The sequence below is a fragment of the Mesocricetus auratus genome, unplaced genomic scaffold, assembly GCF_017639785.1.
Source record: "Mesocricetus auratus isolate SY011 unplaced genomic scaffold, BCM_Maur_2.0 Super-Scaffold_100011, whole genome shotgun sequence".
Lineage (NCBI taxonomy): Eukaryota > Metazoa > Chordata > Mammalia > Rodentia > Cricetidae > Mesocricetus > Mesocricetus auratus.
Window position 1 is genome coordinate 76,504,651 of NW_024429195.1, and position 124,571 is coordinate 76,629,221.

A 124,571-nucleotide genomic window follows, 5' to 3' on the forward strand; every position below is an offset into this window, starting at 1 on the left:
AAGACAGCACTGCTGCAGTCTGAACTTCCATGAGCCACTTTCCAGAGCTCCACAAGAACCAAGCAGCAGGTGAAGCCACCATTCCTGCCACATAGAGTCAGGAGTTACCTGCCTAGCCAACACAGCCACATCAGGAAGCTGACACTGGAAGCCTCTTCCCAATTTGCCTCTGTGACTTTCATTGCCTACAGCCAGGTAGACAGTCCATGACCCAGGTGACTCAGCTCTCAGTCTGGTCCTACTTGAATGCAGCACCCTGGCAGAATCTAAAGTGTGTTCAGAGCTGTGAGCAATTCCAGGAAGAATCCGTTTTGTCTGTGCAATCCCTGCACTCTACTAGACTGGAATGCATACTGAACTAGCCAACCTACCGTTTCCTGAACTGCTCTCGCTAAAGTAGGGACTGTTCTCTGCTACATACAGTTCTTCAGTGAATGATTTTATGTCTACGATGTACCTACTCATTCTTTTTTTTCTACACATTTATGTGTGCTATGTGTGTGTGTGTGCACCCACACACTCACCCAGAGGTAGGCCATCTTCCTCTACCATTCTCCACCTTTCTATTTACATTTCATTATATTGATGATTCACTTATATTGTGGGTGGGTAGGTGAGTGGATGAGCCAGGGACATGGCCTTTGTGTAGAGGACAGAGGACATCTTGCAAGAATCAGTTCTCTCCTTCTACCATGTGGTTCCCAGAGGTCAAATTCTCATCAGGTTTGGCAGCAAGAATCTTTATCTGCTGTGCCATCTGACCAGCCCTACGAGATATCATCATCATCATTATCATCATCATCTGGGACAGGGTCTCTCAATAAACCTGAAGTTCACCATCTCCAACTACAATGCTTGGCCAGCAGACCCAACAATCCTGTCTCCACTTCCCAGGACTGGAGTTATAGATGAGCTCCCACTATTCCCAGCTTTTACATGAATACTGGGGATTCCAGCTCAATTCCTCATGCTTACATACACAACAAGCACTTTACCCACTAGGACAGCTCCCTAGACACACACACATGTGTGTGCACGTGCACACACACACACACACACACACACACACTTTCTTTCAATGTTGTGTCCTACATTTCCTGTGCTGCCTGTGCCGTCATTTTGGCTCCTTAACCCTTCCAATTAGGATTATAATTCTCTAATTTTAGTTTCCCTGAAATTCTGTGATGAATGATACACAAATGGAAATTATAAAAACATGAAGCTAGTGGTCCTATCCAAGACTAGGAATAGAATTCCTTTTGCCTTGCTCAGCAATATGAGTAAGACCTTGTTTTGTTTCATGTCATTATTTGCTTTTATCTTAAAGATTATCCTTAGTGGTATTTTTCAAATACTTAGTGCCCTACTCTCTTCCCACTGCTCACAAAAGAACATCTGTTACACATCACATGTATTGCTAAGCACAGTGAGACAGTATGTATTACTAATCACACTGTGAGGACTGTAGCTACTTGAAGGATTTGAACCTTTGTTGGCAGACTTGAGGGAGGGAAAAATGAAGCAATAACTCTCTCTGGACTCAGCATCCACAGAAACCAAGAGCAACTTTCTAGTTAGATTATCCATAAGTATTCTTGACTAGAAAAGCAGGCGAGAGCAATCCTCAAGTCATGGTGACTGTCACTCTTTTTATCTGAGAAAAGAAGACATTTGGTAACTTGCGGCTCATTCCATGTTTATGTTGTCTTTGTTCAGGCAAGACTATGGGTGCTCTTGGTTCTGTTTTGAAGCATGGATGGTTTTGACTGAATTTGTAAAGATATTTGTATCCATCAAGAATGTAGTTGGATCTCTCCTTGGGCCACCAACCAGCTCCCAAACAAAAACATGGAGACTTATTATTAATCATGAATGTTCAGCCTTAGCCTAGACTTGTCTCATCAGCTCTTCCAACTCAACTTACCCTTGGGAACCTTCACCCCCCCACACTCTATAAGTCTCAGCTTCCTGCTTCCTCTGTGTCTGGCTGGCTGGCCCCTGGCATGTCTTTTTCTTTCTTTCCTGAGCCTAAATTCTTCCTTCTACTTACTCTCCCTGCCTTGGTCTATACCTCCTCCCTCAATTTTGGCCTTTTAGGTTTTTATTAGACCAATCATGTGCCTTAGGCAGGCAAGGTAAGATGTGTTATCTTAGCATAATTAAACAAATACAACACGTCTTTGCATAATTAACTATTCTCCAACAAACAGCACATCAAGTTCTTGCTGTTCATAACGTGTCAGGACCTGCTTTTCTTTCTTACCACTTAGGCACTGGTATGATTCCATTCTGAAAGCCTCTGCTAAAGAGAAAGCAGTGTAGATGTTCTCTTGGCTCATTTCCCAGGATTCAGCAGACTTTCATCCACAATCAGGCCATCTCTGATATGAACAGATGTGGAGAGATCTAACTTTAACCTATACAGTGGTTTGGCTCTGAGACAAAATGCACCATCTCTAAATCCTTCCTGCTGCCTGCATTTCCACCCTGGAAATACTCATGGTATACTGAGAAGCATGGGCCAGCCCTTCTGTGAGCAATGCTCACACAGGAAAGATGAGATGCCATCTGCATTTGAGCCACGGTATACAAGTAGATACATTTTTAAAACTATGGTTTCTTATTGCTACTGTTTGTTTGTTTCTTGCTAACCAGTTATTGAGAATTACAAAAATACTTGCATTTTATTTATCAACCATGGGTTTCTCAATAGAGGAAGCTCTCTTGCACTTTCTGAATCCAGCAATGATGGCTCTAATTTTTGAAAATGTATCGCCTTTTCTGTTCTTGAAGACTATCTACTAAGAGCATCTAGACAGGTCTCTTGTGTATTTGTTGTGGGTTTTTTTAATCAGAGCCTTGCTGTGTATCTATGGATGCACTGGCACATACTGTGTGTTGAAGTGGACTCAAACTCATGACAATCTAATCCTGGGATTATATGTGTGTACCCCATGCCTGACTTTTTTTACACAATTTTTTCATTGGAATCCTGCCAATCCAGTCTTGTATTGAAACAGCCATGCCCTGTCTACCTTCCCATCCCAGGAGTTTTCTTTAAGAAAGACGCCAAATTTCTCTTTTGCAAATCACACAAGAGCCTTGACAACCCGCTGAAGTTCACTGAAATGACTAATAACATGTGTAGAAGAGGGGCCTGTCAACCTTTATAAAAATGAACCAAATACCATTGTAGTCATGGTCTGCAGACACAGCATATAAAATATGGAAAATAACTGCTTTTTTAAAATGTGTTATTTATTATTGTATTGTGTGACTATATATGTACATATGTGCTATGCTGTGTATACAGAGGTCAGAGGATAATTTTGTGTAGTCATTTCTCCCCTCCATCATTATATGGCATCACGGATTAACCAGAGGCTAGTTCATCCACAAGTAGCCTTAATGTTCTGTCCAATCTTAAAACTTAATCATACAAAGACCCAAGCCAATACACACCCATAATTCTAACCCTCAGGACACTAAATCAAGAGGATTACAAGTTCTAGGTCAGCCTGGACTACACTGACTCTACTTGGCTACTGTGTTTGTCTCAAAAAGGGCTGGGGAGGGGCAGCAAAATGACTCAAAATAAAAGCACTTTGCACCAAACCCTAATGACTTGCGTTCTACCTGCAGAATCTTCAGGTAGGAGAGAACTGACTCCCATAAGTTATCCTCTGACTTATACACACACACACACACACACACACACACACACACACACACACACACACAAATAAATCACTAAGTGTAAGAAAAACAGTTCAGTGGTTAAGGGCAGGTATTGCTCTTCCATCTTCCAGAGGGCTGGAGTTCAATTCTCAGAACTCAAGTCAGTTGGCTCACAGGCCACGTGCGCACATATACACATCCATATGTGTGATTAAAAATAAAACAAATCTTTAAAGAACAGAAAAGAAGGGCTGGGCGATGACTCAGTGGGTAGAGTGCATGCTGTGCAAACTCTGGTCGCAGAACCAGGACAAGAAAAAGTAAGGCTGGTACTGAGCAGAAACCATCCTCCCTAGCTTTCATTCACCATAATTGTAGCTGCACAAGATCAAGCTAATCAACAAACACACCAGCACCAGCCCAGCGTAGAGAAGCCCTCACGAGTCCATGCCCCTAACTAAGGGGCTGTTGATGACTGGTGACTTCTGGAGGAAGGAAAAGTTAATTTTCTTTAAAGGTGTGACTCCTAGTAAGTCAGCCATGCCCCAGTGGACGGCCACATACCCAGAAGTAAATGAACGGAACAAATGGGTGTCAGTGGATTATAAGTAAATGAAATGAAAAAAATGATTTGAAACTGGAAAGAAAGCTATGTGGATCTAGGAGTAGTTAAGGTGAGGAGCTGAGGGTGAAAAAACACCAAAATTCACTGTATGAAATTCTCCAAGAATTAATAAAATACTATGTTGTACAAGTATGATGACCTGAGATCCAGTCCTCAGAGCCATTTACAGCCAGGTACAGCCTGCACATCTGTAACCCCAGCCCCTCAGAAGCAGGGTCAGGTGATGCCTCAGAAGCTTTTAGGCCAGCTAGCCTGGCCTACATAAGTCGAGAAGCAAAGACACCCTGTCTCAAACAAAGCGGAAGGCAACACCATCCTCTGACCTTCAGATGAACATTATGGCAGACATCCACACATCCACATTTGCATACACAAATACCCAAACACACATATCATATACGAACATGCAGGAGCAGGCAAGGTTGCTCAGTGGGTAAAAGGTCTTCACCGCCAAGCCGACAGCCTTGGTTTAATTCCCCAGAGCCCACGTGGAAGGAGAGGACTGACCCCCACAAGCTGTCCTCTGATATGAGTACAGAGATAATCGTGACATGCACTCAGACGAACACACACAACAAAGCCCATGTCTTTAACCTCTCAGATACAAAGAGGCAGCCACCATGTGCTCCGGTCCCTTCACTCACCTTGCTGTTCTGTCTTTTCCAGAGTTCAGGCAGGAGTGAGAGAGTTAGAGACAAGACCAAGGGTTTTGTTATGCCAGATGCTAGGTTTGGAATATAGCGAATCATGACTTTCATGTAGGAGACCATAAGCCCGTGCTTCCCAGTGAACTGTGTGTGTGTACATGTGCACGCATGTGTGAACTGTGTGTGTGTACATGTGCGCGCATATGTGTAGGCCTGAGGTAGGCCCCTATTGTCATCTTCAGTTGCTTTTCTTTGAACTTGGAGCTCACTAACTGAGCTAGGCAGGCTAGATGTCAAATGCAACTCAGGGATCCGCCCATCTCTGCCTCCCAGAACCGGAATCAGTTATGCAGTAGCACCCAGTTTTTCTTACGTGGGTTTGTGTCCTTGTGCTTGTGTTTGGGCAGCAAGCACTTTCCCATGAGTGATCTCCCTGGCCTTGTGAGAAGCTTTTGAAAGACTTTCAAAGGTCCCCCATGGTGGAGGGAACCCTCCCCAATGCCTGCGAACTCTCCCTGTTCTCCCAGAGGCCTCTCAGCTCCTGCCCTGAAGAATGGTGTGTAGCAGCTTTTCACTAAGGTCACTTCACCCCAGAGGAAATCCTCCTGGCCCAGGGCCAGCTAGTTTCCATTGTAGCTCCTGGGAAACAGACACCCTCGGCCCCCACTGACGTCCTTCCCATTTAGAATTCTGACCAGTTCTCCAGACCGGAAGCAAGCCGTAGCTTCTATTCATTTATGGCCGTAAACTCAAGCTCTCTGTATGAACTCTCCCTCCATGCTCTCCTCCAATCCCAGCACATCCCCAGTGACCCCGCCCCCCCCTCCAGTTCTCTCGAGGCTTTCCCTACAAGAGAAAAGAAATGCCAGGACACTGTCCACTACCCCAGAGATGGTGTCATACTGGCCCTTTCTTCTGCTTCAGCTAGAGGTACATGACGGAGGGAAAGCCTCCTGCAGAGTGGGTCTGCTGCCCACGGACCCCTCCCTTGCATGTCCCAAATAGCCAGCGAGAAGTGAAGGTTCACAATCAGGAGTGAATCAGCTGATCTCTGGGGTCCGTTCTAGTCTTTCGAGCCTAACCTCCATCCTGGAAAGTTCAGGAATAAGGCATGCTATCCTGCTGGCAATACGCACAAATTAAAATGAGTGACTGGCAGAAATTAATTTCTAACAAGGTACAGAACCCAAAGGGGACAGAGACCCATGTATAAATAAGATATGTCCAACACAGAAGACACCAGCCACTGGGATTTCCTCAAGGAAGCCTCATGGTGCCAGCGAGCAACGGAGATGTGCGCATGCCTACATGTGTTCACACCAATGCAAAGCAAAGGGCTCCACACTGTGACTTCAGGAGTAAGGATGTTTTTAGTAAGATACAGAATTCACACACACACACACACACACACACACACACACACACACACACTCACTCCCAAACTGCAACCTATATATAAGAAATAGTGAGGGCTGGTCAGATGGCACTGAGAATTAAGACGCTTGCCAACAAGACTGAGTTCAATCCCCAGGACCCACATGGTGGAAGGCAGAGACCAATTCCAAACAAGTTGTCCTATGACCTCCAGATACACTCACCCATATGTATACACACACACACACACACACACACACACACACACACACACACATATATATATTTAATTTTTTTTCAAGGCAGCAAGGAACCAGGAGTGGATTTATTCTTAGTGATTGGGGCTTGGGGGTTACAGTCCTCAACACTTCTACACTTAATCTTAGCCAAAAGACCGAGAAGCGATAGTCCTCAACACTTCTAACAATTCCACTGTGATCATATGAAATGTATGCCTGAAGTCTTACTCTGTGTTTATATTTTCTGGTTTTGCTTCAATTTTTGAGGAATTGAACAAAATCTTGTGGTTTTCAGTTTAATGTTGGTACGGAGGAACACAATCAGATCCCCATGCTTGTACAGCAAGCACTTCACTGACTGGGCTATCATTGAGCCTTGAGGGCCTCATTTTCTTGTTGGCTATCTCTGAAGACTACTCCCAGTTTGACAGCTCACTGGTTACCTGTACACTGCATCCTTCTTCATTCATGAACAAGTCAGAAGCAGAATGTCTGTTTCTTACATGTCTCTGGCCCTTCTTCTCTAATCATGCCTTCTGCTCTAATGACAGTTGGGATGGGTTCTCCACATGCAAAGACTCCTGTAGTTAAAGGGCTAGCCTGGGCTTGTGTTCAAATCCTAGGTCATCTATCTCCCATCTCAAGGTTCATAACCTCAGTCACAATCACAAAGTCCCTTTTCCAGGTAATGTTATGTAGTTTGTCCCCTCTGAAGTCATAGTGAAATTTAATTGTTTTTAGCAGTGTCAGCAGGTAGGGCCTAAAAGAAGGTGAATATGTCTTTAAAAGATGTTAATAGTTTCCTTGTTGGAGCAGGTGAATTCTCTCAGAAGTAAGTCTATCCCTTGGGGAAAGGGATTAGTTACCGGCACAGCAAGTTGCTATAGAGGACGGCCCCTTGTGTTTTATCTCTTCCACATGAGTTCATTTGTCCCTTCCATGTTTGTACCAAGGTTATAGCATGGCACAAGACTCTCACCAGACACAACCACAAAGCCTTATGTCCCCACCCTCCAAAACCATGAAATGAATACATCTCTGCAAATTACCCATTCGCAGGCATTCTGTCCTCAAAGCAGAAAACCCAGACAGGCAACATGTTTGCAAATTCCAAGGAATAAGGCATGGGGTGTGTTTATTCTGGCAGAGATAGAGTATTTGATCTATGCTCCCAGGCATCTAGGAAGCACAGAAATGGGTACATTTCTTCTCACCAGAGAAGCCCAAAGGGCAGGGGCTGGCTGATGTCTATGACAAACAATTCACAGTCTGGATTCAGTGGAACAAAGTGCCACATTGCCTGTGGACTAGATGTCTTCTACAGAGGACAGCCTCCCTGGAGCCTTGCTAGAAGGACCCCACCCAAAAAGTCTTCCCGCCAGAGTCTAGACTATTGTGGCAAATTTTTTCTGGCTATATGGTGGGAACTCTGGAATAGGAGGGAGGACATGTGATAGTAGGGCCACAGGAGAGAGCCACACCCTTGTCAAGGAATTTTGCAATGTTAGTGGTCCCTAACAGGAAGGAAGCCTCCAAAGGGCCCACAAAGCCCCCTAATTCGTTTTGTCTGTTGTCAGACTTGGGCTGAGACTTGACAAGTGAATTAGATTTAGTGAGAAAACATGAAAAAGCATCCCTGGTGGGAAGCATTAGGATAAAGGGAAACAAAGGCAAACCAGGTGAGAATGAATGAACAGGGCAATTGCAGAAGAGACCAGATCTGCTTGACTGCACCAGAGCATGCACATCTAGGAAGCAAAAGAAAGCTACCTAGGCGGAATAGAGTCTTTAAAACTAGATGGAGAAGGCAGAACTTGTGGCCATGTAGAAACAGCTGATATAATCAAGTGGGAGCTCACAGACCCCAGTCAGAGAGCTTGGGGAACCAGATTAGGACCGAATCAGGCCCCCTGAACGTGGGTGACAGTTAGGAGGCCTAAGGAGTCTATAGGGCCTTGGCAGCAGAACCAGTATTTATCCCTAGTGCACCAATGGACTTTGGGAGCCTATTCCCCCATGGAGGGACACTCTCTCAACCTAGATACAGGTTGGGAGAGCCTAAGCCCTGCCCCAAATGATGTGACAAACTTTGATGATTCCTCCATGGAATCCTCACTCTCCCTGGGGAGTAGATGGAAGGTGGGATGGGGGGGGGGGGTCAGTAGCAGGGCGAGGGAGGATGAAAGGGAACTTGGATTGATATGTAAAATAAGATTGTTTCTAATTTAAATAAAAAATAGGCCTGGCGTTGGTGATGCACACCTTTAATACCAGCACTTGGGAGGCACAGGCAGGCAGATATCTGTGAGTTTGAGGCCAGCATGGTCTACAAGAGCGAGTTTCAGGACAGCCTCCAAAACAATATAGAGAAAAAAAAAGTATCTATAATGAAGTATTGGCATATCTTAGTCCATTCTCCATTACTAAAATACTTGAGGCTGGGTGACTTATAAACAAAAGAAGCAGGTCACAAAGAAGCAGGAGGAATAGACACCGGGAAATTGAGGCTGAAATCAATGAAGTAGAAACTAGGAAAACAATACAACGAATCAATGCAATGAAGAGTTGGTTCTTTGAGAAAATCAACAAGATAGACAAACCTTTTTCCAAACTTACCAAACAGCAGAGAGTGAACATGAAAATTAACAAAATCAGAAATGAAAAGGGGGACATAACAACGGACACTGAGGAAATTCAGAGAATCATCAGGTCATACTTTGAAAGCCTGTACTCCACAAAATTCAAAAATTTAAAGGAGATGGACAACTTCCTGGATAGCTATTACTTGCCAAAATTAAATCGAGAACAGATAAGCAATTTAAATAGAACTATAACCCCTATGGAAATAGAAGCAGTCATCAAAAGTCTCCCAACCAAGGGCTGGAGAGATGGCTCAGAGGTTAAGAGCACTGACTGCTCTTCCAGAGATCTTGGGTTCAATTCCCAGCAACCACATGGTGGCTCACAACCATCTACAATTCAATCTGCTGTATATGTAATAAATAAATAAATCTAAAAAAAAAAGTCTCCCAACCAAAAACAGCCCAGGTCCAGATGGCCTCAGTGCAGAATTCTACCAGAAATTCAAAGAACAGCTTATACCAATTCTTCTCAAAGTATTCCATGCAATAGAAGCAGAAAGGTCTTTGCCAAACTCTTTCTATGAGGCTTCAATAACCTTGATATCCAACCCACAAAAAGACACAACTAAGAAAGAGAACTTCAGGCCAATATCCGTCATGAACATTGATGCAAAAATACTCAATAAAATACTGGCAAATCAGATCCAAGAACACATCAAAACAATCATTCACCACGATCAAATAGGTTTCATCCCAGGGATGCAGGGATGGTTCAACATATGAAAATCCATCAACGTAATCCACCATATAAACAAGCTAAAAAATAAAAATCACTTGATCATCTCACTAGATGCTGAAAAAGCCTTTGACAAAATCCAACACCCCTTCATGATAAAGGTCTTGGAGAGATCTGGGATAACAGGGACATACTTAAACATAATAAAAGCTATATACAGTAAACCAACAGCCAACATCAAACTAAATGGACAGAAACTCAATGCAATTCCTCTAAAATCAGGAACAAAACAAGGCTGTCCACTCTTTCCATACCTTTTCAACATTGTACTTGAAGTTCTAGCCATTGCCATACGACAACAAAAGGGGATCAAGGGGACACAAATTGGGAAGGAAGAGGTCAAACTTTCACTGTTTGCAGATGATATGATAGTTTACATAAATGACCCAAGGAACTCTACCAGGGAACTCTTACAGCTGATTAACACCTTCAGCAAAGTTGCAGGCTACAAGATCAACTCAAGAAAATCAGTAGCCCTACTATATACAGATGATAAAAGGGCTGAGAAAGAAATCAGAGAAACATCACCCTTTACAATTGCAACAAACAACATAAAATACCTTGGGGTAACGCTAACCAAACAAGTGAAAGACCTGTATCGCAAGAACTTTGAATATTTAAAGAAAGAAATAAAAGAAGCCCTCAGAAAATGGAAAGATCTCCCATGCTCTTGGATAGGTAGGATCAATGTAGTAAAAATGGCAATCCTGCCAAAAGAAATCTACAGAGTCAATGCAATCCCCATTAAAATCCCAGCACAATTCTTCACAGACCTTGAAAGAACAATAATCAATTTAGTATGGAAAAACAAAAGACCCAATAGCCAAAACAACCCTGTTCAACAAGGCAATGTCTGGAGGCATCACCATCCCTGACTTCAAACTCTATTATAGAGCTATAGTCCTGAAAACAGCTTGGTATTGGCACAAAAATAGACAGGTAGACCAATGGAATCAAATTGAAAATGCTGATATTAACTCACGCACGTATGAACATCTGATCTTTGACAAAGAAGCTAAAAATATACAATGGAATAAAGAAAGCATCTTCAACAAATGGTGCTGGCATAACTGGAGGCTGGCATGTAGAAGAATGCGGATCAATCCATGTTTATCACCATGCACAAAACTTAAGTCCAAATGGATCAAAGACCTCAACATAAATCCAGCCACACTGAACCTCTTAGAAGAGAAAGTGGGTGGTACCCTTGAACGAATTGGTACAGGAGACAGCTTCCTGAACATAACACCAGTAGCACAGACAGTGAGATCAACAATTAATAAATGGGACCTCCTGAAACTGAGAAGCTTCTGTAAGGCAAAGGGCACAGCAAGACAAAAAGGCAGCCCACAGAATGGGAAAAAATATTCACTAACCCCACATCTGACAGAGGGTTGATCTCCAAAATTTACAAAGAACTCAAGAAGCAAGTCTCCAAAACACCAAAGGATCCAATTAAAAAGTGGGCTGCAGAACTAAATAGAGAATTTTCAATAGAGGAGTCTAAAATGGCTGAGAGGCACTTGAGAAAGTGCTCAACATGCTTAGCCATCCGGGAAATGCAAATCAAAACAACTCTGAGATACCATCTCACTCCTGTCAGAATGGCTAAAATCAAAAACACCAATGACAATTTATGCTGGAGAGGATGTGGTGAAAGGGGGACACTCCTCCATTGCTGGTGGGAGTGCCAACTTGTTCAGCCACTTTGGAAATCAGTATGGAGATTCCTCAGAAAAATGGGAATAAACCTACCACAAGACCCAACAACTCCACTCTTAGGCATATATCCAAAAGATGCCCATTCATACAACATGGATGTCTGTTCCACTATGTTCATAGCAGCATTATTTGTAATAGCCAGAACTTGGAAGCAACCTAGATACCCCTCAACCGATGAGTAGATAGAGAAAATGTGGTACATTTACACAATGGAGTACTATTCAGCAGAAAAAAACAATGGAATCCTGAGATTCGCAGGCAAATGGATGACACTAGAAGAAACCATCCTGAGTGAGGTAAACGAAGTCACAAAAAGAGAAACATGGCATGTATTCTCTCATATATGGATTTTAGACATAGATCTGGGGAGTGCCAGCCTACAATTCCATGGCCAGAGAGTCTGGGAAACAGAACCTTCATTCAATGGCTGAAGTAAGAAGAGGCAGACTCCCACAGGTAAGCACTGAGCTGAACTCAAGAAAGCCAGTAACAGAGAGGGAGGACTGATGACCAAAGGGATTAAGACTGGGCTGGTTTAACCCCAAGAAACAGCTGACCTGACAAAGGTTAACTCTTGATTCCCAGGCTGATGCCTGTGAATCCAGCATGGGACTGATCAAGACCCCCTGACTGGGGGTGTCAGTGAGGAGGCCTAGGTAATCTATTGAGCCTTGGGCAATAGATCAGTATTCATCCCGAGTATACACATGGACTTTGGACTCCCATCCAACAATGTGAGATGTACTCTCACCCTGAACTCTTGGGGGAGGGTCTGGGCCCTGCCCTGGATGAAATGACAGATTGTGGACACCCCCATGGAGGGCCTCACCCTCCCTGGGGAAATGAGGGGATATTGGGGAGGTTGGGGGGAGGGCACAGGAGGAGGGGAGGGAAAGGGAGGGGGACCTGGAACTGACTTGTGAAGCAACCCAAGTCAAGCAACCTTGTTTCTAATCTAAATTTAAACTTAAAAATAAATAATAAAAAATAAAAAAGAAAGGAAAAAATAAATAAACAAAAGAGGTTTATTCAGCTCAGGGTTCTGAAAGCTGAAAGTCCAAACAGCACAGCTCAGGCTCTGATGAGAACTTTGTAGCAGGTGCCATCATCATAGGGATGCATTCTAGAAGATCACGTGACTTACACAAGTAGGTACACTTAAGATCGCAATAATTATTTCCCTAAATTTCTCAAAGAAATACTCTGAGCTCTGCCTGCCAGCAGACCCTGAGACCTTGACCTGGTGAAGTCTGAAGATGAAAGTGCCACTGGGGACCTAGAGATACAGAATGGTAGAGCAAGCCCGTCCAGGCTGCAAGGGTAGAGAGCAGCCCAGGGCCTACCCCATGGACACTACTGTCTTTCACACTCCTAGCTTAGCTGAGTTCACCTCCAAGAAGCAGTCCACATGCCTGTCTGTATTTACCCCAGCCCTTCCCAGGATCTTTCTATCCGTCATTCCAGAAACTGTCTCCTTAGGTCATTCTCACACCACGTTCATCTTCAGCTAGAGGAACTCAACCAACAAGGATAGAGCCAGAAAGTATCATTATCTCCATCTCATCACAGGGCTTACTGCCTCCTCCTGTGGGGCAGCTGGTGGTGGATCCTGGGCATCACACATACTGTGCAAGCACTTACCACTGAGCTATACCTCCAACCTCAACATCCATTTGCGTTATGCATATATGGGAGAAGTGCATATGTGTGTAGGGTGTATAAATCAGGGGGTGCATGTATGTGTATAGAGCAAGTGTACAGAGAGTCCAATGGTGGGACACTCAACATAGGTCTGGGGGACACCTAGGAGAAAGATGGGGGGACAAAAGATATGAGGAAGGACGACAAGACAGGATTCTGATCAAGTCGACAACCTTTATTCATCCCTAAGGGATTTATATAGGGGAAGGGAGGAGGGGAAGGAATGGGGGATGTGCTGTAGCTGCAATGAGCCTGGCGGAGCAAAGGTCAGTGGGAGGGGTAGGTCATCCTGTGTCCTCTGGTAACCTAACTGCAGATTCTAACTTTATCTTTCACAATCTACCCTCTATTTGCCGCACCTGCTGCGCAGCCTGTGTCTGAGAATGTGCAGAGGGTGTCGGGATTGATGACACAGAGACCAGTCAGTGGTGCAAAGAAAACTTCAAGAAGGCTTTTCAGAAGGTTCCTCAAGAAGGCTCTACTTTATTCTTACCCTGGCTGGTTATATATGCCCTGATACCAGAGGCAGCGGTGGGTGGATCAGGAAGAGGCAGTTAGTCTTTGGAAAAGGTCAAGGTCAGGGTGTTCCTGTGGGCAAGCCCTTATCAGGAACTTACTGCTCCGGGCACCACATTGTCTTACAGCTGCCTGCTCCCAGGCTGATGAGGAAGTGGGCCTCCGGCCAAGGTCTGTTGTTCCCACATCTATTGTTCAGGCCTACATCCTAGTGACTTGGTAATTTACACTACGCAGATAAACCACAAGTCTGTTTTCTCAGAACTTGCTTCCTATCTTAAGAGGCCATATTTCTGCAGTGTGGCCTGGAGTCACGTCTTCTCTGTGAGGATGTGATGATGCCGCAGTTGGTTTATGGTGGAGGCCCCAGGCCAAAGGTCTACATCAGGTGCCTCCCCCATGCTTTCTACATTATTCGTGGACCCAGGGTCTCTCATTGCACCCTGATCTCACTGTTTCAGCTAGACGGGGTGACTAACAAGCCCCAGAGATCCTATGGCCCCACCTCCCAAGTGCTGGGACCACAAAGGCACGTTATAGTGCCTGGATTTTTACAAGGATGACAAGGATACAGACTCAGGTTTTAATGTTTTAATGGCTGCACTTAACTTACTGAGGCATCTCCCCAGCCTCTTCGTCTACTTTGAAACTCTTTTCTCAGTTTATAACTCCCTCTTAAGAAATCCTTCCATAAGGCTAGTATTTGAAATGTTCCCCCCAAAAAATCTTTCAGCTATATGATTGGCTTTGGTGAGCTGCTCTAGGAATCTTGCCTACAACAACCTCATAACATTGTGAGGGGTTTGGGTTGGCTGGTTTGGTAGAACAGTTTGTTGAGTTAATGAAAGAAAGCAGTGGGTTTGAGGACAACCAATGTACTGGCTGCATGTAATATGTTTTTATAAGACAATGTATCTTAGGTGCTAAGGATGTAGCTTGATGGTAGAGTGCTCACCAAATATGCATAAAATTGGGGTTCCAGCATGAGAATGGAAAGAAGGGAGGGAGGAATAAAATACATTTCAAATTCAAATAACTGAGTTAGTTACAAATAAAACACAGGCCATTTTAAAAATCAGGAAATACAAAATTTTATTAATCAGGAAATGTTTAACAGTAACACACTATGGTACTGTAATTGCCTGTGGCAAAGATCTGCATAGTAACTATCCTTTTTAATGAATCTTTCATCCAGAGACAGCCTCCAGCTAGTATCAAATCAAGAGCTGGCGTCAGTCTGCCGCATTTACCAGTATGAGGAGCAATCTTCAAAATTATGCACAGGGAGCAAAAAGAGACAAAGCAATGCTGAAGAAAGGGACCACACAAAACATTTAAAACATGAAAAAATTATGATAACTAAGAGAAAAACTATAACAGATAATACAACAATTGTTGAGGATTTATATATATTGTGAATTACAATGCCAATATCTAACATTTTAATTATTTTATTAAAACCATAACCCCAAGAATGAAAACTATTAAAATGCAACCACTTTAACATTACAGTTTTCTTTTTGCCTGCTCTGATTTGCTGTCCATCGCTATGATAAACACCATGACCCAAAGCAAGTAGGGGAGCAAAGGAAACTTTGGCCCACATTTCCATTGCACACCATGCCCCATCACTAAGGGAAGCCAACTAGGAACTCAAGCAGAAACCTGGAGGCAGGAACCAAAGCAGAACTGTGGAGAGACACTGCTTACTGGCTTGCTTTCATGGCTTACTCAGCTAAATTTCTTACATAACTAAGGATGACCTGCCCAGGGTGGCACTACCCACAACGGGCTGGGCCCTCTGACATCAATCATTAATCAAAAAAGTGCCCCATAAACATACCCACAGCCCAATCTGATGGAAATGATTCCCAAGTTAAGGTCCCCTCTTCCCAGGTGTCTCTAGTTTGTACCAAGCTGACAAAAGTCTACCAGCACTCTGTCTTTCCTAATAATACCACAGATGGTGGTTTTGGTCTCATACAGTCCAGACTGACCTTGTACTCAGTTTGTAGCCAGGCTGGCCCTGAACTCTGATCCTCCTTCCTCTGTCTCTCACGTGCTGAGATTACAGGCATGTGCTACGGTGCCTGCCCTCTCTTTCATTTCTGTGGGCTTTTTTCAAGCACCGTTCTGCTCTCACCCACAGACACACACAGTCTCTGTGTGTAACCAGCAACTTGGAGTAGAGTAAAGCCTGAGTCATCCAAGAAAACTCCAGCCTTCCATCCTGACGGCCTTTCTTTTCTCCGATCACAGGCCAGGGCTCTGGGTCTATTTCGTCAGGCTAAGGTCAGCTCTGGTTATTTGCCCTGTAAGGTGAAAACAGAGGCCTGTGAAGACTATATAAATGTATGGACACCGTTTTTAAGTGACCTAATACCAAACAAAAATTGTCTCCCTCTCCAACAGCTCAGATCACAGTGGTCAACACTGGCCAGCAATTCAGACTCCTTCTCTCTTATGAGACATTTCTCCTGAGAGCACCTGGTGCTTTCTTGTCAATTTTCTTGTAACAGAAGTACCTCAAGACTTGGAACTCCAAAGAGAAATCTTCAAGTCTTCATGACAATTTCCCTGAAGACTTAGCTCCCAAGCCAACCTCCTTGACAGTCTTCAAGTTCTCTGAAACAAAAAGCATCCATGGGCATCCAGGTATTGATTTTTGCCAAGCTAAATTAGAGCTCAGTAGGCTCTCTAAAATCGCCCATTCTAGGTTGTCCCACACGACAAAGATAGTGGATGCTTGGTGAAAATAGCCCAGATCATTGTTATTATCAAATAATGAAGATCCACTTACATAATTCTAACCATGATATACATTTAACTGTGTACTTGGCTGGCTCTGTTTTCATATTGTTGAGTCTACTTTTAACAATCACTAACCTCAAACATTTTGCATTGATACAGATTTCTATATATGATACATATTTAAGGTTATTTTTGTTACACTGTATACACATTTTGACTCTTATTTAAGGTATTGTACATATATAGCTCATTTAAAAATATAATATAAAGTTCTAGACCTTAAAAACTATTTAAGATAATAAAAAAATACATGTTAGTAATTAGTCATCTATAACAATTAAACTTATAGACATGTTAGGCATGTTTTCAAACAAAACCATATTTTAAATTAAAAAAAAGTTTCAAACACTTCAAGGACCCACTAAATGTAGCATTTAAAATGTTTTAATAACATAAGACTTTTCATAACAATGAGATACATCTGCTCCTGACAACACCAATTAACTTTAAAAAAAAAAATTATGGATATCAAAAAAACCTCCATATAGAATTTGCTAGCTATTTGGGCAAGAAGCTGTCCTTGTAACAGTACACTGTACAAACTACACAAACAGGACACACACACACACATAAAAGACTTCCAAACTTTGTAATGTCCACACCTGGGATCTAGGCTATATCCTGTGGCATGTTGGCGTCCAAGTACTGTGTTGCCACTGGGGTCACGGTGTCATCCGGGTCAGGGCTGCTGCCCCAGGGCCACGTCTGGATCTGTGGCCCTACTGCATCCAGGGTATGTGTTGATGTCCATGGCCTGTTGCGGACTGGTGTCTTTGGGGCTGTGATTGGAACCAGCCAAGCAGCCCCGGATCCTTCCTGAGTGGGGGAGTGTGGGTAAGGAAAGGCTAGCTATAGAGATTAAAAGAAAAAGACATAGGACAATGTCAGGAAGGTGGTTTCAGTTCATACTGAATGCCCCAGTTTAATCATGTATCATCTTAAGTAACCAACCAAAGGTGGGGACAATGGCAGAAGACTTCTATTATCATGTAGGGCAAATAGCAATTACTTCCCTTAATCCTAAAGACGCTACCACTTGGCCTTCAGGCACTACTAAGGTGTACTTACCACCTAGCCTCCAGGGTGAGCATAAACTCACCTGGGCGTAGGTCTATTGTTATTTAGATAGAGCCATTCACTACTGAGGCTGGTGCATCCCGCAGCCATTAAGCTAATATCTTAAAGACAGTAGAAGTGACTTGAGCTCTCTAAACTAGTGGCAGGATAGAATACATTTCCAATCTACAGGCCCCGACAATGGCCCTTGAAGAGATCAGAGGCAATGGCAATGCCAGGGACCTGTGCCACCACCTGTGGCCATATTAGTGTCCGAGGGTCTCACTACCACATGCTAATCCAAATGGCCTGCACAGACACATGGGGCCAGGCCCAGGCTGCTGTCACGGGCCATGTCTGGGTCTGTGACCCAACAGCAGTCAGGGTCTGGGCTTATGTCTATGGCTCATGTTGCCACAGGGGGTCATAAGAACCGTGTGTGATGAAATCCAAGGTCCGTGCTGAGCCAGCCCTGTCCCTCAGTATCCACAGGATAGCTGGCTCTGCCCCTTGCTGGACACTATAGCAGGAGAGGGGGCACTACCCCCCATGCGAGAGCTGACCCCAGCACTCAGGAGAGATGGCCCCTCCCTGCACATTAGCACCACAGGTATAGGAGAGCTGGCCCCAATGGCACAGGCCTAGGAGAACTAGCTCTGCCCATCACCTGAGGGCGTGGTCTCAACGGCCCAGACCCACCAGCTCAGCACCCAGACCCACATCCTGGTCCTTAGGTTGGCCCACAGTTGCCCCATCTGTGACCTGCTGGAGAGCGTGAAAGGACGGGTCTTGCAGAACCATAGCTGCAGGACCTCCATGACTCACGACAACAACAGGACATCTGAGGGGTTTCGATGACCGCTGGCCCAGCCCAGTGATGGCGGTGTGGGAAAGGCCGTGAATCAGAACAATCAGACCAATCAGACCAATGACTCATTGCAAGGGATATATATATATATATATATATATATATATATATATATATATATATATACCCCTGCAGCTCCTGATGCCACTAGGATGATTGAAAGATGGAGGAGTGACTGATGGAAGAGTTGGAAAGACAGAAGAGTTGGAAAGATGGAGGAGTAAGATTAGTTTTTTTGGGGGGAACGTTGTTTTGTTTTTAATTAATTTGGGGGATATACTGCAAGAGTGATGGGCCAAGATGAAGGGACTGGGAGGTGAGCTGGATAGGGGTACATGATGTGAAATTTCCAAAGAAACAATAAAGAATTATGTTTAAAATAAAAAATAGATGAATATTTTTCTTTTTAAAAAAAGCTGAACGGCCAATAGTTAGGCAGAAAGTATAGGCGGGACATCCAGGTGGAGAGAGAACTCTGGGAAAAAGGGTGGAGTCACCAGCCAGACCCAGAGGAAGCAGGATGGACAGTGAGAGTAAAGGAAGCTGAGCCACGTTTAAAAAAAAAATGTTGATCAAAAGGTATGGGTTAACTTGAGTTATAAGAACTAGTTAGGAACAAGCCTAAGTTAAGGACAAGTTTTCATGATTAACATAACGTCTCTGTGTCATTATTTGGGAGCTGGCTGGTGGGACAAAAGATTGTTACAATTATACTCAAGCTTTGATCCTATATGTTCTTCCACTTAAACTGTCTTATACAGGACTGGACATTTCCCCACGATGGTTCCAATCTCCAACAGCTACTTCAACAATATCTACCAGTTGGCTCACTTGTCTGGACATGGGAGAAACACGCACTACTCGTGTAGGCGCTGCGCTAGGAGCTGAGAACACATCATCAGCTCACAGAATGCTGTCCCACCCTCCAGGGGGTATTGCAGGAGACTACATATATCACTACACCCTTCTGTGAGGAGAGCTTCACCCAGACTACAGCAGGCACAGGCAGACGGTAGGGAGGAGCACCCAGGAGCAGTAAGAGGTGAAATCGTTAAAGGTGGAGCCGGTAGTTTGCAGGGAAGAATGACCATGTCAGGCAAAAGGAACCCTGCAGGCAAAGATGCCACCTGGCTTTGAAAAGTTCCAGATGAGCTCTTCCAAGCAGAAGAAACAAGGAGGAAATAACAGAGAGAAAGGAGCCACCTCTTGAAATGCTTGTGTACAGTGCTCTAGGCTGGAGGCTAGCTTAGCGATGACTGTCTGCTCTGCGAAGGGCCAGACAGTAAACCTCTCTGACTTTGCCAGCCACGTGCTCTCTGCCTCCAGTACTTGTACTGTGCCATTGGAGCACAAAAACAGCTCTCGCAGAGGATACAGACGTGAATGGGTGGGGCTATTGTGCCAACCGTAGGTAATTTAGAGGTACTTCATACATCATAAAATGTTCTCAATTTTTTTTAAGCCTTAAAATTTTAAAGCATGTTGAGTCTTAAAAAAAAAACAAAACAGATAGCAGGCTGAATCTGGCCAACACATTAAAGTTTGCAGACTTCTACTCTGGGCTGTTAATTCCCAAACCTACCATGGATGACAATCACCTGGAGATTACCTTAAACTTTCCACGCCGAGTTTCCAGTGAACACAGATCATAATGATGTCTGGGAGCCAGGTGGCTCCGTGCTTTAAAATTTCAGATGACTCAAGGCCAGGGTTTCAAACTTCAGAAACTGCCAGTCCAGACTAAAAGAGCCATTGAAGGGACCTGTCACTCTAATAGAGGAACGGAACACAAATTTGGTTTTAAAAACAGCACTCTGAAACAAATGATGGGGAGATGTGCACCTGGTAAGAAAGTATGCTCACTGTGTATAGTGCTCAGCAAAAGAGCAGGCTATGAGTTAGATAGTATGGCCCCATATCTGTACATATGCATACATATGTGCTTAACAATAATGAGAGAGCGTGTGGGAGGGATTGAAAAGAGGGGTCTTAGGAGAGCCTAGAGATAGGAGAAGGAATAGGGAAAGGAATGTAATTATATTTGAATTAAAATGTATGAAAATTTTAAGATAAATAAATAAGTTTGAGTCTTCTGTTAGAAAAATAGAAACAGGAAGGAAAGGGTTTAGAAAGCAATAATAAAAGGTAAGCTTTATTTCTGAGTAGTAAAAGTAATATTTTTTCTCTTTTATTATTTACTTGTATTTTATGGGAAAAAATGCCCCTTTCCCACAGTGTTACATATTAGATCAGGGCCTTGTACATGAGGAACTCCAATCCTGAGCTGTGCCCTCCACCCTTGGTGTCTTGAGACAGGGACTTAGGGCTTAGGTCAGACTGGGGTTGAACTCACTCACCGTTGAACTCACTCACCGTGTGGTCCAGCCTGACTTCACACTTCCGGTGCTCTGCCTCCTGAATGGCAGAGCTGCAGCAGGACTATCCTATTCACCCACATGGTTCTCTGGAAATCTATATTCAGAAGAAAGAAAAGTGGTTCTAAAAAAAAATTAGAAGAAGCAAGAGAGAAAGGGAAAAGGGGCGAGAGAGAAGGGGAGAGAAAGGGCATTTACACTACAGGCTGAGGATTCCTAATATTAAAAAATCAGAAACTTGGGCCTGGCAGTGGTGGTGCATGCCTTTAATCCTGGCCCTCAAGAGGATCTCTGTGACTTCAAGGCCAACCTGGTCCACAGAGTGAGTTCCAGGACAGCCAAGGACTATTATACAGAGAAACCCTGTCTCAACAAAAAGAAAAAACATGAAGAGCCAGATACACCGTGTGCGTGCTAGAAGGTGCTTGAACAAACTCAAACAGCAGGTTAATTATGACAAGTTAGATGTGCAATTGATGCAGTAAATGATATCAGATTGCATCTGGTCTTTTTGTTTTGTTTTTTACATACTTTAACAGATTTATTGTTCCATGATTCTGGGGTGGGGGGAGAAGTTCATGATCAAAGCCATCTCCTCTGTGTCCGCAGGGATGTGTCGTTCTAAGCAAGTCTGTATCCTAATGTCCTCTTTTGTGAGGACACCACACTTACTGGATTAGTACCCGTCTCCAAAAACAGTCACATTCTGAAACACTAAAAGTTAGAACTTCAACTTAGGAATTTAGCAGGAGAGTATTCAGTGCATTAAAGAGTTGAAATGTGTTGCTTAGGTGAATATTAACAAAACAAACTCACTGGGAGCCGTAAGCATAACTGAGTAGGGTTCATGTAACAATAACGTGGTAATGAACTCAGGCGTCTCGTCGAGTTAGATGATAGTTTTGATGTGCCTTTTATCTGTGATTCTTTATTTGTTCAACAGAAAATGTTTTTAGAATTCATTTGGAACTAATGGTTCCAAGGAAAATCAATGTTTGAACACAGTTTTATATATTTACCTGAAATGCATCTGCTATATATGTCTAAATAAGAAGAAACCAATATCAGATTAGTTTAGCAATCTTATTGGCAATCACTGTTAGCACACCCAGATCAATCTTCTCTTCATCCATCATTCTTAAATTTTCCTAAATAAAGGAGAAAATATATTCTGGGCCAGACAGTGGTGGCTCACGCCTTTAATCCCAGCACTCAGGACGCAGAGGCAGGCGGATCACTGTGAATTCAAGACCAGCCTGGTCTACAGAGCGAGTTCCAGGACAGGTTTCAAAGCTACACAGAGAAATCCTGTCTCAAAACAAAAAACTCTGCCAACATAAGGTATATATAATAGGCGTCATAACTATCAGCCTAATATTAGTGAATGAATGTGCTACAGGTGGGATGAAGCATTTGACACCCAGTCCTCCTCACACAACTGTTAAGGACCAGATGTGGGCTGCAGGCTGAACAAGGGCCCATCACTTGACAGTTGAAATTCACGAACTCTGCGGAAGAAGAGCCGAAGGAATGACTGAGTGTGCAAAGGACGTGTCAGCAAACCTGACCGCCTGAGTGTGGTCCCCAGGACCCACATGCAGGAAAAAGACAGCCAGCGTTCACCAGTTATCTATCCCCTGACCTCCACGTCACACTGCGGCATGCTTTACCACCAGCTGTACACACGCGCAATGAATGAATTAATGTGAAAAAATAGGAAATTTAGGAACACGGAGACGACGGTATTTAAAAGAAGAAACAAGAGGTGCAGCTACATAAAATAAGAGATTCGCAAATAACAGCAAGTTGGCTTCATCTGTGTTTTCTCAAGGGCCCCTTGCTGAGTCTCTGTTGCTTTTTCACCCCTCACCTCCCATGTTGCTCCACTCCACGTATCTGTCAACCCACAACCCACACTCTGACCGTAAAATGTTCGTGCATCAGCCCTGCTGTCAGAAGCCTCACCCCATCCTACTTTCACACTCAACAAAGTTGGCTCAAAGATGAGTGAGCTGAAGAAATCGGCCAATAGATCAGTCCCACAGAAGTGTGTCAAAGTAAGCTTATCAATGCCCATTTTATTACTTAGAAGACATTGCTGGCTGGCAGAGGTTGCAGCTTCCCATGGCCTAGCTGCGTATCTCAATAAGCTCAGCAACATGGAGCCCATCCCTCCAGCAAGGCCTCCAGCTCTGTACCTGTCCTTATCTGGAGAATGTCCCTGAGCCTGGAGGACTGACCTTATCTAAAACCTGTCTCTAAACTAGTTGCCCAGTCGGTTGTTAGCTTGTCCCTTGGCACAGATCCCTGCAAAGAACACTTGCTCCAGGAAGCTCTGGTATAGGACCCTACTGACACTTACTAAGCCTTGTGATAGCATGCAACTTAACACACATTAGGGCTTGTTCCCAGGCTCCCCAATCCTATATATTCCTTATACCCTGGAATAAAATTGAGGTGATTCACCGAAATCTGTCTCCCAGAGGGCTGTCTCTGTCCGTGCTCATGGGTCACATACAGAGCTTTCTGAAGCCCCTTCTGCCTCTTTCCCCTCTGAACCCGGTGGTCAACAGAGGGAAAGAAGACACCCACAATCACTAAGGGTGATGATGTTGTTTATATTTCACCCAGTGTCACTGGATTGATTGAGCATGGAGATAAGAGCTGACCCAGGGGTGCTAGAGATAGGGCTTGGTGGTTAGGAGCACTTGCTGATCTTTCAGAGGACCCAGGTTTGATTCCCAGTACCAAAATAGGGGTTCACGGCAGTTTTAACTCTAGTTCCCTCCTCTGGCTTCCAGGAGCCCTAGGTGTGAATATGGTGTATATACACACAGGCAGGCAAACATGTGTATCCATAAAATAGTTAAAAAAAAATTAAGTTGGCCCATTGATGGGGAAGTCCTGTGTATGTGTCAATAAAGCACTGTTGGCCAATAGGGAAGTAAGATAGGTGAGACTAGGAGTCCAGGGGGACTCTGGGTAGGAGAAACACAGGGAGTCATCATGTAGCTTGCCAGAGAAGTAAGATGTCCATCTGGTAAGAGAAATACTTAGATGGGTTAAATACTTAAGTCAGAGCTAGCCAGTTAGAAACAAGCAAGGCCAACAGCTTCATAATTAATACCGGGTCTTAATACAACACAGCAGAGCCCAGGAGACTGGCGGGGGGGGCTGCTGGCAAGGAAAAGTCTTCTCTCTACAAATGGTGATCAGGAGTGGGATCATGAATTTCCACGTAGAATGACAAAAGCTTTAAAGACAGTTTAGAAAAAAAAAGAACGGAGAAAAGCATGGGTTCTTGGTAGCAGCAGCCAATGCTGTAATGCTGCCCTATCAAAGCAGCCAACAGGCTACGAACAGCAAGGTTTCCCAAGAAGGTATGGGTATGACTCACACCATGTTTGTAATACCTTCCTATCTCCTGTGGGATTATTTCCTTAATCAATGCCCCTTCCTGCTACCTGTGCTGCCTGGTTTTAAGTCAACTTGACACAAGCTGGAATCATTTGGAAGAGGGACGATCAATTGATAGTCCTGTGGACAAGTCCATAGTGCAATGTCTTGATTAATAATTGATGTCAGTGGCCCAGATCATGGGGGACAATGCCATTCCTGAGCAGGAAGTCCTAAATGGCATAAGAAAGCAGCCTAAAGCTGGACAGTGATGATGCATGCCTTTATTCCTAGCACTCAGGGACACAGAGGTAGGTGGATCTCTGTAAGTTCAAGGTCAGACTGGTCTACAGAGTGAGTTCCAGGACAGACAGGGCTACACAGAGAAACCCTGTCTGGAAAAAAACAAAAAAACACAGCCTGAGAAAGCCAGTAAGTAGCACTCCTTCATGGCTTCTGTTTTAGTTCCCCCATCCAGTTTCCTTCATTGCGTTCCTGAGCTGACATCATTCAGATTTATCACATCAGCAACCCAACTTCTGGTACCAATTTCTGTCTAGTTGTCTCGTTTTGCTGTGATAAAATACTCTTGGCCAAAGCAACTTAATAGAGAAAGCGTTTGCTTTAGCTCACAGTTTAAAGCACAATCTATCATGTTGAGGGAGTCAAGGTAGCAGGGTCATATTGCATCTGCAGTCAGAAGAAAGGGACAGTAAGTGGACACACGCACACTTCTCAAATTCCTTACCCTCTTAAATAGTTCAGGATCTTCTGCCAAGTTTCTACCCACAGTTAGTCTTCATACATCAATTAAGATAATCAAGATAATCTCCCAGGGGCATGCTAAGAGGTCCATCTCCCAGGTGACTATAAACTTTGTCAAGTTTACAGTCAAGGCATATTAACACTAACCATCTGTGGTGGTTTGAAAGAAAATGGCCCCCAAAGGGAGTGGCACTCTTAGGAGATGTGGCTTTGTAGGAGTAGGTGTGGCCTTTTTGGAGGAAGTGTGTCACTGTGGAGGTGAGTTTTAAGGTCTCATAGGCATGCCCAGTGAGAAAGACCACATCCTGTTACCTGTGCAAGATGTAGCCCTATCAGCTCCTTCTCCAGCACCATGTCTGCCTGCATGCCACCGTGTTGGGCCTAAGGAAGGCTAAGATGGGAGTCCCAGTATAGGCTCCTGAGCCTGGCTAGAGTCTGACGACCTGTCTCTAACCTGTAACCTCCACGTGGGGGTGACTCAGCCAGACCTGATGCAAGATTGCCCCCTGCCTAGCTACCTGCCCACTTGGTGGAATATTATTGGCCCTTACTCCTCACATGACCCTACTCTATCCTATGTTTCCCATCCCCTACCTCAGCCCAATATAAGTTCCTGCCTGTTGGAATAACAGACTCCGGACTCAGTGTGCGTTTTTTCTCCCCAGTAACTAATAGGGGGAGGGTCTGAGTCATCAACACTCCTCATCCCCCTCAGCCTCTGGGAAGAGACCGGCTGGACCAAGCCCTTCCTGTGTTCTACCTACAGGGAGGACCCTGCAGAGATGGTGCCCCATGTGAGAATGGAAGAACGCTGAAGGGCCAATCGGTCTGCGGGTGAGTGTACCCCCATAAATTATGGGGCAGTCTTCATCCAAATCTAACCCTACCCTAGAATCTTTACGGGTCCTGCTTAAAAGTAGAGGCCTTAACCTTTCTGATAATCATGCTCTCCAGGCCTGGGGCAGTTTGCTCAAGATTTCTCCCTGGCTGCCAGAGAGTTCCCTTTTTGACTGGAATACTTGGGATAAGATTTAAACCCTAATTAGGAGAGCTCAGGTGGAAAAAGGAGAGATTCCCCCACTGGGGACCCTCCCGACAGTGTCTGCCTTAAAGGGTTGCTTCCCCATCAACCCCCTAGGGAGAAGAGTGAGGCCCTGATCCAGGAAGGGACAAAAGGAGATAAACTCAGGAAAAACCAAAGCCAAATCCTAGTCCCTCACACCTCCTTGTGTCCCTGTATCCATCCCTAGACCCTTTTGAAAGTGCTCCTTGGCAGTCTAAGGTTATGCAACTTCCAGGTCCCCCAACTAATCCTTTCCGGAACCCCCCTGCACCACCACCTTACTGCAGGGAAGGATGCTTCTGGGGGAGAAATGACCAATCTTTTTCCTGTCAATGTTAACCCCGGTGGCAACTGAAAGACCCTGAATTTATAGAAATAAAATATAAGCTTAAACAGGGAGGGCACCCCACTAGAGAACTCAGAAAGTAAACAAAGGGCCACATCCCAGGAACTGACCAAATCACAGAATGGGATGTATGGTTTAGCAACCTTAATTGCAGAAGGGCTGTAAACCCACAAAAGGCCAATTCCAGGCTGCTGACCACCTGTGAAGAACTGACCAGGGCGTCAGAGATGGGCAAACAAGATTTATGGGAAACAAGGAGATGATAACCACCATTTACTTAGGGAGAGATGAATAACTCATACCAAGGTTTGAGGAATTTACAACATGTAGGTCAGGAAGACATCTACTTCCCCTGGTCAGTAGTCACGTACCCCCCCATCACAAGATAGGGACCCCTCCCAAAGGCTTGTGGTTTTTGTCTTTAAAAGCTGATTGTAACTGAACCTCAGGGCCAATCGGTCTAAAAGCTGACCGAGAGGCACATCTGCAGATGCCTAATTAAAGCCTCTTGCGTGTTGCATCAATTGGCGCATGGACTATTGATTCTTGGGGTGACAAATCCAGCTTGGGGACCCCTCCTCAATTCAGGGTACCCCAACAGCAACCACCAGGCTGCCTGGCGGTACCCCTTGGAAGTCCCAGAGGACAGACCTAATTCCCCCTGGGTGGAGACTATCCTCCAGGGCTTAGCCCACCGTCAATGTACCACCCAGGATGGGAAGGACCTTGCTAGGCAGTGCTTCCCGGATCCATGTTTCTGAAGTGGAGCGCGTTTTTTCAGAATGAATGTCGCATTCAGGCAAAATGAAATCAGAAAGCCTGCCCTGTGGTCCCAATTACTTTTGGCATGCTTTCGGGCAGTTATCTACCGGCCTCCAACTAGCCCCTGGGTTTTGTTATTAAAAAAAAAGAAAAGAAAAAGAAAAAGGTCCAGTGGCTCTTGGAGGCTTTTACATGACTTTTTTTGTTTTTTAGATTTATTTATTTATTATGTATACAGCATTCTGTCTGCATGTGTCCCTGCAGGCCAGAAGAGGGCACCAGATGTCATTACAGATGGTTGTGAGCCACCATGTGGTTGCTGGGAATTGAACTCAGGACCTCTGGAAGAGCAGCCAGTGCTCTTAACCACTGAGCCATCTCTCCAGCCCCGGCTTTTACATGACTTAAGGAAAATAAATGAGATGATGATACCTTTTGGGACCCTGAAAAAGGGACTCCCCTGGATTCCAGCCATTCCCAACACCCATTATTTAACTATTATCGGTATTAAGGATTGTTTTTTCTCGATCCCATTACACCCAGATGATATAGAAAAATTTGCCTTTTCTGTACCTTCAACAAATTTTTGCCAGCCAGATCTAAGATTTGAATGGACCGTCCTACCCCAGGGCCTGGCCAATTGCCCTCCTATTTGTCAGCATTATATGTTACATATTTTTTTCTTCCTTGATTTGTCATCCTAATATATTATTCTATATTTATATGGGTGATATTATTTTGGGTTGTCCCAACCCATCTGACCTCCAAGATCTTACTGCCAAATGTCTTGCCAATGATTTTAAGGTGGCTCCTGAAAAGATTCAGACTAGTTCTCCTTTTAAGTTTTTGGGTCCCATGTTATTTCTTGATACTGTCTCTCCTGTTAAACCCCAACTTCACATTCAGGATTCTTATGCCTTGCCCCAGCTCCAAAAGACATTGGGGGAAATTAATGTCTGAGGCCCTGGATTTCCATAACTACTGAGGAACTGACTCCTTTGTTTGACCTCCTAAAAGGTCATGATCTCTCCTCACAGATAATTCTATCTGCTGACCATGTACAGATTTTAAGTAAAGTTCAACAGGCCATAGACACTGCAACCTTCAGGAGGTAGGATCCTCTTTTGCCCCTCACCCTTTACGTTTTTCCTGGGGAAACTTTATGTACCGCCTTGTTAGCACAAGAGGGTGAGCCCTTACATTGGATTCACCTCTCGATAGGTGGTGCCCCCAGAGTCTATTCAGTAACCAATCAGATTGCTGATTGCATTGTTAAGGGCAGGGACACCTCTGTCCAGCTGTTTGGCACAGAACCTCATCTTATTATAATTCCCTTTAAGACAACAGATTTCACTTGGCTTCAGAGAAACAATAGTTGGATTGCTATGGCTCTTGAGTGGTTTCTGGGTAAAGTTGACTGTCACTATGATCCTCACAAATGGATGAGCTCCTTCTCTAGGTTAGAATGGAGGCCCCCCGACTTTTTTTTACCTCAACCCAACCCTGATTTTCTTACTGTGTTTACTGATGGGGCACCTGGGGGCTTCTTTAGTCATTTACCACCACCCCCCTTAGAACACGGTAAAGAGCCACTGCCCATAAAGTCAGTCTCCCAAAAAGTTGAGGAGTCAGCACAATTTTTTTTTTGGTTTTTCGAGACAGGGCTTCTCTGTGGCTTTGGAGGCTGTCCTGGAACTCGCTTGGTAGTCCAGGCTGGTCTCGAACTCACAGAGATCCGCCTGCCTCTGCCTCCCAAGTGCTGGGATTAAAGGTGTGCACCACCAACGCCCGATGAGGAGTCAGCACAATTTAAGGAACTGTTTGCTGTGGTTCTTGCATTAGACACTATTCAAGAGTCATTTAACTTATTCTCTGACAGCGTTTATGTTGTTAATTGGAGGGGTGTTAAACACAAGTATCCACATGTACCAGTCAAGGACCTTAAAAAGATTGTCCCAACTTGTAAGTCCTGCCAGCCTCTCCTTCAGATACCCCCCAAACTAGTGGAAGCAACCCTCGAGGGCTTCCTCCTAATAACCTTTAGCAAATTGATGTTACTCATTATTCTCCATTTGAAAGGTTAAATATATTTTTCTCTCGGTTGATACCTTTTCCCATGCCTGCTGGGCATCGGCACACGCCAGGGGGGGGGCAGCGGGGAGGGAGCTAAACATGCTATTAGCCATATGCTTCAATGCTTTGCCACTCTTGGATTGCCTGATCAGATTAAGACAGATAATGGCCCATGCTTTGTAAGCAGGGCCTTTGTGGACTTGCTTAAGACTTGGAGCATCTCACACTCCACAGGCATCCCATACTATCCTCAGGGTCAAGCAGCTGTGGAAAGGTATAATCAAGTTCTCAAATCTCAATTACAAAAACAAAAGGGGGAATCTATACCCCCACATGATCAATTAAAAAGGCATTATTCACCCTAAATATTTTAAATTTTTCTAAAGAAGATAAATACCTGTCTCCATTTCAAAAACATTGGTCCTCATCAGTTACCTACAGTTCTATTTGGGTCAGATGGAGGGAACCATTGACAGGGGTCTGGAGAGGACCAGACCCCCTCCTCTCAGCAGGGAGAGGATTTGGATGTGTCTTCCCTCAAAATGAAAAAAGACCCATTTGGGTACCAGTGAGAGACCTAAAATATTTGCCCCAACAAGGGGACAATGACCATCACTTCTCCAGGGAGTGTTCCACCCCTGAGAACTGTGTCTCTGTTTCCCCCCAGGAATGAATGAAGATGTGGGTGATGCTGCTCTTCCTAGTATCAATGATGCTCATCCTGCCCAGTGATGGAGGATTTGGAAACCCACATAACGCCAAAGTTATCCTGGCTCGCCTGATGGGGAAACCCTGTGACTGCCAGGGTGGAACATACTCGGTATCTCCCTTTAGTGGACGGGTCATACAACAGGTAGATTGTGATACCAAGATAGAAGTCAATATGATTGACACATCAGTATCCCTTTTTTCAAATTCCAATAAGTGGATATGCATAGAGAAGCCCAAGATTATCCCCCAGGTTGATGGGAAGCCAGGACCCTGTCCTTGCACTGCTTTCTATCCAACAATGCATTTGGCCTGCTACGGCATTGCCCAAATGTGCACCAGTAGTTCCACTAAAAAGACTTACTGGACTGGGGTCCGAAATAGAGTGCTCTCTGGAGGTGAGAGTGGTTGGATTGTAAGAGATAGAGGGTGTGCCTCTGCCCCTTGCTTGGAGCCCCTGGTGAAACTGCTGGGAACTTGCCCCCCTATCGATTATTCAGATGGTGGGGGAATTCAAGATCAGGTTAGGGAACAAGAAGTTCATAAAAAGATAGAATAACTTGTTTTGGCCCAGTACCCAGAACTCAACTATCACCCTGTTGCTCTCCCTGAAAATCAGGGTGAGCTAGTGCTCGACCCCCATACCTGAAGGAAGGACCCTGCACCCCGGCGTCCCACCATGATGATAATGGACTGAACCTCTGAACTGTAAGTCATCCCAGTAAATGTTTTCCTTTATAAGAGTAATCATGGTGGTCATGGTGTCTCTTCACAGCAACAGAAACCCTAAGATGCCATCACATAGTCTTATTAATAAATCTATTTCTCATAAAGGTATGTGATAACAACTCCAACCTTCTAAAAAATATTGGTGGCCAGCCTGGTCGACAGAACAAGTTCCAGAACAGTCAGAGCTACACACAAAGAAACCCTGTCTCAAAAAAAAAAAAAATTGTTTGCTCTTTGACAATTCCATATATGCATATAATATATTTTGATCCTATTCAGCCCCCTCTCTTATCCTTTTCCTACACCCTCTAGAGCCCTTCTTTCCCCAACTCATCTGCTTCCCACTCTCCTAACAGCCTACTGAGTTTAATCAGGGTTGCTTGCGTATACATAGGTGCGGGGTTATTTACTGGATCCCTACCCCATCCCTGCTGAAATACTGACAGTTCAGTCTTCGGCTAGTTTGCTTTAGAGATGACCACGAGGGCTGTGAGTTTGTGAGAGCAGCACCATGTCACATCTTCAGACAGTGTTCTCACAGCGCTTTCCCCCATCTTCCAGCACTTACCGTGGACCACTCCAGCTGGTGGTGTGAACCCAGGAGAGCAGAGCTGATAAACGGGGCGGACTAAAGGCTCATGCCATAGCCAACTTTATTCAGAGTACCATAGCCAACTTTATTCAGAGCATCAGACAAATTATACTCCAAGGATTAAGAAGAATCACATGAGTAATGTGTTCAATCACAAGGACAAGCCACATGTGACAAAAACATGTTTTTCCCCTAGAGGCATATGAATAACAACAACTGAAGTAAACTCATTCCTATCTGCTACCCCTAGGAAGGGCACAAAAGCACATCCTAAGAACAACTCCATATTTTTAAGAAACAGAGGTCATGCCAGGTGGTGGTGGAGCAAACCTTTAATCCCAGCACTTGGGAGGCAGAGGCAGGCAGATCTCTTCCGTTCGAGGCCAGTCTGGTCTACATCGTGAGTTCCAGGACAGCCAGGGTTATACAGAGAAAACGTGTCTCAAGGGGAAAAAAAAACAAATCACAAGACTTGTCTTTTTTGTTTGTTTTTTGTTGTTGTTGTTATTTTTGGAGTTTTCTCATAAACACTCAGAATTCCCCTTGCACGACTCCATTCTTGGACTGTGTTCTGACACTGACGTTCTTTCTGTCCCAGTGATTCTTCTATAACTGTACCAGCACAGACATAATCTCCAAGTATGTCACCTTCTGAGACTCTAAATGAACACAGATTTTGAGAGAGATACGCTATTTGTGCTGGTTAGGGGGTTTTTAGTTTTGTCTTGTATTTTGTCAACTTGATACAAATCAGAGTCATCTTGGGAAAGAGAACCTCAAAAGAGAAAATGCTGCCATTATGTTGGCCTGGGGATAAGTACAGCCCACTGTGGAAGGTACCACTTTTAGGCGGGTGTGCTTCTACACTGTACAGGAAAGCAGGCTGGGCAAACCATGCGGAATAAGCCGGTAAGCAGCATTTCTCCTTGGCCTCTGCCTCATTTCCTGTTTCCAGGTACCTGCCCTGCCTTAGTTCTTCAATAATAGACTTCAATCAGGATGTGTAAGGAAAACCCTTTCCTCCACAGGTTGCTTTTGGCCAGTGTTATCACAGCAACAGAAAACAAACTCATATATTGCCCAACCCAGTTCAGTAAGTAAATTGTGATTACATTTTTTGGAATTTGGACTGGGGGTATAATTCAATGATAGAATGCCTACTTAGTATGAACTGTGTTTGATCTCAGTAGAAATTTTCTTTGAAGTTCCACCATACACTGCCTGAAGTTGTCTTGCTTCTGACAGTCAGTGGTTTGCAAACCACATTGTGGGGCAGGCTTTGGTGTGCATGAAACAGCATTTAGATGCATCTGGGCCCCTCTTCCAGCTTCAAAAAGCATCAGATTTTACAGTCAATGTGGTTGTACTTCCTCTGTTACATTAAAACCAGTAGGTGTTTGAGGAAATAAAAAATAGGCTTAATTCTCCACTTTTGTGAACTCAGGAAACGCTATTATCCTTTATGGTTTTACATACTATTTTAAGAAGGTACATGAACAGATATCCAGTGCATGACTCACTATTTTCTGAAATCAGTGACTGTACTTTACAGGTCTAAGGGGTTGTGTTTAGGGACTTACTCCAAGGGGTAATAAGCTGGATTTGCAATTAAATAAAAAAGGCATTAGGTGCAGCTTGACATTGTGAAACTCCATCATGTGCAAGAAAGCAGGGGCAAGAAACTGAAAGCACCATAAACAGGAACCCACAGTACAGCCTAAATTTCAAACAGAGAAAAGGTTAGAGACAGCAGCTTTTATGCACTAAGTATCCTTCATGAACCACAGGTGGGAGAAACTTGGGTTTTCTACTTGGAATAATACTCAGCAGATTTAGATAATCTAGAAGCACCTACCTGAGCCTTTTCTTCCCTCTTCCCTTTTTTCCTGTTCTGGACATGAAACCCAGGGTCTTGCACATGCTAGGTAAGTGGTCTATCAATAATCTGTCTTCCAGCTGGGCGTTGGAAGCGCATGCCTTTAATCCCAGCACTCCAGAGGCAGATCTCTGTGAGTTTGAGACCAGGCTGGTGTACAGAGCGAGTTCCAGGACAGCCTCCAAAACAATACAGAGAAACCCTGTCTCAAAAAAATTATAATTGAGCCGAACAGTGGTGGCACATGCCTTTAATCCCAGCACTTGGGAGGCAGGCAGATCTCTGTGAGTTCAAGGCCAGCCTGGTCTACAAAGCCACACAGAGAATCCTGTCTCGAAAAACCATTTTTTAAACAAAATCATAATTGATTAAAAGCATTAGAGAATAAACCATCATGAATGAAAAGTCATCAAATGATGGAGACTGATTATTATATAAGCTTGATACAAAGTATTGTGAAATATGCATAAGAACAGATGCTGCCTTTGGAAAAGGCTCGTCAGGGAGCACATTTCCATTAAACACATATGGTGTGGGCTCTCTCACACACATACCACCTCAGAGTTTTACTAGGAGCTAAATAATTCAAGATGGTGCAAGCAGATCACAGAAATGCAATAAAACACTCCAAATGAATTGGATTGTTGCCATGAAAAATAACCTAGGCATCAACAACAAAAATCCTTAAGATAAGACGAGACTGGCAAAGGTCCCCAAAGTGAAAAATTCAGTATTGGTTGGCAAAAAGCCAAAGTACAAGATGTGACTAGCCTGTGCCTCGTGTTCCTGTTCACAGACATTCTAGAGCAGCAGCCTGAACTTTTACATCTGAGGGCTGCTGACTTCAAAGAGTATCTGCCACTGGAGGGACCGTCACCCAGCACCATTGCCAACAGAGAGCTTGGTAAGAATTCTCTTGCAGAACTCCCTCAGAGTCAGATAGGCACCTCATGGGAAAATGTGTTGCTACACTTTCTAATCACTTCTACATTTTCAAGAGGTGCAGGGCCCAAAATCAACAGGACCAGCTCCAAATGAAAATATATTGCTTTGGCAGAGACTGCATTTTTAGAAGGAGACAGGCAGCCCTGGCCTGCTTTCAGAAAGATGGGGGAGGAGAGAAGGGGCCCGTGGTGGGAAAGTTGGAGAAAGGGCTCTGCTGCTACTGTTTACTCTCTCTGCCTTTCAGAAATTCAAAGTCAGACTCAGATACTAAGATCTCTAAGAAAAGACTCATGAAAAGGGGCCTTGAGTTAGGTGTCCCAGCATGGGAGACAGAGGCAGATGGATCTCTGTGAGTTTGAGGCCAGCCTGGTCTACAAAGTGAGTTCCAGGACAGCCAGAGAGAAGTATGTAGAGAGACCCTGCCTAGAAAAAAGAAAAAAGAAAGAAAGAGATAAAATAAAAAGAAAAGGAGTCTTTTTAATTTGGTTTGACACAACTTTCCTCAAATTGGTCTGGCTGCAATGTCTACTGTTTGCATAACACTATTTACTATCTCATTCTATAGAGTTACTGAGGGGTAGCATGTGGTAACCATCCTTAAAGATGCTCCAGCAGTTCTCCACTCCTGAGACACAGAGCCTTGCTTCTTCGATGCCTATTGTAGAAATGATGGTGTGCATTTGGAAACTAGACATTTAAAGACACTAGGGGTTCCACCTTGCCCTCTCTTGAGCCGGTCCTTCTTAGCAAAGGCAGCCACCCTGTCATGAGGACACAGTCTGCCTGTGGTGAGCCTCACACTGAGAAGAACTGAGAAAACACACTTGGGTAGGAATGCGCCATCTTGGAATCGGACCCTCCAGCCCTAACTGAGCCTTCAGATGAGTGCATCTCCATCCAGCATCTCCTGGGCTATGACTTCAGGAGGCATCCTGAGTCAGAATGACCCAATCGAATCAAGCCACAGAGATGATATGAGAGCATAACTTTTTATTATTGTTTAAGCCACTAAGTTTGGGACTAACTAGTTGTGTAGTGATGGATAACAAGTACGGGGTTACTGACCTAAAGCACTTGATATCAATCACTTTCTTTTGTGGTTGTTTGTTTTTATTAGCACATATTAATGATAAATAATGAGTTTCATTATGATATTTTGATACATGTGTATAATATATTTTGACCATATTCATCCCATCACACCCTTTACTCCTACTTTCCTTTCCTTTCTTCTTCACATTTAGTTTCACTTCTATTTTTCGTGCCTTTTGTTTTTTAATGACACAATGGTTTTTATTAGGGCCGTTCATAGAGTATAAGTGAGGGACTATTTTGTAGGAGTCCAGACAGCTCACCAGTGGCTACACCACTGAAGAAAACGCCTCTCCTCAGAAATCATCAGCTGTCTATACTGCCTCGTTGAGGAGTGATGCCTTGGGAGGCCAACCCTCCCCTACCCAATCATTAATTGTCTCTGAGTTGTCAAGGAAGGATAGATCCACATAAGCCCCTCTGAGTCCATGGGCCATCAATTATCATTTTTGTCGATTATCAAACAGCTTTAGTGTGGAATTTATTTTCAGGGTTCTCTATATACAGAAAGCTGATTGACTGAGGAACTGATTTCAGCCTAAAAATCAACTACGGCCTATAATAGCCATTCTCTGAGGTTTCTGTAACTAAAGCTAGAAAAGAGATTTGTTCTCTCTGGCGGTGAGAGCAGTAGATGTTGTGTGCATCCACTGCACACAGAAGTGGAGTTGAGGGACTGAGAAAAAGACCACACAGAAGTTAGTCCCAGAGACTCCTGTGCCACCTGCCTTCACCATCCCCGAGTTCTCACCGTTGCCTAAGCTGAGTTTCAAAGCCTTGCCTCCAGATACGTCGCATCTGCACCCACATAATTCTGTGCCTCGGGCAGCTCACCCCTCGGAACACAGGCTGTAATTGCTGGCTGTCTCTCCTGCCCCCTGTCCATACAGATGGTGGCTTCAGGTTCAGCTATCCTGTCCCTCCTTGGAAACTGCGTTCATGAAGGCTGTGATAATCGTGTCTGGGTGTCAGCTAAGTTGATGTACTCCAACTGAGCCAGGTAGATTCTCCACTGAGGAATTCAAAAGTGAACATTCAGAGACTGGACACAGAAAGCCCCTCATGCTAATAATGGCACTCATAAAGGCAGTTGCTAATCTCTAGCTTTAAGGGTCCTCAAACTATCCCTGTCCTTCCCTTTCCTGTGAATTCTTCAGGAACCTTGAGTTCTTCCCACAAGCTTGAAAGGTCGCTTGGCTTCCAAAAACCAGTGAAATTACACAAACATATGTCTCTATCTACTATGCTGTCTGTGTGGCCAGGAACAACTTGTTCATCATTTTATCTTCAAGGCCACCATGGTTCCTAATCAGAACTCATTAAATATGGATGAATAACAAAACTCACAGGAAATGGGAGATGCTGTCCTTCCCACAGAGAAAGGGAGCTGATGGCTTTGGTTTTTTTCTTTCTTGCATCCTTTTCTGTCCTGGCCTTGGTTCTTCCTGGCCTGTCGGTGACGGGGACTATGTGTTTTTCACATTGTATGCATTACATGTCTGCTCACCCATGAGCTTCAGATAATCTATGAAACTTTGTCCCTGACTCTGTCACAGGGTCTTCTGGCCTATCTGCCTGGTTTCCCTGTGGACCTCACCTATGTTGAGCTGGAGTCATGAAAAGCACTCAGTTTCCACGTTCAAAGCCGGCTGACTTTTGCTTGACAATACCTCATTTCTCAGAGGCTCTGACGTGTGTGTCCTTTTGTTTCTTGGTTTGTTTTGTGTCTTTTTGCTTGCTTGTTTTGCTTTGTTTTTTTGAGACAAGATCTTGTTATTTAACCCAGGCTAACCTGGAGCTCACAATTCTCCTGCCTCCACTTTCTGAGTACTAGAAAGGGAGGTACACACTGTCACTGCTGTGGGATATTTGATCACACTGTGTGAAGATGTATTTGTCATTCCTCGCCTGCCTGAGGCACTTTCTGATTGGTTAGTAAAGAGCTAAATGGTCAATAGCTAGGCAGAAGAGGATAGGTGGAACTTCTGGGGAGAGAGAGGAACTAGGGGCTGGGAGGATCTGAGAGGCGGGGATTTGCCAGCCAGACATGGAGGAAGTGAGGCACACGGTACTGAGAAAAGGTAACCAGTCACGTGGTCCACAATGAGCTAATTTAAATTTTAGGAGCTATTTGGGAACAAACCTAAGCTAGGGCCAAGCTTTCACAATGGATAATAAGTCTCCTTGTCATTACTTGGTTGCTGATAGTCCAAAAAAAGACCCATTACACACCACAACCTCTGTGACACTTACATCTAATTGTTCTAGACCCCAGCTTCTTCAACTATGGCTCACAACCCCATATGAGAATTCATCACTGAATGTGGCAGGTTTGGGGGAAAAAATGAGTCACACCAAAAGATTTCTGGATGAGAAATGGCTGAAACTTAATCTTAAGTCAAAGGCATAATGAGTCTGGGGTGTTTCTGGGTAACAACTGGCCTGTGCTCATCCACCTTCAAAGTAGCACTGCTTCTGAATACGGCACATGCTTTCATACCACGGAGCCCAGTAAATTCTGACTGGCATACCTTGGTTCAGATTTGATATCACTGTATGATAAGTTTTCCACTCTTACCGAAACACATTTGCCCATATCACCATTCTTTGCCATATAAGTATCAGATTGGCTTGTACCATTGGGTTAGTGCTTCATTTTAAAAATTGCTGTTGAGCAGATGGATGTAACTCATGTAACCTCTTTTGGAAAATTGTCCTTTCTTCATGTAACTGTAGATACCTTTTCTCACTTTACTCATGCCTCAGCTAGAACTGGGGAAGCAGTTAAAGATGTTGTGCAACATTTGTCTCAATGTTTGCATATAATGGGATTTCCTTCACAAGTTAAAACGGACAACGGCCCTGTATACACCTCTAAGGCTTTTGCTTCCTTTTGCCAACAATGGGGCATTAAACATGTTACAGGAATTCCCTACAATCCTCAAGGACAGGCAATTATAGAAAGGACTCATCAGGTTCTTAAAACTCAAATAGAAAGGTTGCAGAGATCCAGCAATGTGTATTTTACTCCTCATCATGTTTTGTCACATTCTTTGTTTGTTATTAATCATTTAAATTTAAATAGCCAAGGAATTTCTGCTGCCCTATCCCATTGGGATAGAGAAATTATTAAAAGCCCATTGCCCAAAGTACTATGGAAAGATCTTTTAACCGGGACCTGGAAAGGGCCAGACATCCTCATAACGGCGGGACGAGGGTATGCTTGTATCTTTCCTCAGGATGCCGAGTCCCCCATTTGGGTTCCGGACCGACTCATCAGACCTGCCCCGAGAGAAAAGGAAGCAGAAGCGGAGGCAACGGAAGCAGCAGAAGCAGCTGATTCTGCAAATGAAGAAACTGAAAGTCAACCGGGGAAAGCCAATGACCTGGACTCAAGTTCGCTCGCTGACGCGACATGCTAAAGAACTTTTAATTGAATTGGGGAAACCCCCGACGCCTGCATGTTATGTCTTGGCCTTTTTTTCTCTCCTCTCTGCTACCCCTTTACCCATAGAGGGGGTTTCCTATTGGGCTTATGTTCCAGATCCTCCCATCATCCAGCCCGTAGGCTGGATGGACCCACAACACATTAAAATGTTAACAAATGATTCATTAAGAATAGGCGGTGCTCAGAATTCAGAGCTCCGCCCTAGCACGTCCTCCTTTATAAATTTTGAGGGCAGAGCAGATTCATTACCGGTCTGCCTGACTCTTCAGGGAAAGGCTCCTCATGGCTGCTTTACTACACGCTATAGGACCTTTCTTACAGATTCTCCTGATAGGGCACAACTCGGTGATTCCTCAGGTAAAAGATGGATATGGGAGGTTCAAATGCAGACTTTGGGTGATCCTTTATATAAAGAAGTCTTTGTAAATAGGCAAACAAGTCCTAAAGTACAGTGTATTGAGAAATACAGGGATAAGGATAAGTTCTGGGATGCAGCATTAACCAATAATCCAACATGGTTACAATGTGCTTTTCCTCATGCGGCTACTTGGTATGCTCCAGTTAATTTGACTGATGAAAATTTATTAGTATGGGATTATTCTAATTCTAATAATGGCTCCAATAAGATTTATGAAAATTATATTACACAAAATAAGGAAAAATTTCATAATTATACTTATGATGGCCTTGGAGAGCCTCTTAGAAGTTGGTTTTCACCTGGGATAGTAGAACCTACCTGGTTCATCGAACAAGGAAATATCACAAGGCGGCAGTCTGACCTATTTCGGTTAGTGGCCGCAGCCAATATGTTCTTGGAAAAGAAACCTGGTGAAAAGAAGTCTTTAGCTTATGGTTTGCGTGCATGTTTATCCTATCCCTATGCCATGCTTCTTGCGCAGCAGGCTTTTGTTAATATTTCCGATAGCCCGGAAATTCTTACTCGGTTACTTGCCATTCCTGTAAATTGACTAATTGTATTTCTTCAGCGGAACCAAAGGATTTGGACACAGTTATAATCGTTCGACGCCCTCCGTATGTTTTGTTGCCAGTAGAGCTTGGTGAAGAGCCTTGGTATGATAATGCTGCTTTACAAGTTTTAGAGGATTTTAATGCCCTTATTAGGCCAAAACATTTTGTTGCTGCTCTTGTTCTTGGCATTGCTGCTTTAATATCAATTTTAACTACTTTTGCTGTTGCCACCACGGCATTGGTTGAGACAATTCAAACTGCACAGTTTGTTAATAACCTCAATCGCAATGTTTCTCTTGCTTTAACTCAGCAGGAATTAATTGACAAGAAATTGGAATCAAAACTAAATGCTTTGGAGGAAGTGGTGATTGCACTTGGTTAGGAAATGAGCAATCTTAAAAATACGCTTTCAGTTCGCTGTCATGGCAATTTTAAGTCTATTTGTGTCACACCTCTGCCTTACAATACCTCTGAACCTTGGGAAAAAGTGAAAGCACATCTGCAGGGAGTCTGGACAAGCAGTAGCATTTCCCATGATATTGACTCATTACAAAAGGATATCTCAGCCATGAGTCAGTCGCATCTGCAGTTAGGGGGGGCTTCAACAACTAGCCTCCAGCCTTCAGTCTAATGTAAAGGCTCTTAATCCTTTAGATTGGCTACAATACTTTATATTTCTTGGCATCATTGTCTTGCTTTTCCTTATAGTAGTTTTTCTGTTTCCTCCTTTTATCTCATGTCTTTTCAAGTCGCTCAAAACAGTGCAACAAGATATCTTCGAGCTCCGTTTTAAAAACAAAAAAGGAGGAACTGCTACACCCACAGCGTGACCCCTGTGTAACTGTAGCAGAATGCTGCTCTACTGGGGGGAACCGCCTGAAGGGATGGGGTCAGAGCTTCTCGAAGCAGAGCCCCAGGCAGTCTCCTGGAGAGAAGCCCGACCCATGAGAGCCTCCAGAAGATCCCTGCGCTGCCGAGCAATATGTTCTGTTCTCTTTATGCTTTTCTGCATAATCTATCACTTTGCTATCTGTTTCCCAAGCACAGGCTGACCCAGATTCTAAAAAGGAAGCTGGCAATGCCACCAGCCCTGAGATGGATAACCCACTGCTCGAGGCACCTCCATTTATCCAGGCTGTTTATACAGAAGCTGGATACAATAAGATTAGTAATCAAAGATACTGGCATGCTTGCTTATGCAAGCATTTGTGGGAAGCCTTGTATCGCAGATGTGATTCCTTTAAAGAACACATTGCTAAGTACATCAGAGGGGAGCTAAAACTGTCCATGTAAGAAGAGGAAGTTGACACTTGTCTCTAAAGATGTGCTAGACATGATTCACCGAACAGCCAGTTCATGACCAACTGCAAAGCCACAAATAATTGTATTAATAGATAAACTTATTCTATGTCTGATCTGGGGCTGGAAACTTTTCGCTGAGATGTTCAAATTCTAAAAAATCATGATTCAGCTGTAACATGAATTGTATTTTTTCTATCCTTGTCAAGTTCCTTGTTCCTATCACTATATAAGAGAAGTTTAAACTTCAGTAAAATTACAGCAGTTCACTAAAACTCTTGGTGTCTGTCTGTCATTTCCTGCGCCGTATCCTGACCTCTCCTGATACCTTCGACCCTGAGCTCCCGCGGTCTGACACTCTCCGCCAGAGCGGTCCGCGGCAGATCTCTGTGAGTTCGAGGCCAGCCTGGTCTACATAGCAAGTTCCAGGACAGCCTCCAAAGCTACAGAGAAACCCTGTCTCGAAAAACCAAAAAAATAAATAAATAAAAATAAAAATTGCTGTTGAAGCCCGCATGCCTTCAGTGTCAGCACTCAGGAAGCAGAGGAAGGCGGATCTCTGTGAGTTCGAAACCAGCCTGGTCTATAGGAGCTAGTTCCAGGACAGCCTCCAAAGCCACAGAGAAACCCTTCTCAAAACCCTCCCTGCCCAAAAAAATTTCTGTTGAGTTGCTCACTTGTGTTTTTTTTTGTTTGTTTGTTTGTTTTTGGGGTTTTTGTTGTTGTTGTTTTTCGAGACAGGGTTTCTCTGTATTGTTTTGGAGGCTGTCCTAGAACTCACTCTGTAGACCAGGCTGGCCTCAAACTCACAGAGATCCACCTGCCTCTGTCTCCCAAGTGCTGGGATTATAGGCATGTGCCACCAACACCCGGCTGCTCACTTGTGTTTTCTGAAAAATTATTCAATGGATTTTGGTTTGGGATTAGGACAAGATTTACAACCATTTCTGAAATGGCCCTAAGCACACATCTGACATTTTGTACTACATATTTATACAAATGGTATTCCCAGTATCAACAATTATAACATCAAAATATTGGACTGGTGTTTGAGTTCAGCTTCTGTAGAGTGCTCACATACCATGCACACAGCCCTGGATTCAATAAGCGGTCCCTGAAACACCAAATTTAGTAGCACAGACTATGTTCCCAGTATTTTTTAAACGCAGAGGGTTAGAAGTCAAGGTACCTCAGGTACCTAGCAAACCTGAGCCAATCTTGGCTACCTAAGACCCCAACTGATTAATTTGCATGCTAATTAGATATGTGTGCTTAGTTTTACATAATGAATTAAATCTTGGATGAATATTTGACACTTCAAGACTCAGAATATTTCCATATTTCTCAATTTGACCAACTAAAAAATATCAAAGATGTTGTATCCTGTAGTATCAAATATTCAGCAAAGATTTAGTTCTCTATGTAAAAATAAGTATATTATCTCATGAGCATGAAAATTTGCATTCATCACTAACAAATGCCAAAATTATAACTAGTAAATGTTTGATTTGCATACCTACATTTTATATTATATGTATGTATGTATTGTGTGTGTTTATGCACACCCAGGAACTCAAAAAAAAATGTATCAGGCTGCACAGGCAGTGGTGTCACATGTCTTTAATCACAGCACTCAGGAGGGAGAGGCAAGTGGATCTCTGTGAGTTCAAGGCCAGCCTGGTCTACAGAGTGAACTCCAGGACAGCCAAGGCGACACAGAGACCTTGTTTTAAAACCTCACCCCATCAAAAAAGTATCAGACTAGGTAGAAAGTGGAAATCATTTAAGAAGTCTGCTCTCAGAACTCTAGCAGAGACCTTTGTCATGTCTTATTGCTCCGAGAAGGGAAGAACCGAGCCAGGCCTCCCGCCCTTTCCTGGACTCATCCTTTTGAGTTGAGCAAAACTCTGAAATAAATGCATGGAAATGGAGGAATAGGTAGGTAGGTGCCCTAGTTTTCTTCCCTGTTGCTGTGCTAATGCACCCGGAGAGAGGCAACAATAAGGGAGAAAGGGTTGATTCGGCTCACAGGTCCAGACTGCAGTCTGTCTTTGTGGGGAAGTCAAGGCCACAGGAGCCTGAGGAGGTTCATCACGTTCACAGTCGAGAACAAGGAGAATGAATGCGCCGCTGCCTACTAGTCAGCTCATCTCCGTTCTTACACAAGGAATGGTACTGCCCACAGTGGGCGGGGTCATTCCACACTAACAAAACTAAGACAACCCCGTGAGGGTCCCCATAGGCTCCACCCCATCAGAGGAGCTGTGCTCAGTTAACAGCTGCTGAGGACAAAGTCATTCTCCTTCGCTTGGCTGCACGTCCCCTAGTGGATGGCCACACACCCACGGACACACAAAGGCAACACTAACTGGACTCAGGGAGTTGTTAATAACAAAATAAGCGAACAAAAAGAAGGCATGAATCCGGGAAGAAACGGGGTGGGGGATTAGGGAAAATTTGAGGGAGGTAGCAGTAGGCAGATAAAACAATGTACACTGTAAAACTGTATGGAACTTTCAAACAATTAAAAAATATAATTTATATAATCAATGTACATTGTAAAATGTACAGAATTTTCAAATAATTAAGAAATATCATTTGTTAAAAAAAGAAAAAGCAATTGTCCAAAGAGATGCCCACTGTCCAACTTGATCTAGCCAATACCTCACTGAGAATCTCTTCCTGGGTAAACCTACATAGTATCAGGCTGACGATTCAAATTAACCAATATACTGCAAAAGGGGACAGAAAAGCTGAGAAGTCGCTGGAAGAGGAAAACGTGGTAGCAAGCACAGTGGGAACCCCTGGGTTAGCGATCTGGGGTCCCCTCCCCACCCGCTCCCCCCCACAAAGTACTCAGGGTGTCTTTGAAGGGGCCGCCCTCCTCTGTGGTCACCTGTGAGGAGAACGATTCTTTCAGTTCCAAACCCAGAGCCTGAGCCAGCCACCTTTTACCCAGTGACCTACCATCAGGTGGCCATGGCAACTGGTAAGCCCATGATGTAAACCTGGTTTCATTAGAGGGCAACCCCGTGTTTCATTTGATGGGAGAGAAAGTGCATTTTTCTTCTGATAAGGAGAAAGCGTGTAGACCCAGGACCTGTTGACAGCATCTTGTACCCTCGAACACAAATAGACTTTGAATAAAACTGGACCCTGAAAAGCAACTTTATTTGCCCCTAAATTTTCAGTAGCATCATTGAGCTCCTACATCAAATCCCACCTGAAGGCCACTCTACCTCTGAATTTTTGCAATGATGTAAGCCAATAAATACTCTAGAAAGTAAATTTGAGTTCAGTTTTCTTAATTAACATGAACCAATGCATAAAGGCTCCCTGACAAGGGCCATATGCTATGTTCCACAAAACACTGAAGACAGTTTTCTACTTGAGAAAGACCTTTCTCAGAGTCTTTCAACTTCACACTCTTTTTGCTTTGTTGTTTTGGGTGTTTCTTTAGGGGGGCCTTTTGAGACAGGGTTTTTCTGTGTAACAATCCTGGCTGTCCTCAAACTCGCTCTATAGACCAGGCTGGCATTGAACTCACAGAGATTCTGTCTGCCTTTGCCTCCCAAGTGCTGGGATTAGCAGCATCTGGCTCTACCCTGTACTTTTAGTAGATACATATCTATTGCTTTTTAAAAAGTGGACTTAGAGCCCCAAAGTTGTCAAACGTTTAAAGAGTAGTTAAAATGTATCATCTTACAAAATGTAAAAGAATCTTACGATGTGTCAGCATTAAAAAAAGAGAGTCTTATAATTTGGACTGTTCTTCAAGTAGCCACATCTGGTCTGCTCTATTTAAAGTGTGATTTCTTTACAAACAAATAAAAATCTATTTGCCACATTTACTTTAAATTTTAAATGTTGGGAAATGATAGAAGCTTCTACTAATTGCTGAATTATACATGACTCAGATATCTCTCACTTTCAGGAGATACAAGCTCTACGTCATAGGAAAACAGAGAAAGCTATTATGTTTCTCACAGCCCCAGAGAGAGGGTGAGGGGTGCGATGTGTGTGTCCTTCCAGTGAACTCTCCCCCACAGTCCTGTTGCTGGTTCCTCTTCAAGCGGTTCCATTCCCCTTGCATCACAGCCTTTGATAAAGCTGACCCATGAGTGGCAGGATGTGCCTAGGTCCAAATTCCTACCTATGCTTATGCTTGCAGTGGCTTGGGTAGGTGCAGTGACGAATACCTGTAATCCCAGCTATTTGGAGGCTAAGGTGGGATGATCTTCTAAGACTATAAATTCAAATTAAGGTAAGCCTGGGCAACACAGTAAGATGCTGTCAAAAAGCCAGGCATTGATGGCACATGCCTTTAATCCCAGCATTTGGGAGACAGAGGCAGGCGGATCTCTGTGAGTTCTAGGCCAGCCTGGTCTACAGAGTGAGTTTCAGGACAGACTCCAAAGTTACAGAGAGAAATCCTGTCTTGAAAAACCAAAGCAGAAAAAGAAAAAGAAAGAAAGAAAGAAAGGAAGGAAGGAAGGAATGAAGGAAGAAAAGATGCTGTCAAACAATAAAAATAAATGTAATGGTTGCTCTTAAACCCAGAGCTTGTTTTACACAGGCACCCAGGCATTCAGTGTTGTCCCCCACCGCTGCCACCACCACTGTGGAAAAGTCTTGCTGTGTAACACAGCCTGGTCTGATGCTCACTGTGTAACACAGGCTGGCCTCTAATTCACATCAACCTGTCTCAGCCTCCCCAGCACTGGTGTGGCAGCTATAGCTGAAATTTTGTTTGGCTCCTGGCTCTCATTTTGTTTTCCTTTGAGACTGAGTCTTATTACATAGCCTTGACTGCCATGAAACTCACTATGTACACTGGATTGGTCTCAGACTCATAGGAGCCACCCTACCTCTCCTGTGCTAGAATGAAATCATGTGCCACTAGAATTAAAGGCATGTGCCACAACACTATTGTTGTTTTGTTTTGTTTTGTTTTTTTGAGACAGTGTTTCTTTGTGTAGCTCTGGCTGTCCTGGAACTTGCTCTGTAGGCCAGGCCAAACTCACAGAGATTCACGTGCCTCTGCCTCCCCACTGCTAGAATTAAAGGGTCATTTGAAATAATATTTTATGTTTTAATGATTCCTGTTTATATATTTATGAACATTGATGTTTTTGCCTACAAGTATGTGTGAAGGTGTCAGATCCCCTGGAACTGGAATTACAGACAGTTGTGAGCTGCCATATGGGTGCTGGGAATTGAACCCCATTCTTCTGGAAGAGCAGTCAGTGCTCTTAGCCGCTGAGCCATCTCTCCAGTCCTGTCATTTTTTTTAAATTACACCTTCATTGATTACTTCGTTTCAGGCAGGCAGCTAGACACTAGAATCAATTAGCCTAACCACTTGCTGTCTTAAGAGATAAACCTTCTACTCTTAGCATCATGTTTTAATAAAGTTTGCTTATCACTCACCTCACAGATTGGTGGAGGGTAACTGATGGACAATTTATTCCATGCTTGTGGTGTGGGACTTGGGGTCCTTCCCGGGACCCCACTATCTTAAACATGTCACCCAGGGGTCAGTCCACGCCATGCATCCAAGAGAAGCAAGCCCTGAGGACAGTTCTAAGGACAGATTTTAGGGGTCAGCTCTGACAATGGCTTTTATCACTTCCACTTACATTCTATTTGCAGAATGTATCACATGACCCTACCTAACTATAAAGCAGACTGTGAAAAATAAAAATGGTCCATGCACATGGTCAGAAAAAAAAGAGGAAGGGGCTCCTGTCTGGCACAGTTGACATTCCTGTGTCTTCTCATGCTTTCTGTCTGTGACTACTTTATTGTCTCTTTTTTACCCACAGAAACAGAGCATAGAGAGAGGCTCAGAAGCAGACCAAATGCCCAGTGTCTGGAGGTATTTTCTCATGGTTGGGCTTCCCATCACACCTGCGAGAACAGACTGGCAAAAAAGGAAAGGAAAAACCATCTGTTTATCGTAGCAATTTGTGAAAGAAGGCTGTAGTTCAAATATAACAAGCAGTACAAGAGACACAGACACGGGGACCACTCCCTTCCTGCTCTCCTCTTTTCAGATACTGCATTTTGAACAGAGAAAGGTACCCAGTGATGGACAAACAGCCGGTCCAGAGTTATCTCCTGTGGAGCCGAGGGTCTTCCTGTAACGGTGGTCCAAGGACATATTCCTGATTGACTGATCGTGTTTGGGTGTCCTTCCCTTGCAAACTGTTGATGAAACATAGCTAACCCACTGGCAAACTGGGAGGGGATACCTAAGTACTGTCTGTGACCTGCCTCTCGGAAAGGGTCTCAGTTTTTAAAGCATGTGCTTGGTTTATGACCCTCTTTTAACTCTGGTTCAAGCTTGCACATGACAAAGTCATTCACCTTCTAAATCCTGAGCACGAGGGGCTGGGATTGCAGCTGAGTGCAAGGCCGCTTGATAGTATCACAGAGGCCCTGGGTTCCAGTGCCAGCCTCAGGAAAAAAAATTAATTAAAACTGAGGCTGGAAAGATGGCTCAATGGGTAAGAGCGGAATGCTATTCTACTCAAGGTGCTTACTGTGCAAAAATGGGGACCTGAGTTCAGATCCCAGCAACCACATAAAAAGCTGGTGTGGCTCTGCACGTTGTGGGAAAGCATAGGTCAGTGTGCTGCACATGACAATGACAGCAGGGTACCCAAGTTCTTCCTTAGCTTCCGTGTGCACATGCTCACTTGCACACACGTGTGTGCGTATACCACCCATACATGTGCCACACATACAAATATAAAACCAGCAGCCGGGCGTTGGTGGCGCACGCCTTTAATCCCAGCACTCGGGAGGCAGAGGCAGGCGGATCTCTGTGAGTTCGAAGCCAGCCTGGTCTACAGAGCGAGTTCCAGGACAGCCTCCAAAGCCACAGAGAAACCCTGTCTCGGAAAAAGCAAAAACAAAAAAACAAAACAAACATAAAACCAGCACAATCAAGTTCTAAAAATAAAGGTCTGAACACTATGTTGGCATCAGTGCTGTGCATCATACTATGCACAGCCCATGATATGTCTTTCTGCCGACAAGGAGCTGTGAGAAGAGACAAGAATGTCCCTCTGTGGGTAAATTAAGGCAGAGAAAACATGATGATTGCTTATTTCATGTTTATAATCAGACTTTGGAGTGGTGGATCCCTGAGGAAACTGGGAGAATCTGCCAAATAAATATTTTACATTTTTCTCTTTTTTTATTAATTTATTTTTTTACAGTCCCATCCCAGTTCCTGCTCCCTTCTTATTTTACATTTTTCAACCTTTAAGGACACATAGAATCATGTTTTGTACAGACATTTTTCAAAAGACTAAAATGAGGTCAAAGCACACACACACACACACACACACACACACACACACTGCTACAGCAAAAGGGAAAGGAAACAGGACAGTTCCTGCTTTGCAGAAGGGGAGGTCTCTCTTGAAATGAATAAAATGAATGTGTTTATTAGTTTGAGATATATATATGTATATATATATATATACTATATAAGAATGACTATACAATTGTTGGATACCATATATAACTTTGTCAATTAAAAAACTGAATTTACCACTCAAGGCAGAGGGCAGAGCTGAGCTCCAAGCCCCCATCTTGAACCCAAATTCCTCCCACTCGCTCTCTCTTGGAGCTCCTGGCCTGGGTACTGCAGCCAGGACAACTGGCCCCAGATGACCAAGCGACCAGGAGCCTGCAGAGAGGACCAGCCTACTCAAGCCCATACTCAGGGCAGAGGGCAGAGGGCAGAGGACAGAGAGTATTGGATTTGCTTTCGACCACCGAAAGGGATCCCTAGTTGCCTTCCCACCAGGAGAGGAAGAGGCTCTTTCTACACCCACTGGAAGAAGTGATGGGAGAGAGACAATTTAAGAACACAGCAACAGAAAAACAAATATGACACCACCACAGTCCAGAGATTCTACACCAGCAGGACCTGAACACCCCAATGCAGATGAAGCAGAAGGGAATGACCTTAAAAACACCTTCATGAAAATGACAGAGGCCCTCAAAGAGGATATGAGAAATGGAAGAAAAAGCAAACCAAAAAATCCAACAAATGCAAGAAAGGGAGGAAAATACAAAGCAAAAATTACAAGAAACAATTCAAACCGTGCAAGGGCTGAAATAGAGAAAATTAAAAAAAAGGAATGCTGGAAATAGAAAAACTGGGGAAACAGTCAGGTACTACAGATGCAAGCAAAACCAACAGAATACAAGAGATGGAAGAGAGAATCTCAGGTGTTGAAGACACACTAGGAGAAATAGATTCATCGACCAAAGAAAATCTTAAGTCCAACAAATCCCTAACACAAAACATCCAGGAAATATGGGACACCATGAGAAGGCCAAACCTAAGAATAATAGATATAGAAGGTGAAGAAAACCACCTCAAAAGCCGGGCGTTCAAAAAAAACAAAAACAAAAAAAGGCGGATCTCTGTGAGTTCGAGACCAGCCTGAACTACCAAGCGAGTTCCAGGACAGCCTCCAAAGCCACAGAGAAACCCTGTCTCGAAAAACCAAAAAAAAAAAAAAAAAAAAAAAAAAAAAAAAAGCCGGGCGTTGGTGGCGCATGCCTTTAATCCCAGCACTCGGGAGGCAGAGGCAGGCAGATCTCTGTGAGTTCGAGGCCAGGCTGGACCGACAACCTCCAAAACAATACAGAGAAACCCTGTCTCATAAAAACCAAAAAAAAAAAAAAAAATAGACAACATACTTGGCAACATAGCAAACCTCAACAGGTACAAAAAAATTGGAATAACCCCATGTATCGTATCAGACCACCATGCTTTAAAGTTAGAATTCAATAACAACACAAATTGCAGAAACCTTACAAACTCATGGAAATTGAATAATGCGCAATTGTACCACTCCTGTGTCAAAGAAGAAATAAAAAAAGGAATTAAAGACTTCCTAGAAGTTCGATTTGATATTAAAAGGTAAGTTAAGACTTCGTCAACTGACTGGAAGAGACCCAGCAGAAATTTTTGTACCTTTATCTAATGAAGAAATTTGTTCCTTATGGAAGGATAATGAGTATTGGCAAATAGTTTGCAGTGACTTTGTGGGAACTATCAGTAACAATTATCCCAAAACAGAAAGAATCAAACTCATAAAGAAAACAATTTGGGTTCTCCGGCGTATCGTGAGACAAACACCTATTTCCGGAGTTCTTACCTTCTACAAGGATGCAAACAAATCAGATAAGGCAGGGTATAAATCAGGAAATATAAGTAAAGTAGTTCAAAGCCCTTACAACTCTGTACAAAAGGCAGAGTTGTATGCCATTCTCATGGTACTTAAAGACTTTACAGAGCCTCTAAATATAGTCACGGATTCTCAGTACGCAGAGAGAGTTGTCTTGCACATTGAGACAGCCAGGACTGTTTTGAGAAACCCTATCTCAAAAACAAATAGCAAAAACCCTGAAATTAAAAAAAGAAACAGCAGCACATACCTTTACAGGAGACATAGGCAGATGGATCTCTAAATTCCAGACATGCCTGGTCTACAGATTGAGTTCCATGACAGTCAGGTCTACAAAGAGAAACCCTGTCTCGGGGGTAGAGAGGAGGGAGATGAAATTTGAGGGACTGGAGATATGGCTCAGCAGTTACGAGCACTGGCAATTCTTCCATAGTACCTGGGCTTGATTCCCAGCACCCACATGGCAGCTCGTAACCATCTCCAACTCCAGTTCCAAGGACTCCAACACCATCTTCTTTGTCTGTGCAGGCACCGCACGCCCACAAAATGCCTATACACATAAAATAAGTAATGCTTGGTTAAGTACTGAGCTGAACTCAAGAAAGCCAGTAACAGAGAGGGAGGACTGATGATCAAAGGGATTAAGACTGGGCTGGTTTAACCCCCAGAAACAGCTGACCTGACAAAGGTTAACTCTTGAATCCCAGGCATCAGCCTGGGAAGCCAGCATGGGACTGATCAAGACCCCCCGAATTTGGGTGTCAGTGAGGAGGCCTAGGGAATCTATTGAGCCTTGGGCAGCAGATCAGTACCCATCCCAAGTATACACACGGACTTTGGACTCCCATAGAACAATGTGAGGTGCACTCTCACCCGAACTCTTGGGGAAGGGTCTAGGCCCTGCCCTATATGAAATGACAGACTATGCACACCCCCATGGAGGGCCTCACCCTCCCTGGGGAAATGAGGGGATAAGGGGGGGGGGCGGGAGGGCTCGGGAGGAAGGGAGGGAATGGGAGAGGGACCTGGAACTGACTTGTGAAGCAACCTTGTTTCTTATCCAAATTTAAACTGGAAAATAAAATTTAAAAAAAAATAAGTAATGCTTTTTAAAGATAACCCAGGCACTGCAATATACAACTGTAATCCCAGCAGTTGGAAGGTCAAGGCAGGAAGATCAGGAGTTGAGGGTCATCCTTGGCAGACCTTCTCTCAGAAACACAAAATGATAATAATGACAATGATAAGTTAATACATAAAAACAAAAGGAATCTCAATGGGGGCTGCCCATTGAGGACTGTAGCAGACATGTTACTGTGACTAAACAGCTAAGAAAATCAACTTAAAAGGAGGGAAGGGCTATTGTGGACAAGGATTTCAGAGGTTTTAGTCTGCGGTCACTTGGCTCTGTCACTTTGGCCTGTGGGGACATGGAAAGAGCTCACAGTAGAGCAGACCTGGTCACTTGTGACTGTCAAGAAGCAAAGAAGAGAAAAAGTACCTGGAGTCCCAATGGTCTCAGTTGTTTCTCTGGTGCCTAAATTCTTTCCAGGAGGCTTCATCTTATCACAGTGACACTGCTTGCCTGGGAACCCTACCTTTCTTGTGCATAGGCCTCTGGGGGGACATTAAATATCCTAACCGTAGCAGGAAACTTCACTGCAAATGCAGGTACTACACAATTGTTTCATTCAAGTCTATTTTCCAATAATGTTGCACCCTCAAGAAGTGTATGAATATTAAAAAAAAATAATAATTCAGAGTTGGTTACAGGGGTGCAAGCCTGTGGTCTCAGGACTCAGGAGGCAAAAACAAGAAAAACATCACAAGCCCAAGGTCAGCCTGGGCTACAAGAAGAGTTCCAAGATTTCCAGGGCTACACAGCAAGACTCGGTCTCAATGATAATAATAGCTGAACTATTTCAGTCTTACTCCATTTCACATTGTTGCATCAAAGCTGTGTAAGTCTATGTGAATTGAGAAAATCTGCTCTAAATATTTTAATGTTGAGACACAAAAACCTCAAGATTACACTTCCACTGTAGAAATTTGAGGCAGGAAAAACCTTCAGCTACAAATACATTATTTTAATGTAATTTTTACAATTAACTTAAGAGGTAATAATTACATTTTTATCAACCTTGTTACTTAAATTTAAGGAAAATTGACTACCCTCAGTCTTTTAGAATTAAAATGCTATTTATTTTTTTCCTCTTGAGGCAGGGCCTCACTACATAGCCCAGATTGACCTGAAACACCCATTTCTTCTGTTTTCAGCCTCCAGTGCCACTAGGCCTGGTTATTTAAATTGTGCTTAATCCTCTTAAGTCTACAGCATGGGAATATCTGGAATGAACAGGTTTGTTTTGAGAAAAGTATGTGAAACCAGGCAGTTGGTGGCTCACACCTTTAGTCCCAGCACTAGGGAGGCAAAAACCAGGCAGATCTCTGAGTTACAGGCCATTCTGGTCTACAGAGCTAGTTCCAGAACAGCCAGGACTGTTACAAACAGAAAACCTGTCTCTAAAGACCAAAGAAAAAAAAGAAAAGTGCATGAACTTCCTACCCTACTTAAGCATTCACTTCTAGAGATTCCATAGCTGAGATCCTGATATTTGTACTGATGTCAGTCATCTAGAAACTTCTGTCCCTCTCTTTATGTAAACTTTCCTTTGATTTACTTTCCAGTTGATAGATTGACTTAAAACAAAAACAAAATCAGGCCGGGACTGGTGGCTCATGCTTTTAATCCCAGCACTTGGGAGGCAGAGGCAGGTAGATCTCTGTGAGTTCAAGGCCAGCCTGGCCTACAGAGCAAGTTCCAGGACAGCCTCCAAAGCCACAGAGAAATCCTGTCTCGAAAAACCAAAAACCAAAAACAAAATCAAAATCAGATCAACACCTAAACACATACCATGGTCCCTTCAGGATCTGATAGTTGATCCATTTCCAAGAAGACTGGCATATCTGGGGAATTCTTCCGTTTGCTCAGGAATGACAAGTTTTCCCTAAGTAGACTACACCAGGCAGAGCTACCATCTTGGCAGCAAGAACAAGCTCTGGGCTGAAGCAACTGAGATGAGGCAGCCAAAAAAACGGTTTGCCTTCCATCCCTCCCCCTCTGTAATATGGACTTGAATCCAAATTTCTAACACAGCATATTAAGATTCCAGATTACACACCTAGGATTTTTCTAACCTAAGAATGACCCATAAGCAAGTTAAAACCTCTAAGCTAGCCTAAACCAGGATCTCTCTAACCCAAATCAGCATTTACTCTTCCTTCTGTGACTTCGTTAGCCTTGAGAAATCTATTCAAAGAAGCCAGGTACAGGGACCCATGCTTGCAATCCCAGCATTTGGCAGACAGAAGCCATAAGGTTGCCGCTGTGCATTGACCTGCATTTTGTTTTATTTTCTACTTTGATTTTCACAGGGGCATGTGTTGATGTTACTGGCATTTGTGATTGTGGTGGTAGACACATGATTCAGTGAGATGTATGTAAGAGGATAAGTGCTCACAATTATTTGAGTAATAACCCCTCTTGGTTTCCTTTTAATCAGAAACGGAGACTCTAAATTTAATATTTGAATTGTAATTCCTACTTGGGACAAAATAAATCGATGTTCTGTAAACAGCTAAGTGTTTGTTTTATCATCAGCCTTGAAAGGCCTACCTACAGCAACAATAAGACAAACAAGATTAGGAGTACTATATACATATAGACACATATAGACATACACATTTATACATGCATATATAGACACACACATCCATACAAGCACATACACTACAGATACACACAGGCATCATACCAAATTTGAAAGGAACAGAAAAGAGACACCCACTCTTTGATTATATTTTTTTAAAAGATTTACTTATTTATTATGTATACAGTGTTCTGTCTGCATGTATCCCTGCAGGCCAGAAGAGGGCACCAGGTCTCATTACAGATGGTTGTGAGCCACCATGTGGTTGCTGGGAATTGAACTCAGGACCTCTGGAAGAGCAGTCAGCACTTCCCGGCTTCCCGGCTCCTTGATTATATTTTTACAATTGTCTATTACCTGACTCAGACTTCAGACCTGCCAGATATCAATGCAGGATACATACAATGCATACATACATACATACATACATACATACATGCATACATACATACATACATGCATACATACATACATGCCTCACCCCCTGGTTTCCCAAGTGGGACTTTTGTTTTCTCACAGATTTGCTGAAGTTTTATTTGATGTATATTTTAAGAGTCTGATGCAAGCCGGGCGTTGGTGGCGCACACCTTTAATCCCAGCACTCGGGAGGCAGAGGCAGGCGGATCTCTGTGAGTTTGAGGCCAGCCTGGTCTACAAAGTGAGTTCCAGGACAGCCTCCAAAGCCACAGAGAAACCCTGTCTCAAAAAAACAAAAAAAACAAAAAAAAAAGAGTCTGATGCAGAGCTGGAGAACAGGCTCAGAGTTAAGAGCACTGGCTGCTCTTCCAGAGGTCCTGAGTTAAATTCCCAGCAACCACATGTGCCGCACCTGCTGCGCAGCCTGTATCCGAGAATGTGGCGAGGTCGTAGGGATAGATGACACAGAGACCAGTCGGTTGCGTTAAGAAAACTTTATGCTCCCCAAATCAGCTTAGGAGAACTTCCCAAGAAAAACGCTTCCCTTCAGAAAGACTTCAGCCATACATACACGCACAAATCTCCCACACACCTCTCTTTTTCCTCCTGGCTAGTGGTTAAATCTCTGACACCAGAATCAGGAATAGCAGGGAGCAGAAAGAAGTAGCTAGCCATCGGGAAGATCAAAGTCAGGGTGTTTCAGTGAGCGAGCCCTTCTCAAGCCCTTATCAGGAACTTATGGCATTGGATTGTTTTCAGTAAACATGTTTTCAGTAAACATAGCTGCCTGCTCCCAGGATGATGGAGGAATGGGTTTCTGGCCAGGGTCTGTGGTCCCCACACACATGGTGGTTCACAACCATCTAATGAGATCTGGTGCCTTCTGGCCTGCAGGAAGACCACCGTATACATAATAAACAAGTAAATCTTAAAAAAAAAAAAAGAGTCTAATGCGATGGCTGGGCTTACCACGCAGGCATCAAAAATATACAATATAATATTTAAAGAATTACATAGAAGCCGGGCGTTGGTGGCGCACGCCTTTAATCCCAGCACTTGGGAGGCAGAGACAGGCGGATCTCTGTGAGTTCGAGGCCAGTCTAGTCTACAGAGTGAGTTCCAGGACAGCTTCCAAAAACAATACAGAGAAACCCTGTCTCGAAAAACCAAAAAAAAAAAAAAAAAAGAATTACATAGATTGTAAGATATAGGACAAATTCAAGGAATAATTATGAAAGAAATCAGGTACTGGTTACATCTTAAGGACCAAAAAAAAAATCGGATTCTGGTGAAGCACATTACGAACTTTCAAGCTATTGACACTAAAATCCTGGTCACCTGAACAAGAAGCACACATCTTTCTTTTTAACACTAGTCTTTAATTCTGCATACTTTCTGTACAATGAATCATGTGTCTTACACTTAACAAATTATTAGCAAACCTTAGTGTTATTATACAGTGGGGATGCAGTTGCTACGGAGATGGTCCGGTGGTGGGGAACAGCATCTGTTGCCCTTCCACAGCGCCCAAGTGTGGTTCCTAGCACCCACGTCAGGCAGCTCACAACCACCTGTAACTCCAGCTCCAGGACCCTGCACACATCTACGTATACCCGCCTACACCAACAAGCCAATAAAGACACAATTTAAAAGTGAGGATGTTTAAGACACAAAATTACTAATTAAACACTTCTCCTGGCTTCTTTTCCTTTGAATGACATTCTTCTTATGCTTGTTTTGGTTTTGGAGACAGGATTTCTCTGTGTCGTCCTGGCTGTCTTGGAACTTTCTCTGTAGACCAGGCTGGCCTCCAGCTCACCAAGATCTGAGATTCTACTGCCTCTGCCTCCTCAGTATTGGGATTAAAGATGTGCACCACCACCGCCCAGCTTTAATTCCATTCTTTAGAACCTTTTAGCATGTTAACAGTTCTGTAGTAAGTAGTCTTTGAAAATCAAGAACGTGTTAAGAGTTTTAGTCAGTGGAGACAAGATAAAATATTTGGTAAACAACATTAGATCATCACACCAAAATTAATTCAAGATGGAGGGCAAGGGGTGTAGCCCAGGGGGTGGAGTATTTGCCTAACACACAAAAGGCCTTAGGTTTAATCCCCAGCACTGCAAATGAATATGTAAATGAATACAAAAATTCCATACAGATCAAGATTTTCAAGGGAAACTCAAAACTTGAAAGTAAAAGAGGAAAATGTGGGGGAGTTATTCTGATGAATGGGAATGGGAAAAGCATTTCTAAATTCAATACAAGATATAAAAGCTATAAAAGGAAAAAAGGCTAAATATGAACTTATTTTTAAAATTCTGCTTAGTAACACCATCACATACCAATCCAAAGCAAATGAAAATCTGGTAACAACACATTGCATTCCCGCAGATTGATAAGAAAAAGGCCAATATTTGACTCAAAAAAAAAAGGGCCAAAAATATAAACAAACAGTTCTCGGGAAATAAATTACATATTGCTTTAAAATATAAAAATATGCTCAAATGTCTCTATAATAAGGGGAATGCAAATTAAACTTCCAGATTGGCACAGACCAAAATTTTGATAACACCATGTGGATGAAGGTTAGGGAGACAGCTGCTCAGACATATTGCTGGTGGGAGTGTAAACTGTCTCACCCCCTGTGGGGAAGAACTTGACAACATCTATCTAAGTCTCAAACGACTGTTTTGGCAGGCACCATGAGTTGTATACCCCAAAACCATCCCTTCATATCTGTTGCTAACAGAACCCAGTTGCTCAGGTGGCCATGAGCCAAGCACCCAGCAATGAATCTATGTACTGATTATTTACACTTAGTAAGTACTTGCCTCTAGACACTGCTCTGTGCCCTGAAGAGACAGACACTGAAGCCAAGCTTCATGACCACCCACCACTTACTGGCCAAGGTATTGAAGCAAAGGTAGCATTTTGGTGTGTACTTCAATTAATAACTGACAATATAATTTTCTATCTGAACTGAGGCTTTTGAGAGGGAATTAAACACTACTGTAGTATGAACTGGCGACATAGCACAAACTCAGATTAGGACAGACAGACTTGAGAATAAGAGTTCTCCTTCATAATCCTAAAAAAAAAAAAAATCATGTCAACACTGTTGTCTCCATTGTTGTTCTAAACAATGCCCTTCCGTTCTAAAACACTCCACCAGGGAACCCTGGAAGAAAACCCATTCCTGAACTGTCTATAAAGAAATGTTACAGATAAATATGAAGTTCTGTTCAACTTCTTTACAAATGGGGAAGTTTCACTCTGGCAGAGAAGCAGGTTCTAGAGAAGTATAAATCGCACACTAAGTGAAGATAAAGGTAACTATTTATTGTGGGAAGGCACTTACAAGAGAAACTGGCAACCCACGTTGGTCTAAGTCGCTTCTGAGACCTGACCCGAACCCCGAAAAGAGAGAACGTCTCCTCTGCACAGCCCTTTTATTTCCCACATCCGTATGCACCTGTAGCTAGCTACCCCCAAAGAGGGAGTGGTCAGCGGCACAGGTATCTAAGATCTCTCCCTAGAGCAGGTGATTTGAAAAGACATTGTGGCTTCCTGCTTGGTGTTTTTATGGGGTTCCTGAGTGTGCATTTGAGTGGGTCTCTGTGGTTTTATCTGCCTTTTCTTGGGTTCTTTTCCTTCTGTTTGCTTGTTTTGTCCTATTCTGATGCATTAGTTTTTGTTTTAATTTAATAATTTTATTTTAGTTTTTTGCTTTGGTTTGGTTTGGTTTTGGTTTTTCAAGACAGGGTTTCTCTGTGTCTTTGGAGGCTGTCCTGGAACTAGCTCTTGTAGACCAGGCTGGTCTCAAACTCACAGAGATCTGCCTGCCTGTGCCTCCCGAGTGCTGGGACTAAAGGTGTGCGCCACCAATGCCCGTCTAAATATATTTTATTTTATTGTTATCCTTTAGAAACCTGTTTGTTTTCTACTGAGAGACAGAAAAGGGGTGGATCTGGATGGGAAGGGGGGTGGGGAGGAAATCAGGATATATTTTTTATTTTTTTTTCTTATTTAGAAACAATCTTATTTTACATATCAACCCCTACCCCTATTCCCTCTTCCTTCCATCCTCCTATGTCCCCCGTTGAACCCCCCAGCCCACCCCCCAAGGATAGTGAGGCCTTCCATGGAGGATCATCAAAGTCTGTTACATCATTTGGGGGAGAGTCTAGGCCCTCCTCCATGTACCTGGGCTTAAATATTATCCCTCCATAGGGAATGTGCTCCCGAAGTCCATTTGTGCACTAGGGATAAATAAATATTATCCCTCCATAGGGAATGTTCTCCCGAAGTCCATTTGTGCACTAGGGATAAATGCTGGTTCCACTCTTAGAGGTCCCATAGACTGCCCTGGCCTCCTAGGGGGCACCCACATTCAGAGGGCTTGGTTCTGTCCAACATTGGTTGCCCAGCTTTACCAATGGGGACCATGTGATCTCACTAGGTCAGGTCAGCTGTATCTGTAGGTTTCTCCAGCATGGTCTTGACTGCTTTGCTCATCCCCCCCTCCCTCTCTACAATTGGATTCCTGGAGTATGACTCAGTGCTTAACTGTGGGTGTCTACTTCTGCTTCCATCAGCTCCTGGATGAAGGCTCTAGGATGACACATAAGGTAGTCATCAGTCTCATTGTAGGGGAAGGACATCAAAGGCGGCTTCTCCACTACTGCCTAGATTCTTAATTGGGGTCTTAATATTTCCCTTCTGTCAGATATCTCTTTAAACCTATACAGGCTCCCTCTGTTAAGGTATCTCTTTTGTTGCTCTCCTCTCTTCCTCCCCTGACTCAGTCTTCCTCATTCCTTTTGTTCTCCTCCCCTTCCTCTTCTCCCCTTCTCTTTTTCCTACCTCCCTCCACCCTCCCCCCATGCTCTCAATTTGCTCAGGAGTTCTTGTCCCTTTTCCCTTCTTTGGGGGCCATGTATTTCTCTCTTAGGGTCCTCCTTGTTTCCTAGTTTCTCTGGTGGTGTGGATTATAGGCTGGTAATCCTTTGCTCTATGTCTAATATCCATATATGAGTGAGTACATACCATGCTTGTCTTTCTGTGACTGAGTTACCTCACTCAAGATGGTTTCTTCCAGTTCCATCATGATTCCATTTTTTTGTTTGTTTTTTGTTTTTTTCTGCTGAGTAATACTCCATTGTGTAAATGTACCACATTTTCTCCATTCATTCTACGGTTGAGAGACATCTAGGTTGCTCCCAGGTTCTGGCTATTACAAACAACGCTACTATGAACATAGTTGAACACACGTCCTTGTTGTATGTGCGCCCTTTGGGTGTATGCTCAAGACTGGAACTGCTGGATCTTGAGGTAGACTGATTCCCATATTCCTGAGAAACTGCCATGATTTCCAAAGTGGCAGCGTAAGTTTGCATTCCCACCAGCAATGGAGGAGTGTTCCCCTTTCTCCACATAGACTGTCATTGGTGTTTTTGGAAAATCAGGATATATTATATGAGGAAAAAAATCTACTTTCAATAAAAGGAAAAAAATAAATCCAACAATTTGAAAACATAAGGGAAGTTGAACTAAGGTTACTACTAAGGTCCAAATCTTGAGAAAGAGGAAGAATGTGGGCAAAAGACTTTAAAAAGCTTGTGCAACTTGGACTGAGATAGTAATGCAGAGGGAGACAGAATAATATTGGCTCAAAGGGAAAACAGCCTATACTATGATTTTGTTTCCTAAAATCAACACTTAGCTCTAGTGCCATGGTTCTCAACCTTCCTAATGCGACAATCCTTTAACAAATTTCATGATGTGGTGACCCCCAACCATAATTACATTGCATTGCCACTTAGTAACTGTAATTTTCTACTATTATGAGTCTTAATGTAAACATCGGATATGCTGCCCCCTGTGGGAACCACTGCCTAGAGTATTGAAAAAAGAAAATACTAGAGTCAATTGTTGCCCATTGACTTCTGCTTAATTATCATCACCTATGGGCTCTCCTTGGAGCCTAGTAACAGGCTTGCCAAACAAGGAGACACCTGACAGAATTCTGGGTAGCCCTCCTTTGCTGATAAAGGAACGAATTTGGAGTATTCGCTGAGACTGGCTTTCTGCTCTAGCGCCAACCTCAGAGTGGCCATACACCACGAAATGACATTTGTAAAAAGGAAAAAGTTGGTTGGCTAAAGGTTGAAAAGAAGGAAGACCCAGGAGAACGAAGAAGCCTGCTGGTTAGTTCTTGCTGACTTCGCACAAACTAAAGTTAACTTCTAGGACAGACGAACTTCCACCAGATCATCCTGTGGGCGTGCCTCTGAGGAGTTTCCTTGATGAATGATTCCTGTGGGAGGGCCTCGCCCACTGTGGGTGGTGCTACCCCTGGGCAGGCGGTCTTGGGTTGCATAAGAAAGCAGGCAGAACAAGCCAGCAAGGAGCATCCCTCTGCCTCAGCTCCTGCCTCCAGGTTCCTGCTGTGGCTTTCCACAAGGACAGACCATAGCTTCTAAGACAAATAGACTCTTTCCCTTTGGTCAGAGTGCCACAGAGAAGCAAAACAGAACAGACCTTAATCTTTTGAAGACCTTGATAAACTGCCAAGTCAACCCAGACGTCATCAACTGAGAAAACTGGAGGACAGTTTTGTCTACACACCTTTTGTTACTTTTTGAACTTCATTCTATTTGCATTGTGTTATTTATCCAAATGCAACAATAGGCGGGGCAGTGCTGGTGCACACCTTTAATCCCAGCACTTGAGAGGCAGAGGCAGGCGAATCTCTGAGTTCGAGACCAGCCTGGTCTACAAGAGCTAGTTCCAGGACAGCCTCCAAAGCCACAGAGAAACCCTGTCTCTAACTCGAAAAAAAAACAACAACAACAACAACAACAAAAAAGGTTCTTGAAATCCCAGTACTTGGAAGGCAGAGGCAGGTGGATATCTGTGAGTTTAAATCAAGTCAGCCGGTCTACAAAGCGAGTTCCAGAATATCCAGGGCCACACAAGGGAAACTTTGTCTCAAAAAGAAGGCAGATGATGAGGTGGGGGAGGGTAGAATAGTGATTTATATTGGATTTACTTGACTTTCTTGGTCCTAGAACCTATAAAAATTCTTGCCAAGTGCTTTCGGAACTGAATTGTTTACTTCTAAGTTTCAGTTTTGGTTTGTAACATTGGTAGGAGTCAAACCCAGAGCTTTTGCACATGCTAAGGCAAAAGCCACCAGAGTTACGATCCCAGCTCCTATAATTCTCCTAAATACCTGCATCACGAGCACTGTTGGTTTTTGTTTTGTTTTGTTTTTCAAATCCGTGACCAATGCTGTTGGTGTGTGATTCACCCCAGATTCCAGACATTCTCCTCTCTCTGGGCATCTCCGTTATGTGAAATGGCCGCGATCTTTGAGGATTTTTTTTCTGGTTATACTTCGTTGGAACATCAGAGGGCGCGAGGAGACTCGGCTCTTGTTTTTCTTTAAATCTCAAATCCTGGTGGGTGCGGAGAACAAAAGACCGGGAACGCCGCGCTTTGAGACAAAGGGACGCCGGGAAAGCGCCGCCCGCCCAGTGTTGGATCCGCTTCCTCGCTCGCCCTCACTCCCCCGCCAGGCTGAGGACTGGAAATAAACAGCTTTAGCTGCCCGATAATGAGGAAACAAGGCAAACCACAGTAGATAGAATAAAAGAAAAAAAAGCAACAGAGGGCTAAGGAAGGACATTTGAACTGTTTGTTTTGTCTAATACTAGTAACTTGAAAAATATTTTATTGTTTGTCGAGTTCGGGATAATAACGCACATATAGTAGAAAATTCGGAAATACAGATCGGCACATTTGCTAGAGCTCTAGAAACCCGGGGCACCCGGCTGGGTACCTATTTAACATATCAAAGCTGATGCTGGCCGCCAGGCTCTCCCAGCATCTCTCAGCATCCTCATTACCTATCGCTGAGTCCCGGCTCTTCTCACCCGCTCCCCTCCCCTTCCTCCAGCTCCTCTTCCCTACATAGCTCAACCGTTTTGACTACGCGCTTGGCTCTCTTGGCTCCCGGTCTCTCTCCTGCCCTCTCTCCTTCTTTCTCTTCCTCTCTTCGCTTCTCTCTCCTCTCATGGCCCAGTTCAGTCTGGATCCTTCCAGATGCCGGATGTCTCTCTCTCTCATATCCACAATAAAACTCCTCATATAGCTTGGAGCAGTCTTGACCTTATTTTCTCATTCAACTTTTCCCCCCCTGAGACAGGGTTTCTCTGTGTAGCAGCCCTAGCTGACTGTCCTAGAACTCGCTCTGTAGGCGAGGCTGGCCTCAAACCATGCGTCACCACCACCAGGTTTCCAGATCGGCACATTTTTTCTTTTTTGGGTTTTGTTGTTGTTGTTGTTGTTGTTTTGTTTTGTTTTTGTTTTTGAGGCAGCGTTTCTCTGTGGCTTTGGAAGCTATACTGGAACTAGCTCTTGTAGACCAGGCTGGCCTCGAACTCACAGAGATCCGCCTGCCTCTGCCTCCTGAGTGCTGGGATTAAAGGCGTGCACCACCAACGCCCGGCCAGATCGACACATTTTAACAGATTTTTTTTCTATTTCTTTCCAACTTTTCTCAGTATTTATAAATGCATAAAGAGTAGGGCTGCGTGCAATTTTCTGATTAGATTGTAAACTTCGCTTTTTGGGATTTTGCTTGCTTGTTATTTGTTTGTTTGACAGGCTCTCCTCTGTAGCCAGGGTGGCCTGAAATTCAGAAGGTCCTCGTGTCTCAGTGTCTGAGATGCTGGGACTAGAGACAGATGTGAGCCACCACACCTGGCTAAGGATGGGTAAACTCTTAGGACAACGCTTTGCTGATAAAAGAGGACGACATTGCAAACGTGCTACAGACAGTTTTTTTTTTCTTCCTTAGATCAGCAAGCAACGCGAAACCATATTTTAGCTATGCACCCAAAGCAGGGTTTTGTTTGTTTTTTCTTGTTTTGCTTTTAAAAGAAACAAAGAAAGCAAAGTTGTGAAAATTATCCCATTCCACCTCCAAATACCCAGAATGATTTCCTAACAGCTTGAAAACTGCCCCCCCCCTGCAAAAGCCGGGTGTTGGTGGCGCACGCCTTTAATCCCAGCACTCGGGAGGCAGAGGCAGGTGGATCTCTGTGAGTTCCAGCTGCTCTACAGAGCGAGTTCCAGGGCAGCCTCCAAAACGATACATAGAAACCCTGTCTTGAAAAACGGAAAGAAGGAAGGAAGGAAGGAGGGAGGGAGGGAGGGAAGGAGGGAGGGAGGGAGGGAGGGAGGAAGAGAGGAAGGAAGAGAAAGAAAGAAAGAAAGAAAGAAAGAAAGAAAGAAAGAAAGAAAGAAAGAAAGAAAGAAAGAAAGAAAGAAAGAAAGAAAGAAAGAAAGAAAGGAAGAAAGAAAATTGACCCCCAAACTGTCGGGGAGAGGATGAGTCATTAGTATCTCTTATTTTCTTCAAGTGGGAAGTGGGGGTAGAGGGTAGGGTTTTTGGGGGGCACAGGCTGGGTTTTGTTTACCTTAGAGATAGACACAAGACAGGAAAGGATCCACAGAACTAGAATAACATCAGTTATGAGCCAACTTGTGGGCGCTGGGAATAAAACCCAGCCATTCTGGAAGAGCAACCCTAGTAAAACAATGTAACAATGACTTTAAAAGATAAACGTAAAACACAATTTCCTATCGTGATGGTTAGTTTTAATTTTCAACTTGACACGAACCTAGCTAAAATTATCTGGGAAAAGGGAACCCCAAAAGAAAAATTGCCTTGGTCAGATTGTCCTATGGCCATGACTATGAAAGATTTTGATTGACAACGGATGCCGGTAGGTCCAGCCCACTGTAGATGGCGCTGTCTCTAGGCAGGTGAGCCAGGGATGTATTAAAAGATGAGCTGAGCCGGGCGTTGGTGGCGCACGCCTTTAATCCCAGCACTCGGGAGACAGAGGCAGGTGGATCTTTGTGAGTTCGAGACCAGCCTGGTCTACAGAGCGAGTTCCAGGACAGCCTCCAAAGCCACAGAGAAACCCTGTCTCGAAAAACCAAAAAAAAAAAAAAAAAGATGAGCTGAGCCGGAAGCCAGAAAGCGATCCAGTATGCACTAGTCATCCTTGGTGTGCGTTAGATCCTGCTGCCAATTTCCTGTCTTGAGTTCCTGACCTCATTTCCCTCAGTGAAGAGTGCATGTCAGATAAAGGAAACTCTCCTCCCTAAGGGATTTTTGGTCAAAGTGTTTCATCACAAGAACAGAAAAACAAGCCGGGACACCTATGTGGATTGCTGCAATAGATTTCTTCACGAATGGTTTTCTTGTTTTTGTTATCTCCCTACGGTCTGTTCTCAACCCAGTCAATTCCTGGCCTCTTTTGTTTTTATTTTATCTATCCATTCATTCATTCATTTTTAGACATAACCTCACTATGATCCAGGCTCAGACACTTTGTAGCCCAAATTAACCCAGGCTAGTCTCGAGCTTGTAATCCTCCTGCATCAGCCTCCCAAAGGGCTAGAATTACAGGCCTGCCCCACTATACCTGGCTCAAAGACTCTAAAAGCATAAATCACACCATGCCATTCTCTACTCAAAACTGCCTTTAATTCCAGAACTGGAAGTGGGGGAAAGGGCAGAGATATTTCTGTAGGTTCAAGGTGGAGCCACTCCACAGAGTGAGGTCCAGGACAGCCAGGACTATATGGAGGGACCCTGGTTCAGAAAAGAAGACGGAAGGAAGGAAGGAAGGAAGGAAGGAAGGAAGGAAGGAAGGAAGGAAGGAAGGAAGGAAGGAAGGAAGGAAAGAAAAAGAAAGAAAGGAAAACATAAAAATCATAAAAATAAAAAAACTCTGTCAGGCAGTGTTGCCACACACCTTTAATTCCAGCACTCAGGAAGCAAAGGCAGGAGGATTTCTGTGAATTTAAAGCCAGCCTGGTTCCAGGACAGCCAGGGTTACACAGAGAAACTCTGTCTCAAAAGACTAAAAACAAAGAAACATTTTATTCTTTTTCAGTTCCATTAAATTTCATACACACATATATAATGTACTTCGTTCATGCACCCCTTCCTCTCTTATCTTTCTCCCACCAGACCTCTTCTCTCCAACAGATCCCCTTCCTATATCCCTCCTACCTGGATCCCCTGCCAAACCTTTATTCAGGGTTTTTCCATAAGCATCAGTGGGGATTGTGTACTTGGGCAAGGGCAGCTTTGCAGCAGCTATACCACTGGGGGAAGATGAGTCTCCTTCACAGACAGGTGGGGCCTTAGGAGCCCCTCCCCATCCACGATGGAATCCCGACGGCTCCGACCATGCAGACTTGGCAGTCACAGCTGCTGTGCATTCGTTTTGAATCAGCCACACACACTCTTAACCACTGAGTCATTTTCCCGGCCCCAGTGTTCACTTCTCAACTAAACTTACCTCCATCAAGCCTGTTTAACTAGCCACTCCCTAATCTTATTCTATCTGTTCTTATTGATGTCTGACATGCTGTTATTATATTGGTTATTGCCTGATGTCTAACATGTTATAATGTTTATTGTCTGCCTGCCTGATAATGTAAGTACCATAAGAGCAAGATTTACCCATTGAAATATCCCAATGTATCTAATACAATATCTGGCACACTGTAAGTTCAGTACATGAGAAAGTGACCACACATTGCCTGCCAGCTATAATAGTTGACTAGTCAATAATAATACAGGAACAAACATGTTACATGTGTCATATAAACACAAAAGCCCAGGATTTGCTGCCAGAGCCTGCAGGATTCCCAACTTTTTCCCACTGCCTACCTGTGTCACACCTGTGTCGCTCTGCCTACGATTCTCTCTTTCAGCCCTATTCGCCTCACAGGCTGATAAGTGTGAGTCATTTTGTGAAACAGGATTACTACCCAAACAATTCCTCAGCTCCATCAAGACTCGAAGCTCCAATACTATTAACTGTCATTATGCTATTTCCCTCCACGGAACACCGGGTGACCTCTTGACTGCCTACTGCGAGCAGCGTTTGTAGACTGCCGTTTCTCCCAATGCCGACAGTGAGGAGTCCCCCACACCGGGTTCAGGTTAATTACCAGCTTTTCCTTTCCATTTTAGGAAGGCGGACAGCAGGTGCGGGGTTGCAGGCTCCCTGGCCTGCGCTGACTCAGGCTACTGCTTAGAGTCCCCAGGGTGCAGCAACACACCAGAACACAGGATTAGCTCGACCGGGGCAGGGTGAAGCCGGCAGTAAGCGCCTCTCCTCCCTATACGGAGTAGGGCAAACAGGTGATTCAGCTAACCTCGGTTCCTGCTGCCTTGTAGCTCTGCCAACTGCTGTGCAAGTCCTTTAGATCCTACCCAGAAAAGGGACCTTTGGACCTCGCTAGAGTTACTGGAGAATGAGAACTGAACACATACTACAGAACATTGAAGGCTTCTGCTATTTGAGGAAGTTAGTAAAGTTAGAGGAGAAAAAAACTCAAGGGCGGAAACACACCTCAGAAACCGCCATTTCTGACTGTATTAAACAAATAATCCCTGCCAACAGATGTTACTTTTTTAAATTACCATGCAATTTGTGATATATAAAAACTGACTTGATCTTAAGTAATTCGTGATCTATAAAAATTGACTTGTTCTTAAAACACTGCAAAAAAGGACCCGAAGGTACATAGGTGACAGTGCCAGTATTGTTATTATCTGGCTGGCTTCTACTGTAACATAAGGACCATAAAATCGGGATTTACCCATTAAAATAGCCCAGTGCGCCTAACACAATGACTGGTAAATTTTAAGTTCCATACATCTGAATCCTTTCATATCTGTTTACCTATGGTTGTATAAATGCACTTGGTGACAAAACAAAAGTTTATATAAGTGAGGCCATCCTTGTTCCCCTGGAAAAATGGCTTGATCCTGTTGGTAGTGTGGCTAGTGTTGCTGTATTTTCACAGCCCTATGTTAATCGATGGCACTTTTTTGTTGTTGTTGTTATTTAAACGCAATATTCCTTAGCCATGTACAAACATACGTCTGTCATTTTTAAGTTGTAGACACCCGAAAAACGGATATAGGAAAAGTCAGTCGGTCGGTCAGTAAAATTTCATTTGAAGGTAGCTAACCATGAGCACGGATCCTTTTGTGTCACGAACGCTGACGAATTGTTTGAAGACACAGGGCTGCGCAACAGCTCTGGCCGTGTTAGAGATCTGGCACCTGAACTTCACCTTCCAAATAAAACACGAATTTGTGAGGCTCTCAACTCATATGCCTTCAAACACGAAAGAAAGCCTGACACATTTGGAAAACTTGGAGCTCTGCTAAGATATTTTTCATGTTAGTTCGCTAGAGTTAAATTCGAAATATACTTTATTCTAAAGAGACAGAGAGAGCTAGCAACATGCCCAGATTAAAAAGTGCAACAGTCATTCCAAGAAATCTAGTTTTCAATCCTCGATCTGAAGGAAGGAACTGGAGCTCGGAGAAACCTGTCCTATCCTTTAGAAGCCATCTGGGAGAACGAATAAGCACAGTTCCTCGTTAGTATAGTGGTTAGTATCCCCGCCTGTCACGCGGGAGACCGGGGTTCAATTCCCCGACGGGGAGGTAGTGTATTTTTTGCTGGCCTGGGAGTCACAAACGTGACATTCCTGTCACCTGTGCTGAAACCATTTGTAAACCCCGAACCGCATTCTGTCGCCCTCACAGCAATCGCTTTTTAAGTTCAACCCTCCCGGTGAGAAGATAACTCGCTCTCTCCGAGAGAAAACGCTTAGCGCTCTTGGCCCCGGCAGCAGCCTGGGGACAGGAAATGACAGCGCGGCCATTCAGCGGGGACGGGCGCACAGGCGCCAAGCGGCGCAGGCCCGCGCGTGCGCAGTGGCGTCCCGCCAGAATACAAAAGGAGGTCGCTGCCTGGCGCGCAGGCCGCGTGGGGGAGGGGAGAGGGCGTCTCCGCCCCTAACGGGCGGGGCGGGGCGGCCAGACCGGAAGTGGCGGGGACGGGAGAGGAAGCGCGGGTTTCTTGCGAGCCTGCGGAGCGGGTTAGACGCGATCCCTGAGTCTCCCGCCCGCTGGTTACCTCCTAGCCTAGACGGAGAGCGGCTGCCAGCGCAAGTCGGGCGCTGAGTGAACCGGCTCCGCCAGCTCCCGAGGAAAAGGCGGGAGCGCACGGGGAAGGCGGGCTCCAACCGCCATGTTAGCGGAGTCCTAAGAAACCGCGCGAGCCACAGCCCAGCAGGACCTCGTGGCGCAACGGTAGCGCGTCTGACTCCAGATCAGAAGGCTGCGTGTTCGAATCACGTCGGGGTCATGGCTCTTTTGGTGTTGCTTCTTTTGAATTCATTAGTTTAATGCGAGCTGTGGTGTGTTCCCGCCATTTTTTAGAAAATGCTCTTTGGGTTTTAAAGCTTGGCTGAAAAGTTACCATAATACTTTAGCTGCTGAAAAGTAAGGCTTACCATAAGTTGTAACGCCTGAAGGCCGTGAAGTGGCTTTGTGTGTGTGTAGTTAATGACTTGAGAAGTGGCCTTACTGTTCTGCGTTAAGCATTTTCTTTCTCAGAGCAATTACACAATATTGTGACTACTGTTTGTCCAAAACTGGTTTTAATCTGTTTGCCTTTTGAAAGCAAGTACGATCGCGTAGAATTTATTAAATAGCACAGGCTTTGAGCAGCAGAAAAGTTGTATTTTAAGCCACTGGGTGCCAAACGTTGGAGTTAGTGCCATGAAAGTAGCATAACCTGGAATGGAGTCGTAAAACAGAGACACTAACTCTGGCCCGCGTCATAGAGCCCATTCCAAGGTGATACAACTTGTTCTGTCTGCATTAAAAAGGTTAGTTTGTACCAATGACATGTTCCGACCAAGCTGTGTCAAGGTTCACGAGATGCAAAGTGGGGGAACCCTGAATTGTCTCTCCGAAGTTTTCTTGTTGGAGCGCCAACCCGCTCCCTTTCCCCATCCTCAGTAACTCAGAATGTGACTGTTTGGAGACAGAACCTTTAAAGCGTTGGTTCAGTAAAGATGAGTCTCTTGGAGTCCTAATGCTTTGGACACATGTCAAGGATGTGTGCACATAGGAAGTTCATGTCAGGATGGAACAAGATCACCAAGAACACAGAGCATGGCCTAGACTTTCTGGACTGCACCCAAGGGGTAGCCGGGGAAGGTAAGACTGCAGGTCTTGTTTACCATACAAGGTAAGGGTGTCAAGTCCAAATATACCAAAATGCTATCTAATCTGTAAAGCAGAAGCATTCTGTTTGCTGTCCCAATTGTGTCACAGTAATAAAACACTCTGACCAAAGCCATTTGTGGGAAGAAGGGGTTTATTTCAACTTACAAGTTACAGTCCATCATTGAGGGAAATCAGGGCAGGAACTCAAGGAGGAACTTGAAGGAAAGCCACAGAAAACGCTGCTTGCTAGAGCCCTCAAGCTCCTGCTGGCTTTCTTACACAGCCCGGGACCACCTGCCTGCAAAGTGGTACCACCTGGTGGGCCTGGGCTGGCCCAAATCAATTATCGGGCAGGTCCCCACAGACAGGTCCACTGACGGATCGAATCTGGCCATTGCTCACAGGTGAGACTTCTCAGCTGATCCTAGGCTTTGTGAAATTGATAGAGCTAACTAGGGCAAATATATGTACCTATTATCATTTGTTTGTTTGAGACGGAATTCACTATAAGCTCTGGCTGTCCTGGAACTCACCAAGTAGACCAGGCTAGCCACAAACTCGGAGATCTGCCTGTCCTGCCTCCTGAATCCCAGGACTAAAGGTATGCACCACCACCACCTGGCGGATTACTCTTTTTCTTCTAAAACTTCCATTTTACAGGTTCTAGCTTTTCCCCCTAAGCTGGATCTGTGAAGTTTCTTAGAATGGTTAATTGGGTGACTTAGTACAATTTAGAAGCAATCTAACACTTCGTTTTAACTGGTCTGCATTCATTATATGGGAATAGCATGTCAAGAAAAAACTCGGGCCGGGCGGTGGTGGTGCACGCCTTTGATCCCAGCACTCGGGAGGCAGAGGCAGGCGGATCTCTGTGAGTTCCAGGCCGGGCTGGACCAACAGCCTCCAAAACAATACAGAGAAACCCTGTCTCGTGAAAACCAAAAAAAAAAAAAAAAAAAAAAAAGAAAAACTCGGGAATACACACATCCATATTTGAATCTTCAGTTATACATATTTATCCTAATGTTCTATCTACGTGCGTGCATGCGTGTTGGTGGTCGCTCTTGGAGGCCTTAGAGGGCGTCAAGCTTCCTGGAGCTGGAGTTACGTGTTGTGAGCTGCCTGACATGGCTGCTGGAAACAGTTCAGGTCCCCTGGAAGAACACCAAGCACCCTTAACCACTGAACTATCTCTCCAGCTCCTGAATTTTCATGACTTTGTACTTGTTCATTAAATAATTATCTAGTATTTATCCTAAAAGGGATGTATCCACTAGTACAGTGTAATCTAGTTATGTGTTCACCTGATTAATAATCTTTCTTCTGAGATTATTTTAAGTCAATTACCTAAAACAGATAGTCTCTGGATGAGCTGATTAAATGGGATTTTTAAATCTGCAATATTGAAGACAGATGAGTTCAGATTGGCTTTTTTTTTTTAAGGTGGGAGGCTGAGGTAGGTTTTCTTTTCCTCTTTTGACGGGATCTCAGTGTGTAGACCACACTGGCCTCCAGCTTGTCCTCTGCCCACCTCAGCCTCCCATTGATGTGACAAGCCGGCATCCCCACGCTCAGTTCTCGTGTTAGTTTAGGTTAATTGCATTGGTTTTGTTTTGGGGAGGCTGATGCTGTCACGGTGGAATCGAGAAAACATCCTATGGAGCTCAGTTCTCCTTTCGCCACGTGAGTCTCGGACTGGGCGTGGCAGCAGGTACCTTTGCCTGTCAAACCATCTCATGTGTGTTCACTGTAGAAATCTTGGGAAATACAGACAAAAAGAACCCACCTGTACCTCACAGCCCAACAGCTACCTCGTTATGGAAAGGTGCATGTGCTAAGTCATGCCTATGGGAGGCCAGAGGACAACATACGGGCCCTCTCCTTCCATCTTGGGGGTTCTGGGATCAAACTCAGGTCATCGGGAATGGCAGCAAGCGCCTTTCCCTGTGGAGCCATCATTGGACTCCCTTCCCACAGTGGGAGTACTATAAACGCTATGGTCAGTACTAATTTAGTATTTGTTACAGTTTTGGCATGAAATGTCCCCAAGGTCCATATGTTGGAAGCTTAGCCCACAGCCACGGGCCCCATTGAAAGCACTGACTTCATCGCTGGGGTTAATCCATTGATCAGTTTATACTGAATGGGCTAGTAGGTGGCAGGACCTGATAGATGAATATATATTAGATTCAGTTTGTTTTCATTTTATGTGTATTACCATTTTACTTGTAAGTAGGTCTATGAATTACAAGTATATCTTGTTCCTCCTGCCTTCCTGTCTCTGCTTCTCAGTTGTCTTAGGTGAGAGTTTTCCTCCACCATGCCCATCTGTAATAATGTTTATGCCTTGTCACAGCCCTAAGAGAGATGGAACCAGCCAATCATGGATTGAAATCTCTGAAACTGTGGGCCAACATGATCCTTTTCATTCCAGACGCTGATTTGCTCAGATACAATGGCAGCATGACAACAAATGACCAACAGTATTCTTTTCTTTGCATTTTTAATTTTTAAAAATGTGTCTGGGCCGGGCGTTGGTGGCGCACGCCTTTAATCCCAGCACTTGGGAGGCAGAGGCAGGCGGATCTCTGTGAGTTTGAGGCTAGCCTGGTCTACCAAGTGAGTTCCAGGACAGCCTCCAAAGCCACAGAGAAACCCTGTCTCGAAAAACCAAAAAAAATAAAAAATAAAAAATACATAAAAATGTGTCTGGATTTTTGGTGCTGCAGGTCAGAAGAGGGCACAAGGTCCCTGTGAACTGGAGTTCTGGGCAGTTGTAAGCTGATGGAGATGTTGGGAACTGAACTACAGTCCTCTAGGAAAGTAACACGTGTTCTTAATGGCTGAGTCATCCTTCTAAGCCCTACGTAGCTTTTAACTTGATGATGATGGTGGTGGTGGTGGTGTGGTATTCGCACATGCCTGATGTAGGGGACACAGGGAGGTCAGAAGACAACTCTATGGAGTCATGTCTCCACCTCTGTTGGTTCTGCGTGTGGAGCAAACACACTGACCTACTGAACCGTCACTCCAGCTCTGCTTGATTCTCTTGAAACCAGCTATGTAGCTTAGACTGGACTTTCAACGCACAGTCAGTCTTCCAAGTATAAGAATTACAAACATGTGCCACCATTCCCTGCCCCCACCTCTTTCCCCCTTGAGATAGAGTCTCACTGTATAGCTGTGGCTGAAACTCAATATGTAGACCAGGCTGGCTTCAAACTCACAGAGATCCAGGAGCTTCTACTTGTCAACTGCTAGGATTAAGGATATGAAGCATGTAGCACAGTCTCTCTTGTTCTCAAATGTCAATATGTTTTTTATGGCTTTGCAGTATCTTCTCATATGTATATGTATTATGAGGTATTTCTTATGGGTTAAATCTGAACTGTCCCACAAAGGCTAGCTTTGAGTACTTAGTCCCCAGCTGTGGTGACTTAAGCTGTGAAGTCTGCAGGAGATGGAACAAAGTGACAGAAATAAGTCACTGGGAATGAGTACTGTGATAGCCGTGAGTTCAGCTGGGCGTTGGTGGCACACGTTTTTAATCCCAGCACTCGGGAAGCAGAGGCAGGCGGATCTCTGTGAGTTCAAGGCCAGCCTGGTCTACAATAGCCAGTTCCAGGACAGCCTCCAAAAGCCACAGAGAAACCCTGCCTCGAAAAACCAAAAAAAAAAAAAAAAAAAAAAAAAAGTCAAGTGTACATCAACAGCATGACAGAGGAGGCAGTTATCCAAATGACTGAAAAAAAAATACAGCTTTGGGAATGACAAGTATGCACAGAACAACTCCACCCCAACAGCAACAAAAAATAAAAAGGGAAAAAGCTTTATGAAAAAATAATTGTGCCGGGCGTTGGTGGCACACACCTTTAATCCCAGCACTCGGGAGGCAGAGGCAGGCGGATCTTTGAGTTCGAGGCCAGCCTGGTCTACAGAGCAAGTTCCTGGACAGCCTCCAAAACAATACAGAGAAACCCTGTCTCTGAAAAAAAAAAAGAAAAAGAAAAAATAATTGCACCAAATCTTGCTCTTCTAAACGTTTCATTCACTTTCAAATATTTTTCCATTTATTCTCAAGATAAATTTTAAGGATTGTTGTGAGTTCGAGGCTAGCCTGGTCTACAAAGTGAGTTCCAGGACAGCCTCCAAAGCTACAGAGAAACGCTGTCTCGAAAAACCAAAAAAAAAAAATTTTTAAGGATTGTATTTTAAGGATTTTTCTTGGTTTAGTACCCACTTCAATATAAAATACATTTTTTTCTATTTTAGGCGATTAAATATTTTTAAAGGATTTATGTGTATGAGTACTCTATCTGCATATACAACTTTATGTTGTGAGAAAGGGGCACCAGATGTCATCATAGATGGTTGTGAGCCACCATGTGGTTGCTGGGAATTCAACTCAGAACCTCTGGAAAAGCAACCAGTGCTCTTAACCTCTGAGCTGTCTCTCCAGCCCGGCAATTAAATATTATGTTAAATAAATGTCTCACTATGTAGCTCAGGCTGACATCACATCAAACTTGCTATCCCCCTGCCTCAGCCTCCTCAATGCTGGTGACCATCCCCAGCTGTGTTAATTAGGAAAGAGTACAACCAATTAGGCGAGCACAAAGCCTAGTGTTTAACAGTTGGGATCCTGAAATAGAGGTTGAGAAGGACAGCGGTTTTTTTTTTTGTTTTGTTTTGGTTTTTTTGGTTTTTATGAGACAGGGTTTCTCTGTGGCTTTGGAGGCTGTCCTGGAACTCACTTGGTAGTCCAGGCTGGTTCGAACTCACAGAGATCCGCCTGCCTCTGCCTCCCGAGTGCTGGGATTAAAGGCGTGCGCCACCAACGCCCGGCCAGGACAGCGATTATTGATGAAGGATGAGGCCGAATACAGGGGCAAGCCGGTGCTGAGAAGGGGCCCTAAGAGGCAGCTGCCGGCGTTGCTGAGGTCATCTATGCCGACGGCACAGACTAAGGAGGAGCGCTCAATCTCTGAAAGAGGCGACTGCTAAGGAGCCCTTGAGCCACATGGGGCAACGTCCTGTGGCAAATTTTTAAGTTAATTTCTGGCAAACATCCATCCAGCAAGCTGGTAGATGAAGCGGTGAAGACGGCAAACGCTAATCTAGCCAGATGAACAGAGGACTTAGAGGAAGGTTTGGAAGCACTAATTAGGAACAGACTTAACCAGCCTGAGCTCCTGACCTCAACACACAGAATGTGAGAGAAAACTACTCTGCAATTCTACAACAGAGTTAATGGAAAACTTTCATCACTAGAATTAGTTCTGATGGTATTCCCACGGGCATTATGAGAAAAGCCTAGAAAAACAACGTTACTGGTAGCTGAGGAGAACACGTCTCCTGAGAAACTTAGTTTCTGCAAGAACACCCATAGATAGTGTCCAGGGATTCTAAACAGGTGGCCATCTGCAGACTGGAAGTGATGTTTCTGCTCGGGGCACATCAGGCATCTATAGTTTGGCTCTTTGCGGGTCACAGATTGAATGCTGGACATGGTGCTGTGATTAAAACGACCACAGTGGCTGGAGCAGTGGCTAAATGTGTGCTTCTCACGTGATCTCTGTGAATTCAAAGTCAGCCTGGTCTACATAGTGAGTTCCAGGACAGTTAGAGCTGTAATACAGAGAAACACTCTCCAAAAGCCAAATAAGAGGATGAGAAGGACGAGGTGGTGAACCCCTTTAGTTCCAGCACCCAGGAGGTAGAAGCCCCAGGTTAGGGCCTCATGCTTGCTAGATATACGCCACTTTGGAGCCTGTCCTGGAACTCACTAGGTAGATGCACAGAGATCCACCTGCCTCAAGTGCCACCACTGTCTAGCCACTCTATATATTCTTTTGTTTGTTTTTGTTTTTGTTTTTTCGAGACAGGGTTTCTCTGTATTGTTTTGGAGGCTGTCCTGGAACTCGCTCTGTAGACCAGGCTGGCCTCCAACTCACAGAGATCCGCCTGCCTCTGCCTCCTGAGTGCTGGGATTAAAGGCATGCGCCACCAACGCCCGGCCGATGCTGAGTTTTTTATGAAGAGGAACTAATACAATAAAATTGCCTCTAGGATAGCAATCTATAATTACAACAATGTTCCGCGAGGAAGGGGTGGCACACACCTTCCATCTCAGGACTAGGGAGGCAGAGGCAGTCAGATCTCAGCATTTGAAGCCAATCTGGTCTACAGAGCAAGTTCAAGGACAGCAAGGGATACACAGAAACCCTGACTCAAAAAAAATCAAAATCATGTTTCTTCAAATTTATAGGTCCATTTTTAGTGAAGGCTTTGCTTTTTTTTCTAATTTAGCCATGTAGAAATAGGCAAACACTTAAAAATATTTTCTGTTCATATTTTAAATTTTGTTCATGCTTAAATTTTAAGACTTTATAGCACAATCTAGAGCTCAGCTTAGACACTGAGGAAATGATTAAGACACCGAATCTGAGGTCAGCTCCTTCGTCTCCTGCAAAGTTCCCTGAAACATTTCCTGTGTGTGTGTATACATAAATATGTATACATTTATATCGTTTAAAAACGCATATACATTGAAGCATTATACATGTTTTTATCAGCATTTACTATGAGTTTTACTGCGACTTTTTACGTATTTAACAAACGATGTTCACGTTCGCCCCTATATATGTACTATGTTAATAAGAAACATCTCTTGTCGGTATTGTGTTCTAGAAGACATAACTGCAGCATATCTGAGACTCCAAGCTCTTCCTCGAATCAGTAGCACGAGTTTCATAGGGCCCTGGCTTCTTCCAAAATTCAAAATCCAGTATGCATCACTACATGCGAATGAAGTTGACTGCTATATTAAGGAGTTTCTAAACATTGCGCCTCGCTTCATCCCATTACCAAACACAAGACTTGATGAAGTTATGCTGAGATCCTTGGTGTGTTTGGGGTGGGAGGGTGTCTTACCTAGACAGCTCTCGGAAAACAAAGCACAGATTTGTTTGAAGCCAAAGACTTTAGTAACAGCCTAAGAAGCGAACGGGATATTTTAAAATGCAATTTTGTAGCAAACTCAAGTAGTATGGACACTTCCAGTTGGGGAAGTCTGCCTGTCCCTAGATTCCAGAACAAAAGAAGCGTTTGCCAACGGAGGGGATGTGACTGCCTGCGCTCCTCTTCCACCGCCCGAGCAATCACGGCTCGGAACGCAAGCGCCCACAGCCAGCCTGGCTTCCCTGCTCCCCCTGGAGGGCCAGCATTCGGGGAAGCCAGGCTGTCGCCATTCTTGGGGACACGGCGTCCCGGGAGGCAGCCAGGCCCGGCAGAGGGTCCTCCGCAGGCTGGTGCCCAACCCGGGCGTTCCGAGCCGGGTGCCAGGCTTCTCCGGAGCAGGGAGGGTAGGAAGGAGAGGAAACGGTGCAGGCAAACAACACCGCCCGTCCCTTATCAGCGTCCGAGGGGAAGGGTGGAGGAGCGAGGACGGAGTGGGCCCGGGGCCGAGCTCCCGCCCGAGCGCCTTTGAAACTGCGTTTCGGCACCTCTCGCCCTGAGCCCTGCGCGGCGGCTGGAACCCGCGCGAGCCGCCCAGCCAATCACCGCCGCGCTTCCTCCCGCCGCTCGCCAATGGCGGCGCGCGTTCTTGGGGCGTGCGCGAGCCAGGCTGCTCTCCCCCTAGCTTGTGTGTGGGCTAGGCTCGCCGTGGGCTCCCGGCTTGGCCGCACTTGCTCGCTAGTCGTGCGCCCGGGGCTTTGTGGCGGGGCCGGCTTGGGCTTTGTGTCCTGACTTCTGCGCTGGCCCGCGGCGCTGCCCCCGGTCCAGGGATCCCTTTTCCAGGCGGCGACGGCGGCGGCGGCGCAGCCCCGGAGCAGCTGCGAGCGTGCGAGCGAGCGAGCGAGCGCGCCGGCGTGAGCGACGACTGTGAGGGGCCGAGGAGGGGGGCGAGTCGCCGAAGCCCAAGATGCCGGAGTTCCTGGAGGACCCTTCCGTCCTGACCAAAGACAAGTTGAAGAGCGAGTTGGTGGCCAACAACGTGACGCTGCCGGCCGGCGAGCAGCGCAAGGACGTGTACGTGCAGCTCTACCTGCAGCACCTCACGGCGCGCAACCGCCCTTCGCTCGCCGCGGGCGCCAACAGCAAGGGGCCCCCCGACTTCTCCAGCGACGAGGAGCGCGAGCCCACCCCGGTGCTCGGCTCCGGGACCTCCGCGGGCCGCGGCCGCGCCGCCGTCGGCAGGGTAAGCTTGGCCGGCCCGGGGCCGCCGAGGCGGGCGTTTGGCGGCCGCGGCGCGTGCTCGGCAGCGGGGCTGGCCCCCCGCGGAGTCGCCGTGGTCGCGAGGCCGCCGGCCCGGGAGGGGACGCGGGGACGGGGGGGGGGGAGTGCTCCGTGCGAGCCGCTCGGCTGCTCGCTCGGCCCGGGGCCCTGCGTGCTCCGGAGCGGGTGTAGACACTGCCTCCTGAATCTTTTGCTAAAACCCCGCAGGCTCGGCCGCGACACGCGAGCCGAAGTTGGAGCGTTTTCCCGCTTTCGTGCCCGATGGCTCGCAGCGGAGTCTCAGAGCGCTCCCTGGAGGGCAGTTTGCGACATAGTCATTTCTGGCCAAATTTTTTTTTGAAATGAAGGCATTCCCGCCTTTTTTTTTTTTTTTTTTTTTTTGGCCTACTGAACCGTTTGTTTCCTCGGGCGTGTTACTCGTTTGTAGTCCACGGGCCGCACTTTTAGTGGGCTGGCTTTCCTGTAAACTGAACACTGCCTTTGGAAAAGTTCTCGCAGGCGTATTGCAGAGTCCTAGTCAGAGTTTGAGTTGTTTACCGTTGTTTAAGATTTTTGCTTGAGAAGGAAAGGTCGGGAAGCAAAGAAAAGTTTGTGACAATCTGATGTATCAGTATCACTACTTGGAGTCCCATACCAGCGAAATCTAAGATGGGTTCCCTCAAATATTTACCATGTTGTTTTTTTCTTTGGGTACGTTTTAAGTAGCGTCTTGTTGGTTTATATTTAGCTACCAGAATTCAAGTCATAAAAAGTAGTTAAGACTCCGACTGGTGTAACTTAAAATCTTCGAGAGACACAACGCGTGTTTTGGTTGGAGGTGTTGCTCCTGTTGGCCGATACAACCGAATGGATTGCGGCTTCTCGCTGCGGAGAATTGAACCCCACAGCCTTTTTGCTTACCCTATAATAGCGCGGAACTACACCTCAAGCCGCCAGTTGCTGCTTTGAAAGTTTTGCAGTGTTTTGTTTAACGTTAGTTGTTTGTTTTTGTTGATTGCCCAAACGAGAGAAAGCTACGTCACGGGCACGTGTGGATTTAGATGCGAAAACTTTACTGAGTTTCACTTTCTTTAGTCTTCAGTCTCGCTCATAGTGGGAGTGTTGTTAAAATGTTTAGGTTTATCCAGTAAGGAGACACAAACCGCGACTCAACGATCCCACGTGGAGTTTATTGGTGGACAGGGAGGGAAAAGGGGGTGAGAGGTAACCAACCTGTGCAGAGCAGAGAGAGAGATAAGATGAGACAGAGAGAGTAAGAGCAAGAGAGTAAGAGAGCGTAAAGGCTCAGGCAGTCTAGTAAGCACTAACCCGAGGAATGTATTTCCAGTGCTCGCTCGGGAGACGAAGGATCCTCAGTTCCTTGAGCTCTTAAGACCAATAAATTAGTAAATACTGACCAGCCACACCTGTTATTGTTTGGTGTCTACCTATTTGTGATGGGGGGGGCAAACATACCATTGTATTTCATTTTTAAAGTTAAACAAAATAATGGATTTCACCCGAAAGTTTTACTTGCGTGTGTATCAGGTTCTTTCCGAATTTTTTCCATCCTGCCTTCCCACTAGTCCCTGTTTATCCCTTCTTTACATAGCCTGCGTGTTTTTTTAAATATCTGAATTCTGCATGAGAGAAAGTATCATAATTGTCTTTGGAAGGGGAGTTGAAATAGGGTCTCCTGTAACCCTGACTGGTCTTGAATTCACTGTAGTCAAGGATGACCTTGCCTCTGACTCCCGGTACTGGGATTATGGGTGTACACAGCCATACCTGATTCAGGGTGGTTGGTTTCACTTAACGTAATCGCCAGTTTCATCCATTCTGCTTACGACATGATTTTGTTATGTGTAGACAAAACTCTGTGTGTGTTCTGTTCGGGTTCGGTGGTTCCATGCTTTTTGTGGTTTTAAAGCCACTTTAGGGGACTAGGGAAATGACCTGCCCAACAGACAGAAAGACCCCCAGCACTCACATAAAAAGCTGAGTGCAACCATGGCATGTGTCTGTAAGAAAAAAACCAAAAACGTGGAAGACACACACCCGTACATGTTAAGTACACGTTAAGTAGGATTTACCAGCAGAGAGGTGGTTCAGTCTGAAATTCCAGCATTCAGGGAGGCTGAGATTCGTTTGTCTCTAAATGAGAGGGTTTTTGTTTTTCCCCTTTTTTTGTAAAGTTATTTGATACAGGGTTTCTCTGTAACTGCTTTGCTATCCTGGGACATATTTTATAGACAGACTCTCTTGAACTCAGATCAGCATACTGCTGCCTCCCTCAGGCTGGGAGTAAAGACTCGCACCACCACACCAGCTGAAGAGCACCCCTTTTTAACTCTATGTGTGTGAATGTTTTGCCTGCATTGTATGTCTGGTGTATGCTTACTCGGGCCATTAGAGGCATCTGGGACTGGAGTTAGAGGTGGTTGTGAGCCTCTCTGTGGGTTCTGGGAATCAAACTTGGATCCTCTGGAAGAGCAGCCAGTGTTCATAGCCACTGAGCCATCTCCACCCCCCTCCACCAGCTCTTTTAAAAAGGTAGTCCCCCCCCCAAAAAAAAACACAGGCATTGGTGGCACATGCCTTTTATCCCAGCACTCTGGGGGGAGCAGCAGGTGAACTCAGTTCCCGGACAGTTGGTGCTACCCAGAAACCCTGTCTCAGCCAAAAACAAAGGTTAAAAAAAAAAAAGGTTAGCATTTGAGCTGTCTCGGTACTTATTTAGTACGCAAAAAAAAAAAGATAGTTTCCATTTCAAATGACACGTGGTGGGGTGGGTCTTCTGTCAGATCATCCAAGTGTTTCATCCTAGTTCACCTGCTGGAAGCAGTCATCTATACAGGGGTTTGAAGCTTTCATGTTTGTATACATAAGAGTTCTGCTACTTACCATGTGCTGATTTTGATGTTGAGTCCTGCCTCAACTCCCTGAGTGCCAAGATAATAAGTGTGTACCGCTAGGTGTGTTCTTAACTACTGCAGATTGGTTTCTGCAGATGTGTCATCAGCTTTTTATTATTTTTAAAAATTGTGCTATTTGCTCATTCCAGCTTAACTCATCGGTACAGGAAAGACCCCCCCTCTTTTTGAGTATCAACTATAGGGTTGAGTTGTACCTCAAGATCAGAGGGACAGTTTAGAATGCTGTAGGCATTGTGTTGATCCCTCATCACTGGGGTGGGGAGCAGAGTACCTCCTATGTCCCATGGATCTCCAAGCTAGCGCTATGGCAGGGGTTCTTTCCAAGGGTCTTATAATGATAGGTTTGTAGTTTCCATTTGCAATATTTAAATTTCTTTAAAATGTATAGCATTGATTGGACTCTATCAACTACTTGAAAATTTAATATTGGCAATCAGTTGGTATTGTATTGCTTTAAACTACATGAATAAAGTTAGTTTTGATTTTAGATGTTAAATTATCATTTTTAAGTCTTCTAGAACATTTATGATTACTTGTATAAAGTTATTCTGTTTTTTTTTTTGTCTTGGTCTCCTGAGTGCTAGATTGCAGGCACGTGCTACCATGCCCAGCCTTCGTAAATACTTTAATTAAAGTAAAAACTTTCATATCACCATCATAGTATTTTACCTTGGGTGCATATGATGGGGGGGCAGGCCGTGTGTGTGTGTGTGTGTGTGTGTGTGTGTGTGTGTGTGTGTGTGTGTGTGTGTGTGCATGTGCGTGTTTTCCCCCCTTGGTTTGTTTGTTTCCCTGTGGCTTTGGAGGCTGTCTTGGAACTCACAGTGATCTGCCTCTCTTACTCCCCAGTGCTGGGATTAAAGGCATGCACCACCACTGTCCCGCTTGTCTTGGTTTCTTATTTTTAGGCTTTTAACTATCTGTCTTTATCAGTATTTTTAGGTGTTACAATGATCTAGATAGTGGGCACAAGAATAAACATTTGTGGAGCTGGCAGTCTGCCCTTTTGTTTTCCTGTGCAGAGCGAGCATGCAGGCTGAGCTGATAGGAAGCCAGTGGAGCATGGTAGCACTCTTCGGTGCATTTGAGTCTCCTGAGTTCGAGGCCAGCTTGGTCTACAGTTAGTTCTATTGTAGCTAGGGCTACACAGAGAAACCCTGCCTCTACTGGCTTGATTTTAGAGTTCTTCAAGTTAGTGTAAATATAATGCACTTAAAATGAAACTGGATAGTAGCTAGATATGGTGGTTCATGCCACTTGTTCTAGAACTCAGGAGGTGGAGGCAGGAGGATTGCTGGGAGTTCAAGGTCACCCAGGGTTATAGTGCTTAGGAGCACTGGTTGCCCTTCCACTAGGTTTGCCTCTCAGCACTGAAATGGTTGCTCAAATCTGAAATTCCTTGCTCTGGGGACCTAATACCCTCTTGTGGCCTCCACAGGTACTGCATGCACATGGTATGCACAGTACATGCCTGCAAAGCAGTTGTTCGTAAGTTTTGTTTTTTAAGGAAAAATCAGTTTGTCTACTTAAACAAAGCTACCGTAGGGAGAATCTCACAGTTAACACTTCCATTCGGATTGAAACTGCTGCTTTGTTAATTATATGTACCAGTTGCTCTCCTCCCAATTTTCCTTCTTATTAAATGTGATTTTATTGACGGACCCCCTACTTTCGGGTTCACTTTACGAGAGCTTATTGCCCACTCAAAATTTTTCTTTGTTCATTTGAAGTTTTTCATTATGGAAGTGTGAATTGGTTTCCTGCTTCTAAAAGCTTTTTAGGGGGTTGCAGACTGAAACCCAGGGCTTGCTAGGCACACATTCTACTATAGAGCCATGGCTGGAGAGATGGTTGGGCCATTAAACACTGGGCTCACGACAAAAAACTTAAATGATTGTGTTTTTTTTTTTAATGGCTTGATTTTTTTTTCCCATCAAATTGTACTTAGAATTATTTGGTTTATGGCTGGGCTCTGTTTGTTGTTTCTCTGCTTTAATCTTTTATTTTATGTGTATGGTGTTATGTCTGCATGTATGTCTGTGTGCCTCTTGTCAGTGCCCTAGGAAGCCATTCAGATCCCCTGACACTAGAGTCAGAGACTGTTGTGAACTACAGTTGGGTGCTGGGAATTCAAGAGTGGCCAGTGCTCTTAACTGCTGGCTCATTCATTCTCTGTCCCCCTTTGTCTCGTTTTTGAGGTTTGGGATAAAAATGTGACACTATTCTTGCCTCCTTTCTCATGTTCTCTTACATACTATATCCAGATTACTCAAACTACACATTAAAAAATGTTAGCCCAATATGAAGAATCAGATTAGGCCAGTCATGGTAGCATAGCTGTAATTCCAAGACTTTTTGGACAGTTGATGCCATTGCTGTCTCTTCAACTGAGCCAGACCCTGACCCCCAGCAGCAGTGTTTTAAGTTACTTGTCAGGGTTGTACAGTTGAACTTGAACTTAGAAAAGCCTGCAAATAATTTTTAGTTTCACCAAATTGCTGTGATCAATGTAACAGTAAGTCACCTTGTTGATTGCATAAACATTGCCGTGCAAATAAATAGTTTTCATGTAGAGAAGGTAATTGTACTTTGATTCCAGAAAGCCACAAAGAAAACTGACAAACCCAGACCAGAGGATAAAGATGACCTAGATGTGACAGAGCTCTCTAATGAAGACCTTCTGGATCAGCTTGTAAGATACGGGGTGAACCCTGGTCCCATTGTGGGTAAGTTGACCAACTCTCAAATGGTTTTCCAAGAAGCAAGACCCCCAGATCATTTTTAACTCTTACTAATGGTTAGAATTTGGGTCTTTCTGTCATTATTTATATAACCAATCAACAAGTTGAGTTTTATTACCTATTGTTTATATTGTCCTAGTCAGTGATCATTTTTGCTACTCCTAAGACTTGGATCTTTTTTTTTTGTTTTTTTTTTTTTTTGTTTTGTTTTGTTTTTTTTTTTTTTTTTTGTTTTTCGAGACAGGGTTTCTCTGTGTAGTTTTGGAGGCTGTCCTGGCACTCGCTCTGTAGATCTCTCACAGAGATCCACCTGCCTCTGCCTCCCGAGTGCTGGGATAAGACTTGGATCTTACCTGGTCAGATCATCTCAGTCTGTGAGCAGAGTGTAAATTATTCAGTTCCTAACACGTTCCATTTACTAATTAACAGCAAAGGTATTTTTTTTATTTATGTTTGTCTTGATAATCCTAAAGAACAAAGGAAACAGAAGGCATGCAGAACTAAATACTCGAGATTCGTCATTTGCTTTTCTAGATAACAGCATTTTTGCCAGGTTAATTACGATTTTCTTACAGGGTTTAGGCAGTGACTGAGACAAATTAACACACAACTTTGGGATTGTGTTAAAATTTGAACCCTAGGTAAAGGTTGGGTGCATTTTGTTATAGCTATAGTTGGAAATGATGATTTAGTTTTGTCTTTTTGTTTGCATCTGGGTCTCACTGTGTAGCCTGCCTGGCTTTGATCCCCAAGTGCTGGATTTAGAAGTATGCTCTTCATAGGCTACTCTCAGATAGACCACCCTGTGGCTATAATTACCAACAGACATTACATGTTAATGCACCAGTTGTTTGCCTCACAACCTCATAAAGTTCTTAGATATGTGTTGTTTATGAGCGATACACCTGTTGTCATCACCTTCCAGAAATTGAGGGAAGATACATACCTAATGTAAATAGAAAATTAAAGATAAGTCAAATGATTTATAGGATTTGACCCATGGTTCACTATAGGCATATTGATCATTGATCTTAGTGCAGTGAAGTATAATCATTTTTTGTTCAGGGTTCCATCTATTCATAAAAAAGCACTTTGGGGAGCTACAGGGACGGGTCAGCATTTAAGAACACTAGCTGCTCTTAGAGCAGATTTATTTGATTCCAAGCACCCGAGTGGTTAACAATTGTCTGTAATGCTATACAACATCCTCATCAGGCTTACACAGGCACAGAGATATGGTGCACAGATAGACACATCAGCAAAACACCCACTCACTTTTTTAAAAAATGTAATCTTGTGCAGACAGTGGTGGTGTGCACCTTTAATCCAGTGCTTGGGAAGCAGAAGCAGGTGGATCTCTGAGGGCCACACAGAGAAACTCTTGTCTCAAAAAAATTATAATCTTGTATTTACAGCCCAGAGAAACAACTATTTTGGAAGAGTACATTATGTATTATTTTTAATTACTTAGTTTAGAAACAGAAAGCATGTTGCTTAAAAACCAGTTTGCTATAGGGACTGGAAAGATGGTCCCCGCTTGAAGAGTGCTGCTCTTGCCAACAGGACCTGAGTCTCGTCCACTGTCCTGTAACTGGAGCTCCGGGGGGATCTGGCTCCTCAGGTCTCCAGGCATCTGCACTAATGTACATACATCCATATGTAGATACACACACAAGCACACACACACATAACAGTTTTTTGTTTGTTTGATTTTAATTTTGTAAAGATAGTTTCATGCCACTGCTAATGGAGCTTTTGCCTTAACCCAGGGACAACCAGGAAGCTGTATGAGAAAAAGCTGCTGAAACTGAGGGAACAGGGGACAGAATCCCAATCTTCTACTCCTCTGCCAACAGTCTCTTCCTCAGCAGAAAATACAAGACAGAATGGAAGTAATGACTCTGACAGATACAGTGACAATGATGAAGGTAAAATTGTAAATGCTGGTAATAAAATATGTGGGGTTTTTTTCCTGACTCAGTGTTGACTATGAAGGAGGTAAAATTTAAAACAGCATTGACATATATATGTTTTATAAAAACAAACTTCTCTTTCTCCATTATCACATCTCCAGAAGAAATCATTATTTGATGTTTATCTTTCCAACTTTTATATTTAATGATCAGTTTGATAAATACTGCTTTGTTTTTAAAAATTATATATTAATGATATGCTGAATCTTCATTATTTTGTTTCATGCTATTTTTGGATCATATTACATGTTTATGTGTTTATTCCTTATATAGTGTTAACATTTAAGTACAACGTTTTCTATTGATAGGCAAACAAGTTATTTAAAAGATTTTGCTTACATACATTGATTTCATGGCAATTTTGACCATGATTTTAAACATTTTTGAGAGTAGATCAGGAAGTACATTCATTTTTAAATTAGAGAATAAATGCAGAATTTGATACCTAAGAGTTTTAACTCAGAATTTGCTAATTTTATAAATATTTAATTTGACCATGCTTTCCAAAGGCACTGGTATCAAATTGGTTGCTGAGAGTGTGGAGTATAGGATCCTTTTCTTCAACAGCACTGTCTTAGCAAGGAGGCAGAGGATATGACCAGCCCAAACCAGTCATGCTTAAACTTCCTGCCTCTTTTGCCTCTACAGGAAAGAAGAAAGAACACAAGAAAGTGAAGTCCACTAGGGATTTTGTTCCTTTTTCTGAACTTGCATCTGCTTCCCCTGGTGGATTTTTCCAGGGTATTTCTTTTCCTGAAATCTCCACCCGTCCTCCTTTGGGCAGGACTGAACTGCAGGCAGCTAAGAAAGTACATACTTGTAAGGGAGACCCACCTAGGGAGTTTTTTACTGACACAGCCTTGCCTGGGAGGGGACAGGTGCAGAAGGTAGCGCCTGGACGGAATGCATGTATTCCTTCCGAGTCTAGCTATGATAGATACGTAGAGAAGAGTTCTTCGTCATCTTCTCAGCACGAAATCGCTGCCAGGCTGGCCTCTGCTGCAGCTTCTCCTTCACGGATAAGAGAAACTACTACTACTTACTCTAAAGACATAGTAGAAAATATTTACCGTGGAGGAAAACGTAGAACTCGGCCTTCGTGTACTGAGGAGTCTGATGTTTCAGATCAGTCAGTTCTCTCTAGTGAAAGAGAAGTTCTCCAAGAGTCAGAGAGATCACAGGTCCTTTCTCCACCACTTGCTCGTGAAATCAGAGATTATGTCAATTCTCTGTTAGTCCAGGTTGGGGTTGGCAGTTTGCCTGGGATTTCTAATTCTGTCCCCTCACTGGATGTAGAAAGCATATGTAAGAGACTTGGCCAGTCTAATCGTCAAGAGTTTGAATCCCTGTCTCCTCCCCGCACAGTCCCTAGACTCAGTGAGACGCCCCCAAAGGAAGGGGGCCCAGGGTCATGTGTGGCATTTCAGAATATACCTGAATCTGAACATATGTCTTCTTTTGCCAAAAGTGTTGTCTCTCATTCCCTTACTACCTTAGGGATAGAAATGTCTGGGCAACCACAGCATGATAAAGTAGATGCCTCAGAACCATCTTTTCCTCTACATGACTCTATTTTAAAAGTAATCGAAGAGGAGTGGCAGCAAATTGATAGGCAGCTGCCTTCACTGGCATGCAAATACCCAGTTTCTTCCAGCGAGGCAACACGGATATTATCAGTTCCAGCAGTAGATGATGAAATCTTGGGGCTTGTTTCTAAAACCACCCCACAAGCAGCAATTCAGGCATCCTCCTCTGAGTCTTGTGATAAACATTTGGACTTAGCTCTCTGTAGATCTTATGAGGCTGCAGCATCAGCACTGCAGATTGCAGCCCACACTGCCTTTGTGGCTAAGTCTCTGCAAGCCAACATAAGTCAGGCTGCACAGGCCATTAGTTCAGATCCTAGCTGTGCACCCCAAGCACTTGAGATTCTGAGCAGAACCTATGATGCAGCTTCATATCTCTGTGATGCTGCGTTTGATGAAGTGAGGATGTCTGCTTATGCCATGGGGTCTTCTACTGTGGGGCGGCGTTATCTGTGGTTGAAGGACTGTAAGATTAACCCAGCTTCTAAGAATAAACTAACTGTTGCCCCCTTTAAAGGCGGAACATTATTCGGTGGGGACATACACAAAGTTATTAAAAGGCGTGGAAATAAACAGTAATAAAGTCAAGGACAGAGACAAAGTTATCTTTGATTTGTAGAGTTTATGAACCTTTCTAGGAATTCTAGCAGCTTCTATGCCAGAATTTTCTTTTCTTTTTTAGTCTAATAGAGCTAATTTCAAGGTGTTAAGCTTCTGCTCATCAATTTATAATATAATCACAAATATAGAAGCCTAGTACAGTTTAGGGTTAGATCACATATTTACCTCACAGAAGTTGACAGCTTCCTCTTTTACATAACACTTTTATAGAAGCCTTACATTGCTTTCTTTTTAGTTAAATATTTTACAACTTTTAGATATAAAAAGAATTCCGCAACTAAAACTAAAATATCAGTAGAATCCTCACCTTTTTTTGTTTGTTTGATTTTTCCAAGACAGGCTCCGAGTAGCCCAGGCTGTTCTAGAACTCATAAAGATCTGTCTGCACCGTGAGTGCTGGGAATAAGGACATGTGCCACTGCTGCCCAGTGGCCTCAAGTTTTTCTTTTGAAGCGGTGACATTCACGCACTTCTTTATGCCTAGATCATAGTTAAACATTACTAACCACTTGAAACATTGATTCCCCTCCCTCTTGTCAAAGGAATTTGTTTTGAAGAGTCTAGTGTGCAGGAATGCCAACTCTTTCTCAACAGCAGTGGAATAGGCACACAGCCCTGTGATTTCAGAGTCAGCTCTGCTTTCTGCTGCTTATTTTCACTACATAAATCTCTTGCTTGAAGGCCTTTTGTTCACTCGTGACATTGCAAGGCATCTACAGGTGACCTTTGTAGTTTAATTCTTATCACTCTTGGCTAAGTATCTACACATTCTAAAATGTGTCTGAATTCTTGTTCATACTTCTGTCTACAACAAACTTCTTAATAATTCTAGATCAGTGAAACTCTTTAAGTGCCAGCACACAAACTTGCTGATTCACAGACATTGTATCAGAATGAGGGGGAAAGGACTGCATCTCAGTGGTAAGAAGCATGTGCTGATCTGATTGTGCATGTGGCCCTGAGTTCAGTTCACTGCCACCCAAATAAAGTTTAATCAAAGTATTTAAATCTAGACACCCTTTGTAAGAGAACAGTGAGGGATATATTGCACGCCTGTATATATGTGTACACACACTCACATGGGTGCCTATTTTTTTAGTAAACTAATTTTAAAAAAGCAATGCATACCTGTACCTTCTGATAGAGAAGGTAGCCATCAATTCAGGGGCCATACAAGCATGTGACCACACTTTGAGAAACACAGCTACGGACAATAGATATTCTAGTATAGTTCATGTTCACTCAACATGACTTGTTAGATGAATAAGACAGTAAAAAGGGCTTTTTTTACTTACATGTGTTTAAAGAGATGTCCACATTAGGTAAATTTCATATCTGAATGCTAAAAGCAAATTTGAATTCTTTTCTAAAATCCTTAAGAAATTTTACTATTCCCCTATGTCTGTGTCTGAATGAAGCATGTATTATCCTGATTTCATTTGTATGGTGGTAAGGTAAGGTATGGTAGCCTGATTGTAGAGACAATGGAAAGTAGAGTTCCTTGAGTGTACGTGTCTACTGCTACCATGTTGTTAGACTGCACACTCCCACCTCTGCAGCTTTGTTATTTGTCTTCTAAAATGTACATGTATACATGTACCTGTTAAGTACTGTGTGATTTCTTTAAAGCAATGTATTCCTGTAGAATGCGTCTACAAATTCAATAAAGTTGTTAAATTTGAACAGTCTTGTGTGGTCTCAAGAAACATGTTTTATGTGTGCTTTCTTCTTTGAGTTTCAACAAGTGGAATATTTGGATGAACATACCTTCTCCATTTCATCATTGAAACATTCCAATAGTGTAATTGAAAATATTCTAGTTGTCATATCCTTTCTACTATTTAAGGATCATATATTTAATTGACTGTTTAAACCTAAATTTGAACAAGGACTTAATTTGTAACCAGGTAACTAATTTGTCTAGTCAGTATCTGTTTCGCTACTAGGTTTTTTTGCTCTGGGCTATCTCAAAGAAAGGACAGAGTAGATTTTATAATACCAAGTGTACCAAATACAGATATGCTCATAGTGACAGTGTTGGGCATAGACTTGGTTGCTTGGTCTTTTCAGTTTTTCGAGACAGGGTTTCTCTGTGGCTTTGGAGGCTGTCCTGGAATTAACTCTGTAGACCAGGCTGGTCTCAAACAGTTGCTTGGTCTTAATTGACCTATTTGAACTATTTTCATTAACAGTCACTATCTTGAGGGAGAGAGTGATGGCAGGTGTATTTGGACTCATTATGCATCTCAAATATTATAAGATTAGCCTAGAAAGCCAGCAAGGCACAAAGTTATCCAGATCACTTTGGATCGTGACCACATTGAGCTTGTATAAAACTAAGGTTTAAGAACTGATTCTTGTTTCTTTGCTAAGAAAGTACATTTTTGGAGTAAGTTTTAGCAATAAATTGACTTTCTTTACTATGATAAGTGGCCACAAAAGTAGAAAAGCTTTAAGTTTTTGCTTGGTTTTAAAGTATTTATTGGGAGGCTATCATTTTCTTTGCTTATTTTGGTGCTAAAGATTGAACCCAGCACCCCATACATGTTCTACTGATCTGCACCCCCTAATTAAGACTCCTTGGCAGTTACCATTCACTTAAATGGTTGGTGCCATACAATTGTGGGAAATTTTCATTTAATAGTAACCTTTGCAGTATAGCAGTGATGTAGTGCACAGACAAAACAATTCTTCCACATTTTGCATTTTTGTCATTGTTTGTTTTTTGTTGTTAAAAGCCTCCACAGGAGCAGTTTGAATTCTCTTTTACCTTTGAGGTTATTCAAGGGGTAGGAAAAAAATGGAAAAGAGTAAGTAGGAAGGAGAAATCAGATTAAACCGTGGAAAGGATAAAAATAAACTAAGATTATTAAAAGTAAAGGTTTGGACTGTGGATGGTTCGTTTGGTCAATATTACTAAGCAATTTTGCTCCACTGAGGTATTACAATAAACAGATTGTCATGTGCACTAATGTACCTAAAACCAAGGTTCCAAAGTGATAGTAAAACATACCAAAAGTGTTTGAGTAAATAATGATTTCTCCAATGTTATTTCCAGACTCTAAAATAGAGCTCAAGCTTGAGAAGAGAGAGCCACTAAAGGGCAGAGCAAAGACTCCAGTAACACTCAAGCAAAGAAGAATTGAGCACAACCAGGTATCTTTAGTTTTATGACCACCGTGTGCAGGTGTGAGTCATGTGACCGGCACTCATCTGTCTTGTGTTTTGACCTTTGATAAATAGTTGTCGCATGCAGTCCTCCTTACTCAGTCCACTTAGTCTCATTGTTAAGTGGTGTGGAAAACAGATACTTTGGGATTTGTCAGTAGCATAGCATGTGCTGTGTGTCCTGTACTGAGCAGTTTGGTGTTGGTCATACTGCCCAGTTTTCATTTTGGTACAAGGGATTTGAACCTGGGATCTCAGGTGTGCTAGGCCATTGCTGTTCCATCATATTTCCTTTTAACAGAATTGTTTTAGGAGATAGAAAAATGCACTTTTGATGTAACTTCTTTGGAAATCAGGAAAGTAGTTTTGTATACTTGTCTTTGACTAGATTTCTGATTTTGAGTTTACTTTGTTTCATTATTTGTAGCTTTTTCCTACACTTTGAAACTAGTATGTTTCTAAAATTACATATTTTAAGATAAAGATTTACAATTTTGGGGGGGGGTGGGACCAACAAGATACAATTCCAAAAGGAAAATTATAGGAAAGCTCGTGTAAGGCATTAATAATTATATTGTTTTACAGAGGAACATTACTGGGTCTAATTTAGGCTTGGTACCCAAGGTTCTTTTAACTTTTTTGAGACAGTTTCTCTGTGGTTTTGGAGGCTGTCCTGGATCTAGCTCTGTAGACCAGGCTGGTCTCAGACTCACAGAGATCTGCCTGCTTCTGCCTTCCAAGTGCTGGGATTAAAGGTGTGGGCCACCACCGCCTGGCCTACCCAAGGTTCTTTTCCTCGTCCTCACTTTTGAGCTAGACAATGTGTGTTATTCATGTGCCTTTTCCATGTTCTGTCTCTTTCATTTCTGTGGTGTTTTTGAGACAGTTTTTCACTAGATGGCTCTGGCTGGCCTGGAACTTGTAAAGTGTTCTGCAAGAGCAGGTGTGCACTGCATGCCCTGCTTCCTTCCTTTTGTGGGGTTGCATTGGAGAGGTGGGGCCCAGTGTACCCCTGGTCCTCCTGCCTGTACCCTCCAGATCTAGGTATAGGAATGTACCACCATTCCTGACCAGAAGTGGTTTACTGAGTATTAAGTTGGAATCTGAACAGTAAGTCTAGTCTAGTTTCCACTACAGCTGTTTTCTCCTCCCTCCATAATTGATCATGACAGTGTTTCCTACATTCAGGAGGTAGTAGGTTGTTTCATTTGTTTCTTGGTGTCCTATATAATCTGGTATACTGGGGACCACACCTGTGTGTGACAGTGTAATAGACTGTTTTTTAGTCAAAATAGAAATGTTGGATATCAGTGCTAGAGTAATTTTTTTAAATATTATAGTTGAACTGAGGCTACTATATCTTTTTTACCATTAAGTATGTAGCTGGTGATGACTGTTGGGCAGCATAGACGTAAGGGGTTGGTTGGGATTTGGATTCAGTTTCTTTAACAAGAATATTTCATGAATGATGTTGTACCTATTGCTCATTTCAGTAAACAACATGGATTTCCTTAATGTGCTAAGATTAATTAACAAGTTCTGATGTTGAGAGGTTGAGCCATCCGATGTAAAGCCTTTTCTGGCCTTTTTATTTAAAGGTTTTAACGGCTGTGAATGATATTGCCTAAGTCCATGCATGGTTTTATTTTTTTTAATAATTTATATACATTGGTATGAATATCAGATCCCCTGAAACTGGAGTTACAGACAGTTGTGAGCTGCCATGTGGGTGCTGGGAATTGAACCTGGGTCCTCTGAAGAGCAGCCAGTGCTCTCAACTGCTGAGCCATATATATCTCTTAGTCTCCCCCCCCATGATTTTATTTGAAGTTACAAAATGATGACTTTTCTCATTATTATTTAATATATATAATTATTTTCTTTAAAAAAAAACACTTTGCTGAGTTCCTTAGTTACCTTGAAGTAAGTTCATATAAGAGAACCAGAAAAAAACCTTTTGTGTGCCAATTTTCAGGTTAATGCACCCATCATTTTTAAGGTGAAATAAATTTTTGTTGTTTTTGGTTTTTTGGGGTTTTTGTTTGTTTTTTGAGATAGGGTCTCTGTTTATCTCAAGCTGACCTTGAATCCACAGAGGGGTATGAGTTCTAGAATTAAAGGTGTGCACAGCCATGCTTTTTAATACACTTTTTATGCTATGGCTTTTATATTCATGATCAGTTGTAATACAGTCATTACCCCCATCATACCCACAGCCTGCTGCACAGTGTACAAGCACTTTACTGCTGGGCTCCATTCCCGGCCAGATAGATGGGGCCTAGAGTCTCAGCCCCTTATTTCCCTTCTTCCATCTTTTTTTTTTCAATAATTTATTTTATTTTATGTACAGTGGTGTTTTGCCCACATGCATGTAAGGGTGTGGGATCCCTTGGAACAGGAGTTACAGACAGTTGTGAGCTGCCATGTGGGTGCTGGGAATTGAACCCGATCCTCTGGAAGAGCAGCCAGTGCTCTTAACTGCTGAGCAGTCTCCAGCCCCTCTTTCCTCTGTCTTTAAACAGAATTTGTAAACATGTGGTGACATTTCAAGTTTACAAATATAGGCTATAAACTTGGTTCTTCTAATTATACTTAATTTAATTTAAATATCGTGTTTTTTACATGTTTCAGAATAACACACTGCTAAGTGCAATCCTCAGTGTTTTCATTAAGATATATCATTAGGATATAGGTCGGGCGGTGGTGGCGCATGCCTTTAATCCCAGCACTCGGGAGGCAGAGGCATAAAGTAAAATGATGTGTTTAAAATCTTGTGAATGAATACTTTTTGTAGACAATATCTTAATGTACTACTAGAGTTTTATGTTACTCTATAGAATTGATTCCCCCTCTCTCCCCAGCCCCCCAAGTTTTAGAGTTTGTTTTCTTTTTGGGAGTATTACATAGGTTGTTTATATTTATCTTTCCCCCTTACATACCTTCCTAGAGTTCACTCCGAATCAGCATAGATCCTCTTCCTGTTCCTCCTGCAGCTGCAGCCTGCGTATGAGATTGGTGCATATGCTATAATTTATTCAGCTGCTTTCCTTTGGTGACTATGAAAGTTCTCATTTATGTGTTGTTTAAGCCACAATAAGCAGCCATTTGCAGGTAGCATTTCATCTTTGTCAATTTGTCTAGGGAAAATAGTTTTTGCAAGGTATCACCAAATGTCTTTACATCACAGCAACACTGAGAGAGTACTGTTCTCTATTGGAGTGATATAAGTCAGTGTGGGTGGTCATATTAATTATGCTTTACATACATGTGGGTAGTGAACACTTTAAAGTAATGTGGCTTTATATCTTTATTCTTATTTATATATTCTCTTTCCCACTGTCCTGAGAATTAAACCCAGAAACTTACATTCTATGTACCTACTCCATCCTTAAGCTATACCCCTTTGCTAATACTTAGAAAGAGCCTCACTGTGTAGCCCAAGCTAGCCTCAAGCTCCTCATCCTACTACTCAGTATCCTGTGGTTTATAAGACGTGTACTACCATGTTAGACTCGTTTATATTTTACTGTAGTTTACTTCATATTTGGGGGTGGAGTGTTTAGTTTGGTGTTTGCTTTTTTCTTTTGCTTTTTTCTGATGTGGGTATGGTTTTTATGGTCAGAGCTTAGATTTCTGTTTTGGGATTTAATAGCCCAGCTCCTGTATTCTCACACGCCTCAGCTACTTAGTGTCTTCTGACTTACTCTTCACGTAGTAACTTAATCAGAATCCAGTGAGAAAAGATTTGTTTCTTCCACTTGTTCCCATGATAATCAGGACTTCTAGGGAACATCTTGCTGACGACAGATGAACTATAGAGCACTCAAAATATATATATATTCTAGTAAGGTAATCCTCTGTGTAATTGTTGGTGCATCTTTCTAAATGCTGCCATTACTGATAATTTTATCTATTTACATCCTCAAAGTCAGTTGTTACGAGTGGCCATGTGTGCGTATAGTCGGCAGCGCTGCTGGCCAGGCATAGAAGAATGATGAGCTGGAGGCCAGGGCCGAACTTAGAAATGTGTCACCAGAATTGAGGGGCACAGGCTGATGGTGTGTCTTCTATTGACATACTTGGGAATATGACTGTTCATAGGAATTCACTAAGTTTTAATATATTGTTTTATTTTATAATTCATCTTTGACTTTAATTTTGCATTCAACAGAGATTTCCTAGCCAATAGCAGGATAAGGAACCCTGAGGTTTAGATTGTGAGCCAGAATGTTATGATGCTGGTGCTAGAGAGGTGACTTGATGGTTAAGAGTCCTTGCAGGGGACCTGAACCGGGTTCTCGGTCCCATGTCATAGCTCCAGCTGCTTCTAACTCTTGACCCAGGGATCAAACACCCTCTATGGCCTCTGATACATATGCATACCTCTCTCTCTCTGTCTCTGTCTCTGTCTCTCTCTCTCTCTCTCTCTCACACACACACACACACACACACACACACACACACACAAAATGCATATTTAAACATATTTTCTTTTGTTGGGTGGTGATGGTTTGTACTTTAATCCTATCACTCAGGAGACAGAGCAGGCAGATGTCTGTGAGATCGAGGACAGCCAAGGCTACACAGTGAAACCTTGTCTCAAAAAACACAAGGAAAAAAAAGGAGCTCTTATAATGTCAAATAAAGATAAGCATGAAATTCTACTAGGAGACTTTGTGCCATTTTAGGGTTAGGGTGGTGGCAGTTCTAGTAAATCAGGGTGCTTATCCCAGCGTAAGAGTAAAGTAGCTCTTTTGATTTAAGTTACTAACAGATATAAAGCTGTCATTGATATTCATGAAATATTAGCTTGAACAGAAGTGGCCGTCTAAGCACACTGTAACACTTGGAGGCACTGGTTGAATGGATTTGAACTAGCGTGTAAGAACTGCTAAGGTTGTAGAGCTAAGGATGGAACATGGCATTGTATATGCATAGCAAACTATGTCTTTAGCCCTAGACTACTTTTTTTTTAAATCAGTCTCATTATGTTCCCTAGGCTGTCCTAGAACTTGTGACAGTTCTTTTGCTTCTGCCTCCCTGAAGCTAGAATTACAAGTGTTAGGCCGCTGTGCTCATTCATTAAGGTACTTTTTAAATGAGGGGAGAATTCCATTTTATCCCACCTAGAGAGATTCATCTGGAACTGGGAGGCAAAGCCTTTCTGTAGAGAGGAGAGAACACAGTTACAATTTGACAGTGCCTTATTAGGGCCTGGTAGCATAATTGCTTCCTAGGGAGAAACATTTAGAGGCGCTCAGGAAATTGCCAGTTTAGAAAGTGGATTGTAACAAATGACGTGTATAAATCATGGTCAGTCTGCTTTGCTTTCTGATTACAAAGAGCAAAAGTGGCACCTTAGCAGTATTTCTAGGGCATAGCATTGTTTGTGATTGCCGGCGTGTGGAGCGTTGTTGGTTTCTCAGTGTGCTAAAATGGTCATGATTAAAAGTGTTTGTGTTAGAATATGACTTTTTAACGTGTTGATGCTTGAATAGAGCTATTCTCAAGCTGGAGTAACTGAGACTGAATGGACAAGTGGACCTTCCAGAGGCGGACCTCTGCAGGCATTAACTAGGGAGCCCACACGAGGGCCAAGAAGAACTCCAAGAAAAAGGGTGATGCAAGGGTTATTAGAATTGGGTTTTCAGATCGGCAGGGACTTAGTGGTTATGTTACACTTATTGTTTTTGTTCTGTTTTCAAACTAACAGGTGGAAACTTCACAACATTTTCGTATAGATGGTGCAGTAATTTCAGAGAGTACTCCCATAGCTGAAACTATAAAGGCTTCAAGCAACGAATCCTTAGTAAATATGCTTAATAAACTATCTTAAGTGCTGTTCTTTGGAATTACCCCTTAGTTGGAATTTGGGAGGTGGTGAATTTTGACAAATAACAAATTTATATTACATTTTAAACTCATTTAGTCCAAATTTCTGCATTGTAGAATATTTGAATATAGCCATCTTATAAATTTAATTCATTGCACAAGAATCCTGAATACTATGAAAATACTTTTTATTACATTTGAAGAATTACAAGAAGGTCACTTGTGAAGCACTGAATGTGTTTGTAGATCCCGTTCCCTACAGTTTATTAAGGGAAAATCAAATATTGCAGAAGTGGAGTATCTTTTTCATTTTAAGTGTCTTTGCTATGTTTGGATAATTCTGAGTCTGAATAATTTGAATCTTGGCAGGTTGTCAATAGGTTGACTGGAAATTTCAAGCATGCATCTTCTATTCTGCCAATCACTGAATTCTCAGACATACCCAGAAGAACACCAAAGAAACCATTGCCGAGAGCCGAAGTAAATGGATACAATTAAGCCCACTGCTGTCACTCATCTCTCAGAGTTGCTGAAGTGGGAGGGGACAGAATTTTACGGGGAGGTTTATGAATGTTCATGTGTGTTGTGCATATATGGCTTAAAGACAGTTTTAGTTTTGAAAATGAAAATTACTAGAGTATGACTTACTAATAATACCATGCTCTTTCTGCTGTGTGGCTCTTCATCTCCTGGTTGTGGGAAGTTTGTGTGCTGCTTGTAACACACTCTTTTTGTCATGGATCCAGGTTTAAAACGCTACTGGGCTGTGAGGTGAACTCCCATGTGACTGATCTTTAAAATGCTTGCTGCATGGCTCATAATTTTAATCTTTAGCAAAGGCGATGAAATTTTTTTCAAGTTGGAATGGCTTAATTGACTTAAAAAGAGATAGAGGTCTACATTAATTAGGCATTTTCTATATTTAATCCTTTCCTTTATCACAGAATTTCTAACAGGAAGAAACTGTACTCTTAATGCTAGACAAGGGAATTCAGTAGGGAATTAGGCTGCTGATGTGTGGCGCTTTTTCCCCTCTAGTAACTCCCTGCTGTTCAGTGATAAAGTCTGAAGATTCGTGGAGGGTTGTTAGCAAAGCCAGGCTAGATGAGAGGGTGCTTTGTTCCCTAAAATGTTTAAGTGTTTCAGTTATTGCTTATGTATACTGAATGTTAAGTGTTTCAGTATTGCTTATGTACACTGAATGTTAAGTTGTGGTTGTTTCTCTGTTTCTTCTTAGGTGGTTGAAAAGACAGAGGAGAGAAGAGTAGAAAGGGATATTCTTAAGGAGATGTTCCCCTATGAAGCATCTACTCCAACAGGAATTAGGTACGTGGGTAGACTGGATGGAGAATACATACATTTTAGGGAACTTCCACGTCTTCACAACATTGTTGTAGCTTTGTTCTCAGAATCAAGTGGTTCACATCCATGAAAATTGAATCATTCAAGATTTGTTTTATCTACCTGTAGTATTACATGTAACTCTTTGGTTTTTCGAGACAGGTTTTCTCTGTATTGTTTTGGAGGTGGTCCTGGAACTAGCTCTGTAGACCAGGCTAGCCTCAAACTCACAGAGATCCGCCTGCCTCTGCCATCCGAGTGCTGGGATTAAAGGCGTGCGCCACCACCACCCGGCCCCTTTGTTTCTTTTTAATTTTATTTATGTTGTGTGTTCATGGTTACTTGTGGAAGCCAAAGGTAGACACTGGGTGACAAGTGACTTCCTCTGTTGCTCCCCAGTTACTATTTTGAGATGGGGTCTCATTGAACCTTGGGCTTGTTGACATGGCCAGAAAGGTCAATCCAGGAAGCCATCTTCTGAGTCCTTCCTCCATAGTGAGACAGGGTCTCTCACTAACCCTGAAGCTTACCAGTTCAGCTAGCTAGATTGACTGGCCAACAAGCCCCAGGAATCCTGCCTCTTCTGCGTCCCCAGAGGGCAACTCTTAAGAGTTGATTCTCAAAAAAAAAAAAAAAAAAAAAGCCGGGTGTTGGTGGCGCACACCTTTAATCCCAGCACTCGGGAGGCAGAGGCAGGCGGATCTCTGTGAGTTCGAGGCCAGCCTGGTCTACAGAGTTCCAGGACAGCCTCCAAAGCCACAGAGAAACCCTGTCTCGGAAAAAGCAAAAACAAAAAAAAAAAAGAGTTGATTCTCCTGCTTCACCTTGGGTTCTGAGGATGGAACTCGGCACATCAAGCTTTGGTGGCCAAGCATCAAGCTTTTTCACTGGCTGAGTCAGTTAACTAGCCAATTACAGATGTGCATGCCCATGTGTGCTAGGAATTGAACTTGGGTCATCATGTAAACAGCAAGCATTTTCAACCATGCCATTGTCCTAGGACTGCCTGGTTTCAATTAGCCCAGCTTGATCTTGAACTCCTTGTGTAACTGAGGATAACCTTGAGCCCTTGATCCTTGTGCTTTTACCTGGATGCTGAGTTTGCAGATATGTGCACAACAGGCTGGGTTTTATTTTTGTGGGCACATACTGGTGTCATCACCCAGGTGAAGGTCAAGGTTGCTCTCCTCCTTCCATGTACGTGGTGAGGTCATTGCGCTTGATGGCCAGTGCCTTGGCCCACTAAACCATCTCTTCCCCACTGCTTCTGGTGTTTGGTTTTGGTTTTGGTGGTGGTTTTGGTTTTTTGAGACCGGGTCTCAAGTAACAAGGCTGATCTTGGATTTACTCCTGACACACCTCCCATGTGCTGGGATGACAGGCATGCAGGGCCTCACAAAACTTCAGTTTTCAAACTAAAAGATTTACAACCAAAGCAACCTGTCTCTTCCTTCTTTTCCTCCTAAATAACCTTTGAAAAGCCTTTAAGATGGGCTTAGAGAGTATTTGTCCATGTTTTAAAAATTATTGTATAATAAATAATGCAAATAACTTTTTTTGAAGGGTTTTTCAAAGCAGGGTTTCACTATGTAGCCTTGGCTGTCCTGGAACTTGCTCTGAAGACACGGCTGTTGTTAATCTCCGAGATCTGCCTGCCCCTGCCTTCCAAGTGCTGGGATTAAAGGTTTTTGCCACCATATCGGCCTAAAGGTAGCTGAAGAAACAGCTGAAGAGCTGGAACCCAAACTCTTAGTTTTTTGGTTGTGAGCCTAGCCTTTAAACAGCTGAACCATCTCTTGAGCCTGCTGCTAATTCTTAAGATGAAAGTGTAGTTGGGGCCTTAGCTCTGTAATAAAATGCCTAGTGAACATTCAAGGCCCTGGCTCACCTCCCAGTAACACCACAGAAAAGAAAGAAAAAATTGTAACAGGCTCCCTGCTTTTATGTGTCAATTTGCTGCTGCTGCTGCTTTATACAATGTACTTAGAATTAGAAGTTATACCAGCATTTGTTGTTAGTCTGAGGAATAATCTTCTGAAATTCTCTTTCATGTTGAACAGTGCTAGTTGCCGCAGACCAATCAAAGGGGCTGCAGGCCGGCCGCTAGAGCTCAGTGACTTCCGGATGGAAGAATCGTTTTCATCTAAGTATGTCCCCAAGTATACTCCCCTGGCGGATGTCAAGTCAGAAAAGACGAAGAAGGGACGTTCCATTCCCATGTGGATAAAAATGTTGCTGTTTGTGGTAGTAGCAGTTTTTTTGTTTTTGGTCTATCAAGCTATGGAAACCAACCAAGGAAATCCCTTCACTAATTTTCTTCAAGACAGTAAAATACCCAACTGAAGGAAGTCACTTCGGCACATTCAACTTGATCTCCTGTTTTTAATAACTGTAGAAAAACATTTGTGTCCGCTGTTGCCTGAAGAACTAACATTGTGTTGTCACCTCAGTAAAGTCAGTGCTGCATTGAAAAGCCAACGAGACGCATACATGGACCTCATTTCAATATTTTGAACTTTGGAGATCACACTGTGCCATATGAATAATTTTTTTAGCTCTGGAACTTTTTTGTAGGCTTTATTTTTTTAATGTGGACATCTTATTTCACTTTTGGGGAAAATGCATTGTTTTGTGTATTTGAAAAATAAGGCAAAACATGGTGATGTAATTAATGTGACGCTACACATTAAATACTTGGAATTCTTACAGAAAAGATTTATGACTTATTCTCTACTGAGTAAAAATGTTACAAATGTGAATGAAGTTGAGTTGGAGAGGGTTACCCAGTTGTGCTTCCTGTAATGCGACGGTGTGTTGTTCATGGAAGGGTTAGCAATAAGCTCTTCTGTGACTTCTGTCAGTGACGGCATTGCTGGTGCAGCCCTGTCATACTGCTTCCTAAAATAGTTTCATATCATGAAAGTCCTGTTTCGTTAAAACCATTTAGGTACACTTGCTTCTCCACAGGGATCTTGTAGGGCAGCATAGACGCCTGTTTTCAGTTACTATTAGCTGACTGCATTCAGGAGAGCTGTTAGCTGGCTATGAGACTGTCATTGTACTTTTATCTACAGCAGAGCGTTTATCCTGTCAGTCCAACATATTATCAAAATAATCATTAGGTAAACAAGTGTGCAGGGATGTTTGTTTAGAAGTTATGAACTAAACACTGGTCCTCTGTTTCATTTGGATTCATTGTTTCAATGTCTTCTATTACCAAAAAAATTACTTTGCCAGGGATTTTTTGTTTTAGGTTGAGGAGGGGTGTTTATGGGGTTTTTGTTTGTCTTAACCATATAATATCCTGATGTAATTTGATTTAAAAGTATATCAGTTGCTTTTAAATCACATGTAGTAGCGAATGCTTCATTTGTAATTTCAAATAAGGTGGGCATTATGATTGAAGTGATTAACAATATCCTTGTGGTTGTCTTATTTTTTAGCTGAAATTTACCTCATATATGGCTTAAAGTTGCAGTAAATTTAAATTTTAGTAGAATCAAGTAAAGCAAAAAAATTTAAACTTAGTCATTTAAGTTGCAATTTTACAGTCATTGACCGTAAAGCACACTAAAAATGTAAATTATTTTTAATAACATCCAAAATGTAAAGATAATTTTAATTTTTAAAAAGGAGGAAGCTGAAGATGAATATTTAGACCACACAATATTCTATTATTGTAGTTAGCTTTTAGATATTTCATGGACATTTTATGTAAGCTTTTGCCATTGAGACCAGAACATGTAGAGCATGTGGGAAACTGACTTAGATCTGAAGTGCTTGCCTCTCTGAGTAAAAATGTCTCTTTTGAGATGAGCCATAGGGGGGCCATGTTTTACTCAACTTTTCCACTCTAAGGTAATAGCCATCTTTCTTCCTTTGTTTTCAGACATTGCTTCTCATATTGCTTTTAATCTTTTGTTTATAATTAAAAATTGTGAGAAGCCCCATTTAATGTTTAAAAATGTGGGGAGATAAATCAGACTTATACTATACCCAAGGTCAGTCTGGAATAGGAAAAGTATGGTCCAATATAGCAAAAATAGGGCCAGGTAAAACATGCCTTTTTTTTTTTTTAAGTGTACTTGGTCTTTTGTCTGTATTTTATTCCACTAGGGTAAATGTGTCCTTGATGTAAATGCAAAGCATTTATTAATTCCTAGATGTAGACTTTACAATATAATTCAATAATAAAGTAATTAACCTCTAGTTTTGTTGTTGTAATAAATGATTTTCAGATGGCATGGATTTTATGATTTCTATATAGCATTTCTCATGTATTTATTTATAGATTAAGCTTTAGTTCTCATTTGAATCTCTTCTTGCTTTCTAATTATTGTAGTGGATGGGTCTTTGTTCTGAGGTGTAAGCGCTGTGTAGTCATTAGTGAATGACGTTTGGAGTCTCCCAAAGCTCCTCTCCCCTCTGTAATGCAGTGACTCCTCTAGTCTGTGACCTTCCCAGCTGCACCTCCATGTTGACTGTCTCCACCACCACTAACTTACTGTGTAGCCCTGACTGACTTCAAACTCACAAACCTGCCTCCTAAGTACCCCTTAAAGGGGCACACAGCCACACCTGGCTTGTGTTTACTGTCTTACGTGTTTACATCGAACACTCTGGGTTGTTGGTCTTGCTTGAGACTAAACCTCAGTATGGCTGGAATTCATTGTAACCCGTGTTTGTGGATGGAGGTGCTGTTTTGTCTTTGTCCTTTGTGTGTCCCTCTGGTGACTTTATTTAAATTTGTGAATCTCAATGTGTTCTCTGTGTTCTTCACTAAGTGCTGAGTGCTGTTTTGTGCCCTTTGTATGTATGGACCTGAACTTCACGATCCTCCTACGGTAGGTTATTTTTCTTTCTTAGTCAAAGAGAAGTGCTTGGAGAAGCTGAGAAAGTTGGTGGGTTTCTGCCTCGCTCCTTCAACCTTGATAGCACCGCAAGCTCAAGCCCTTTATGTGCTTTTTAGGGTTAAGTAGCTCACTTCTACTTTCTCTTTTTGATTAATCACATTGGGTTTTGATGTTTCTGTGGACATTTGGGTATAAGCCTTCCTTAGTTTTTGTTTTGAGGGGCGGGGTTTCAGACAGTTCCTCTGTGTAACAACTCTAGCTGTCCTGGAACTCGCTCTGTAGATCAGGCTGGCCTCGAACTCACAGAGATCTGCCTTCCTCTGCCTCTGCCTCCCGAGTGCTGGGATTAAAGGTGTGTACCACCAACACCTGGCCAGTCTGAATTCTTAAACTGCACTTACTGAGCTTTCCATGGTAATATGTTGACCTTTCTGTAAAGTCAGTCTTAATCTAGTTTCAACTTTTTTGCCATTTTCTGCTGCTCATGGGTCAGTTCTGGTGAAGTGGAAGATACTACACAAGGTGGGAGCTGGGATCAAGCTTGTGTGAATGAGTGCCTCAACTTTGTAGGTGTTGTAAAGTAGTCAGAATCAATGCTAACACTGCTTTAGTGAATAATGCTAGCATTATTTAGTTAAGCAATGATATCTTTCTCATATGAACAGGCCAGGTGTGTACCTCAGTGTTTATGATGTATGCTTAATATGAGTGGTGCCCTGGGTTTGGTGTCTAGTTTCAGAACTTTTTTGCTATGTAACCCAGGATGGCTCTATACTGACTACAGCCCAGGGCCATTCTCCTTCAGGCTTTGGGTTCCTATTTGTTGGAATTATAGGCATTTACCACCATGCCTGTCCTGGAACAAATTTTTGTGAGGTGTCCTTAAACTCAGGATCCTCCTTCCTTGGCTTCCCAAGTGCTTGGAATATTGGTAGAGAGCACCGACACTACAGTAGATGGTGATTTGAAATGTTTGCTTTGATCTGACTCATTTGAGCAAATTGATAGTGCATCAACTTAAGTTTCAAAGGTAGTTGGTAGATTGGATTAAATCTGGACTGAGGGGTGAGTAAAATAATCTAAAGGACTTTAGCCTTCTGGAAGGTGGTGCTTTTCATGGCAGGGATTCTACAGGAAAACCAAGTATAGAGGAAAAGGAGACTTTGATTTTGAAATGCTTTCAAACTATTGTGGTGCTTGGTATCCACTGGGACATACACGGCTGGTGACTGGCCACATCCAGGCAGGACTGAGGCTGGTGGCATATCTATGAGGCAGCAAACATGTAGTCCAGACGGCTGTGACCTAAAGACTCTTGACTGAAGCAAGCCTAGCTCTTAAGTGTCTGTCCCAGCCTATCACAGCAGGATTGGGCCTCATTGACTTGTACTGCATTGTCTGTGTTTGAAAGCATTGAGTTCTAGAACATAATCCCGTTGTTAGCATACACTAAGCCTCGTGTACTCCAGTCTTGGCTATGAGGATACTGAAACTTGAGAGAGAAACAACACAGAGTCTTTAAATATGCTTAAAACACTGGAAACAAGCCATAATAAAAATGGTCTCTTGCCACCAGTCTAGACTGAGGCCCAAGACCATGTGGAAGTCCATGACCCAATGACTGTAATGGGCAAGGAAGCTACTTTCCCAGTGGTATCAATGACAATTGAGAAAGAGAAAGGCTTCTGTGACAACCTCTACCTTCCACCCCAATAAAAGTAACATCCCCAATAGACAGCTATCAGAGAACCCTTGATTTTTGAGACAGGGTTTCTCCGTCTGCAGCCCTGGCTGTCCTGGAACTCATAGATTCACCTGCTCTACCTCCCGAGTACTAGGAGTGAAGGTGTGCGCTACCAAGAGTACTCTTAAAAAAATGTGAGAGATGGCTCAGGTTAAGAGCACTGACTGTTCTTCCAGAGCTCCTGAGCTCAATTCCCAGCAACCACATGGTGGCTCACAACCATCTGTAATGAGACCTGGTGCCCTCTTCTGGCCTGTGGACACACACGTAGACAGAATACTGTATACATAATAAATCTTTTTTTAAAAATGTGATAAAGATGTCGAATTGTAGCTCTCCGAAATTGATGGCTGCGGGTGGGAAAGACTAAGTATTCTTTGAGGGACTGGCCACTGGGAGTTTGACCTTGCTCCAGTGAGTATAAGGGCAACACCAATTGGACTTGGTGTTTTGGGGGAAGGGGAGGTTGTCCTCATTTTTCCTATCTTCACACCAATGTTAACCAGGGCTTGGCACATGGCCACGATTTTGTTGTGGGCTTTGTGAGTAAAATCATATATACTCCTTTGTGAGTGACATTTTAGTAATGTGAGTACAAAAAGGGATCAAAAGAATGGAAAGCCTCGGAATTGAACAGAAGTTTCTGGGAGAGCCTGAGACTGGAACTAATAGGATCCAAGCTGAGATTTCCCCAAGAGTTACTAGGGAGTGGAGTAAACATCTAACTGGACAATGTGGAGAATAGAAAATAGCATGGAATGAAGCCAGATGTGGTACATGCCTTTAATCATAGCACTCAGGAGGAAAGGCAGGCCTGACCTACATAACACGTTCTAGGTCTAGGTAGCCAAACCCTCTTTCAAAAACTCAAAAGAAAAAAAAATAGCCTGATAGAAATTACTATGTGGCAGTGAATGAGCGGTGCTGTAGATAAGTCAGGCTCAGGGATAACAGAGGGGCCTGTTCAGCTGGGAGGGTGTAGACACATGAGCGCCTTCCTGTTCTCTCCCATCTTGGGACTCGGGATGATATGGGCATGGGAAACAGCCTGGTTTGGGGGTGTTCATTTGCCCGAGACAGTGGTGCACTTTGGCTATGGAGTTATGTTCTGGTAATCATAACTGCTCCATGCCTGGACTCAAACTAGGCCAGCTTCGACTTTTGGGACCAACTTCTTGTTATGAAGGATAGAATTAACAGTTGAGGGCAGGGCAGAAGTAAGAAGTCTGAAGCATCTACGTAGGTACAGCATTTGGCTCCTGGTTAAAAAGGTTAATAGACCAGCATGATCCAATGGCCCTGGTGGGATTGTTGAGCGAGTTCAGGCTTCTTGAAGAGGAGAGTTCCTAAAACATCAGTCATTTTTCAGGTATATCCAAATAATGAAACCTACTAATATACATAAAGCACAAGTGTTGTAGGTATACCTACCACCTTTTTTGGGGGGAGGGGTTCGAGACAGGGTTTCTCTGTGGCTTTGGAGGCTGTCCTGGAACTCTGTAGACCAGGCTGGCCTTCAACTCACAGAGATCCACCTGCCTCTGCCTCCCCGAGTACAGATGTGTAACACCAACACACCACCACCTTTTAAAAATTATTCTATGTGGGGCTGGAGAGATGGCTCAGAGGTTAAGAGCACTGACTGCTCTTCCAGAGGTCCTGAGTTCAATTCCCAGCAACCACATGGTGGCTCACAACCATCTACAATTCAATCTGGTGCCCCCTTCTGGCTTGTAGGCAGAACACTGTATATGTAATAAATCAAAAAAATTATTCTATGTGCATTGTTGTTTTGCCTTTATGGATGTCTATGTGAGGGTACCGGATCCCCTAGAACCAGAGTTACAGACAGTTGTGAGCTGCCATGTGGGTGCTGGCAGTTGAACCCCGTCTTCTGAGCCATCCCTCTGGCCCCCACCACTTTTTCTTAAGTGTCAGTGGCTTTATTTAATAATCCCTATCTCAGATCTGTTGTCCTATTTTTATTTTGTTTGACAAATTTATTCTCATCAAAATGTTAAGTGGGGACACAGGTTGATGAGCGAGCGACTCAGGAATCCATACTCCACAAACTCTAGGCCTGTATTTACTGTCTAATCTCCACACACATTTCTGTGTAACACAACACATTTAGAGAAAGACACAGTTTTCCGCTTCCTGCATTAAGATTGGAATTTAGTTTAGATGAGAATGTCCCTAACAACTACCAGTCCCATTTGAAGTTAGAATTCAGTTATGTCACTGGCTGAGAAGCCCAACCTCCGAATACATATATGTCTCCTTTTACAAAATGCACAAAGAAAAGACATACATCATCAACTAGGAAGCTACCTGGATTAGACAAGGATTGAGATGGAAGAAGACATCCCCTGAATGTGGGTGTCGGTGAGGAGGCCTAGGTAATCTATTGAGCCTTGGGCAGTAGATCAGTACCCATCCTGAGTATACACATGGACTTTGGACTCCCATCCAACAATATGAGATGCACTCTCACCCTGAACTCGTGGGGAGAGTCTAGCTGGATGAAATGACAGACTATGGACACCCCCATGGAGGGCCTCACCCTCCCTGGGGAAATGAGGGGATATTGGGGGGATTGGAGGAAGGGCACGGGAGGAGGGGAGGGAAACGGAGAGGGACCTGGAACTGACTTGTGAAGCAACCTTGTTTCGAATTTAAATTTAAAAATAAATAATAAAAAAAGATGAAGAAAAAAAAAGATGGAAGAAGACTTCACAGTTGGCTTCTCAAGGGAAATGCCAACCTCATCAGAAAAACCATTATAGAGAGTGAACTAAATATTCAGTAGTGGTGTGTAGTGCAAAAGTTTTACTTTTTTGGGGAGGGAACCACCCCCGCACCCAAATAAACCACACAAGGAGGCTTACTACTTATGAGTGTCCGGCCTTAGCTTGGTTTGTTGCTTTTTTTTTCTTTCTTTAAGATTTATTTATTATGTATACAGCATTCTGCCTGCATGTATCCCTGCAGGCCAGAAGAGGGCACCAGATCTCATTACAGGTGGTTGTGAGCCATCATGTGGTTTCTGGGAATTGAACTCAGGACCTCTGGAAGAGCAGCCAGGCTCTGAACTGCTGAGCCATCTCTCCAGTCCCTAGCCAACTTATCTTTATTTAACATCTCTACCTTTTCCCTCTGGACTTTTGTCTTTCTTACATATGCATCTTTCACTCTTTACTCCGTGGTGTCTGGGTGGCTGATCCCTGATGTCCTCTCTTTGTTCTCTTGCTGCTTGCTCCTCTGTCCTCCTCTCTCCAGCCCCGCCTATCCTTCTTCCTACCTTGCTATTGGCTGTTTAGTTCATTATCAGGTTCTTCAGGTGTTTTAGACAGGCAAAGAATCACGGTTTCAGAGTTAAGCAAATGCAGCATAAACAAAAGTCACACACTTTAAAGTAATATTCTACCACAGGTGTGAGTGTGTGCGTATAGAGACAGAAAGGATGGTTGGAGTAGGAATCATGTTTTCAGGTCCCAAGATAACTTTCTGCTGCAACCAAGGGGGCCACATGTGGAGTCTAACGTTGGTGACAATGCTCTGAAGTTCAGTGTCCCGGCCTTCTTCCAGGTGAAGAGGATGTGTCCTACCCCAGCCCTGGTCCCCGCTGCTGCTGTGCATGGTACACAGGTACCCGTTGTAGGTCATGGAGATGAGCATGACGAAGCTTTTGATGGCCACCTGGTTGGCTGGTGTGCCACACTGTCTGCGGGAGATTCAGTGTCTGCCAACAGTTTTGTGTGTCCTGAAACAGGCGTGGAATCGTAGGGAATTCTGACTTGAGACTTGTGCAGCAGAGCTTCTCAGGCTACCTTGAATCCTTCCAGCCATCTCTCCAGTCATATTAATTACCAAACCGAAAAAGCAATGGTTCTACAATCTTTTTGGTTTTTTGAGACGGTTTCTTTGTGACAACTCTGACTGTCATCTCCTGGAACTCGCAGACTGGTCTTGAACTCACAGAGATACTCCTTCCTCGGTCTCCCAAGTGCTAGGTTTGAGGTGTGTGCCAGTTCCTTATTTTTAAAGCCAAAGTAGAAGGTCATAGGCAGCTGCTGCAGCATGTCTGAGGCCGAGGTGTTCAGCTGATGGTGAGGTGACATGGTATGTTGTCGTTGTCCATGTGGTTCAGCCCCATATGGTCGGAGGGATCCAGTTTTCCTGGAACTGGATCTCCTCACCCTGTCAGGACTTCTCCCAGGCTTCCTGCCCCCACCACATCTACAGACAACTCCATAGGTAAACTGTATACATCAGGGCAGGATTGCTATAATTACCAAAAACTGGAAAACCAAAAACTCAAAAAGACCAATCTATAAGTTATATAATATATACATACATAGTAGGTTTTCTAATATGAATGGTGGCACACGACTTTGATTCCAGCCTGGTCTATAGAGCACATTCCAGAACAGCCAGGAAAACCCTGTTTCAAAACGACAAAAACAACCAAAAAAAAAAAAAAAACCATGATCTAAATGACAACCCAAGGGCTGGGTGTGTCCTTTGATAGAGTGCCTGCTTACCAAGCAAGTGCCCAACTCCAGCACCTAACATGGAGAGTGGGGGAGGGGGATCCAAAAGTAGGTAGAGGTAAGAAGTTCAAAGTCTTCTCAGTTGGAAAGCAAGTTTGAGGCCAACCCAGCCTTAACTCAAAGTCACCTTTAAATAAGATAGAAATGGGCCGGGTGATGGTGGCACACACCTTTAATCCCAGCACTTGGGAGGCAGAGGCAGGTGGATCTCTGAGCTTGAGACCAGCCTAGTCTACAGAGCTAGTTCCAGGACTGCCTCCCCCACCAATATATATATATATATACATATATATATATGTGTGTGTGTGTATATATATATATATGATCCTAATTTAGTACTATGACATACACTTTTAATCTGTGTACTCAAGAGGCAAAGGCAGATGATCCCTGAGTTGGAGGCCAGCCTGATCTACCTAGAGAAACCCTGTCTTTTTGTTTGTTTTATTCTGTGGTTATTGGTGTTTTGCCTACATGCATGTCTGTGTGGGAGTGTCAGAAGCTCTAGAAATGGAGTTACAGATAGTTGTGAGCTACCATGTAGGTGCGGGGAATCAAACCCCGCTCCTCTGGAAGAGCAGTCAGTACTCTCAACCACTGGGCCATCTCTCCAACCCTGAGAGGCCCTGTCTTAAACAACAACAAGCCAGGTGATAGTGCAGCCCTTTAATCCCAGCACTTGGGAGGCAGAGGCAGGTGGATCTCTGTGAATTGAAGGCCAGCTTGATCTACGTAGCAAGTTCTAAGACAGCAAAGCTACATAGTGAGACTCTGTCTCCAAACAAAATACAGAGTTAGGTAGCAGACACTTGTTCATAATGTCTAGCACTTGGGAGGCTCAGGCAAGAAGACTTGGAGTTGGGGTCACTCTGAGCTACAATAGCAAGATGTTGTCTAGAACAAATGTAAGTCAAGTACAAGAAAAATAGTGTCATCCTCAAAACCTAATCTAAATGATTTTACTAAAAGAGTACAATAGTCTGTGGAGTATTCCTTTACACTGTGTAAAGGAATTGGTTTAATAAAGAAGCTGACTGGCCAAATAGCTGGAGAGGATAAGGTTAGGGAGAGAGCCAAACAATGCTGGGAAGAAGAAGCGCGGAGTCAGAGGAGTAGCAAGCAGATGCAGACAGAATCTAGATGGACATGCCATCCTGAGAAAAGGTACCAAGCCATGTGGCAAAGTGTAGATAAAAATATGGATTAATTGAAATGTAAGAGTTAGTAGTGGGCTGGAGAGATGGCTCAGACGTTAAGAGCACTGACTGGAGCCGGGTGTTGGTGGCACACACCTTTAATCCCAGCACTCGGGAGGCAGAGGCAGACAGATCTTTGTGAGTTCGAGGCCAGCCTGGTCTACAGAGCGAGTTCCAGGACAGCCTCCAAAACAATACAGAGAAACCCTGTCTGGAAAAAACCAAAAAAAAAAAAAAAAAAAAGAGCACTGACTGCTCTTCCCAGCAACCACATGGTGGCTCACAACCATATGTAATGAGATCTGGTGCCCTCTTCTGACCTGCAGGGATACATGCAGACAGAACGCTGTATACATAATGAATAAAAAGAAGGAAAGAAATGAGGACTGTAGTCTTGGCACTCCTGAGGCTGAGGCAGAAGTATTGACAGTCTGGGCTCTATCGCAAGCTCTCAGCCTGGGCTGTATGTAGGCTTCAGCGGACGCTGTAACGATACGCGACACACAATTACTGAAAGTAAAGCTAAGTATTTAATGTAGAAATTACTCACAAGATACCAAACAAGTAACCCAGACGATACAAGCCGTTTCCTCTGCCGAGCCGGAAGCCGAACTCCAGGAAAAGAGACCGAGACTTCCTGTGTGCTGTCTTTTATACCTTCCCCCGTAACGCCCCCTAGCCATGCCCAAAAGCGTGCCTGGCTAGTGACGTAGTTCCGCCTACGTACGTATACGTCTTTACGTCCAGCTGTATACGTCTTTAGTCCTGCCTAAAGTGGGTGTGGTTAGCGGTGTGGTAAACCGCCCTTTTATTACCTCATCTGTATGCGCCTCTAATAAGTCACATGTTTAATGGCGGCATCAGACTTCCTCCTACAATTCCCCTTTTAGTCTAAAAAGGATACCTAACTTGTGTCCATGAACAAAATGTATCAAACATCTATCCTATCTACCTAAACTTACCTGAAATACCCAAATATGAACATCTCCTCCTTCCAATCCCAACTCTAAAATAATTGAAAACTAACACTAACAGGTGTAACCTATCTTATAATATCAATAGTAGGGAGAGGGGGCATGGAATTCTCAAAACTACTTCCTGCTGAGATGGGACGATGATAATCTCATGGGGACCTGTGAAAAGAAAATGTTAGTATAACAAAATCTCAGTAGATCAGACAGTCTCTGTATGGCAGGAGATGCTTGATTGAAGTTCCTGACTGGGGTTCTAGTGTTGATTGAAGCTCTCATCTGAAGCTCTGGCCAGATTGTAGAAGATGTGCTGTTTCAGTTTCTTGATCCGGACTTGTGTAGAGTGATGTAGTTTCAAGCCACTTTCAGGATAGTGCTTGTCAGGTGGAGTCAATGATGTGGGGCAGTTCAGATGCCTCCAGTCGAATCAGGTGAAGTCAAGGAAGTGGATCCTCATTCTCTTTCTGAAGCAGTTGAAGATTGCTGTCAGGAAATCCCTTGTTCTCTGGAAAACTCAAACATTAATGTTAACAAAGAAATATTTTAACTTTCATATGTATGCATACCGGAAGAGGTGACAATAGGGAAGATGGTAAACCTGAAGGAAATTAGACTTTACAGAAAAAGAAATCCACAGATAACAGTCCCTCATTTTATTTCTTCTGTCTTATATCAATGGCTCTTTGATATAATACAGAAATTCTGAATCGTATTTAAATAATATGCTTGAGTTTAGAGTAGGAGAGCCAATCCAACTCCAAAGCCAGCTTCAGTTAAATGAATGGGGACTGAGGTATGTGAAGAAATAAAGATAAAAGGGTACTATGAAAAAACAATATAGAGAGATTTAGACTTTGATACCACACAGTGAGTTACTGTTTGTTTGATGGTCCCCAAGGTAGCTATTCATTCTTCTACAGGAATCCATATGTCCAGTATTCTTTGCTGAGTTTACCTGTGAAGACAAAAAACAAAACACTTCTCTTTCCTTTTAGGAGGTCACTTTACCCAAGGTGGACTATGAATTTGTAGATGGGCTGTTATCTTCCTCCTCCAGAGATGTTTTCTGTTCTGATCGAATTTTAATTAATTTTGATGGAACCCAAACCTTTTCTTCTCCTGTGGAAACAAAAGTGGTATATAAATACAAAAGCCGGCGTTGTGGTGGCGCACGCCAGTAGGATTTACTCCAGAGGCAGAGGCAGGCAGATTTCCAAAAAGAAACCCTGTCTCAGAGAAAAATAAATGAAAGTGAAAGAAATAAAGTAATAATAGATAAATAAATAAGCCACGTAAAGATGGAAATCACACAGAGAGTCTGGATACTGTACACTATTGTGTTTTTCAGTTTTTTCATTGCTAAGGAAGGAGCAACTGCTAAAGTACACTTGATTATAAATGCTGCTAAATTAATACAACTTATATCTTTTGAAAATACCTTGACTTCAAAATTTAAGCATAAGGATATGTTACTTGGAAAAGGAGTTTTTATTTATGTTTCTACAGAAAATGAAAAGCTGAAGATTCCTTCCAGGCTTCTGTGGTTTCACAAACCAAGACCCCCGGAAGCAGTGGATCAGATGTTCCAACAATTGAAACAGCTAAGATGATGCAGTCTTACAGACCCCAAAAATATGGACTTATACAGGTTTCTGAGTTTTGTCATGATCCCCATAGTATGAACGGCGCCCCCTTCCAGCAGGAAGCAGTTTAGAATGAGCGATGTCCCAATTCCCATCTTGTTTATAAATCTTTGTTTTCATTTAAATGGGATTGTTAATAATTGGCTAGTGATCACAGCCAATCCTTTTTTAATGGTAAAAAGGGGAATTATGGTATGGGTATTGTTTTTCATTTATGGATACAAATTCAAGGTTAATTTTGTGATGCTTATATTTCTCCTCTTGATTAAGTATTGTGCTTATACTGTTCTTTTAAAACATAATACATAATTGAATACAGACTATAGATAGTTACTTATAATGGAATTTATAGTTAGGTAAGTTAGGTTTTCTAGATATACAGAAATATATTTGAGATAGATAGACAGTCTTCAAACCTTTCAAAGACCTTCAGAAAGTGGCATTTAAAATGGTTTAGGGTTTTTCTTGACAATGAGAAATGTCTGCTCCTGGCAGCACCAATTATGTCTGAGAGGAAAATGGGCATCGAAGAAACTCGTTATGGAGTTTGCTTTCAACATGGCAATATTAGCATTTGGGCAAGAAACTGCTCTTGCCTAGACTGTTTGACTGTTGTTGTATAATCTGGACATGCAGGACCCACAGAAAAGTGACTGCTGAACTCAGTCTTACAGGGTTCCTGCTTCATGGAAGAGTCTAGGAGACGTTCTGCAGGACAAAGACAAATGACTGACAGACTGCCAATGCAGATGGACAGTTTGAAATTTCCTGCTTTGCTGAGAAATCTTCTGGACACATTGTGGCCTATGGGCTGAAGATGGATGCCCCAATGTTACAGAGGAACTTCGGGTAACTGTCCAGGCAGTAAGATACCTCTATCAATCCTAGTGTTTATATATTTTCCTTCTGTGGTCTTTGATGGAGTTGAAGACAGATAGTTATAATTATAGTTTTCCTTAGTTATGATAAAAGATAGGCTACATATAGAACTTTGGACTCACAAGGATGAGATGGATGATATTTTCTTTAAATCTTGCTAAAATATTGTAACTATGTTCTTACTTGATAACTGTTCTGTCATATACAATTTGACTATGTTAAAATTAAGACCTTTCTTTTGTTTAAACAGAAAAGAGGAGATGTTGGGGAAGTCCTGTTATTTGCCTGTTATTTGTCAATAAAGTACTGTTGAGCCTATAGGAATCTAGATAGGTGGGGCTAGGAGTCCAGGAGGATTCTGGGAAGGAGAAACACAAGAGAGTCAACATGTAACGCCATGGGGGTAGGAAGCCTGGAACTATTCTCCGGTAAGAGACATACTTAGATTAACAATTATGGGGTAATTACTTAAGTCAGAGCTAGCCAGTTAGAAACAAGCAAGGCCAACAGCTTCATAATTAATATAGCCTCCTGTGTGTTTATTTGGGACTGATGCGGATCTAGAACTAGGCTTGCAGGAAGGCATTTTCTCAAAGAAAAAGCTTCTCTTAACAGCTGTATAGTTGGACTCTATTTCAAAACCAGAACCAAATCAGAAAAAGGAAAAAAGCCAAAATATTACTTTGTTATGTTTATGTAATTTCAATAAAGTTGGTAGATTAATATAAAATTCAGCTGATAGGAAATAAAGTGAGTAAACTTTTGTTATATTGTTTCTTTCCATGATAATAAAAAGTACAATCCAGCTAGACTTGGAGAGGAATGAAGAGGGATGGAACCCAAAGAATGGATACTGAGAGGACATAGTGGGGAGGGGTGCTGTCCAGAGCTGCAGAGCTGTCTGCTTAGGAGAAACACAGGCTAGTGTGTCATCACCATGCAGGGACCCAAATGCTGGCGGCTTCTGTAACCACTCCGTCTTGACAGTGCATATGAGAATCTGGGAAACATTTGAGTCCGAGGCCAGCCTGGTCTACAAGAGCTAGTTCCAGGACAGACTCCAAAGCCACAGAGAAACCCTGTCTCAAACCCCCCCCCAAAAAAAAGAAAGAAAGAAAGAAAAAAAAAGAAAAGTGGACACTAGAACTTGTGAGATGGTTCAGTGGGTAAAGACACCTCCCACCAAGCCTGAGGGTCTGAGTTTAATCCCCAGAATCCACATTGTAGAAGGAGAGAGCCTGCTTCTATAAGTTTTCCTCTGACATCTGCACATGTACAATGTGTGTGCATGTGTGTGTGTACAGACAATAAATTTAAATATATTAAAAATGTTAACCATAAAAGGGAGACACTAGAGAGTAACTTTTTAGCTTGGTTCTAATCCAATCTCAGTAAACTGCTGGGCTGAGAGGTCTATTTTAAGCTGAGTCAGTAATGTGATAAGTGGTTACAAGAAAAGAATGCTGAGACCGACGGCAACTGTTCTGTGGAGACCTTTGAACTTAGAATTGGAATGATAGCTCACGTATCACTAAAGTGTGCTTGCTAATCGTTGACACCAAAATTATGGAGCACTTTCTGTACATGTGCTCAGAATCCTCAGATGAGCAAATCCAATCCTTGTAGGATACACTTTCTTTTAATTTGTAAAATTATGTGTATGTATCCTTCTGTGTGGCGGTTTGTAGACAGTACAGGTGCCCACAGAGGCCGGAGGAGGATATCGGAGCCTCTGGAGCTGAAGTTAGACACTTGTGAGCCAACTGAAGTGGGTGCTGGGATTCAAGTTAAGTCCAATGAAAAGAGTACATACTCCTCCTCCTTTTCTTCCTCCTTCTTCCTCTTCCTCCTCCTTCTTCCTCTACCTCCTCCTCCTCCTCCTGCTCCTCTTCCTCCTCTTCTTCTTCTTTTGTTTTTTTGCTTATCAAGACAGGGTTTCTCTGTGTAGCTTTGGAGACTGTCCTGGAACTCACTGTGTAGACCAGACTGGCTTTGAACTCACAGAGATCTGCCTGCCTCTGCCTCCTGAGTGCTAGGATTAAAGGCAAGCACCACCAACACCTGGTTTTTTTTTTTGTTTTCTTGTTTGGTTGTTTGGTTGGTTTTGGGGTTTTGAAGACAGGATTTCTCTGTGTAACAGTCCTGGTTGTCCTGGAACTCTCTATGGAGACCAGGCTGGTCTCGGAACTCACAGAGATCTGCCTGCCCCCAAGTATTGGGATTAAAGGTGTGTTCAACCACTGCCCTGCCCAAAAGTATGTACTGTTAATTAACCTCAGAGCCATCTCTCCAGCTCCCTACTCTCCCCCACATTGTAGGATTTATCTATTTATTCAGGTGTTTGGGAAGTAAACCACTTCTCAGCTTAAGAGATGGCTTTAATTCAATTCTGCAATTTGGAATGATGGGAGTGAGTAGATTCAATAGTGAGTTCTAGTTGGATATGGTGACAAACGACTGTAATCCCAGTACTCAGGAACCAAGAGGATTGCATGAATGAGTTTGAGGCTAACCTGGGATTCATGCAAGAAATTGTCTAAAAAAATACTAAAAAAAAAACCCTAAATAATACGAGTCTTGCCTTAAGAAAGGATAATGGCAAGTCCAGATTTGGGTTCTAGGGTACCAGAATTCCTCAGAGAGGTGGCTGATGCAAGGGCTAAGAAATGAAAAGTACAAGTGAGCCAGGAAGCTGGTCATGGTGATGGTGATGCTTTTAATCCCAGCCTTCAAAGGCAAAGGCAGGTGACTGCCTGTGAGTTCCGAGGCCAGCCTGTTCTACACAGCCAGAGCTACATAATAGAGTGAAGCAATCATCACAGTTAATAACTGATTCAGGTAAGAATCGTTAAGTATGGAGCCGGGCGTTGGTGGCGCACGCCTTTAATCCCAGCACTCGGGAGGCAGAGGCAGGCGGATCTCTGTGAGTTCGAGACCAGCCTGGACTACCAAGCGAGTTCCAGGACAGCCTCCAAAGCCACAGAGAAACCCTGTCTCGAAAAAAACAAGAAAAAAAAAAAAAGAATCGTTAAGTATGAAGTCAGGCACAGCGCCTCATCCCTTTAATCCAAGCATTCCAGAAGCTAAGGCGGGAATTATCACAAGTGCAGAGCTAGCCTGGGTGACAGAGAAAACTCTTGTCTCAAAACAAGAAAACAAGAATCATCTATTGATGTGCAAATTGGTGAGTGAAGGATTGGTGAGCAGAGCATCTCACAGCCTCAGAATTCTCTCTCTACACGTTACCTACTGTTAGAGAGGAAATGGGAGTGTTATAATGAGAAGGCCCTGGTGGAGAACCTGGCTCATCCAAGTTCACCTCACACATAGTGCGACAGCTCCCCCAGGCCTGCCCTTCTGTGTCATCTGGGCTGACGTGTGTAAGCTAAACCACATCCCTGGAAAAGTCGCAGAAACTGAAATAGGCCAATGTTCTCCACAGTGGACCCTGAGCTCCTGTGCTTTTCAAAATGCCAAGGCCACAGGCGATGGATAAAGGACTGCTCCAGCCTGAAGACAACTCAAAGGGCATGAAAATTAATGCTAAACGCTCCATGTGTTTCCAGAGCAGCTCCTAGACTGGAAGAAAAGTAACTTTCTCTTCTCTCACTTCTCTGTTTAGACTCTTTTTTCCCTATAAAGTAGAACAGCAACAATAACAAAAAAGTTTCTGTATGTATTTTATTTTAAAGACAAGTTCATGGACCAGGTATAGTAGCACAGTCCTTTAGCTCCAGCACTCTAGAGGCAGAGGTTAGGTGGATCTCTGAATTTGAGGCTAGCCTGGTCTACAGAGTGAGTTCCAGAACAGCCAGGGCTACACAAAAACAAACAAAAAGAAGACATGGTCTCAGGTAGCCCAGGCTTGCCTCCAGCTCTTTTACGTAGCAAAGGATGACCTTGAACTTCTAATCCTGTCACCTCCATCTCCAGAGTGCTGAGTTTGCAGATGTGAGCCACTAAAGCATGTTTTATGTGGTATGGGCCATATCCCCAGCCCAGCATATTCTTTTTGCTTGTTTGTTTATTTTTTTGTTTGAGACAAGCCATCGCTCCAGCCCCTAAAATTTCTCAGTAGTTAAGGCTGAGGCTTAGCCACTTGCTCAGAAGGGAATTCACTTAAGTAACAGAGTTATGAAAAACTAGTACATAAAGACAGTAAAGGCTGTATACAATTTTCAAGAGATGACTTTGTTCAAAGGTGAGTGACAAGTGGGCGGAGGTGGTGCACACCTTTAATCCCAACACTTGAGAGACAAAAAGCAAGAGGACCTCTGTGAGTTCAAGGCCCTCCTGGTCTACAGAGTGAGTTCCAGCACATCGAGAGAGATCACAAAGAAACCCTGTCTCAAAAACAAGCAAACAAAAAGTCACTAACAAAATTAGTACAAGTAATAACCACAGCTGTGCAAAGTACGGTGCAAGATCTCGTGGACCCCGTGATTACACAAGCAGGTGACTAGTTTTTGTCAACTTGACACAAACGAGAGACACCTGGGAAGAGGAGGCCACAGCTGAAGATTGCCTCAATCACACTGGCCTGAGGGCATGTCTGTGGGGTCAGTTTCATGATGATTATTGATGTGCTAGGGCCAGCCCACTCTGGGTGGCGCCACCCCTGGACAAGTGGTCCTAGATTGTATAAGAAAGCAAGATGAGCAAGCCCAAACAAATGAAGCCAGTAAGCAGTGTTCCTCCATGGTCTCTGCTTCAGCTCCTAACCTGACTAACCTCGATGATGAACTCTAACCTATAAGACAAATAAACCCTTTCAAAACCCAAGTTGCTTTTGGTTATGGTGTGTGTTAGTTACTTTGGCATGATAAAAACACCAGGACCAAGGCAACTTACAGAAGAAAGGGTTTATTTTGGCTTATGGTTCCACAGGAATAAGAGTTTATCACTATCATGGTTGGGAGGTGTAGTGACATACTTCCTCTAGCAAGGCCACACCTCCTAGACCTCCCCAAACAGCACCAATTGGGAACCAAGGGTTTAAGTAGATAAGTCTATGGGACATTCTCATTTAAACTACCACATAGAGCTCATTACAGGAACAGGAAAGTAACTAGGACAGCAAGGAATGTGTACAGCAACTTAGTCTTATCCTAAAATAAACTACATCTCCAAGTATATATTCATCAGATGTTCAGTCTCTCTCTCTCTCTCTCTCTCTCTCTCTCTCTCTCTCTCTCTCTCTCTCTCTCTCTCTCTCACACACACACACACACACACACACACACATACACACACACACACGGTTTCTGAGACAGGGTTTCTCTGTGTAGCCCTGGCTGTTCTGGAACTTGCTCTGTAGACCAGGCTGGCTTTGAACTCACAGAGATCCACCTGCCTCTGACTTCTGAGTGCTGGGATTAAAGGTGTGTACCACTACCACCCAACTATATACTTGTATTTTTACATTTTGTTTTATTTGTAGTTGTGGGGATCAAGCCCAGCACCCTACTCTTGCTAGGCAGGTCCTCTACCACTAAAATCCATGCCATGTCTTTATTTTGGGATATGATCTAACTAGGTTGCCTAGGCCATCTTCAAACTTGCAATCCCCCTATTTCAGGCTTTCAAGTAGCTAGGATTGCAGGTATACACCATCAGGCTCAACTAACCATATTTTCTTTAAAATAGAAAATTTAAGGCCAGGCCTGATGGTGTACATCTTTAATTCCAGTATTTGGGAGGCAGAAGCAAGAGAATTTCTATGAATTCAAGGCCATCCAGGGTTACATAGTAAATTCCAGGACAGCCAGGGCTACATAGTGTGATCCTGCCTCAAAAACAATCAAATAAATAAAAATAGAAAAAAAATAGTTGGCTGAATTATTTAAGTAATGGACCTAATAAAACTTCATTTAATTCCCATATTCAATCTGATCATTCTGACACAGAAAAACAGATTATCCAAATGCGTAAATCACCCTGTTGAAATAAATTCAATAACTGATCTACTTTGATCTTTATGTTCCCCTATTTTGTAATTTAAATGAGTAATAATTTAAATATCTTTAAAATTTGAAATCAAAAGAGAAAATGCTGGAATTTTTTTCTACAATGTTTCAAAGCAGCACAAGTTATGGAAATGTTAAGTAATTGCTAGTGTCCTGTAGGTTAATTGTAACTGTGCTACTGTCAGCAATATTCAGTTTCTCTCGGAATAAAGTCTGTCAGTCCCTTCATCATTTGAAGCTGCTGTTCTCTAAGGAATATCTGGATTCTCTGAAACTGGTCCATCCCAACTGACTGCCTCCCAAGTACGGAGATACAAAGGCCAAGTGAGTGGACTCCTCTGAAGGTTCTGCGGTATTGCAAATGCACACTGATTGCAATGTAAAGCACCCGTCTGTGGGCAGGCCCTTAGTGCCTACAACATAAAGGTATCCTAAGTGGCATGGGGTTCGAATTGTGACAAAAGCAGAATACATTTTACTTCATAATGCCCAGATCACAAGCAAAAAATAGAAATGGATCCACCCTGCCCTCTGTGCCTATAGATGGGCAGAATTATTTCTATTCCTAGGAGAACATTTTATTTCTTTTTGCAAATTAAAAAAATGTGATTGTGGCTGGAGACATAGCTCTGAAACCAAGAGCACTGGGTGCTCTTCCAGAGGACACAAGTTTGATTCCCAACACCCACATGATGGCTCAGAGCTGCCTGTAATTCCAGTGCTGTGGGATCTAGAACCTTCTTCTGGCTTACCCTGGCCAGCAGGGCACAACAAAGTTCGAGCCCACAGGAACCTGGAATGATGGGGCAAGAGACACAAGGACAGACAGCAAGACAGGCTTTCTGATCAAGCTGCAATTTTTTATTTTCTCACAAGGATTCTTACAGTCGTTGAAGCAGGAAGCATGGCAGAGCAAGGGGTTAGGTGGGAAAGGCTATTGCTTTGAAGCAGGGAGCTTGGTCTTGGTAGGACATGTTCCAAGGACACAAGTCTGTGGCAGGGGAGTCTGGACTGCAGGCCAGGTGGCAGAGGGGTGGGAGAGCCTGGACTGCAGGCCTTGGAAATATGCTGTACAGGAGGATAAGCAGACCAGAGGAATAGAAACTTAACTGTATTAGTCTCTGAGAATACAGTAGGAATATAAAGATGGCCTTTATTATGCTATCCTTATTTTAGGGCCCTCCACAGCTGGCAATACTTACAAGAGGTCCTATATTCCAATATTCGCTCCTGGCACTGGTCTCAAGGCACCAAACATGAATGTGGTGCACACACATACACGCAGGCAAAAACACTCATACACATAAACAATTTTAAAGTAGTGTGTGTGTGTGTGTGTGTGTGTGTGTGTGTGAGAGAGAGAGAGAGAGAGGGAGAGAGGGAGGGAGGGAGGGAGAGGAAGGGAGAGATAGGGCAGAGGCATTCATGATAGTCAGAGGACAACTTTTAGGAGTCTTGAGGGGCAAGTCCTTTCACCCACTGAGCTCTTTGGCAAGCCCTGCTATCTTTATTACGAATAACCTCTAGGTTTTCCCCTAAATTTTTCTGTGTCCTACCAAGTCTGTGACTGTGTCTATCTTGGAGCAGCTTGTACAGCCCGTCGTCCCCTTTACACCTCATTTACACGACCGAGAAGTTGTTCCGTTCTGTGTAGTTCACTGATGGGTGTGCCATGGCCGGCAAACAGCCCATTGGAAGCAGGGAGTCCTTTGGGGCTTTTGTGTTTGTTTTTGAGGCACTGGAGTCAGAAGCCAAGGGACCTTCAAGCACAATAGACAAATACTCTGCCAGTTGTGTGCAGAGTATTTGCCAATCTTGGAGACTTGGTTTTGGTAACTGAGTATTTTCTATGGCAAATGAAGTAATTCAGGATGTTGTCTCATTGTAGAAGTTCAGCTAAACTTGTTCCCCAGGTATTGTCCCTCATGTTGGTCTCCAGTCCCCAAGATGGTCAGACCTCGGGCTCTCTGATAAGATTTTCCTTGGGCCGGGCGTTGGTGGCGCACGCCTTTAATCCCAGCACTCGGGAGGCAGAGGCAGACGGATCTCTGTGAGTTCGAGGCCAGCCTGGTCTACAGAGTGAGTTCCAGGACAGCCTCCAAAACAATACAGAGAAACCCTGTCTCGAAAAACCAAAAAAAAAAAACCAAAAAAACAAAAAAAAAATTGTTTGTGGGGGCTGGAGATGGCTCAGTGGTTAAGAGCCCTGGCTGATCTTCCAGAGGACCAAGGTTCATTTTCACAGCACCCACATGGCAGCTCACATTGTCTGTAACCCCAGTTCCAAGGGATCTGACACCTTCACACCAATGCACATAAAATAGATTTTAAAACGTGTGTGTATGTGTAATGTGTTGCCTTCCCCGCCATCAGTTTCAGCCCTGCCACAGTTGCAGTCCCCAAATTACACACAAAACACTATATTAATTATGAAGCTGTTGGCCATTTGCTTGTTTTCTTATTGCCTAGCTCTGACTTAAGTATTTAACCCATAATTGTTAATGTAAGTATTTCTCTTACAGGAGAAAAGGGTCCAGACCTCTTACTCTGACGGCCTACATTGTGTCTGACTCTGCCTCTCTTTCCCAAAATCTTCCTGGACTCCTAGTCCCACCTATCTTGCTTCTCTATTGGCCAACAGTGTTTTATTCAACAACCAATAAGAGACAGATTTACAGCATGACATCTCTGTAAATGTGTGGGAATGTGTGCCACATGTGTGTGTGTGCCTGTGGATGTCGGTAGGTTTCTAGTCCCTTGGAGCTGGAGTTATGGGTGTTTGTGAGTTGGCTGATGTAGTCTCATTTTAATTTAATTTTTTTTCTTGTGGCTGGGCAATAGTGGTACATTCCTTTAATCTCAGCACTTGGGAGGTAGAGATAGGAGGATCTCTGAATTCAAGGCTAGCATGGGCTACATAGTTAATTCCAGGACAGCCAGGACTACACAGAGAAACTGTCTCCAAACACCTCCACCCATTTGTGTGTGTGTGTGTGTGTGTGTGTGTGTGTTTGTGTGTAGGAGTACAGGTGCCCACCAAAGGCCAGAAGGGTCAGATCCTGGAGTTACAGCAGCTGTGAGTCATTCCACAAAGGTTCTGGGAACCAAACTCCAGTCCTATGGAAGAGCACCAAGACTGAGGCCTAGAGAGACATCTCAGTGGTCAAGAACATTAGCTGCTCTTCCAGGATCCAGGTTCAATTCCCAGGACACACATGGCAGCTTACAAAAGCCTGTAACTCCAATTCCAGGGAATCTGTCACCCTAACACACCCTCATACAGACATACATGTGGGCAAAACAACAGTGCACATAAAAAAAAATAAATTTTATGAACTGATGCATTCCAGCAGGCCTCATCAGAAAGCTATGTGAGCCTGAGAGCAGCTGTTTTTTCGTAGGTACTTTGATACTGTTAGACTGGGTAGTTATAAATAATATAAATTACTTCTCAGAGTTCTAGAGGCTGAGAAGCCAGCAGATTTAGTGACTGGCACAGGATGTGCTCTCAGCTTTCAAAATGGCATCTTCTGGCAGAGTAGAAGGGATAGAAAGGCGAAGGGGTCAAAGTTACCACCCCAAGCTGCCACCCGAGCTCTTTTTATAAGGCACTGAATCTGTCCATGAGGTCTTGTTGTAGGCGTGGATCTGAAGGCAGAAGTCACCTGAGATTTCCAGGTTCTTGTCCTAGAACAAAGAATTGGCCCAGGGACACGTAGATAATGGCAGAAATAACCATTTATTAAGAAAGAGAAAGACACTCCTGAGAATGGAAGTAGGTCAGACAACTGGGATTCTTAGAAGCTCAAATGTGCTAAGCCACAAGAGCTGTGAGACCCTTTCACTTGTAAGTGCCAACCTTCCTCCACGTTTGGCTATTACAGCTTTTCCTGCGCATGCTCTCTTGCAGGTAGCCCTGCCTGGTGGGAAAGGGCTCCAGTTCTCCTATTATTTGGCCCTGTCATATGCTTATCTTGTCTTTCTCTGCCCTCTATTCTGGTAGAGGAAGACCCTGCTATACAGTCCAAATTTTCTTTTGTAATACAATTTCCTTTTTCCTTGTAATGGTAAATTCTTGGTTCTCAATCTGACTGGCATAACCTATTGAACACACTGTTGGAAGAGTTTGTGAGGGTGCCTCCTGGGAGGATTAACTGGATAGGGAAGAGCTCCCTCAGAGTAGACAACAACTCCTCCCTCATAATCACCTCAAGGGTCTTGTCTCAGTCACTGTTCTACTGCTGTAAAAGAGAAACCATGGCCATGGCAACTCTTATAAAGGGCAACATTTAGTTGGGGCTGGTTTACAGTTTCAGAGGTTTAGACCATAATCAGCATGGCAGGAAGCATGGCAGCATGCAGGCAGACATGGTGCTGGAGAGGTAGCTGAGAGTTCTACATCTGGATCTGCAGGCAGCAGGAAGAGAGAGAGACCTTGGGCCTGGTTTGGGTTTCTGAAACCCCAAAGTCAAACCCCGGGTGACACACTTCCTCCAATAAGGCCACACCTACTTCAACAAGGCCACACCTCTAATCTCTCTTAAGTAGTGCCACTCCTTAGTGACCAAGCCTTCAAATATATAAGGCTATATGGGTCCCATTCCTATTCAAACCACCACAGGTCTTCATCTCTTCTTGTTGTTGTTTTGTTTTGGTTGTTTGTTTTTGGAGACAGGGTTTCTTTGTGGAGCCTTGGCTGTCCTGGAACTAGTTCTGTGGATCAGGCTGGACTTTGTCTCCTGAGTGCTGGGATTAAAGGTGTGTGCTGCCGTGTGGTACCTCCGTGCCCACCCTCCCAGGTCTCCTCTCCATCTTTT

At 43.4% G+C, this 124,571-nt stretch overlaps 2 protein-coding genes, 1 long non-coding RNA gene and 2 other non-coding genes across 9 annotated transcripts; all 5 read left to right on the plus strand.

Moving 5' to 3' along the window:
- Window positions 1-30,087: 30,087 nt before the first annotated feature.
- LOC121143317 lies at window positions 30,088-41,324 on the plus strand. Its single transcript, XR_005880533.1, has 3 exons — window positions 30,088-30,098; window positions 31,812-31,815; window positions 40,802-41,324. It is a non-coding gene; the product is annotated as an uncharacterized LOC121143317 (long non-coding RNA).
- On the plus strand, window positions 38,241-41,324 carry LOC121143316 (endogenous retrovirus group K member 19 Env polyprotein). Of its 2 annotated transcripts, none has more exons than XM_040755059.1 (2): window positions 38,241-39,142; window positions 40,504-41,324. In XM_040755059.1, exons 1-2 carry the CDS (start codon window positions 38,557-38,559, stop codon window positions 40,545-40,547), a joined length of 630 nt encoding a protein of 209 aa, XP_040610993.1. In that variant the 5' UTR covers window positions 38,241-38,556; the 3' UTR covers window positions 40,548-41,324. The 2 variants fall into 2 exon arrangements, with proteins under 2 accessions (XP_040610993.1, XP_040610992.1); XM_040755058.1 differs by having other exon boundaries at window positions 38,385-39,142; window positions 39,772-41,324.
- A 26,563-nt stretch (window positions 41,325-67,887) lies between these two features.
- Window positions 67,888-67,959, plus strand: Trnad-guc. Its single transcript has one exon. It is a non-coding gene; the product is annotated as a tRNA-Asp (tRNA).
- Window positions 67,960-68,593: 634 nt separating this feature from the next.
- Window positions 68,594-68,665, plus strand: Trnaw-cca. The gene has a single exon. It is a non-coding gene; the product is annotated as a tRNA-Trp (tRNA).
- Window positions 68,666-77,124: 8,459 nt separating this feature from the next.
- Tmpo (thymopoietin) lies at window positions 77,125-102,158 on the plus strand. Of its 4 annotated transcripts, XM_040755061.1 has the most exons (9): window positions 77,150-77,734; window positions 83,287-83,413; window positions 85,198-85,356; window positions 90,667-90,764; window positions 96,275-96,394; window positions 96,490-96,585; window positions 96,978-97,088; window positions 97,846-97,934; window positions 100,010-102,158. In XM_040755061.1, exons 1-9 carry the CDS (start codon window positions 77,459-77,461, stop codon window positions 100,290-100,292), a joined length of 1,359 nt encoding a protein of 452 aa, XP_040610995.1. In that variant the 5' UTR covers window positions 77,150-77,458; the 3' UTR covers window positions 100,293-102,158. The 4 variants fall into 4 exon arrangements, with proteins under 4 accessions (XP_040610994.1, XP_040610995.1, XP_040610996.1 ...); XM_040755062.1 differs by lacking the exons at window positions 96,275-96,394; window positions 96,490-96,585; XM_040755063.1 differs by lacking the exons at window positions 96,275-96,394; window positions 96,490-96,585; window positions 96,978-97,088.
- The last annotated feature ends 22,413 nt before the right edge of the window (window positions 102,159-124,571 follow it).

Excerpts from the sequence above, each read along its gene's own strand:
- LOC121143316 (XM_040755058.1), top strand. The coding sequence starts at position 38,557 with ATGCTTGTATCTTTCCTCAGGATGCCGAGTCCCCCATTTGGGTTCCGG. Across the intron at positions 39,143-39,771 it reads ACAACTCGGTGATTCCTCAG|CGGAACCAAAGGATTTGGAC; the intron begins GTAAAAGATGGA and ends GTATTTCTTCAG.
- Tmpo (XM_040755060.1), top strand. The coding sequence starts at position 77,459 with ATGCCGGAGTTCCTGGAGGACCCTTCCGTCCTGACCAAAGACAAGTTG. Across the intron at positions 77,735-83,286 it reads GCCGCGCCGCCGTCGGCAGG|AAAGCCACAAAGAAAACTGA; the intron begins GTAAGCTTGGCC and ends CTTTGATTCCAG. Across the intron at positions 83,414-85,197 it reads GAACCCTGGTCCCATTGTGG|GGACAACCAGGAAGCTGTAT; the intron begins GTAAGTTGACCA and ends GCCTTAACCCAG.